Raw genomic sequence first — 121,896 nt, 5'->3', positions numbered from 1 at the left:
GTAGGACACCGCGGCCCCGGCACTCCAGGAGCCTCGAGCCGACATCAGTGTCCACATCCATGCAGGTGTCACCCTGGCTGTGCCTGGAGGGGCAGCACTGCCCGGCTGTCAAGCACCTTGCGGCTCTTCTACCGTGGCAACAGTGACATCGCTCTCCTTCCATATCCCCGGTGTTGGCTTGGCATGTGGCTTTCAAATGGATTGTCTAGATTATTAATTCCTGTGGGTGTGGACGTTACTCTGTATAATCCATATCAAAATGGCATCTATATATAAGTGCTTCATACATTTTTAAGAAATTAAGTGTATGTTTTAATGTTTTATATAATTACAGTGGTATTTGTTATGAATCAAAAATTGCAACATAAGGTACAGCCCAAGATTTTAAACATTTTTAGAGCTTTAAAAATTTTAACTTTTTGGGGCACCTGGCTGGCTCAGTCAGTAGAGTGTGTGACTCTTGATCTTGGAGTCGTGAGTTCTGGCCCCACATTGGGTGCAGGGATTACAGAAGACTTGTAATAATAGTACAGAGTTCCTATATACCTGTTTCCAGCTTCCCCCAATGTTGACATCTTACATAACCATGTCAGAGTTATCAAAACTTAGAAACAAACATTTTCGTAAGACTGTTAACTACACTCCAGATTTTCTTAGGATTTCACCAGTTTTTCCACTACTGTCCTTACTCTGTTCCAGTGTCCGATGCAAGGGATCATATCATATTTTATGTCCTTTAGTATCTGCTCATCTGTGACAGTTCCTCTGTTACTCCTTTTCTTTCATGACCTTGACACTTTTAGAAAGTACCCGTCAGGCATTTTGTAGAATGTCTCTGAATTTGAGTTTGTGTGACGGTTTGTTTTCTCCTTGATTGAAGTTACACCTTTTTCAACACATTATGTCAGGGGTCACAACATGATTTCAACGTTTTTTACTGGTAATTATGACCTTGATTACTTACAGTCAAGTGATATCTGCCAGGTGTCCCTACTGTAAAATGACTTTTTTCTCTTTGTAATTAATAGATATTTTGAGGGAGATACTTTGAGGCTATCCAAAGGTCTTATTTCTCCTTAAACGTTGAAGCTAATGTTAAGATTCATTTGTGGATCCTGTTTGCAACAATTGTGTGGCTTTCCTTTTTGTTTAATTAAAAAATTATCTTACTTCATTTTAATTTTTTTAAGTAGCTTCATGCCCAGCATGGAGCCCAATGTGGGGCTTGAACTCATGACCCAGAGGTCAAGATCCGAGATGAGATGAAGAGTCGGAGGCTGAACCAACTGAGTCACCCAGGTGTGCCACCAATTTTAAAGATAAATCTAAATTTCTCTTAACAGTTATTAGAAGTTCTGCCTTTCACAAATGTTTCCAAACTTTTCTTTTGATTTTTTTTTTTTTTTTTTTTAATTTTTTTTTTTTTCAACGTTTTTTATTTATTTTTGGGACAGAGAGAGACAGAGCATGAACGGGGGAGGGGCAGAGAGAGAGGGAGACACAGAATCGGAAACAGGCTCCAGGCTCCGAGCCACCAGCCCAGAGCCTGACGCGGGGCTCGAACTCACGGACCGCGAGATCGTGACCTGGCTGAAGTCGGACGCTTAACCGACTGCGCCACCCAGGCGCCCCTCTTTTGATTTTTTGATATCCTTTGCCCAAAAGATTATTGTCTCTTGTAATGAGTCTTACAGGTTTATTCACTGATAGAACTGGCATTTCCTTTGATTTCCTCTGAACTTATCTTCTCAATTTGAAAGAGGATCCTTTTCTTCCTGAAGGCTTAAAACTCAGTATATAGGCATTTTGCTTTCTTATATTTTAAAATGTTACATATATATAACCCCATCATCACTGTCGTCACTTTTAGCACACAAAATGCTATTCTCTTTCACTATAACTGATAACGAATCTTGATCTACTTTTGTCACTGTCAGTGAGCCCTCTCTGGATCTGCGAAAATTCTGGCACCTAAATCTGGAGGATTTAGGGCTGGTATTGCATAGGGACTCTGGTCACACCACAGTCTCACAGAAGGACGATGCGGTAACATACAAGCACTAGTAAAATAAATACCCTGTCCTGCTTTACAAGCTCACCAGATAAACTTGTTTGGCCCAGACTGACCAGATTTTAACAAATCTTTAAAACTATCTTCAACTATCCTTTGTTTGTAGAGACATCCTTTGGTATGCAGATAACAGGTACTAGGGTTGGGGATTATTAACCATGACACTGGCTTGGCACACAGCTTGCTGCTCAGTGTGGCTACAGCAGCACGTGACTATGCTTTCTTGCCTTTCTAATTAATGAAATAGAGTTTGAGGTGCTTGGAATGCTTCACAAAAAACACGGCACAGCTCTTTGGCTTGCTTGCCCCACGGGAATGCCCTTTAAAAATAATATCCCAATTAGGGGCGCCTGGGTGGCTCATTTGGTGGAGCGTTCGACTTTAGCTCAGGTCACAATCTCATGGCTGTGGGTTTGAGCCCTGGGTTGGGCTCTGTGCTGACAGCTCGGAGCCTGGAGCCTGCTTCAGATTCTGTGTCTCCCTCTCTTTCTGCCCCTCCCCTGCTTGCACTCTGTCTGTCTCTCAAGAAATGAATAAAAATGTTAAAAAATTTAAAAAAAATCCCAATTCACAAAATTGTATCTTGATAGCATAAAAAAATGCCCCAATTATTTGCTAGAAGTGACATGCAGCTTTCTATTTTTTAAAACCTGAGCCTGAAATTTTCTGTTGCCTTCCTGAAACCTATGCTTCTACCCCCCAAAATAGGAAAGTACAAAATGTTTTCTCTTTCAGTCATGTCTTCCCATTAATCTTCATTTTTCCTTTTCTTCTTTTTTTTCTTTTGTTAAATGCGTATTTATTTTTGAGACAGACAGAGTGCAAGCCGGGGAGGGGCAGAGAGAGAGGGAGACACAGAATCGGAAGCAGGCTACAGGCGCTGAGCCATCAGCACAGAGCCTGAAGCGGGGGTCGAACTCACCAACCGTGAGATCATGACCTGAGCTGAAGTCGGACGCTTACCTGATCGAGCCCCCCAGGCGCCCCAATCTTTGTTTTTTCATTTTTCTCTTCTCCCTTATTTCATCCAGTAGCCGCCATATGTAGCAGAAAGAACATGGGTGCTGCAGCCAGACAGACCTGGGTTTGAATCTCAATCTGCCACTGGCCAGCTGTGTGACTCTGGATGGGAGTAACGTCTCTGAGTCTCTGAACTCTAACCTGTAAAGGGAGATGAGAATATGTGTTTTGGCTGCCTGCCTGGAGCAAATAATAATCCATGTACTGTAATGGTAGGTATTCCTGGATGCGCACCCTCGGCCAAAACCACTCCTAGGAAAGGAGTATTTCTCTAAATACGTGAACAGTCCTCTTAGATCTGGCTGAAGCATCCCTTGTCCCTGGTACTGAGTCCTGTCTTCTCTCTTCTGGAAATGTGAGGGAAGAAACGCACATAGGCATAGCCGCCCAAGCCCTGCGGCTGCCAACAGGCCTGCTTGTCAAACACCCACATGTGCAGTGAATCCTGCCTTATTCTCCCAGGACCACTCACCTCCACCTCGTGCTATTTTCATCACTACCTTCACCCGAGGAGGTAAAATGCCCATTTTGGAAATGTCCATTTTATAATTTCATTAACAATTCAGATTTGAGAGCACAGTTATAAATTCTAATTTATTTGCATCTGTATTTAGAGTTCTCTATTTGAACCTCTTCCTAGATCAATCCTGAATACAAGGAAGCTCTGAGAGCCGGAGCAGGGGCTCCGGGTGGGCTTGTTGAATGGAGTAACGACCAAAGGGCCGGAGCCTCCGGGTAGGGACCCAGGAAGGATGGTGTTTGCCACCTGCTCTCTGTCTCCTCCAAGCCCGGGAGGCTCTTCTCTCCTCTTCATTCTCTTAACAGTATTCTTTTGGTGAAGTCTGAAGGTTTTTTCAAAATGCAGAATGTCATTTGTGTCCCTGTGTTCACAGAGCTTGAAGTCACGGTGTCCTCACACTGATGTACCAACGCCCACTCACATGTGCATGTCTGGGCTGGGGACAACAAAGCCACTGGGAGAGCAGGAAGGGGGGTGACCTTCTGGTTTCTCATTGTTGCTTCCAGATCACTGTTTCTTAACCTAGTCTGCTTATTACAATTCTTTTGGGGAGATTTAAAAAAATGGAAATGCCCAAACCGCACCTTGTTTCCCGTGTGAGTTCAACGTGCAGCTAAGGTTATGTTCTAGATGCTTGTTTTCTAGATGTGGACCACGGACCAGACACATGCGACAAAAACCCCCCTTTCCTGCCCACTGGCTGAGCTTTCCTCCCACTCCCACCAAGGCCCCCTTCATTTTACGTGGATATTTGCGCAAACGTCACCTTCTCCAAGACCTTCTCTGGCCACCCTACCTGTTGTCTGAAATCGCCCTGCGAGCACTGTGCCCCCTTACTGCGCTCGGGTTTTCATTCAGCATGCTTTATAACTCTGCTGGCATATTCTTATGTTGAAAATCTGTATTCCCTGCTAAAATGTAAATTCCATGAGACAAGAAAATAATTACTTTTGTTTTTTATTGTGTTCCTAATATCTGGAGCAGCACCTAGCACATAGTAGGGGCTTGATAAAGGGAACGGTTGAATATTTTCCCCTACGTTCGTTATGTTGATTTGCCTCTGGGTCCCCGCTTTAATTCCTAAGGCCACCGATGAGAATGACCACCTCTAACTGTCAGGAGCTCTCTATCCACAAGAGAGGTACGTCCACACAAGTAACTACAGTCAGGGAGGCACATAATTTATACCAGCGGTAGTAGAGAGGATTCTTAGGAAGCACTCGAGGAAGTCAACCTCAGCAGTGTTTGGGGGGACTCTGGTGGATGGCAGTGGGACAGGAAAGGCATGCTGAGCCCAGGGTGCGGTGCTGGCTGGGGGAACCGGTGCCCTGAGGGAAAGGTGGCAAACAGGCCGCCAGCTGGGCAGGAGGCCTCAGGGGGCGGAACCTTGCGCACATTCTCTCCAGGGGCCAAGGGCAAAGCTCTGAGGACCTGTAAGACAGGCCTGGTACGAGAGATTTTTACTCTGGCCATCTCACCATGTTCTACAAATGCCATGCTGTCAGCCTTACTGGTGTGAGAGGTCAGAAACTCAGCCTGAAGCAATCCAGAAGAGAGCCTGAAGTAGAAAGGTTGATTGAAAATAAAAAGACATATGCGATTATCATAATTCTATGAAAAAACTTTGATAATCATATGAAGTTTCATGATCATACAAGGGGTTTCTCTGGTTTTCTTGTTTCTTTATTTAAATATTTATTTATTTATTTTCAGAGAGAGAGCGCGTGAGCACGAGTCGGGGGAGGGGCAGAGAGAGATCCTTGCCCCTCTTTTGGTTTTCTTAACATCCCTTGGCAACAACTCCAAAGTACAGAGATCCTTCAAAGTCTTAAACAAATAGCTTTACTATATATGTGGGATATTACTGACTGATCATAAACTTTTTAGGGATGCCTGGGTGGCTTAGTCGGTTAAGCATCTGACTCTTGATTTCAGCTCAGGTCATGATCTCACAGTTGGTGGGTTCAAGCCCCACATCGGCTCTGTGCTGACAGCTTGGAACCTGCTTGGGATTCTCTCTTTTGCTCTCTCTCTCTGCCCCTCCCCCACTCTCTCCCTCAAAATAAATAAATAGACTTAAAAAAATCATAAACTTTTTACACCACTGTACCAAAATTTAATAGAATTTATTAGGAATTTTAGAAAAACAAAGCTTCACAACTATAGCTAATACATAATTTTAATAACAAAATATCCTGTTGTATTTTTAAATATAATGAATTTATTTTCAGAAGCATGCCCATTAAAAACAATGAAGCATTTCCATTCACTAAAAATGTATCAACAAAATACATAATAAACTTGTAGCATAAATGTAAACTAGTCAATTTATCTCCATTACCCATGTTATGATTTACCTTTATTTTATGGTTATAGTATTTTAAATTATTAACAAATGCAGAAATCTAGGATATATTTACAGGAGATTATCAAAAATAATGATTCCATTTAATAGTTACTGTTATTCTTCATCAGTATTTTCTCTGCACTCTGGATCCAACATCAGGAGATAGACTGGTCCTTGGCTGGCTGTTCTGTAACATAATTTCAGAACACTATTTTACTGTAGTATTCATAGGCAGATTCACAGGTGGATCTCCTTACAGATTATGGATGTTAATAACACTAAATTCATAATTCAAATTCTCAAGTGCTACATATACATCAACCTCAACATAATGAGTACCACTTCACATAAAGCATCATACCAATGATAATAATTCATAATCTTCACCCTTTGCTATTGGAAAAGGTGATTAGCAGGTGCCTTTTATCATAATCTGGTGTGTAAATAGTCACAATTTAGCAGTTTTATTTTCTAAGGGAAGCTCCAGCAACTCATGTAACACCCTAGGTGTAGTTTAACAACGTATATTGGGTTAAAGAAGTTGCCTGAGAGGACATTAGGTAAAAATTCATTAAATTCATAAATTCATAAAATTTATTTTAAAAAAAGTAAATATTCCAAAATAAAAATTCTGTTTTTGAGAGTCATAGTTTTTACACTGAAAAGCCATGGCTGGTGTCTTCAGGACGCCCTGGGACAAGCCTCTGAGAGGACAGTGTTTGCATGTCGTCTCTATTAGAACGCAAGAGACTTGAAGGCAGGAAAGTATTTTCCTCTTTCTAGTCCCAGCCCTCACACACAGGCACTGTGTGTCTGACACAGTGAAAACCCAGGCAATATCTGTTCAATGAAGAAAAAGAGGGCGCCCAGGGGGCTCAGTTGGTTAAGCGCCGACTTCAGCTCAGGTCATGATCTCACGGTTCGTGAGTCCCAGCTCTGTATCGGGCTCTGTGCTGATGGCTCAGAGCCTGGAGATTGCTTCAGATTCTGTGTCTCCCTCTCTCTCTGCCCCTCCCCTGCTCGTGCTCTGTCTCAAAAATAAACATTAAAAAAAAAATTAAAAAAAGAAAAGGAAAGAAAAAAAGGAGACCAGTATGATAACTTCTATGAAAAGAAAAAAATCAGGCTGCTATGGTTGCCAAAAAGAGGAAGTTCTAAACTTTGGCAGGATAAAACTTGGGCTGAATAAGCCTTCCTAGAGGGAATGGCAGTGAAATGAAGCCTGAAAGAATGAGTAGGAGAGAAGTATGTAAGAGGACAAGTCCTGTAAGGCAGGGGATGAGGGGAAGGCAGTGTGGGCCCTGGAAGGACAGGGAGCTCCAGGGAGACCTACCTGTCGCTCAAATGTATATAACTTACAAGCTGGGGAGCAACCAGAGGTGCAGATGGGAAGGTCGTGAATGCAGTTCTCTGGAGTTTTAATTCATCTTTTAGGTGACAGGTAAGTGCTGACACAGGAGAGTGATATGTTCATATTCTTGGTTTACAAAGATTACTCTGGGCTGATGGAGATTACCCTGGACAGATCACATCTCTTCAGGTGAGACATGACACATTCTTCTTCTTCTTTTTTTAAAAATGTTTTTTATTTATAGAATAAATTTAATGTTTACTCGATGTTTTTATTTATAGAAGCCAATTTTTGATTAATTAATATTTTTAAATTTACATCCAAGTTAGCTGGCATATAGTGCAACAATATTTCAGAAGTCGATTCCTGAATGCCCCTTACCCATTTAGCCCATCCCCCCCTCCCACAACCCCTCCAGTAACCCTGTTTGCTCTCCATATTTACAAGTCTCTTATGTTTTGCATCCCTTCCTGTTTTTATATGATTGCTTCCCTTCCCTTATGTTCATCTGTTTTGTATCTTAAAGTCCTCATATGAATTGAGTCATATGATACTTGTCTTTCTTTGACTAATTTTGCTTAGCATAATACCCTCTAGTTCTACCCACGTAGTTGCAAATGGCAAGATTTCATTCTTTTTGATTGCCGAGTAATACTCCATTGTATATATATATATCACATCTTCTTTATCCGTTCATCCATCGATGGACATCTGGGCTCTTTCCATACTTTGGTTATTGTTTGAAACAGCACACCTGTATCCCTTGGATAAATACCTAGTAGTGCAATTTCTGGGTCATAGGGTAGTTCTATTTTTAATTTTTTGAGGAACCTCCATACTGTTTTCCAGAGTGGCTGTACCAGTTTGCATTCCCACCAGGAGTGCAAAAGAGATCCTCTTTCTCTACATCCTTGCCAACATCTGTTGTTGCCTGAGTTGTTAATGTTAACCATTCTGACAGGTGTGAGGTAGTATCTCATTGTGGTTTTAATTTGTATTTCCCTGATGATGAGTGAAGTTGAACATTTTTTCATGTGTCGGTTGGCCATCTGGATGTCTTCTTTGGAGAAGTGTCTATTCATGTCTTTTGCCCATTTGTTCACTGGATTATTTGTTTTTTGGGTGTTAAGTTTGATCAGTTATTTGCAGATTTTGGATACTAACCCTTTATATGATATGTCGTTTGCAAATATCTTCTCCTATTTCATTGGTTGCCTTTTAGTTTTGCTGATTGTTTCCTTCACTGTGCAGAAGGTTTTTATCTTGATGAGGTCCCAATAGTTCATTTTTGCTTTTGTTTCCCTTGTCTCTGGAGATGTGTTAAGAAGTTGCTCTAGCCAAGGTCAAAGAGCTTTTTGCCTCCTTTCTTCTCTAGAATTTTGATGGCTTTCTGTGTTATGTTTAGGTCTTTCATCCATTTTGAGTTTCTTTTTGTGTATGGTGTAAGAAAGTGGTCCAGGTTCATTCTGAACTTCACCGTCCTGTTTTCTCGACACTATTTGCTGAAGAGATTGTCTATTTTTCATTGGATATTCTTCCCTGCTTTGTCAAAGATTAGTTGGCCATATGTTTGTGGGTCCATTTCTGGGTTCTCTATTCTGTTCCATTTATCTGAGTGTCTGTTTTTGTGCCAATATTATACTGTCTGGGTGATTACAGCTTCGTAATACATCTTGAAGTCCAGGATTGTGATGCCTCCAGCTTTGGTTTTCCTTTTCAAGATTGCTTTGGCTATTCGGGGTCTTTTCTGTACAAATTTTTTTCCATACAAATTTTAGGACTGATTGTTCTAGCTCCGTGAAGAATGCTGGTATTATTTCGATACAGATTGCATTGAATACGTAGATTGCTTTGGGTAGTATCGACATTTTAACAATATTTGTTCTTCCAACCCAGAAGCATGGAATATTTTTCAATTTTTTGTCTTTTTCAATTTCTTTCATAAGCTTTATATAGTTTTCAGTGTGTAGATGTTCACCTCTTTGGTTAGGTTTATTCCTAGGTATTTTATGGTTCTTGGTGCAATTCTAAATGGCATTAATTCCTTGATTTCTCTTTCCGTTGCTTCATTATTGGTGTATAGGAATGCAATTTATTTCTGTGCATTGATTTTATATCCTGTGAGTTTGCTGAATTCATGGATCAGTTGTAGCAGTTTTTTTTTCTGGAATCTTTTGGGCTTTCCATATAGAGTATCATGTCATCTGTGAAGAGTGAAAGTTTGACCTCCTCCTGGCTGATCTGGATGCCTTTTATTCCTTTGTGTTGTCTGATTGCTGAGGCTAGGACTTCCAATACTATGTCGAATAACAGTGGCGAGAGTGGACATCCCTGTCTTGTTCCTGACCTTAGGGGGAAAGCTCTCGGTTTTTCCCTATTGAGGATGATATTAGTGATGTGTCTTTAACATATGACTTTTATGATCTTGAGGTATGATCTTTCTATCCCTACTTTCTTGAGGGTTTTTATCAAGAAAGGATGTTGTATTTTGTCAAATGCTTTCTCTGCATCTATTGAGAGAATCTTGTGGTTCTTATCCTTTCTTTTATTGATGTATCACAGTGGTTGTTTTGCAGATATTGAACCAGCCCTGCATCTCAGGTGTAAATCCCACTTGATTGTGGTGAATAATTCTTTTAATGTATTGTTGAATCTGGTCAGCTAGTATCTTGTTGAGGATTTTTGCATCCATGTTCATCAGGGAAATTCGTCTATAGTTCTCTTTTTTATTGGGGTCTTTGTCCTGTTTTGGAATCAGGGTAATGACATGCTGGCCTTGAAGAAGGAATTTGGAAGTTTTCCTTCCATTTCTATTTTTTGGAGCAGCTTCAAGAGAATAGGTGTTAACTCTTTCTTAAATGTTTGGCAGAATTCCCCTGGAATGGCATCCAGCCCTGGACTCTTGTTTTTTGGGAGATTTTGATTACTAATTCGATTCCTCTACTGGCTATGGGCCTGTTCAAATTTTCTATTTATTCTTGTTTCAATTTTGGTAGTTTACTTGTTTCTAGGAGTCTGTCCATTTCTTCCAGATTGCCCATTTTATTAGTGTATAATTGCTAATAATATTCTCTTATTGTTTTTATTTCTGCTGTGTTGGTTGTGATCTCCCCTCTTTCATTTGTGATTTTATTTATTTGGGTCCTTTCCTTTATCTTTTTGATCAAAATGGTTAGGTGTTTATCAGTTTTGTCAATTCTTTCAAAGAACCAGCTCCTAGTTTCACTGATCTTTCCTACTGATTTTTTTTTCTTTTTTTTTGGTTTCGATAGCATTGATTTCTGCTCTAATCTTCATTATTTCCTGTCTTCTGTTGGTTTTGGGTTTTATTTGCTGTTCTTCTTCCAGCTCTTTAAGCTGTAAGGTTAGGTTGTGTATCAGGGACCTTTCCTCCTTCTTTAGGAAAGACTGGATTGCTATACACTTCCCTCTTATGACTGCCTTTGCTGCGTCCCAGAGGTTTTGGTGTTGTCATTTTCATTGGCTTCCATGTACTTTTTGATTTCCTCTTTAACTTCTTGGTTAGCCCATTCATTCCTTAGTAGGATGTTCTTTAGTCTCCAAGTATTTGTTATCTTTCCAAATTTTTTCTTGTGGTTGATTTCGAGTTTCATAGCACTGTGGTCTGAAAATGTGCATGGTATGATCCATCTTTTTGTACTTGTTGAGGGCTGATTTGTGTCCCAGTGTCCAGATATTCTAGATATCTTCCTTGTGCACTGGAGAAGAATGTGTATTCTGCTGCTTTAGGATGAAATGTTCTGTATATATTTGTTAAATCCATCTGGTCTAGTGTATCATTCAAAGCAATTGTTTCCTTGTTGATTTTCTATTTAGATAACCTGTCCATTGCTCTAAGTGGGGTGTTGAAGTCCCCTACTATTATGGTATTATTATCAATGAGTTTCTTTATGTTTGTGATTGATTTATATATTTGGGTGTCCCACGTTTGGAGCGTAAATGTTTACAAATGTTAGATCTTTTTGGTGGATAGACTCCTTAGTTATGATATAAAGCCCTTCTTCATCTCTTGTTACAGTCTTTATTTTAAAATCTAGATTGTCTGATATAAGTATGGCTACTCCAGCTTTCTTTGGTGACCATTACCATAATAGATGGTTCTCCACCCCCTTACTTTCAATCTGAAGGTGTCTTTAGGTCTAAAATATGTCTCTTATAAATAGCATATAGACGGATCTTGTTTTCTTATCCATTCTGTTACTCTATGTCTTTTGACTGGAGCGTTTAGTCCATTGACATTTAGAGTGAGTACTGAAAGGTATGAATTTATTGCCATTATGTTACTTGTAGAGTTGGAGTTTATGGTGGTGCTCTTTGGTCCTTTCAGTATTTGTTGCTTTGGGTTTTGTTTTGTTTTTTTCTGTCTTTTCTCCCTTCAGAGAGTCCCCCTTAAAATTTCTTGCAGGGCTGGTTTAGTGGTCATGAACCTGCTCTAATTTTTGTTTGCCTGGGAAACTTTGTATCTCTCCTTGTATTTTGAATGAAAGCCTTGCTGGATAAAAATTTCTTGGCTGCATATTTTTCCTATTCAGCACATTGAATATATCCTGCCACTCCTTTCTGGCCTGCCAAGTTTCTGTGGATAGGTGTGCTGCAAACCTGATATGTCTTCCCTTGTAGGTTAAGGACTTTTTTCCCCTTGCCGCTTTCATGATTGTTTCCTTGCCTGAGTATTTTGTGAATATGATTATGATATGCCTTGTTGATGACTGGTTTTTGTTGAATCTAATGGGAATTCTCTGTGCTTCCTGGATTTTGATGTCTGCGTCTTTCCCTAGGTTAAGAAACTTTTTCGCTATGGTTTGCTCCCATAAACCTTCTACCCCTTTTTCTCTCTTTTCATCTCCTGGGACCCCTATGGTTCTGATGATATTCCTTTTCAATCAGTCACTGAGTTCTCTGATTCTTATATCATGCTCTTTTTTTGCTTTGGTCTCCCTCTTTTTTTTCTGCTTCATTATTCTCCATAAGTCTGTACTCTCTATCGCTGATTTGCTGCTCTGCTTCATCCATCCTTGCCGCCTGAAACATGATAAATTCTTAAACAAAGGCACTAACAGGAGGAATGAAGATAGTGGATGGATTTGAGGTGTATTACCAGGAGGACATATTGCCTGTGGGCATGGGAGAAGGAGAAGCCTGGATGAGATACACATTTCTGTCTGGGAAGTCTGGAGGATGGTGTCATCAACTGAAGTAAGAATTAAAAGAGGTAGAAGAGTTTTGGGGGGAAACTTGGGAAACTGAATCTTGGCTCTGCCACTGAATATTTGTGAGACTTGAGAAAATTCCTTGATGTCCTTCGCTTAGAATATTAAACAAGATAACGTGTGTGAAATAATTTGGGACAGTACTTTTCAGTGGTAGGAATCCCTAAGTGTGCTTCCATTCTTCTTTCTAAATATATCTCAACAAAATTTGGGTGCCATTAAAGAGTATTAATTGACATTTAGCATTCACCAAGGGGCTTTGCAAGAAAACAGTGGTATTTTATGGGGCATAAAATCTTGCTTCAGAATATTAAAAACGTTTCCAGTTCAAATACGTCACCTAATTTTATTGTAGCCTGAAAAAGGTACATCATATATTTAAAAACCAGGTATAAAAAAATCATAAAGTCTCAACCAATATTTTCAAGTATGTAGTATGTGCTAGTTTCTATGAAGTAGACAGGTAAATGGAAAAACAGCCTCAAGAATATAGTTCCAAAGAAGATCACTCATGTAAAAAGACAACCCACAAAAATACCTATGGAGTAGAAGTATAAAACCAGTGGTACTACAGTAATTAAGTTCAGAGGAGAATGTGGTCATCATAAGCTGGATTGGTCATGGAGAGATTCATGGGGGAAGTGACATTAAGTTGGTGCTTAGATAGGTTGGATTAGGAATGTAGAGCAAAAGTACAGCTGGTGCAGTTTGGAACTGGGGTGAACATGAACAAACAATGAGAAGAACATGACAGCATACTGAGTACTGCAGACTTGAAGGACAACACATTAAATTTCTTTGGCTGGAAGGAAGATTCATAGTGTAAAAAGAGAGGTAGGTGGGACTATGAATTGTTACAAATTGTTATGATTCCTATTATTTACAAGGAAGTTATGCTTTGCATGTACATTTCACTTAAGTAGTTCCAGGAATGTTACCTTTTTCTGAAACGATGCAACCTTTTTTTTGAGACGATGTAAATGGATAAGATGATCACAATAGTGGCACTAATGATAATGCAACCCAATGGTGTCTAGCATGTGTTGTGTTACAGGCACTGTTCTAAATACTTTACACTGGTTCTTCTCTCTAGAAGCCCTCACAGGTACACTAGAGGATAGATGCCAGTACCATTAAGATGATTATGACTAATCAATCAGTGAAGGGATACAGGAAGGGATGGGCCAAATTTTGTTCCTCTGAAATCTTACAACAGCACTTGCTCTGAGTGGTGGAAGCTGACTGCCTGCCACCTGAGAGATCCTGCTCAAAATTATTTCTTTTGCTCATGTTACAAGTGTCTAAAATCCCACTTTTAGAAATTCACTATGCTTCTTCCCAGAAAAATTTTTTAAATGATTTAAATGGTTTTAAGTCTTTTAAAATACTTTTTAGAAATGAGGGGCACCTGGGTGGCTCAGTCAGTTAAGCCTCTGACTTTGGCTCAGGTCATGATCTCATGGTTCATGGGTTTGAGCCCCACATTGGGCTCTGTGCTGATAGCTCAGAGTCTGGAGCCTGCTTCGGATTCTGTGTCTCCCTCTCTCTGCCCTTCCCCTGCTTGTGCTCTCTCTCTCTCCTTCTCAAAGAATAAACATTAAAATTTTTCAAAAAATAATTAAAAAAAATTTTTTTTTTTAACGTTTATTTATTTTTGAGACAGACAGAGACAGAGCATGAATGGGGGAGGGTCAGAGAGAGAGGGAGACACAGAATCAGAAACAGGCTCCAGGCTCTGAGCGGTCAGCAGAGCCCGACGCGGGGCTCGAACTCACGGACCGTGAGATCATGACCTGAGCCGAAGTCAGCCGCTCAATCGACTGAGCCACCCAGGTGCCCCCAAAAAATAATTTTTAAAAATGAAAAATTATCTTTTAAAATTCAAGCCAAGTATCTCAACAGGAGTGAATATGCCAGTCCATTTCTTTTCCTAAGAGGAAAAACCCAAAGCAACACCACCAAACACTGTGGGAGAAGAAAACACAAGGAGTGACAGAATGGGCGGAAACACAAAAAACAGTAATAAAACACATATGTGGGGGGTGCAGCATGGCGGATTAATATATAAACTTCACTCTCGTTGTGAAGTTTCCAGAGAGATACATAATTTTTGAGAATTATAGAAATTATAGAAGAAAATAGATCAGGAGTCAAAGTGACAGTTGCCAAAAGACTCCTGTACAACAGTCACTGCATCAACAATGCCACACCAAAAAGGCTGTTTCTGAGAACCATTTGCAGAGACCGAAACAAGAAGCTTCATGAAGGCAGGGGCAGCCTCTTTCTTCTTCTTTACTACCACACTCAGGACACAGCAAAAATCTAAAATGTGGGCAGGAAATGTGTAACTTTGTTTATGTAAGAGCAAATAATAAGAAATGAAGTATACTTGTGTCGTCGTACTTTTTACTGTCAAGATTACAGAACTGAGGGTATGTGATGAAAAACAATTGAGCAAGCATCCAATGAATTCTCTAAGAAAACACTTTTTTTTTTTAGAAAAAATTTTAATGTTTATTTATTTTTGAGAGAGAAAGAGACAGAGTGTGAATGATGGAGGGGTAGACAGAAGGGAGACACAGAATCTGAAGCAGGCTCCAGGCTCTGAGCTGTCAGCAGAGGGCTTGATGCAGGACTTGAACCCACGAACTGGGAGATCATGACCTGAACCAAAGTTGGACGCTTAACAGACTGAGCTGCCCAGGCGCCCCTCTAACAATGCATTTCTTTGTCGAACACCTAAGTTGAGGATAGTAAGAGTCCAGGTGCCTCACATAGTCTTAATTCATATTATGGTAATTTGTATACACTATCCATGTGTGTTCTTTCTCCCTGTTAGACTGAAAATTCCTTAATGCACTAAATTGCCACTTATATGTGTATCTTTACCAGAATCCAGTGTCAAGGCAAAAAACAAAAACAAAATTCCAAATAATGATGTCTAGTTTTGAACTTTGAAAACACAAAAGGGAGATGGGCAAGGGTGGGATCATTACCAAGGTAAAATAACCAATAATTTTCCAGTTAGGCTACATACCCATATACTACATATCAGTAGTGCAATGATATCAGTTTCTGTTCCCATGGATGATGAAATACTCTGGTTGGAAAAAACTTATTATTTTGATTTTTTTTTTAATTTTTAAAAAATGTTTATTTATTTTTGAGAGAGACAGAGAAAGAGAGTAAGTGCAAGTAGGAGAAGGCAGAGAGAGGGAGACACAGAATCCAAAGCAGGTTCCAGAGCTCTACGTGGGGCTAGAACTCTTGAAATCATGACCTGAGCTGAAGCTGGATGCCTAAGTGATTGAGCCACCCAGGCGTCCTATATATTTTGATTGTTTTAAATGAGAGGATATTTGCTGATTCTAACAAAACGTCTCATCATTGAAAGTTGACTGGGAGAAAAACTCCCTAAAAGCCAGTATCAAGAAAAATTAATTTCAATACAGGATTCTTACACACAAAATCATGACATTTCCTAAAATGAGAAAAATAAAAGCTTCTTAAAGTACTTACCAGAAATGGTATTATTCGTAAGGTATTTTTGATGGATGGATTTTTGCAAATGGTTTCTTGTACATCTGAAATAATTATACCATGACACAAAAATAATTCAGTTACGTATGCTGACAGAGAAGAATCAAATGTTAAGTTCTGGTGTCAAATACTCAACGTGGGGAACAGACTTTCTTCTTTGGTCACCAGAAACAGTCTTTAGACTTGTATTAGGTTAGGAAATAGAAGTAATTTGATGAAAAACAATTATATAAAATTAATGTTGATAAAAAGAAATTCCTAATACTTTGACTATTCTATAACAATCTTCCTTCAAATGCTGGGTTTTCTTGTCTTTTTTTACTTCCTTTTTAAAAAATACAGTACTTTTATTACTTTTTAAAGTTTATTTATTTATTTTGAGAGAGCGAGAGAGAGCAATCAAGAGAGAGAGTGAGCCAAGGCATGAACGAGGGAGGGGCAGAGAGAGAGAGAGAGAGAGAGAGAGAGAGAGAGAGAGAGAATCCCAAGCAGGCTCAGTGCTGTCAGTGCAGAGCTTGATGTGGGGCTGGAACCCATGAACCATGAGATCATGGCCTAAGCTGAAGTCGGACACTCAACTGACTGAGCCACCCAGGGGCCCCTCTTCTTTTGTAAAACAAAAGGGAAATTTGATTCTTTGATATCTCAGGAAAGAAGAGATGTTTATTTAGCTATTAAGGCATAAAAGTTGAATAATTTGTCAACTCATGCCTTTTCAGTGCTTAAGCTTTGGTCCATATAAAAGCAAGGGTCTGGGCAAAAGAAAAAAAAAAAAACAACCTTCAAGCAGAATCCTTTATGTGAAGCATTTAAGTATGTCGAAGTATCTAATAGGAAAAAACCCTCTAAAAAAACTGACCTGAGTTTTTTACTCTTGATCTTCATAATTGGACATCTTACAGCCTTAGTTATATATTGCTTCTGGGGTTGTAGCTCCCTGCTTTTTATTAATATATTATTATTATTATTTAAAGTTTATTTATTTTTGAGAGAGAGAGAGGGAGAGCTTGTGCATGAGCAGGGGAGATGCAGAGAGAGAGGGAGAGAGAGAATCCCAAGCAGGCTCCACACTGTCAGCGTGGAGCCCAATGTGGGGCTCAATCTCATGAACCTCGAGATCATGACCTGAGCCAAAACCAAGAGTTGCCCACCAGGCACTCTTATTAATATTTTATTCTTAAATTTTAATTTTGAAATTAACACAAAAAACATATAGAGCATATATACATATTGCAATTAATTATAATGAAGCTAATGTCTATGTAATGACCTAGACTGAGAAATGTGCACATTATCACTATTTTAGGAACTTCCCGGAGCTCCCATCTCCATGCCTCTCTGGGGATTGCACCTCCTTTCCTTGCCCACAGAGGTGACCGATTACATGGGTTTTGTGTCTGCATAATTATAGCACATGAGTATACATGCATATCATATTGCTTGTTTTACCTGTTTCTGAACTTCAAATAAGTAAAACTGACCTGATTTTCATTCTGAATTTTTATTATTTTTTAAATTTAAATTTTGATTCATTTACAGTGCAATGTAGTTTCCTGGGGTAGAATTCAATGATTCATCACTTACATATAGCACCCAGTGCTCATCACAAGTGCCCTCCTTAATACTCATCACCCATCTAGCCCATCCCCCACCCACCTCCCCTCCATCAGCCCTCAGTTTGTTCTCCATATTAAAGGGTCTCTGGTGATTTGTTTCCCTCTCTTCTCTCCCCTCTACCTTCCCATATGTTCATGTTTTGTTTCTTAAATTCCACATACGACTGAAATCATATACTGTTTATCTTTCTCTGATTGACTTATTTCACTTAGCATAATACAGTCTAGTTCCATCCACATCATTGCAAATGGCAAGAGTTAATTCTCTTTGATGCCTGAGTATTATTCCATTGAATATATACACCCATCTTCTTTATTCATTCATCAGTTGATGGACACTTGGGCTGTCTCCATAGTTTGGTTATTGTAGATAATGCTGCTATAAACATCAGGGTGCACGTACACCTTCAAATCTATATTTTTGTATCCTTTGGGTGAATACCTAATAGTGCAATTGCTGGATCGTAGGGTAGTTTTATTTTTAGTTTCTTGAGGAATCGTCATACTGTTTTTCACAGTGGCCACACCAGTTTGCATTCCCACCAGCGGTGCAAGAGTGTTTCCCTTTCTCCGCATCCTTGCCAACATGTGTTGTTTCTTGTGTTGTTAATTTAGGCATTCTGACCGGTGTGAGATGGTATCTCATTGTGGTTTTGATTTGTATTTCCTTGATGATGAGTGATGTTGAATATTATTTCATGTCTGTTAGCCATCTGGATGTCCCTTTGAAAAATGTCTATTCATGTCTTCTGCCCATTTCTTAACTAGGTTGTTAGTTTTTTGGGTGTTGAGTTTGAGAAATTCTTCATAGATTTTGGATACTAACACTTTATCAGATACCTCATTTGCAAGTATCTTCTCTCATCCTGTAGGGTGCCTTTTGGTTTTGCTAATTGTTTCCTTCGCTGTGTGGAAGTTTTTATCTTGATGAAGTCCAATAGTTCATGTTTGCTTTTGTTTCCCCTGCCTTCAGCACTGTTGTCTAGTGAGAAGGTGCCCCAGCTGAGGTCAAAGAGGTTGCTGCCTGTGTCCTTCTCTAGGATTTTGATGGTTTCCTGCCTTCCATTTAGGGCTTTCATCCATTTTGAATTTATTTTTGTATATGATGTAAGAAAGTGGTCCAGTTCATTCTGCATGTTGCTGTCCAGTTTTCCCAACACTATTTGCTGAAAATATTGTCTATATTTCACTGGATATTCTTTCCTGCTTTGTCAAAGATGAGTTGACCATATAGTTGTGGGTCCATTTCTGGGTTTTCTCTTCTGTTCCACTGATTTATGTGTCTGTTTTTATGCCAGTACCATACTGTCTTGATGACTACAGCTTTGTAATACAGCTTGAAATCAGGAATCGTGATGCCTCCAGTTTTTCTTTTTCAGGATTGCTTTGGCTATCCAGGATCTTTTGCGGTTCCATACGAATTTTAGGATTGTTAGTTCTAGCTCTGCGAAAAATACTGGTGGTATTTTAATGGGAACTGCATTAAATACACAGAATGCTTTGGGTAGTATAGACATTTTAACAATGCTTGTTCTTCCAATCCATGCGCATGAAATGCGTTTCCATTTCTTTGTGTCCACTTCAATTTCTTTCATACGCTTTCTATAGTTTTCAGAGTATAGATCTTTTACTGCTGTTTTTAATGTTTTATTTTTATTAAAAAATTTTTTTTAATGTCTATTTATTTTTGAGACACAAAGACATAGCATGAGCGGGGGAGGGGCAGAGAGAGAGGGAGACACAGAATCCGAAGAAGGCTCCAGGCGCTGAGCTGTCAGCACAGAGACTGACGTGGGGCTTGAGCCCATGAACAGTGAAATCGTGACCTTAGCCGAAGATGGATGCTTAATTGACTGAACCACGGACACTTAACCGACTGAGCCACCCAGGCGCCTCTTTATCTTCTACTGCTTTAGTTAGGTTTATTTGTAGGCATCTTATTGTTTTTGGTGCAATTGCAAATGGGATCAATTCCTTGATTACTTTTTCTGCTGCTTCATTATTGGTGAGAAATGCAAGAGATTTCTGCACACTGATTTTATATCCTGTGACTTTGCTGAACTTATATGTTAATTCTAGCACCTTTTTGGTGGAGTTTCTTGGGTTTTCCACACAGAGTATCATGTCATCTGCAAATAGTGAGTTTGACTTTTTCCATGCTGATTAGCATGCTTTTTCTTTTTGTTGTGAGATTGCTGAGGCTAAGACTTCCAGTACTATGTTAAATAGTAATGGTGAGAGTGGACATCCTTGTCTTATTCCTGATCATAGGGGAAAGGCTCTCAGTTTTATCCCATTAAGGAGATTAGCTGTGGGTCTTTTGTTTATGGTTTTTATGATCTTGAGGTCCACCTATCCCTCCTTTTTGAGGATTTTTATCAGGAATGGGTGCTGTATTTTGTCAAATGCTCTTTCTGCAACTATTGATGGGATCATATGGTTCTTATCCTTTCTTTTATTATAGTCATGTATCACATTGATTGATTTGCAAATATTGAACCAGTGCTGTAGCCAAGGAATAAATTCCACTTGCTCATGGTGAATAATTCTTTTAATGTACTGACTTTGGTTTGCTAATATATTGTTGAGAACTTTTGCATTCATGTTCATCAGGGATACTGGCCTGTAATTCTTTTTAGTGAGGTCCTTGGTTTTGGAATCCCCAAGGTAATACTGACTTCATAGAATGAGTTTCAAAGTTTTCCTTTTCAATTTCTTTGCTGGTTATGGGTCTGTTCAAATTTTGTATTCCTTCCTGTTTCAGTTTTGATAGTTTGTGAGTTTCTAGGAATTTGTCCATTTCTTCCTGATTGCTCAGTTGGTTGGCATATAAATTTTCGTAGTATTCTCTTATGATTGTATTTCTGTGGTGTTGGTGGTCATCTCTCCTCTTTCATTTGTGATTTTATCTATTTGGATCCTTTCTCTTTCCTTTTTGATAAGTCTGGCTAGTGGTTTACCAATTTTGTTAATTCTTTCAAAGAACCAGCTCTTAGTTTCATTGATCTGTTCTACTGTTTTTTGTTTGTTTGTGTGTCATTTATTTCTGCTCTAATCTTTATTAGTTCCCTTTTCTGCTGGCTTTTGGCTTTATTTGCCATTCCTTTTCTATCTCCTTTAGGTGTAAGTTTAGGTTGTGTATTTTGGACCTTTCTAGCTTCTTGAGATAGGCCTGGATTGCAATATACTTCCCTCTTAGGACTGCCTTTGCTACATTACAAAGGTTCTGGAGTGTTGTGTTTTCATTTTCATTTTCTTCCATGTATTTTTTAAATTTCTTCTTTAATTTCCTGGTTAACCCATTCATTCTTTAGTGGGATGTTCTTTAACCTTCATGGGTTTGAGGGCTTTCCAACCTTTTTCTTGTGGTTGACTTCAAGTTTCACATTGTTGTGATCTGAAAATATGTATGGTAAAATCGCCATCTTTTTGTACTTGTTGAGGGCTGATTTGTCACCCAGTGTGTGATCTGTTCTGGAGAATGTCCCATGTGCCCTCGAAAAGAATGTATATTCTGCTGTTTTATGATGAAATATTCTGAATATTTTTGTTAAGTCCATCTTGTCCAGGGTGTCATTCAAAGCCATTGTTTCCTTGTTGAGTGTCTGCTTAGATGATCTGTCCATTGCTGTGAGTGGGGTATTAAAGCCTCCTATTATTAATGGTTTTTTTTAAAGCTTTATTTCCGAGGTGCTGACCTCTGAAACGTCACACTTGGCACACTGTTGTTTATAAAAACCTAGTGGTATTGAAACCCTCTCCTTTTTCCCCCATCAATGGTTCTGGGGAACATTTTCTTGTCCAGTCCCCAGAGCATGTTTTCATTCTTTCTCTCTAGCTGCTTTTGGGGGGAAGTGCTTTCCTGAAAAAACTTGAGGTGCCGCTCTCTCCCCCTTTCTCCTCTTGGCAAAAACGACTCCCTCCCCTCCGAGGTACCCTGGCTCTTCTCGCCCCCCAGTTCACCTCTCAGCACCATGCACCTGCTGCATTCTCTCCCTCAAACTATGCAGATCATTGTGTGAATCCTCAGATCGATTTCCTAGGTGTTCACAATGGTTTGATGTTGATCTAGCCGAGTTTGAGGGACAAGTCCAGGGTCTCCTCACTCATCTGTCATCTTAACTCCTCCTGACTTGTTGCGCTTGTGCTGTGATTTGCCTTATTTTGCCCCAAATTATATTGTTTAGAATCATCTATGATGATGTGTGTAGCTGCAGTTTGTTCATTTTCCTTGCTGAACAGTGGCACATGGATATTCCACATTTAGGTGTTTTCAGTTTGGGGCTTTTAAAAACAATGATGATCTCTGTATACTTCTGCATGTCTCCTGATGCACACGTGCAGGCTTCTCTCGAGGGCATGTATCTGGAAGGGAAATTACTGGCTTGTAGGGTCTGTTCATGTTCAACCTATCCGATGATGGCAGGACATTTCCTCAAGAGACTGCACCCACTCACACCCCAAAGGCACTGCGGGAGGGGCTCCCACCGCTGCACACCATTACCAATGCCTGGCATCCCCCACTGTTAAACCTGTGTCTTTCTGAGGAATATGTAACTGTATTCCATTGCTTTAAAAAAAAAGTGATTATTTATTTTGAGAGAGATGGGAGAGAGGTGGGGGAGGGGCAGAGAGAGAGAGAGAGAGAGAGAGAGAGAGAGAGAGAGCGCGAGCCTCTCTATGCTCCATGCCCAGCACAGAGTCCAACATACGACCCTGGGATCGTGACCTGAGTGGAAATCAAGAGCCGGAGGCTCAACCCCAACTGAGCCACCCAGGCGCCCCTATTTATATACTGTGAATATGAGTCCTTCTTCTTTTTTTTAAAGTTTATTCATTTATTTTGACAGAGACAGAGACAGTGTGAGTTGGGGAGGGGGAGAGAGGGAAAGAGCGAATCCCAAGCAGGCTCCACACTGACAGCACAGAGCCCAACTGACTGAGCCACCCAGGTGCCCCAATATAAGTCCTTCTTGTACGTGTTCTAAATATTCTCTCACATCATGCCTTTTTCCTTGTTTTAATCATGTTTTGATACAAAGACAAGTTTATAATTTTGATATAGTCAAATTCATTATTTTTCTCCTCTTTGGATCATGTTCCATGTGCTCTAAGAAATATTTCCTTACCCTGAGGTTAGAAAATATTTTTATATAATCTCTCAGAAGCTTTATATATTTTATTTCATATTTAATCTTTAATCACAGTAATTTGGCACTAAATTTTATATATGATATTTGATAGGAGTTCACTTTAATCTCTACCTGGTATCCCTTTTTTCCAATATGTAGCAATAGCTTGTCTGAACATGACCCCAGCAGTTGTGGCTTTTCTGTTGGTGTGCTGCCTGGGACCCCAGGACAGGCGTTGACACCTTGTGAGGGCAGCATGTAGCATCCAGCTGCCTGGGACTCTCCTCCAGCAGAAAGAGGCTGCAGCATGTGTACCTGCCTCCCTTCCCCCTAGAACCTTTAATACGTTAGTCACAGCCACTTAAAGCATCTGCACGAGAGTTCCAGTGTGTGAGTCACCTCTGGGTCTGTGTCTGCTGCCTGCTTTGTCCCTTGACAGTGAGCATCCTTCCTCACTTTTTTGGTGTTTGTTAATTTTTGACTGAATGCTAAACTTTATGTTTACAATGGTGGTTAGTGAGGCAAATAGGACTTATGCCAGGAAATGGGGATGCCTATTCTGTGAGGCAACTGGGGCGTGTGTGTGGTTAATCACCAGGAATTGAGTTTTTGGTTTTGTTTTTGTTTTTGAGAGAGACAGAAAGGGCACAAGTGAGCGAGGGCAGAGACGGAAAGAGAGAATCCCAGGAGGGGCACAGGGAGAGAGAGTGAGGGAGAAAGGGAGAAAGAGAGAAAGAAGTGGGGCTTGAGCTCATCCAGTGCAGAGCTTGAACTCATGAACTGTAAGATCATGAACTGAGCCAAAGTCAGATGCTTAATGATGCAGCTACTCAGGAGCCTGAGATTTTTTTTTTTTTTTTTTTTTAAGTAGGCTCTGCACCTAACATGGGGCTTCAACTCTGACCTGAGATCAACAGTCCCCTGCTCCACTGAGCCAGCAGGTGCCCCTGGGTTTGGGCTTTGTTGTTGCTTTGTTGTTTGTGCCTTTAGTCCCTCACTGGTTTACATTCCTCCTGTGTTGTTCTATGTTTCTGCAGGGTCATGGAGGTTTTTTCTTCAATGTTCCTACTCCACTCTTAGTGTCTGGCCTTCCTGTGTGCCTGCACAACCCAGCCAGGCTCTCTGTAGGCTCCTGCCTCTCCTCTGGCAGAGTTCTAGTGCTTGCTACTTTGTTCTTTTTGGTCTCATCGTTGGGGGAGCGGGGAAGTTTTCTGTCCTCACAGTTGTCAACTTTGCTTTGTATCTCTGACAAGTTTTGTGCCAGAGAATTTTGTGACCCTCATGCAATAGTGGGAGACTTCTGCTGACCTTGGGGGAAAGTTCTGTTTTTCCCCGTTGAGGATGATATTAGCTGTGGGTCTTTCATATATGGGCTTTATAAGCTTGAGGTATGATCCTTCCATCCCTATATTCTTGAGGGTTTTTATCAAGAAAGTATTTTGTATTTTGGGGGCACCTGGGTGGCTCAGTCGGTTGAGCGTCCGACTTCGGCTCAGGTCATGATCTCGCGTTCTGTGATTTTGAGCCCTGTGTCGGGCTCTGTGATGATAGCTCAGAGCCTGGAGCCTGCTTCAGATTCTGTGTCTCCCTCTCTCTCTGCCCCTCCCCCACTCACGCTCTGTCTCTCTCTCAGAAATAAACATTAAAAAAATTTTAAAAAGAAAGGATGCTGTATTTTGTCAAATGCTTTCTCTGCATCTATTGAGAGAATCTTGTGCTTCTTATCCTTTCTTTTATTAATGTCATGTATCACCATGATTTATTTGTGGACATTGAACCAGCTCTGCATCACAGGAATAAATCCCACTTGATTGTGATGAATAATTCTTTAAATGTATTATTGGATCTGGTTTGCTAGTATCTTGTTGAGAATTTTTGCATCCATGGTCATCAGGGAAATCGGTCTGTAGCTCTCCTTTTTAGTGGGGTCTTTGTTTTGGAATCAGGGTAATGAAGTGCTGGCCTCGCAGAATGAGTTTGGAAATTTTCCTTCCATTTCTATTTTTTGGAACAGCTTCAAGAGAATAGGTGTTAACTCTTCTTTAAATGTTTGGTAGAATTCCCCTGGAAAGCCATCCAGGCTAGGACTCTTGTTTTTTGGGAGATTTTTGATTATTAATTCAATTTCTTTGCTGGTTATGTCTGTTCAAATTTTCTATTTCTTCCTGTTTTAGTTTTGGTAGTTGATATGTTTCCAGAAATTTGTACATTTCTTACAGATTGCCTAATTTGTTGGCATATCATTGCTCATAATATTCTCTTATTAATGTTTGTATTTCTGCTGTGTTGGTTGTGATCTCCCCTCTTTCATTTGTGATTTTATTTATTTGAGTCCTTTCCTTTTTCTTTTTGATCAAAATGGTTAGGTGTTTATCAATTTTGTTAATTCTTTCAAAGAACCAGCTCCTGATTTCATTGATCTGTTCTTCTGTTTTTATGATTTCAATATCATTGAATTTTGCTCTAATCTTTATTATTTCCCTTTTTCTGCTGGTGTTGAGCTTTGTCTGCTCTTCTTTGTCTAGCTGTTTTAGGTGTAAGGTTAGGTTGTGTATCTGAGACCTTTCTTCCTTCTTTAGGAAGGCCTGGGTTGCTATATACTTCCCTGTTATGACAGCCTTTACTGTGTCCCAGAGGTTTGGGACTGTCGTGGTTTCATTTTCATTGGCTTCTATGTACTTTTTAATTTCCTTTTTAATTTCTTGGTTAATCCCTGAATTAAAACTTTGGTCATCATGATCTTTTTTATGTAATTTAATGTTTTCTATTTTGTCTCATAATAAGACACCAAAACCAATTTGTCTATGGTTAGAATTTGTTTGGTACATATTTTCTATCTTCTTTATTTTCAGCTTTAAGAGTTCAGATTAAGAGTTCCCTTATTGGGTGCCTGGGTGGCTCAGTCGGTTGAGCATCCAACCCTTGACTTTGCCTCAGGCCATGATCTCATCGTTTGTGGGATCAAGCCCCGAGTTGGGCTCCACACTGACAGTGCAGAGCCTCCTTGAGATTTTCTCTCTCTCTCTCTCTCTCTGCCCCACGTGCACATGTTCTCTCTCTCAAAATAAATAAATAAACTTAAAAAAAAAAGAGTTCACTTATTGTGATGAGCACTGAGTAATGTATACAATGGTCGAATTAGTATGTTGTACACCTGGAACTAATATAACACTGTATGTAACTATATATGAATGGAAAAAAGTTAATCTGCACCAAATTCCTTAAGAAGAATCCCAGTGCAATTTAACACCATTTATGTTCTCCCAACTGATGCATTACTTTTAAAAGGCATTTTAAAAGATGTTTATTTTGAGACAGAGAGCAAGCACGAGTGGGAGAGGGGCAGGGAGAAAGGTAGAGAGAGATTCCCGATGTGGGGCTCGATCTCACGAACCGTGAAATCATGACCTGAGCCAAAACAGAGTGGGACACTTAACTGACTGAGCCACACAGGTTCTCCCTTTAGTAGGCGTTTTAATGGTAATGTTTTTCTCTTTGGAACACACACTACTTTATTACATTTAGTATTTCATCCAATGTTTTTTCAAATTTACACTCTCAGACTGTCCATCTGAAATTACTTTTGGTCTGCTAAAGTGCATTCTTTAGCATTTCCTTTAGTATGAGGCTGCTATTAACGAAACATAGGGCAAGGGCTACAACCTACGCAGACACACACACAGACACAGAGAGGTGAACAAAGCCTGACTGTTTTCCTCCCTCACTGGCTCAATGCTGAAGTTCAAGATGTACATGCTTTTCCACCCGTGTGTGTGTATGTGTGTGTGTCTGTGGGGTGTAGCTCTTTGGGAGGCCCAACTTTATGGAGGGAGGATTTTCTGTGAGACTACCCATCTTGAGGATTCTTATTTTTAATTATTAAGTTAAAATAAATTTTAAATTACAATTATCTAAGTACGAAGTATAACATTTCTCACAAAAGGTGATCTTCCACACTTACAGGACAGCCTCTCATTGAGACGACTGAGGGACTGTAGGATCTTCTGTTCATCAGCTGACAGTGCACAGATGTTGAACGGTGGGGTCTTATTTGAAGTCAGATTTGGTTTCTGTAGCTGCTTGCTATTTATGACAGTGAGAATTTCATCCTCAGGCACTGAAGCTTTCACTAGGTTTTCAGCCATCAAAAACTCAGAAGTACTATCTGAAACTACAGAAACTTTACATTAATTACTCTTCGATCCTTTTTTCTCTTTGGGATTTTCTCTTACACCTACTTAACGGACGTGCTTGTATGTATTCACTTCACAAAAAGAAACCCTCTAAAGCTTCTGTTACTTCGCATTTTATTTATCAAGATTATTCGTATCTAGCATGTTCCCATCCCTAATTAAAACACAGAAAGTCAAAGTGATGGCGAGGCAATAAACATTCCTGGAACGTTATCTGAGCTAAAGGAAAAATGCAGCATGTTTAGATTGATTATTCCTGTGTTGTGTTTTTGTTATTCATTGGTAGTACAAAGAGACGATGAAGTAGATTGTCTTTTTTTTTTTTTTTTTTTGAGCGTGAGAAAGAGAAAGAGAGGGTACACACCTGGGAGGGGTAAGGGCAGAGAGACAGGGAGAGAGAATCCCAAGCAGGCTCCGAGCTGTCAGTGCAGAGACCGACATGGGACTCAAACTCAGGAACTGTGAGATCATGACCTAAGCTGAAACCGAGAGACCTACACTTAACTCACTGAGCCACCCAGGCACTTCTAGATTGTCTTTATAATAACAATTAAGATAAAAAAGAGTAAAAGAAAAGAAAAGTAAAGAAAAGTTAGAAAGTGAGCTAATGAGCTGAACTGAACTGACAGCTTAGAAAAAAGACCCAATCAGATCGAAGAACTTAACTTATCAAAGAAGCATCAGAGTCTTGAGAGAAGGGAGAGATAACTCAAGAAATTAGTTTGTTGCTTTTACAAGAATCAATTTGCAGTTTTCTACTACATCATATGTTTAAACAAAATCAAAGGAAATTAAAGAATTTAATTTAATGAATCACACCATTAAAGCAATCTGGAGGAGAAAGAAATAAACACTTCTGAATTTCTGTATGGGAAAGGTTCTTTGATCTTAAAAGTAATGGAAAAATCACTAAGAAAAGACTAAAACATGTTTATTTAAAGGCCAGTCTTCCCTAATAGACTTTAAATTTTTGAAGGGCAAGACTTTTATATATTTTGTTCATTACAGTGTATCCAATCTTTACTTGTATGCAGGAAATTAGCTGTCATCTGTTGTGAAAAATGCAAAGGAAGACTTCTATATGTAAACATATAAGTGGAATAAAATGCAAATAATAAAGTAGTAAAAACATCTGCAACTAATATGAAGAAAATAACTCCTGACATTTAAGGAATTTGCAGGAGTCACTAAGGAAATACCCGAGCTCCGGTACCTACAGGAAATAAGAGTATAAAGGACCAAATCACCACAAGTTAACACACATACAAAACAATGAAGCATGTTATTAATAAAAGGAATACAAATCAACAATAAAACACAATTTCTTTGCCTATCATGTAAGCAAATCATAGAAATAATTGCACCTCAAGTTGGTTCACATCCCAGAAAAGTTTTAAATGATGTTTTTCAGGAAAGTATTTTAGGGATATATATGTACAGCTATAACAATGCTTATTCCCTCTGATCCAGTATTCATGTAATACAGAGTTTCACTCAACAAGTATTTATTGGATGTCAATGATATGGCAAATAGTGTAATTTTAATTCTGGGAATCTCTATCTCATGGAAATGGTTGAAAAGTGAGGAAAAAGCTTCATGTAGAAAGATGTCCAATACATCATCATCATCAACATCATCATTATTATTATTAATTACTATTATTATTCTTTCTTTTTTTTAAAGGAAGGCAACTGCCACTTGCAGCGCCTCATGTGGATGTGTCTGGAGTCTTGGAAGCTAGACTACCCTACGTTTTCCTACAAATGGACCTTGAGAGCTAGTTTGGAGGTTCTAGCAGGGGAGCGCAGCTAATCGTATACCCTTGATGGAAGAACGGTCCTCCTCTATAGGGGAATGTTGTCCTCTTCGACTGAGCGCTCAGCTTTGGAAGGGATGCACATGGACTGGTGAGGGAGGAAGGGGACACCCGCCTAGCCAGCCAGGTCAGCCAAATCAACCCTGGTGATCGATGGGGTGACAGATGTCGCAGCCAGATCGTCCTCACATCCATCCAATACATTATTATTTAGAATAAAAAACCTGGCAACAGCCTGAATGTGCAGGGCAAGGGGGGCTTAGCCCCCACATGGTGGTTCACCGCTCAGGTATGTGTGCACTTAGGAAAATACACGTAACAAAATATGGAATCATGGGGAACAAAGCTCAGAGAGAAATTTTAAACCGAAACATACCTTCTTCAACATCAGAAGTACCCCTTGTTGTTTGTTTTGGCTCCCTTGAACTTAGCTGGACACTTTGTCCAAAATTCTATAAAAATATAACATGAAATCAGAACATAATTCCGTATTAAAAATTCATTATTATACATTAAACAAACCCGTATTCACTCTATATGTTTTTGGTTATCACTGCTCATGTAACCTGTGGGTTTTGTTTTTTTTTTTTTTATCAGAAATCAAGAATTACTGGAATAAGTCCTTTCTAGGGTACCTGAATATTAAAAAAAATATATTTTATGTCAATTTTGAAAAAATTTCAGGTTGCTGTGTTGTCGTGGATGCTTGGAAGAGGGAAGTAAGTTGCTGCCTAAAGGAACAGCAAACATTTCCCTTGAGGCTTCTAACCTCCGTTTGTCGTTGCCAACGGCGGGGCGGCCGCAGGTGACTGATGTCTGGGACAGGTGTCCGGCTCGGAACGGCCATGCGGGAGCTCTCACAGCACTGGCCGCTGGTGCACCGCTCGGCTCTCCGGCCCGGAAGGACCCCAAAATGCCCCGCAGTGGGCAGGGACTGCCTCTCACACAGGACAGGGCCTGGCTGCCACTCCCCACCCCGGGCCTGTGCTCGGCCGGATCCAAACAGCCGCTGGCGCAGGTTTGCGCAAGAGTCCTCCTTTCATGGCCTGGGCAGCCTTGCCTGGCCTCCACCGCAGATGGGAGGCTCACTGGACTGACCCAGTCCAGGCACCAAGTGGCATCTCTGCCTTTTCTAGCTTTCACTGGTCTCTTTCAGGTGCTTTCCATGTGGAAGTGGTGGGCTGGGCAGATCCAGTTGGATAAAGCACGTGTTTCCCAGTACATGGTGACTGGTTGTGGGGGCGTGGTGGGCACTGCTGGGTGACTGAACCCCTGTGTAGTAGGATCCTTAGTTAGAAAGCAAAACAAAACAAAAAAAAAAATCAAAACAAAACAAAAGGGATGAGAAAGTTAAACTTCAAAACTTGATTTTGATTCACATATTCTAACGCTAAGACTCAGGAAGATGTTTAAACAGCCGTGTGAATGGAAGATGTGTGTAAAGATGGGAGTGAGGCTTCTGGAAAGAAAAGCAAAAACAGACTCTAAAAACAGTAAGACCGAGTGCAGAGGGAGAACACATGGGACAGAATAAGACCCAGAAAAATAAAAAGAATTTGGAGAGGGCACTAATCACAAGCACTTAAAACTTTGTTTTTTGGTTAAAACAAGTACATATTGCTTTAGAATTTAAAATATATTAATAAAAATAAAGAAAAAAATTGTTCACTTGACAGATTTTGAGATGTTTGATGTGAACAATGTGGAGGTTAAAAAGGAAGGACTTAGGAGGCATTATTGTATTTGTAATCAGTAAGTTATGTCTGTGAGTGAGCACTATGTTATGAAGCAGTAAGAGTATGTCGGTAGTGGGGCAGCTTTATTCACACGATACATACAACTACATGACTTTTGTCTTGCCATTAAGAATATTTTGTGATTTTATTCATATTAAAAATCTTATCCATATAAAAAATTAATGGTTCTTATGATATGCAAACAATAGAATCCTCAACTCATAACTCGGATATAAATTCTTCATAAGGCAATCTATTCCAGTTCTATTAAAAAATCAAAAGAGGGACGCCTGGGTGGCGCAGTCGGTTAAGCGTCCGACTTCAGCCAGGTCACGATCTCGCGGTCCGTGAGTTCGAGCCCCGCGTCAGGCTCTGGGCTGATGGCTCGGAGCCTGGAGCCTGTTTCCGATTCTGTGTCTCCCTCTCTCTCTGCCCCTCCCCCGTTCATGCTCTGTCTCTCTCTGTCCCAAAAATAAATAAAAAACGTTGAAAAAAAAAATTAAAAAAAAAATCAAAAGAAGTGGTATTTAAAGTAGAAATTCCAAGTGAAATGCGATTTACTCACCCATCTAGATGTTTTAATATTTTAAATTCAATCCTTGGATCAGTAAGACCTCTAGACCTCTGTTTACTTTGTCTCACAGAATTACCTTCATTAATTTTAAAATTACTGTTATTAACCTTTTGACTTTTACTGAAGATCTCTATCTCAAACAGCCATAGGAAACTCCTTATTCATTCATTGTTGACTGTTTATAGGAATAGATCTGTTATGAACTCAACATGCCCTACAGAAAAGCCTCAGTGGGAAGTGTCTTTTAATGTACTGAACCCCCAACAGCATCATTATCAGTAATTCCTGAGAACTGTACACCTCCCTCACCCTCTTTTCCTTTTGCCATGTCTTCCAGGAAACTCAGATCCAAAGAGGATATTTAAGCACACGAAACTAGATTAGTCTTCAGGATTAACATACATACTTCCTCTATCCAGGGCTCTAACTTACTTTTCTTTTTTAATGTATATTTAAAAACTTTGTTGTAAATAAACATGTTGGTAATCCAGAGGTGACTATAAATAACAAAATAAAAGAGTAATGGTGATTTGTTGGGGCACCTGGGTGGCTCAGTTGGTTGAGCGTCTGACTTCAGCTCAGGTCATGAGCTCGCTGTCCGTGAGTTCGAGCCCCACATCGGGCTCTGTGCTGACAGCTCAGAGCCTGGAGCCTGTTTCAGATTCTGTGTCTCCCTCTCTCTCTGCCCCTTCCCCACTCACGCTCTGTTTCTCTCTCTCTCTTTGCCCCTCCCCTACTCACGCTCTGTCTCTCTCTCTCTGTCAATAATAAACAAACACTAAAAAAAAGAGAAACAATTAAAAAAAAAGAATAATGGTGATTTGTTAAAGTTGGTTTAAAAGCTTCATTAGGAATTGATCATATAGGCAAATTAGAGTATAGCAAATAAGTCTAGTACAGTAAGTTCCTAGAATAGATTCCCAGGCTGTCTCATAATGACTTTGGCTACACTTATATTTACATAGTGGTCCACAGTTTATAGCAAAAGCACAGTCCTTTGAGAACATTGTTTTACAAGCAATTTTTCACCACAGAATTGAGATTTTTACTAATTCTGTACTCACATTCATTTGCTCATTGTACTTCTGTCCCACATATCCAGAATTTTGTCTTTTCTGTTCTAAAAGACGCCTCTGCTTATTTTCAACAATTCGTTTTCTTCTTAAAACAGTAGAATCTTAAAACAAATGCCAGCAAAATGTCAAAATTTACGAGTACATAGTATATATGCACAAATGTCTGAGTTACCTTCAAACATCACAGAAAACCTCAAGTTTCATACATGCAGTCAGAAACCTCTTATTGAGGGGCACCTGGGTGGCTCAGTTGGTGGAGTGTCTTACTCCGGCCCAGATCACGATCCTGCGCTTTGTGGGTTCAAGTCCCGCGTCGGGCTCTGTGCTGACAGCTCAGAGCCTGGAGCCTGCTTCAGATTCTGTGTCTCCCTCTCTCTATGCCCCTCTCCTGCTCTGCCTATCTCCCAAAAATAAACATTAAAAAAATATTTAAAAAAACAAAACTCTTATTGAGCTTGTTATATGTACCATGCACGACACAATTACAATGATGAATTAAACAAAATCTCCGCTTCTGAGTTTATGGCTTAGACCAGTGACCTCTGAGGTGTGGTGCTAGAATGCCAGGGGGATATGCAAAACAGATCACTGCTGTGTAGGAAGAACCTACTAGAATTTCTATTTATTTATTTAAAATGTTTACTTATTTTAAATAAATGTATTTATTTTTTTAAATGTTATTTATTTTTAGTTTATTTATTTTATTTATTTATTTATTTTTTTTTTAATTTATTTTTGGGACAGAGAGAGACAGAGCATGAACGGGGGAGGGGCAGAGAGAGAGGGAGACACAGAATCGGAAACAGGCTCCAGGCTCCGAGCCATCAGCCCAGAGCCCGACACGGGGCTCGAACTCACGGACCGCGAGATCGTGACCTGGCTGAAGTCAGACGCTTAACCGACTGCGCCACCCAGGCGCCCCTAGTTTATTTATTTTAAATGTTTATCTTGAAAATGTTTATTTATTTAAAATGTTTAATTAATTAATTAATTGATTATGCTTATTTATTTTAAGAGACAGAGTGTGAGCAGGGCAGGGGCAGAGAGAGAGAGGGAGACACAGAGTCTGAAGCAGGCTCCAGGCTCTGGTGTGTCAGCACAGAGCCCAGCGTAGGCATTGAACCCATGAGCTGTGAAATCCTGACCTGAGCCAAAGTCGGATGCTTAACTGAGGCTCTCACGTGCCCCTAAAATTCCAATTTAAATTTATAATCTAAAAATTAGAAGTTCAAATTTACTACGGTAACATACAGTTGACACTGGTGCCCTTGTCAGTTTGCACGGTTTGTAGACGGTCATATACTGCATATAGTAAAACAAAGCTCTCCTGGAAGGACAGTACAGGTTCTCCATGTGACAGGTTGGCACTGGTATCATTAATTAGTGCTCCATCACTTCCTGTAAGTGTAACTAAACTGTAATGTGTGCCCTGGCAGGCGGATTTGTTGCTATCTCACAGCGTCCGAATGACTCCTCACAAAATGGGAAAAGTCTAAAAAAGACTTTTGTAGGCTTCCATCGTATGTGAGGCAGGCAAACCAAGAAACAGACTAATATTAATTGAGTATTTATAATTGCCCAGGCATTGTTCTAAGGGCTGTAGGCACTATTATCATCACTATTTTTACAGAAAAATTAGGCACAGGAAAGGAAAAGTAGCTTTCCTAAGGTCACAAAGTCAGTAAAGTGCAAAGCTGGAATTTACCTCCAAGCAGTCTCTAAAATCTAAATTCTAGCTCTTACCTTCTACGCTAGCAACTTTCACTCTGATTTGACTGTGTCTCACAGAAAGATACTTTGCATTGTGATCCAGGATGTTCTACGAAACATACTTACCTTTATAATATATGATGCCCTCTGGTAGTTTCTATACTAGAACATTCTGATTTTAAAATTATATTTCATTAAAAAAATTCTGATCACAACTCATTGAGTTCATAATCCACTAATAAGTCACATCCTATAGTTTAAAAATGTCTGTTATTATTTTTATTCCCACCCACATGGCTAAGCTAAATGCTAATATGCTAAGCTAGGTATGCTAAATGTTATAGTTTTTAGTGAGATCATCTGGGCATCAATACGAGTTTCTACACTGTTTTCTATGCTTGGAAGTGTCTTTCACTAAATCTTGAAAAGTCCTTATCTTTTTTAGGAGTTTTAAAAATGTTTTAAATGAGGGGTGCCTGCGTAGTTCAGTGGGTTAAGCATCCAACTCTTGGGGTGCCTGGGTGGCTCAGTCGGTTAAGCCTCTGACTTCAGCTCAGGTCACGATCTCACGGTCCGTGAGTTCAAGCCCTGCGTCGGGCTCTGGGCTGATGGCTCAGAGCCTGGAGCCTGCTTCCGATTCTGTGTCTCCCTCTCTCTCTGTCCCTCCCCCGTTCATGCTCTGTCTCTCTCTGTCTCAAAAAACAAATAAACGTTAAAAAAAATTAAAAAAAAAAAAAAGCATCCAACTCTTGATATGGGTTCAGGTCATGATCTTACAGTCGTGGGATTGAGTCCCACATCAGGCTCCACACTGAGCGTGGAGCCTACTTGGGATTCTCTCTCTTTTCCTCTCCCCTCTCCCTTGCCTGCGCTCACTCTCTCTCAAATAAAAATGAAAATAAAATAAGATAAAATGAAAATACTTGAAATGAAAATTTCCTTGGCCACATGACTGCAGTGTTAAGAATTCTTCTCTTCCTTCAAGCCTGTTTGTAAATCTTTTGGAGTCAAGATCTGCCCATACTTTTGTACATTGTTGATTTGTGGCATAATTATTTGTTTTTGAGCTTTATTATTCTTTGTGTAGGTGTTCAGTTTTATTGATTGTAAATTATTGATCCCAGGGACAGATGAAAACCTTGGGATATTTGCAAAAAAATATAGTTTGCACTGGCATCTCTGGCCAAATTTCTAGTCTCATATGAAAATTCTAGATGATAGATTTACCACCAAAACTCAAAGCTACTAAGCTTTAATTATTACATATTTAATATGTATAGTATTCTTACATATAAACACAAGGAAAAATTCTGCAGATATCCAAAGAATGACAGCTTTGGAAAAGATCTTAGAAATTAACAGGTCAACCGTTCACTCAGATCTCACTCACAGGTAGACGAAGCTCGAATGGCTTAGTGAAGGGGAGCCCCCACCTCTTGCCTTGTTGGTGGTTTTAGCTCAAACTTGTCCTTACACCGAACTGAAAGTATCCTTGCAATTTTCACCCTTCATTCAGTTAGGTTTTCTCTTTCTTTCCTGTAATACACCTTCAAATATTTGTACACAGCTACAATGTCTTTTAAACTTGTGTTCTTTTATTGGTCTTCAGACCCACCCCCTACTTCCAGAGGGGTCACCCCGGTTTGTTTATTTAGCCACCGAAATATAAAGACAATATATGAAATAGAGCGCAGTAGTACTTCCAAAGATCTGTTTATTATTGCCTAAAATTATATTACATTTTTAACAGCTAGAGCAAACTCTTTTTGGGTGGGGACTTTTTTTCTTTTTAAAAAAACAATGTCAAGACAGAGATCTTTTTCTTGGAACTGTAAAAAAAAAAACAACTAATTAACTACATACAGGGAAGCTACAAAGGAAAAGACCACATTTAACTGAAATTATATTCATCAAGAAGAAGGAAAGGACATGTCACAAGCTGGCAGAAAATAGATATCATGCATAAAATGACACAGAATCCTGGAGTATATGCAGAACTCTATCACTAAGGAAAAACCCAAGGAGCAGATATCTCTCAGAAGAGGAAAGGCAGACGGTACACAAACATAGGACAGCGTTCCCTTCATTCGTAACCAGTGCAATGCAAGTTGTTCTAAGTAGACATTATTTCTCACCCACAAGACTGAAAACAGTAACATGTCTGACTGTCAGTTTTGATGAGCATATATGGCTCCAGAAGATAATCTGGCACCTAGTTAAGTTAAAAATACACAACCCTATGACCCAGCAACATGTGTACCAGCCGGCATACCTAACTACTCCCAGAAGCATTATTGATTCAAGCAAGAAACTGGAAGCAACCCCAAAGCCCAATGACAGAAGAATGAAAAACCTTTGTGCATTCATATATTGAAATGTAATGCAGTAATGAACATGCATGAAGCACACCTAAACTAATAATAATGGATCTAAAAAATAAAACTGAAAATAGCAAATCACAGAATCAGATGAAATGGCTTCATTTACATAAATTACAGAACTAGGCAAAAAATATGTTGAGATAAATTTACAAGCGGTAAAATGATAAAGACAAGCATGGAACAGGGGCACTTGGGTGGCTCAGTCGGCTAAGCATCCGGTCATCATCAGGTCATCAGGTCATGATCTCACCATTCGTGAGTTCGAACACCGCATTGGGCTCTGCTGCTGACAGATCAGAGCCTGGAACCCACTTCAGATACTGTGCCTCCCTCTCTCTCTGCCCCTTCCCCCCTCGCACTCTGTCTCTCTGTCTCTCTCAAAAATAAACAAACATTAAAAAAAAAAAAAGCATGGAACAATTAACACCATCCTATATAGTGGTCTAGTCTGTAATAGATGAAGGAGATACAGCTGGGGAGGGGCATATGAGATCTCAGCAATATCAGTAAGTTTCTTTTTCTTTCTTTTTTAATGTTTATTCATTTTTGAGAGGGAGACAGAGAGCATGAGTGGGTGAGGGGCAGAGAAAGAGAGAGAAAGACACAGAACTTGAAGCAGGCTCCAGGCTCTGAGCTGTCAGCACAGAGCCCGACGTGGGTATTGAACCCATGAACTGTGAGATCATGACCTGAGCCGAAGTCAGACGCTCAACCAACTGAGCCACCCAGGAGCCCCAGTTTCTGTTTCTAAAACTGGGTAGTGGGTACAGAGTTCTTTTTTTATTATTAGTCTTTACTTTGTACTGTATATTTCTTTTTTTTTATACATTTCTCTTCTAAGATATATTTCACAATAAGAAAAACTGTAAAAATTGCCACGACTTTACAGTTATATTTGCCAAACTGAACTTTATTACTCTGATTTACCACTTCAGTTAGAAAAGATGATTTGATTAAATATATGATATGAAAAAGTCCAATTGAAGTTGAAGTATATTTGTATTAGCAAAAGAAATAGATTACAATGTCAATGGGAAAAGGGAACTGTTGTTAGATTCTTTACTTTTGTTATAAATGTTATAATGACCATAAAAAATTTTATTATCAATGATAAGTAATAGTAATCTGAAGACCATTCCAATCAAGTCAATCACCCTAATTCAGTGGTTATTCTTAGCCTCACTCATGCTGAGATAACCAGAAATGTTTCCTGCTGTGATTAAATATAAAGTAGATAACATCACCTGCGATGTAAACTAGCTAAAAATATTTAACTTGAATCTACCAAGGCTTAAGATGTAAATTCCAGTTCCAGGAAGTGAAGGAGATAGAGAAACAGATAAATGACACTAAAGAAAGTAATTAAGGATTGTTTTTCTATGTATTGGGTCTTAAGTGTTTTGCCTTAAAATTTTTTGATGTTCCCTGTTAAGGTCCTATACTTCTTTTATGACATTTATTTTTAAAACTTTCTATCCTTTATTAGTGTTATAAAATATACCTTGCTTAAATTTTCTGTTTGCTGTTGAAGTAAGAAATAAAAATAAGATGTAGATTCCTGGAAAAAAAAGAAAAAAAGAAAAGATGATTTAAATCTTAACTCCATCCTCTATTTTATTAATAACTTTCTTATGCCTTCTACAAATTGTATATAGATCAATGTACTTTTAAAAAATGTACAGGGGTGCTTGGGTGGCTCAGTTAGTTGGGCCTCCAACTTTGGCTCAGGTCACAATCTCACGGTTCGGTTCGTGGGTTTGAGCCCCGCGTCAGGCTCTGTGCTGACAGCTCGCAGACTGGAGCCTAATTCAGTTTCTGTGTTTCCCTCTCTCTCTGCCCCTCCCCAGCTTGTTCTCTCTCTCTCTCTCTCAAAAATAAACAAACATTAAAAAAAATTTTTTTAACGTACATCACTGAAAAATCTGTGGATATTCAATTCTAAAAAGTTAGGTAAGTTAACTTCTATTTTCTGAGACTTCTGGGGAAGGTGGCAGAGCAGGATGACCCTAAGCTCACCTTGCTAGTCCCCTGGATACAACTAGAGAACACCCACATCAGCATCAATAACCCGGAAAATGACCTTAAGGCTGGCAGAATTGTCTCCACAGTTGAACGTTGAGAATCAGCCACAAGGAAGAGGGCAGGAGAGGCAGAGGTGCCGTCAGGAGCTAAATGGAACCCTGAGGCGCCCCTGGGAGGGAGAGACTCATGGGAGAGAAACAGAGATGCATTGGGACCCTGCATGGGCAAGATGACTCCCTATACTGTTTGACTTTGAAAACCAGAGGGGGCCGAATTTTGTGAGTTCTTACAATCAGTGGGCTCAGAGAGTTGGGAAGGTGGGAGGAAACGGAGTCTGCACCCTTAAAGAGACAGCATAGGTAGCAATTTGAAAAACACCTCGGGCACACAGGATGGAGATGTGTTTAGTCATCTCAGGGCAAGTGCTGAGGGGCAGGGATCATTCCCAGTATCCCTCCAGGGGGGAGGGAGTGATTCCCTCCAGGAGTCCCCTGCTTCCCCCTCTCCATGCCCCCAGCAAAACACATGGCCACCTGAGGGGACCAGCACAGGGCCTACATTCACTACCTGATGTGGTCACAGCTCCGCCAGCCAGGCCTTGATTCCAGGTCTCCTCCCTCAGCAGACTCTGCAAACCTTCCTAACCCCGTGTCCTGCCCTGTGTGCTGCTGGGGATCCAGTCCCCCCAGCCCGGCCTGCCTCTGTCCTGGCAGCTACAGGTCCCCTTCTGCACAGCACTAATGCAAACCTTGCTAATACTGCCTGCCCTACCTCCGTGTTCCCCTGGGGTCCAGAGCTCATCCAAACCGGGGCTGCAAGCCTGGAGGGGCGCAAGCAGCCCCGACAAGGGCCAGTGCCACTCCAAAATGAGTCCTGCCCCAGGGGGAGGGGAAGACAACCACACACACGGGTCCCAACTGGCTGCGGTAGTGGGGGGGGGGTGGGGACAGACATCTGGTCTGACGGCAGGCCCTGCTCACCAACAAACTTCTCAGGGAGCAACAAGCACAAGGCCGGTGTTACTGCATCTCTGGCAAACCCCTGCTCTGACTCAACTCAAACCCAAGGTGGCCCCAGACTGGCCCACAAACAGCCCAGGGACAAAACCCTGCCCACAATAGGCAAAGACACCCTGTGCAGACCACTGGACTTAAGGCAGAGGGAGCTCAGCCACCACAGGAGGGTGCACATCACATACAGGACATGCCCCTGAAGGGCCAGGTTCTGGGGAACAGGGGACAGCACAGCAGGACATGGAAGGTTCTCTCCTTCATAAGGACACTACTTTCAAGAGCAGGAGATGGCGCTGACTTTCCTAGCACACAGAAACAGACACACAGACAAGATGAGGAGACAGAGGAATATGTTCTAAGTGGAAGAGCAGGAAAAATTCACAGTACAAGAGCTAAGCAAAACAGAGACAAGTAATTTTTCTGATAGATAATTTAAAGTAATGGTCATAAAGATACTCATGAGACTCAAGCAAAGAGTGGAAGACTTTGATAAGACCCTTAACAAAGAGATAGAAAACAAAAAAGAGCCAATCCACGAAGAACTGAATAAATGAAATTAAAAACACACTGGATGGAAGGAATAGTAGAGGAAGCAGAAGAATGAATCAGCAGCCTGAAGGACAGAGGAATGGAAAGCAGTGAAAGTGAACAAGAGACAGAGAGAAGGAAAAATAATAATAAATGAAAATAGACTCAGGGAACTCAGTGACACCATCAAGCATAGTAACATTTGCATTATAGGGATCTCAGGAGGAGAAGAGAAAAAAGGGGACGGAAAATTTGTTTGAAGAATATAGTAGCTGAAAATTTCCCGAAGCTGGGGAAGGAAAAACAAATCCAGATCCGGGAGGCAAAGAGAGCCCCCAACAAAACCAACCCAAGGAAGTCCACACCAAGACACATAGTAATTAAAATGGCAAAAAGTAGAGACAGAGAATTTTAAAACCAGCAAGAGAAAAGAAGACAGTTACATACAAGGGAAATCCCAAAGGGCTATCAGCTGATTTTTCAGCAGAAACTTGGCAGGCCAGAAAGGAGTGAAAGGATATATTCAGAGTGCTGAAAGGAAAAACCTGCAACCAACAATACTCTATCCAGGAAGGCTATCATTCAGAATAGAAGGAGAGATAAAGAGTTTTCCAGACAAACAAAAGTTAAAGGACTTAATTACCATGAAACCAGCCCTACAAGAAAATGTTACAGGGACTCTTTGAACAGAAAGGAAATACCATAAGTAGGAGTAAATAAAATAGGAAGCACAAAAGCAGTAAAAATAAGTATATCTGTAAAAAATCAGTCATGGGATTCATAAAATAAAAGGATGTAAAGTATGACACCATATACCTAAAATGTGGAGGGCAGAGGAGTGAAAAAAATGGGTTGAAACTTAAGTGACAATCAACTCAATATAGACTGCTATATGCAGAATTTGTTAGATACGAACCTAATGGTAACCATAAATTATAAACCAGTTACAGATACACAAAGAATTAAGAGAAAGGAATCCAAGTATATTGCTAAAAAAAGCCAGCAAACTGTGGGTGAAGACAGCAAGAAAGGAACGCAGAAGAACTGCAAAAAACCCATAAAAAACTTAACAAAATGGCAGTAACTACATACCTATCAATAATTACTTTGAGTGTAAATGGACTAAATGCTCCAATCAAAATAAACAGGGAGACAGAGTGGATAAAAAAAAAAACAAAAACAAGACTCATCTATATGCCTGCTAGATATATCTATATCTATATGCCTGCAAGATACTCCTTTCAGACCTAAAGACATCTGCGGATTGAAAGTGAAGGGATGGAAGACATTTACCATACAAATGAAAGTAAAAAGAAAGCCGAGAGTAGCAATACTTACATGGACAAACTGGACTTTATTTATTTTTTTTTTTATTTTTTTTTTTTTATTTATTTTTGGGACAGAGAGAGACAGAGCATGAACGGGGGAGGGGCAGAGAGAGAGGGAGACACAGAATCGGAAACAGGCTCCAGGCTCCGAGCCATCAGCCCAGAGCCTGACGCGGGGCTCGAACTCACGGACCGCGAGATCGTGACCTGGCTGAAGTCGGACGCTTAACCGACTGCGCCACCCAGGCGCCCCCAAACTGGACTTTAAAACAAAGGTTGTAACAAGAGACAAAGAATGACACTGTATAATCATAAAGGAAACAATCCAACAAGAAGATATAACAATTGTAAATATGTATGCATCCAACATGGAAGCACCCCAATACATAAAACAGTTAATAACAAACATAAAGGAACCAATCGATAGTAATACAATAATCATAGGACTTTAAAACCTCACTTACACCAAACAGAAAATCACAAGGAAACAGTGGCTTTGAATGATACACGGGATCAGATGGATTTAACAGTGTATTCAGAAAATTTCATCCTAAAACAGAATACACATTTTTTTCAAGTCCACATGGAATGTTCTCAGTGTAGATAACCTACTGGGCCATAAAACAAGACTCAACAAATTAAAAAAGACTGAAATCATACCATGCATCTTTTCCGACCACAACCCTAGGAAATTAGAAATCAATCAGAAGAAGAACTCTGGAAAGAACACAAATACTAAACAATGAATGGGTGAACCAAGAAATCAAAGAGGAAATAAAAATTACATGGAGACCAATGAAAATGAAAACACAACTATCTAAAATCTTTGGGATGCAGCAGAAGTGGTTTTAAGGGGGAAGTTTATAGTAGTACAGGCCTACCTCAAGAAGCGAGAAAAATCTCAAATAAACAACCTAACCTTACACCTATAGGAGCTAGAAAAAGAACAAACAAAACCCCCAAACAGCAGAAAGAAGGAAATAATGAAGATTAGAGCAGAAATAAATGGCATATAAACAATAAAAACAATAGGACAGAGCAATGAAGCCAGGATCTGGTTCTTTGAAAAAAATCAATAAAATTGATAAACTTCTAGCCAGGCTCATAAATAAAAAGGAAAAGAAGCTTCAAATAAACCAAAGTCAGAAATGGACAAGGAGAAATAACTACAGAAACCACAGAAATACAAATGATTGTAAAATAGTATGAAAAATTATTATGTCAATAAATTGGACAACCTAAAAGAAAAGGATAAATTCCTAGAAACATATAACCTACCAAAGTTGAAGCAGGAAAAAATAGAAAGTTTGAACAGACACATTATCAGCAATGAAATGGTATCAGTAATCAGAAAACTTCCAACAAACAAAATAGATGGACTAGATAGCTTTATAGGTGAATTCTTCTAAACATTTAAAGAAGAGTTAATAACTATTCTTCTCAAACTATTCCAAAATATAGAAGAGGAAGGAAAACTTCCAAATTCATTCTATGAGGCCAGCATTACCCTGAAACCAATACCAGAGAAAGGTACTGAAAAAATAAAGAGAACTATAAGCCAATATCTCTGATGAACACAGATTCAAAATTCCTCAACAAAATATTAGCAAACTGAATCCAACAATACATTAAAAAAATCATTCACCGGGATCGAGTGGGATTTATTCCCAGGATGCAAGGGTGGTTCAATATTCGCAAATCAATCACTGTGATACATCACCATCAACAAGAGAAAGGATAGAAACTAATAAAGGCCATGTATGAACAACCCACAGCAACATCATACACAAGGACAAAAAACAGATTTTCCTGAGGTCAGGTACAAGAAAAGCAATGGAAAATGGACAGCCTTCCACAGAGTACTGGAAGCCCTAGTCACAGCAATTAGACAACAAAAAGAAATAAAAGGCATCCAAATCAGTAAGGAAGGAGTAGTATTTTCAGTATTTGCAGATGACATATTATATACATAGAAAGTCATAAAGACTCCACCAAAAAACTACTAGTCCTGATAAATTAATTCTGTAAGGTCGTGGGATACAAAATTAATATGCAGAAGTCTGTTGCATTTCTATACACTAATAATGAAGCAGCACTTAACGTGATTAACACTGAGTAATGTACGGGATGGCTGAATCACTATACAGTACACTTGAAACTAACATAACACTGTATGTTAACTATACTGGAATTCAAGTAAAAAATACAATAAAAATTAGTTTTTGATTTTCCAGCTTCATTGACATGGCATTGATATATAAATTATGTAAATTTAAGGCATACAATCTGATGATTGCATACACACATATACTGCAAAATGATTACCACAATAAGGTTAGTTAAAAGTTCCATAGAATTATGCCTTTTAAGGCATTTTATTTATTTTTTAAAAGTTTATTTTTTGAGAGAGAGAGAGAGGGAGGGAGGGATGGGAGATAGGGGGAGAAAGAGAATCCCAAGCAGGCTCCGTGCTGTCAGTGCAGAGCCTGACACAGGGCTTGAACCCAGGAACTGTGAGGTCATGACCTGAGCCCAAATTAAGAGTCTAAAGTTTAACTGACTGAGCCACCCAGGCCCCTGAGTTGTGTTTTTTGTTTTTTGTTTTTTTTAAAACAAGCATAATAGCTAAGTAGTTAAGAGCAGAGATGCTAGAGACAGAATGCCTCCATTTTAATCCTGACTATGCCATTTAGCCTAGCAATGTCCCTTACACAAGTTACTAGCCCTCTGTCTGCCTCAGTTTCCTCTTTTATAAAATGGAAGTTATATTATTTACCTCATAGAGTTATAGTGAGAATTAAATTTGTCTCCATATGTAAAGTGCCTGGAATAGTGACCAGCACACTATCTAATCCTTACCTAGAATAATTTGCTTCAGGGTCTCTGATTAAATTTCTGATCTCAGGGTGCCTGGGTAGCTGTCAGTTGAGCATCTGACTTCGGCTCAGGTCATGATCTCATGTTTTGTGAGTTCGAGTCCCACATCAGGCACTGTGCTGACAGCTCAGAGCCTGGAGCCTGCTTCGGATTCTGTGTCTCCCTCTCTCTGATCACGCTCTGTCTCTCTCTCTCAAAAATAAACATTAAAAAAAAAAATTTCTGATCTCATCATGGGCGCCTGAGTGTTCAGTTGGTTAAGCGTCCGACTTTGGCTTAGGTCATGATCTTATGGGTTGTGAGTTTGAGCCCTGTGTCGGGCTCTGTGCTGACAGCTCAGAGCCTGGAGCCCACTTTGGATTCTTCGTTTTCCTCTCTCTCTCTGCCCCGTCGCCACTTGCACTCTGTCTTTCGCTCTGTCTCAAAAATAAATAAACATTTAAAAAAAACTTCTGATCTCATTAAAACTAGATGTACTGTAAGGTAAGAACACTAGGGCTGTATACAAAATCCTGCCTCTGCTTTAATCTAGCTATGTTATCTCAAGCTATAATCTCACTTATAATGTGTATCAATGTCCTTATCCATAAAATGTAGGAGTTAAACTCAATTGTATCTTTGGTTCTTTTTAGTAATCACATTTCTTATTCTTTGAAGATATTCTTGATACTACCTGGAAAAGGAAAAAAAAATGCATCCTGTTTGAAATCATATTTCACAGGATTTATATGCTGACATCATTTGGCTTTTGAAGAAATGCAAGTAAAACTGCCTGTAGAAATGTGTACAAATTGTGGGTATACAGATCCCATATAAACACCCAGATTGCACAGCCATCCGAATCAAAAAGAAGTAAAACCAGCACTGAGAAAGCGTCCCTCCTTCCCTGTTTTCACATACCGCCCCCCACCAGAGATGTGCTTGTTCTTGATAGAAGATGAATATAAACCTGATAGAAATGGAATGTGTGTTTTTGTGACTGGCTTCTTTTGCACAGTATTATGGTGTGAGACTCATCTATGTTACTGTTTCCTAGCAGTGGCTCCCTGATTTTCATTCATTGTGGTGTTTCATGGAATGAGTGATGTGATTTCATTTTCTTTCTATATCAGTGTTAAAGGACTTCTGAGGTAATTTCAGGTCCTGGCTATACAGCTCGTAGACATGTCTTTTTCTGTCAGACTGGAATTATGGGGTTATAGGACATGCCCATCACAGTTGACCCTTGAACAACTCAGACCTCTGTGTGGCCAAAACTCTGCAATGTTTGGCTCCCTCACAACTGAACTAAGAGCCTACTGCTAACAAAGAAGTCTCATTGATAACAGAAACACTAGATGAACACGTATCTTGTAAGTCATACATATTATATGTTGTATTCTCACAGTAAAGTCAACTACAGAAAAGAAAACAATACGAAAATCATTAGAGAAAATACATTTACAGTCCTGTGCTGCAGACATCCGCTTGTAAGTGGGCCGGTGCAGTTCAAATCTGTGTTGTTCAAGGTTAATTGAATTTAACTTTAGCAGATATGAGTTTCTAGGTGTGTCACATCTTTGCCATCACTTAGTATTGGATCTTTTTAATTTCAGCCATGCTGCTGTACGTAGTTGTATCTAATTGTTTTAATGTGGATTTTCCTGAGGACTGAGCCTGAGATCTTATCATGTTTATTGACCTTTTGGGTATCCTCCTATATGAAAAACATATTATTACTATTAATTATTATAATTATTATTTTGAGAGAGAGAGAGACGGAATATCCCAAGCAGGCTCCACACCCAGCACTGAGCCTGGCACAGGGCTCAATCTCACAACCACAAGATCACGACCCGAGCCAAATCCAGAGTCAGCTGCTTAACCAAGCCACCCAGGTGCCCCTGAAAATCTTATTTAAATATTTTGTTTTAAAAAATGGGTGTGCTGGTCTTTCTGATGTACCACCTAGTTTACAGTCCCATTGTTCAGTCAAATACTATAGTAGGTGTTGCTGTGCAGGTATTCTATAGATGGTTTTAGGTCAATCAATTTGCTTTAAGTAAGGGGGATTACCTTGGATGATCTGTGTGTGTGTGATTCAATCAGTTCAAAGGTCTTTTTTTTTTTTTTTTTAAACGTTTTTTATTTATTTTTGGGACAGAGAGAGACAGAGCATGAACGGGGGAGGGGCAGAGAGAGAGGGAGACACAGAATCGGAAACAGGCTCCAGGCTCCGAGCCATCAGCCCAGAGCCTGACGCGGGGCTCGAACTCACGGACCGCGAGACCGTGACCTGGCTGAAGTCGGACGCTTAACCGACTGCGCCACCCAGGCGCCCCCAGTTCAAAGGTCTTAAAAGCAGGACTGAGGCTTCCTTGAGAGAATACAAAGTTCAGCCTGTGGACCACAACTTTCAGTGCATCCCTGTGAGCTCTGGCTTGCCTGTCCTCTTGGCCTGCCCTAAAAATGTCAAACTTGCCAGCTCTCATACTCACAGAAGCCAGTCCCTTGCAATAAAGGTGAATACATCTCACTGGACCTGCTTCTTTGGTTGAACCCTGACTGATACAGTTGGGTTGTCTTTTTCTTATCACCTATAAGAATTCTTCATACATTCTGGATATGAGCTCTTTCTTGGTACTAGGCACTGCCAACATCTCTCTGTGGTTTACCTTTCCATTATCTTACCGGTGCTTTTGGATGAAAAAAATTTGTAATTTTAATGTACAATTTGTCAATCTTCCCCTTAATGGTGTTTTTTACGTTCACATAAATCTTTGCCCACCCTAAAGTCATAAACATATTCCCTACATTATTTCCTGTTTCACTTTCCTTATTTATATCTATAGTCCACCTGGGATTGTGTGTATGGTGTGAGGTATGGGTCATTTTGCTAATTCCATACAGTAAAGGGTTCACTTGAAATGTTTAATATTTAGATAGTTTGGACAAACCACGTATTTAGCATTGTTAGTACTGGATTTTCTGAGTATGATTACATACGAAGAACACACAACAGTTTGAGTATTTGTATCTCTTTAAAAACAGGCCTGCCTGATAAAAAATTTTTTTAAAAAGGAGTACCTGGCTGACTCAGTCAATAGGGCATGTGACTTGATCTCCAGGTCAAGAAAAATTAAAAAGAAATATTAAAAGCAGGACTAAAAATGGGGTGCCTGGGTGGCTCAGTTGGTTAAGTGTCTGACTTCAGCTCAGGTCACGATCTCACGGTTCGTGGGTTAGAGCTACGTGTCAGACTCTGTGCTGCCAGTTCGCAGCCTGGAGCCTGTTTCAGATTCTGTGTCTCCCTCTCTCTCTGCCCCTCACCTTCTTGCACTCTGTCTCTCTCTCTCTCTCTCTCTCTCTCTCTCTGTCAAAAATAAATAAATATTAAAAAATTTTAAAAAAAAGCAGGACTAAAACTGTTAAAATTCATTATATTTTCCAGTGTTCCTGCTCAACTACCCCGAAGAACTACCTCTACGATTAAATGTTAGAAACATATTGACTTCTCCAGATGAACATACATTATATTCATTCATCTGAGAATGAGAACATCATTTTAATATGTTACTCTTTCATGCTTAAGTTGTTGGGAAATTATGTTTCCTTATATTTTTCCTGATCAGCTCAGGCTCTGAAAGATGATGTTTGCTTAATACCTACATTTATTATACAGTTTTAGTACAAAACTCCTGGGACTTGGAGCCACAGGTATTTGGAGTGAAATGCTAACTTTGGTATTTATTAGCTTTTGACCTTGGGCAATTCAATTTCCTTTGCAAAATGGGGTTTTAAAAAATACTTATTTATCAGGCTTGTTGTGAGGCTTAAATGAGACATGAAGTGTACACTTAGCACTGTAACTGGCACAGAGTAGGAACTCAAAAACGTAACCATTATAATTAATTTATCATTACTTTAGAATATCCAATCTATATAAAGCTTTCATCTTTTTTGGGGGGGAGAAGTAGGGTGAAAACTAAAGTCACATTGTATAATGACTAGATAAAAAGAGAATAAAATCTTTAGTGAGGAAAATAATTTAAAACTATGTAGGTTTTTGCCAAGAACCAGACTCTGAACTACACAGAACACACTGGGGGTCACCAGAGGGGAAGTGAAGGTGAGGGTTGGGGCAACAGGGGATGGGAATGAAGGAGGGCACTTGTCCTGATGAGAAGAAAATAAAATGAAAAAAAACAATTTAGATTTTTATAGATAACTACTGAAGATTTTTAGATTGGAGTCTTTGCATTTAGCTGATATGACTTGTGTCCATCAATTTAAGAAAAATTTGGGTGATGACCAAGCACCATGTAATGAATTACAATAAAAGCCCTCTGTCCCTAAAATCTCACAGTCTAATTATAGAAGAGTTTGAATATTAAAATTTAAACTGACTCCCTCTTTACATCATCTTAGTATTTAGTCATACCTTTGGGAAAAGGAAAGAACTGCTTTTCTGACTTTTTCCCAAGTCTTATCTATTTCTCAATAGGCAACTGATCACTACTGGTAGGCAAATTTATGGGCTTCTAGTCCATTCCTCCAGAGGAAAATAGCTTCACCAGGAGTTAACCAGCTACTAAGGGTGATGGCATTTTATAGGGAACTGATTTTCAAAAATGTATAAAGGAATGCTATCATTCCCCCATATGTAACCCAGCATACATAACATCTAAAAGTAGAGCAGCCGCTCTTTTGGAAAGGGAGTGGGAAGGTCAAATGCCACCTATGATTAGCTTGTAACTATTCAATTTAACATTTTAAAGAAAAATGAAAGAAAGTATTATAACCACATTTATTTACCTATTTAGAATAATTAATTAAAAATATTTTTCACTGTGCTTATTTTGACAGAAATTTTGACTATAATACTGGGGTAATGTAATGACAGAAAGATATGGGATAAAAATTGGACCCTGTTCTTTGTTTTCCCTCCTTTAAACTAATAAGAAAAGTCACAGAAAAAAATGGAGGCTGGGAAAAGTTTCTAATTTTAGTTGAGCAAAGGTTGGGTCATTCTCTTAAAAGCTTCAGCTAGATAGACAAGGATAGAATATTAAGGGAGATTAGTAATTTGTATTTACTTTTAAACATTTTTCTTAAAAATGTTTATTTTTGAGAGAGACAGCATGAGTAGGGGAGGGGCAGAGAGAGAGAGAGGGAGACACAGAATCTGAAGTAGGCTCCAGGCTCCGAGATGTCACCACAGAGCCCGCCATGGGGCTTGAACCCACAGACCGTGAGATTATGACCTGAGCTGAAGTCAGATGCTTAACTGACTGAACCACCCAGGTGCCTCATGATATTAGTTATTTTTATAAGGCTAAGTTATTATTTAATATTATATCTACAGGGTGTACACAGCCATACCTCAATGAGAAAAATTTCACATGAATTTAAAAGCTGAACGCTTTATCTATAAAAATATCTAAGTTTTTTCTTACCAGCAGCCTTTTCATTTTGACCTAGGATATTATTTCGTCTTTTCCACAAGGGAACAGATTCTTCTTTAGTAGTTCTAAGAGTCACAGTGTGATGACTTTCTTCATAAACAGGACATCTGTGAGTGCAGTGAAACACCCCACCTTGCTGGGCAACCGTTTGCATGCCATTTGAAAGATGTATTTTTGCTAAAGTTCGGCACTCAGGAGAACAGTATGGCAGAGAAGGCATCGTAGTGGCTAATTCAGAGCAAACATCTGAGGGCGGAAAACTACTTTCTTGATTCCATTCATTTAACCTGTGTTCTGTTGGAAGCACAGGTTGTGGATTAAAATAGTTTTGTGTCATGACGTTTTGAGAATTTTCAAGCGTTACTGATGGACACTGAGACACCTGTGTATCTTTACCACCCCTCATATGTGACGGAGACTTAGGGGGAGGATGAGGCACAGTCAGTCTACCCCGAGCTGGTAAAAATGCGTCAGCTTTGCTTGCGGACTGTGGCCGAACGACAGTGCCTTTTCTGCTGGTACACGCAGAGTGTGCCTGGGCTTGAGCACACCTTGTTCTCCTCACGACTTTTGTGCCACCTCTTCGTGGGTGAGCTTTCTGAGCTTTAGAATTACCACTAGGTGTAGGGGCTTGGCTTTCCTCTTTTTCTGAGGCTGGCCACGCTTGTTTAGCAACATCATAACCTGAAGGTATGAGACAGCTCCGAGGCGCACGGTCTGTTCCAGGTTCTCCTAAAGCAGCGGCATTTTCAGAGATAGAGCCCTCCGTGGGCTTTGTTCCCTCAGCAGAATTCACAGGACAGGCAGGAGCGTTAATGATGTTGCTGGCAGCACCACTTTTAGTCTGAACGTGGAATGGTTGAGACCACTGTTGAGATAGTTCTGTTCTCTTCTTCAATGAATGAGTATCCGCAGCAGTTTTTTCTGTATCTCCAGTTTCATCAAACCACCTCAGTTTTTTAATAGTCTTTGGAATTTCTGTACCTTTTTCTTTTGTTAATTCAATACTATCTCTGATAGCTGCTGCTCTTTGATTTCCGAACTTAAAGCTTCGGTTTATAACTAGTGCCTTAAAACAATCGTGTTCGTATTTAGATTCTTTTTTTAAAATGCTTTTAAGAAACCTTACACCGTTTCTCTCATGAATGTTGTATTTCATTTTCTTGTGCTGACCGACTAAGTCACAGTTAGAGATTACGTTAGACACTGATGTTGATGTTTCCGCTATTTTTTGTTTTCTATCTTTTGAATCAGAGTTGTGAGGTATATAGGCAACTTGAAAATCATCTGAAAATAAAGGCCAGTCTTCCTTATTACAATTAAAATATTTTATCTTCTCATCTGTTACATTTTTCAATTCTCCTAACTTATCAGAACACTGCACTGCGTCGATTTCTTTTATATGTAGGCTGCTGTTTGGTAGGGGCCTAGCTGATTGCGTATTAGGCAAAAACAAAGGTGTCGCTGTGGGTACAAATGAAGTAGGAACTGAAGTAGTTCTATTTTCCTGTATTAATTCGGAATTTTTCCCTTGGTCTGTAGATGCAGCCGTTTCCTGTGTTAGGGAGTCTGGAGTGGTGCGGTTAGAGAACCTGCTGAACTTAAATGCCGGGCTCTCAGTAACAGAGGGTCTCTCTCTTCTGAACACTCCAGAAGAGGATTGAGTTGTTCTCACAGCACTGGTTTTGGAGACCTCTTTGTTTTTTCCATCTTGTACACATACGGGAGGACTATACACAAAGGTTACTGAATTATTAGCAGTATTTGCGACTCTTTCCACAGGTGGATTTTGTTCTGTACCATTAAAACGTTCATGAGAAGATAGAACATTAGGTTTACTTAAAATATCTGAGAAAGGAGTGACAGTCCGAGTATCTGGATCATGTACATTTATGAGCCAATTATTTATATGTTGAGTTTTAGAGAGTGACAGTTTATCTTCATCAAAGCAGCTTAGATTTGTTGATTGTAGATTTACTGATTTGAGAGAAACAGAATTTTGCTGGTTTGATGTGGAAAGCTCCTTGTTAATTGTTAAATATATTTCTTCATGTTCCCCAGCCTCGAGACTGTCTATACTTGAGAGGGTTTCAGAGTTTGTTATTTGATTAACTTCATCACAAAATTTCTGAAAGAAAAAAAAACCCATTGTTCCATAGCTTAGAACTTTTCAAATGCCAAAATTAATGATTCAACACCCCACTGTTACTTAGACCTATTGTCCTTGGCATATAAAATAATGACTACAAACAGTGTAAGTATATAAATAGTCTATATCCCTGGAGTAGTCCTCAGAGTGAAAAAGAGGGAACCAACAAAGACTTACAATAAAGTGTGTTTGCTTTAATTTCTACGCCTGAACTAACTACCTAATTATTCTAGTCACAGTTCTAGCTTAGAAAATAATTTTGCTATTGCTATTCCATTTGGAGTAGTGCGTTTCTTGAAAGTTTCATAACAGCAACTAAAAATTCTGAAAAATAGTTATTTACAAATGGTATTTTTTCCCCTGAAACCTTCAATGGATTTGCATGAGATCCCTAAAGTTCTGTGACCCTAACGTGAGCTTCCTGTAGGTAGGGCTACATCTTTCTATAACAGTTAATCTTGTGGCCTATACAGTCGAGTTCTCCACTCCGGCTGCATAGTGCAATCACATAAGGAGCTTCGTAGAAATAACTAGGCCTGGGTCCTGCTGCTTTAAGACTGGTATGGGGCTCATGTATTGGTATTTTTGTTTTAAAGTTCCCCAGGTAAATCTAATGTGGATGTAGAATTGAGAATTCTGGATTTTAATGACTCCTTTTCTGAGACTTAAAACAGTAATAATTTCTATGAATTCATAGACATTCTCATCACTATTTCAATGAAATTTAATGGAACTTATCAGTCTTTAATAAAATTTCATGATTACTTCAAAGTATGATATATGTTTAAAGATATTTCTAATTTCTCACATATACCTAGAATGTACTGATCTGTATCACATATCAATAAATATATTCAAGAGGATTTTAGATTATAAATCCTAGTCAAAAAGTTAAATGGACTCAAAAGGAAATTATTGTCCTCAAAGATTTTTCATGAATTTTAGAAAATTTAAATATTCTGATCCTAAACAAAAATATACTATTTTTCTAGCCCATTAAATAAATGAAGAAACCCAGGAAACTGAATACAGAATAAAAATATTTTAGTTTGTATAGTTGATGCTTATTGATATATTATCATGAAGTAAGTTTTGAAAAAGATTCATGAGAGTTTGATATTCCTAGCGTTTACCACCTACTTCTCACATCCTTCAGGACTATGGGGTCTTTTTAAAGCGATGGTCGGTCACTAGCCTAATCGGGAGAACAAAACAGAGCTTAGGTCCTTCACTGCCTGTTTCTGCAGATGAGCTGTTTTAATAGATAAATGATAAGGAAACCCAGGAGGGCTTCCTTTGAGTTTACATGTAATAAGATGTAGAAATCTGGGTTTGAGGGTCTTTCTAGATGTATGTGTGATATTCATGGCTCTAAGATTTCTGTTGTCATAGGTCTCTGATGGCCTCATATCCCAAAGCACCTGGAAAGAAGTTTAGTGATTTCTGACTTCACTAAACTACTTTTTTCCCCCAGATTTTTTCTCATACCTAAGAAATGAAACCTATGATCAGCTTCAACTTCTGCTTGTAAGTTACTGATGTAACTGTACTAATTTATTGTTGTCTTTCAGTATTTTTGTGTTTTAGTTTTAAAATCAACCTTATTGAGGTAAACTTATCTACTAAATGCATTTTAAATGTATATAGTTTGATGGATTTTGACGAACTATTCACCCAGACCCACCATATCTAACAGTGAAAGTCCGTACCTGTCCACCACTAACCACCATTAATCTGCTGTCACTACAGAACTGAGTTCTCATCTGGTATCATTTTCCTTCTGCCTGAAAAACTTCCAGTGGCATTTCTTCTAGCTCAGATGCTGGTGTAGCACAGTGGTGTTCAGCTTGTTTAAGATGCCTATTTTGCCTTTGTTCTAGAAGGATATTGTTAGCTGGATATGGGATTCTAGGTTGGAAGTTTTCTGTTCTTTCTCAGAACTTTAAAAATGCTTTGCTGCCTTCTGTCCTACAGTTAATGTGGTCTGTCTTGTCTTTGTTCACCCACATGTGTAGGTGGATCTTTTTCTCTCTCTAGGTAAATTTTTCAAAATAATTTTTTAAATGGGTACAGTTGACACACACAATGTTACATTAGTTTCAGGTGTACAACACAGTCCACAAATCTGTACGTGATGCCGTGCTCACCACCAGTGTGGCCGCCCCAGTCCCCACACAAAGCTATCACACCACTGACTACATTCCCTGTGTTGTGTAGCTGCACTGAATGTTGATGCGCCTTTGCAGGGTGTGTGTGAGTGTGTACACGTGTGCATACTTCTCCTTTGGGGAGCTTGCTGAGTTATTTGGATCTGAGGATTTACAGTTTTGCCAACTTTGAGATATTTTCAGCCATTATTTCTTTTAATACTCTGGGATTTTAATTAAATGTATGTTAGACTGCTTGATGTCATCTCAAGATTCTGTTCATTTTTTTCCCGTCTTTTTTCTTACAATGCTTCGATATGGATCATTTCTACTGCCATGTATTCAAGGCCACTGATTTTTTTTTTTTTGTCTGTAATGCTTGCACTGTTAAGTCCACCCAGTGAAATTTTCATTTCAAATATTTTTCAGATCTAGAAGGTCTATTTGGTTCTTTAAAAAATATCTTTTTCCAACAGAATCATTTCTACTTTAATTCCCTAAAAATATTTACAAAAATGGTTTTAAATTCCCTGCCTGTTAATCTTTCATCTCTGCCCTCTGTGTAACTGATTATACTGACTAATTTCTCTCCTGGTTATGGGCCCTATTTTTTTTTTTTTTTTTTTTTTTTTACGTGTCTGGTAAGTTTTGATGGAATATTGGACATCATGGACCTTATGTTGTCTGACTAGATTTTAGTCTTTAAGAGACAGAGAGTGGGTTAGCTGTGGATTTTTTTGAGGCTCGTCCAGAGAATATGTCCAGATAAAAAGCCTAAGTGAGTATAGGGCTCCTCTCATTTGTTCACCTGTTTTTGAGATCACAGCTGATAGTGCCTGTTGGCTAATGTCTAGACACAGCTGTTTCAGATACTTTATTCAGAATTATGGTTGTTTACAGCAGGAAGGCATTTCATCATAGCCAGAAGTCTCCTGCTTTGCTATTTTTCAGCTTTGTCACAATTGGTTAGTTATTGGATAAATCAGGCCAAGGTTATGAATTTAATCTTGATACCAGCCTATTAAGAATCTCATAAAGGTGTGTAGTTACTCATGAAAAATAAAGTGCGCAAACATTTCAAGAAAATGAGCTGAAACTCATACTCATTTGTGGGGAAAGAAAACAAAGTGAATGCCTGATCAGAGAGCTAGAACAGAAATGCCATTTCTAGCTAATTGCGACATATTTTCATTAAGAACCTAATGTCCACATGTATTATAAATTTTAAGGATGCTTTTTATAATCCAGTGTCTAACAATGATACTTATGTTACATTTTACTTAAAATAGCTTTCATTTTTGATCAGAAAATAACATTCATAAAGCATATTTTTCCAAATATGAGAGATGGCAAAAGAATAGAGAAAGCAGAGTGAAAAGTGAGCAAAAGGTAGAAAAATCTAAAAAATTATTTCTGTAGTATCTGTGATGAATTTGTGTTGATTCATCCACGTGCTATCCTTGGTGAATGGCATACTTTTCTTTAGTGTAGAATATGCAGAGATGGGACAGAATTATTACTAGATATTAAAATATTAACATTTATAGTTTCATACTTGCAAACTGCTTAGATGCTGATCTTCTAGGAGTTTCTGAGTTTCTTCCAGTGTAAGCTGGAACGCATCTTTGTTAGTAGCCAAGTTTGCCCTGTTGTTTTCCTTCATTTCTTTATCACAATTGATTTTGGATAAGAGATGTTTCTGATGCTTGTGACCATTTTTTGACAATGATGAAGGCAAGGCATTATCTATAGCTCTGTGAACCATACACAAAAAATATTTAGTACATTTAAATAAAGTTAGTTTCTCTCTCTATATAAATGACACATTTATGTTTGGTGTGTGTGTGTGTGTGTGTGTGTGTGTGTTCAGATAATCACATGTAAGGATACTGGAAGGGGAATTTAAGGCAGTCAACAGAATAAAATGGGTGTGGGATTATAGTGCCAATAAAGTACTCCACCTTGACGTGGGAATACCCCATTATTCACGGCTTTGATTATTAAATGCTATTCCTCTATTGTTTGGGATAGAGGTAGAAGGAATTCCTATAGATATGTAGAGTCAGTCCTTAGTTCTTTAAGAGCATTCCTATCTGGATAAGAATATGATGTATTACCCTTAGTTCTGAGTCGATGTGATAGCTGGTAGGTATTCCTATAACCCAAATAAAGTTGGTTGAGGATTCGAGCAGACAGAAAATATGAAAATTGCCTGTCAGGGGAGGCAGGAATTTCCATCCTACTTTACTAGGCTTGGGAGCCTGGGTCTTACTTAAGGGAGGACAGTATACACACTTGTTTACAAATGTAAACATGGTTTTCACGCCACAGAAAGGGTATCTTTAGTACAGGGTCTACTTCTAGTGTGCGAGTGCACCCACAAATTATTAGTGGGTGACATCACCTTCTATGAAAATTCTGCATCTTCTGGAAACTTACAGCATGTTCAATTTCAGCATATGCACACAGTGAAAAGCAAAGAACAAAGGAGCAGTGTTTCAGGGGGATGGGGAGGAAGTATATCAAAGAGCTGACTGCTGCTGCATTATAGCCAGTGGAATGGACCCCAAGGGCTTTATTCCCAATTCACTTGCATTATTCCCCATTGAGGATAAAAATGTTTGGAGGACACACGGCCACATGTACCATATACCTATCTCCAATACGCATATATGTCTTTATTTGGACAAATGGAATAGTCAGGGCCTAGATTCCTGACTACCCTCTTGTGACCACAGGGAGGGTATTTAATGCAAGCCCCTGAGCACTGGGAGTATGTTTCTCTCTCTTCCTTGTAGGCTTCCTACTCTTACAGATTCCTTCCCCTTCAGTCACCCTTCCCAAACAGAATGTTGCTAAATCTACAAAATATCTGATAAACTCAATTTATTTACCTTTAAAGTTGACGTCTCTCAACTTTTTCTTCTCTATTTCTTTCTTCTCTATTCCACTTGCTTCTCTTCTCTTCTCTACTTTCTTCCCCCAGGGATGAGGGTTGAGGGGATGAACAGGAATAAAAGGAGATGGGGAGGCAGGAAGAGAGGGAGAGTAAAGCACGGGGGGAAAGGAGGAAGAAACAGGACAGGCTGGAAAGGGAAAATTTAAACATGTTGGAGGCAAATATGGTGAGGGAGCTGAATGCAGAGGTGAAGAAAAAAGAGGGGTGGATGAAGGGGGTAAGGATGGAGAAGTGGGAGAGGAGAGGAAGGGAGAGGACAGAATGGATGGAGAGGATGTGGAAGTGGAAGGTGATGGAGACAAAGAGGAGCAGGGAGAGTGACAGGGAGGCAGATGGCAGGGGACTGAGGCCAGAGAATGGTCTACAAAGGCCTGGGACAGATCTGACAATGTTGTGGTTTGTGGAACAGACCGCTGGGCTGACCGGAAAGGATCTAAGATAGTGGGATGTGCAGGCACCAGACTGGTATCAGGGAGAGTGGGGGCTGGCTGATGAGGGAGGTGACTGGGTAAATAGGAAGGCTTCAAAGCAGGGAGAGCTTCCATGGGGACTGGGGATACAACCAGTCGAGCTGGAAGGGAACGACGAACAAGGGCAGGCATTAGAGTGGCTGGAGTACAATGCTGTGGGGGGCAATGTCTGGGTCTGAAAGTTTTGTAGAATAACTGGCCCTGTGAGTCAGGATCAGGGATGACCACAGAACTTCGGGGTGGGTGGGGCACACGGTCAGGTTGGCCAGAAGGCATTGGGGCTGGTAGACGGGGGAAGCTGCTAGAAAAGCTGGTGGTTACTGGGGCTGGGGGGTGAGGAAGATACCTGACCGGGGAGGACAGTATTGGGGCTGGTAAAAAGGTCTTTGGAGGAACAGAGGGGACAGCCAGGCGGACAGGCAGGGCTTGGGGCTGGTGGGGGGTAGAAACAGTGGGACAGCTAGGGAGGATCTGGGAATGGTGGGATAGCAGTGGGGCCCGCACAGGAGACAGCTGAACAGGTAAGCAGGGATAAGGTGTGGGAACAGCTGGACAGGCAGGAATGGATCTGCACAGGTGGAAAAGCATTTGGACAGGCAGGTAGAGAGACAGCCTCATTAAGATGTTTTTTGTTGTTGACGTTCATTAGGCTGTCTCTAGGCTCTTGATTCATATCATATTTTGGTCCTGAGGGTCCATGCATGACACTCTTCTCATCACCCAGCACCCTCACACATGTGGGGAGAGCTGTGTGTAGTTTATTCACGACCCCCTTTCTCTTTCCTCGAAAGAGTACTTTCACCTCTTGGAGGCCTGACAGTCAACTGGATAATGAACATGGGCTAGAAAAATCTGATTTACATTACTGGTATGGAAGGAAAACAGAGGTCCAGTGGTCCATGGCTGGGCTGTGGGCAGATTTCTCAGGGTTGCATGTGGCTCAGGATCACCTGTCTCACCACAAATACATGGATATTGGAGATAGATATCTAATATCATCATTTTAAAGTATAAAACTTTAATTTGGGGGAAATACAGCTTCTTTTACCTTATATCTACCAGAAGGGTGAAGTAAGTTATCCTTGTGATAAAGATTTGCTCATGATGGAAGGCTGATTACTTGTATTTTTAATGTTAGTTCCTTATTAATATTCTTATATCTCATTACTTCCTGAGCAACTTCTATTTTTATACGGATATATTTCTCTGATTGTTCTTGATGCTTCAGCATTGAATGCGATCCAGTTTTTCATACAATTTTTTTCCTTTAGATTATCACATTACCAACATCCTACTGTTATTATCTGCCACTAATATTTTCCACATTAGAACAACTGTGTTTGAGTACCAATAGAATCAGTTTCCTTGGATGCTTCCTACTTCTTGGCATTACTTTATTCCTTAACACATTTTCAGTTTATATTCCACATGCAATGTATTTTTGATGTGACAATATTTGTAGCTTAATCATATTTTCAATAAATAGTACAAATAAGTATTTCTACTAATACCTGATCCTCAATATTCTGATATTTCATATTTGTATAGCACTTTATAATTTACAAAACATTTTCATACATTTTAATACCATTATCTATGGAGAAAAATTCACCTTTTTAATAAGTAAGCCATAGTGCTCTCTCTGTAAATTTGTTATATACAAATTATAAAATTTCTCTGTATACATTTGTTGTTTTCTAAATACGTAACATTTATGTGTATGTGTGAGTGCATATATATATATATATATATATATATATGTATGTATACATACATGGGTATAGATGTCATGAAGTCATGGTCAAAAGAATATATTACAATAGCATATGAAAATGATATACTCTAATTTAGAATGGAGAGCATGTCTCATAAAACAAAGATGATGTGTGCTATTTCATGGTCCTAGCCCAGATTGGGTGTAGTGCTAGCTACGTTTGCTACAGGGAAATCAAAGTTATTCTGATACTTCATCTCTTCTAAGACTCTAAAGAACTGTACACTGTTGGGCAAAAAAGGTCTAGCCTTTCATTTCTAGTACTAAAGAGCCTTTTTTATTGAAAATATCTGATATCACAAAGGATAACAACTGATACGTGGAAAGAGAAAGCTGTGAGTAAGGAAAACCTGTATACAAAAATGCGTTACTTTTATACTAAACGATTGGGATTTTTTATTACTCTAAATTCCTCCCGGGCCCTAAAAGCTCCTGTAAATGTCTGTCATCTTCCCCTTCCTGCCGAGTACTCTGAAAGTCTATTGCTGTCCCTGCCTCGACTCCCACTTGTCCCTCAGCCGCTGCCAGCTGGCCTCCACCTCGGCTGCTCGGGGCCCAGCTCTCGCTCGTGATTGATGAACTGACCGAATAGCTGCAAACACGGACACTTCCCGACTGGAATCCCCTGGTCTTCATGCCATTGCTCTCCTGGTTATTTCCCTACGTCCCCGGGTGTTCCTTCTCACGTTCCCTCTTGAGCTCCTCTCTTTGCTTGTCCTTTATACACTGGATTATTTTATAGTAACCTTTAAAGAATTTATTTCAACTTCATTTACTTATATTTCTTGGAATGGGAATATGTATATTATTCACCAATAAATGCTTACTGCTTTAAATTTACAATTACCTTATTTGCAGAAACTTAAAACTTATTCCAATTAAATGAAAAAAAAGTACAAAAAATTTTCTTTTGTTCTTACAATTCAAAATATATTTTAGAATAGCATTTTTACAGCAGCCAAAACTTGTAACCAAAACTTGTCAGCGGCTGTTTCCTAAGCTTAAAGCATTCTGACTTCGTATCTTGATTATCAACAGTGGAGGAAGAAAGACCATAGCTTTTACACTGCACCTAGCACAGTCTCCCTTCTGGGCACTCACAGCTTGATCCTGGATTATTATTTTACTGTTCAAACACAGCCAATTGCTCAAACTTTCAAGAAAGTTTAGGCGCACCTGGGTGGCTCAGTCCATTAAGCATCCCACTCTTGAGTTCAGCTCAGGTCATATTCTCATGGCTTGCAAGATCGAGCCACAAGGTGGGCTCTGTGCTGACTGTGGAGCCTGCTTAGGATTCTCTCTGTCCCTCCCCTGCTCACTCTCACTCTCTTTTTCTACCCAGAAAAAAAATTTTTTTAAATAAATAAAGTTTAAAAGGACTTTTGGTACATATTACTGGTAATGCTTGCTAAGATTTTAAGAACCCCCAAAATGGGAATCAGAAATGACCCACAATTTAAAAAAATACCCTAAGGGACTGACTACTACACAGCGCAATCTGGTGTTCAATATCAATAGTGTTTTTGAATTAGATAGTATTTTTCACAAACCACCTCATTAAGTATCTGGTAAACACTTTGCCATTACAGTAAGTGTTGGGAGAATAAGTTCCAAAGAGAATTAATCTGATTTGCTTAACCTAACACTGCAAGACAAAATCTCCAGCATAACCAAGACTAGGAATGTATGCTGTGGGTCTGCACGCCCTTAGGGATGCTCATCTAGACTGGTACTTTGCTTCTAAAATCCAGAGAATGGCTAAACACTGAAATGGACTCTTGCTTTAAAAGCGATCTGTTGGGGTGCCAGGGAGGCTCAGTCGGTTAAGGGTCCAACTTTGGCTCAGGTCATGATCTCGCAGTCCGTGAGTTTGAGTCCCGCGTCGGGCTCTGTGCTGAAAGCTTGGAGCTAGAACTTGCTTCAGACTCTGTGTCTAGCTCTCTCTCTGCCCCTCCCCTGCTCATGCTCTGTCTCTCTCAAAATAAACATTAAAAAAATGATTTGTTAAATGTGTTTGTAAACTAATTTTAATTTATAAAGTTTTGATGTAAAAGCTAATGTATTGAAATCCAGTAAAGTTCTGAAACTTCATTTAAATTAAAAAAACAACTATGCATTTTGGTGAGTTTTTACAAGCTGTACTCTTGACAGAAAGAATCACTTTTTTTATCTTGCTGGGATTTTTGAGAGTCACATGACCCACTTCCTTGCTTCTCCGTCCCTACCCTGCGTACAATCCAGAGGACTGGTTGGATACACCACAGCTAGCTGACATCAAGCTACAGCTCTGGGTTTCCCTGAGTGTGGTAACTCGTGTACCTGGACATGTGTCTCACATGGACCTCAGTGGCATTGCTGCTCTGGAGCCATCGCCAGAAATACTGGTTCCTGTTTGGAAGATGGGGTTTCTGCCAGGGTGGCTCTACACCCACCCACTGGGACCTTGTTTCCTTACAGCTGAGATGTCACTTGAGGGGCGAGGGGCATAGCAAAGACTGACTGCTTTGTGCTGAGCCACGAGGACTCCTCCTATTCAAACAGAATCTTGTCCATTGCCATGAAGTGTGCTCTGTCCTCTAAGTGAAGCCAAACTCGGCTTGCCGTAGCTGTGGGAGTCCGATGGCCTAGGTGAACTCACGAGCCACGTCTTTAATTCCATCCATTTGTTGGCAACGATCACATCTACATTTGTGGCTGAGATTTCTAACCATGAGAAACTGGCTTGGGAATATCCTACATGTGTCCCGACAGTTTGCTATCCTCTTGCCAGTTGCTCTGTCCCTTAAGTCTCTCCTTCCTTAACACTCCTTTTGATAAATGGTGTCACTACCTCGTAACTGACCAATCTCCATCCCTTTCACTCCTCCTGAACCCCTGGTTCCAGTTCGATTCCACCTCCTAAACAGCTCTCACGAGGTCTTCATTTTCACTAAGTATCACTTGACCTGATTTTCCCACCATTAGCCTTACCCTACTTTTGTCCATTCTGACAGTCATTCTGAAGTATACACGTGGAATGTTTCATTCAGTAATTGTTTTTAGGACAGACTCTTTAACAAGGCCCTTGATGAGTTAACTTGTGGCTTCCTTTCAGCCAGCCTATCTGCCCCAACTCCTCTCTGTGCGCACACCGGACGGGCCGAACTGCGCTCAGTCCCGTAACACAACATGCTCTTTCATGGCATCATGCCCTTCCACACATGACTTGTTCCCTCGTCTGTGGTTCCCTTCCAGTGTTTGCCTTTCCTGAATACCCTCCTCATCAATTAAGCTTCAGATCAAGCTCATACTCTCTGAGGAGTGTTCACGTATGTCTCTCCACTCCAAGTATTTACTGAACGCCTCCAACATGCACAGCACTGAGCCAGGAACACCACCGGCACAGCACCTGCATGTGTGACATCTAGCCTTTATCACATCCGGTTGGGGAGACACTAGTACATGTAACAAGCAACAATATACATAATCATGACTTTCAAATGTATTTCTATAGCTTGATCTCTCATTTCATTTTAGGTCAAATTGTTTTTATACATTTCTACTTGGATACTTATCCCCTCAATTCAGAAGCCTCAAATGAAATTTATTTACTTATTTAAAAAATTTTAAAAAAATGTTTATTTTTGACAGACAGAGTACAACTGGGTGAAGGGCAGAGAAATAGAGGGAGACGGAATCCGAAGCAGGATACAGGCTCTGAGCTGTCAGCACAGAGCCCGACGTGGGGTTCAAACTCATGAACCGCAAGATCGTGACCTGAACTTAAGTCAGAGGCTTAACCGACTGAGCCATGCAGGTGCCCCCAGAAGCCTCAAATGAAATTCAGCAATATCTCACCAAACCAGTACTGTTTCATTTTGTTTCTTTTTAAAGTCACCAAATTACCTCAAAATTTCAGTTCCTTTTGATTTCGTTTTTTTCATTTTCTTTATTCCCTCATACACCAAACTCATAATCTAATTTCTATTATCTATTTCTATGAAATGTCTTTTCCTTCTTTCTTTTCAACTTTCTTTTAACAAAAGTCCTTTTAAATTCATGGCTGTGCCTCCTGATTTTCCTGCCACTAATCACTCTGTGCTCCAATTTGTATATGTCTAGTTGATCAACATTCTTAAACTCTTATTTCTTTATGTCACTTCTCTGTTTTGTGAAAAGGCATTTTCATTTCTTCTTCTCTCATCCTTTCCTTCTAATCACTCAAAATATTTATATTCTTTAACAGATCTATCATTTCCTCGCTATACAAAATTGTACTAGTCCAGCATTGGCAGTGACGACCTCTCCTTGGGATCATCCCATTAATTTCGTCTTGTGCCCTTTGCCTTCAATGTCTCTCCATCCTTTTCATTCTCCAACACTCATACCAGTTATCTTTCTAAAACAACAGAGGATGAGATCACTCCCTGATCGATCACCTGCATGGGTTCTCTATAGTTATAGAACAAACCTCAAACTTCCTAGCCAGAAATAAAAACATTTCACATTCAATTTCAGTCCATTTTCTGGACCATCTCCTGTCCTTCCGGCAACACACCCTACAGTCCCGTCTCTCTGAGCGAGTCCTATTTCCTCCTACCATACTGCAGGCCTGAACAGGCCTACACTCGGCCTCTGCTTCTTCATGAGACAACGTGCACCCATCCTTTAGGACTTCTTTCCAACTTCACGATTCATATGTTGCCACTTGGCTAATATTCCCGTAACAGCTCCCCTTACAGTGTTACATGTGTGTTCTAATGTAACTGCAAACCTTTCCCGAGAGGAGAACCACATCTCACTCATAGTGTAACCCATGCTAATCCTCGTCTAGCTCAAAGTAGGTACATAAGATGCTCCACATGCTTGCCCTCCTCTGTCTTTCTAGACCACGTTCTGTTACTCATCAGTCTGTGGGACCTGACTGGGCCCTACATCTTTTCTGGCTATCGTTCTATCACTCTTTTCCTTTTGAAGACAAACTACGCTTATCTTTACTTTCTTGCTCTCCGTGTCTTTTCAACTTCTAGTAATCTCTTTCCTGTGCCTATCACTTCATTGAAACTACTCTGACAGAGTCACCACTGTGACTTTTTTATTGTGAAATATAGTAGACGTACTGCTTCTTTTTAAAAAAAATTTTTTTAACGTTTTTTATTTATTTTTGAGACAGGGAGAGACAGAGCATGAACAGGGGAGGGTCAGAGAGAGGGAGACAGAGAATCTGAAACAGGCTCCAGGCTCTGAGCTGTCAGCACACAGCCCGACGCGGGGCTCGAACTCACAGACCGCGAGATCATGACCTAAGCCTAAGTCGGCCGCTTAACCGAATGAGCCACCCAGGCGCCCCTAGACGCACTGCTTCTATAGTGGATACTGTCATTTCCCCTCCAGATTCACTTTCTGGGCTTCTCCACTTCTCTCTGCTTGGCAGATACTAAATGATCCTTTGCCTTCTGATTTATGGCTCAGTTTGGTTGATGGGAAGCACAAGAGACAGGACGACAGAGGGAAGAGGCGCTTGAGAACTGTCCTTTTAGCCTGACCTCTGCCCCTGGCAATGCTCCCCTATCCGGGACCACGGGCTGGCTAGCAGCCCTCTTCCACAGCAGCTGCAGAGCTTCCGGTTCAGCTCCGAGGTGGTCACGGTCATGCTGATTCTATTCTCAGTACCTGGGGCACTTCATCATTCTTTGTTGGCTTTGCACTTCCTTTATCCACCTCTTTTCTGTCACCCCTTTTTTATGTGCCACCTGTTTCATGTCAGGGTAACAAGTTTTTATGTCACTAACTCACTGGAAGCCATTTGAACTCTACTAACTGCTTTTTTTCCAGGAAACTCCACACTTCTTTAGTTTGCATGATCCCACCCTGTCCCGTCCTACGTCAACCTTCTGTTCCTATTTGTGGGCCTGTTTTCTACATCCTTAAATGTTGCTATTCTTCAGGGCTCTGCCCTACACCTGCCATCACGATACACACTCTCCATGGCTGCGTCTCATCCATGAGCTGTGTTGAATCAACTTAAGCCTATATCTTTCTCTCGAGCTATGAACTCATATAATTTCAATGACATATATTGGAATAGCTTCCTGTTTTGTCCACTTCTAATCCATTATCCACATGTGTAGATTGGAATGATAAATGATAAAAGAGAAAAGCTGATCTTACCCCCCTTCTACTTAAGATCCTTCACTGACTCGTCTCGAACTCTCAGGATAAAGTGTGCACTCCTTAGTGCACAGACGCATTTACCCCTCCAATCCCCTGCCTGGACAGGCTACTGGGATTCTGTGCTCTGGCATTCCACGTGCTCTCCTTCCCAGAGCACATCATTCCTTCTACCACTCTTGTCCTGCACACACACTCATCCCTCTCTGTCCGGAGTACCAGGGCTCACTCATTTCATAATTAATCCCTAGTCTCTTCAAAGCTTTGTTGAAGAATCTTCTATTCCATGAGGTCTTTCCTCAACTACAGTGAAGAATGAGAAAATGAATTGTTCTTAGCTCTGATCAAGCGAACTACTGGCCACAGATATTCTAAAAATGGAAGTACTTTAGTAAATAACATTATGTACAGCAAAATATAAACATTAATTAATGTCTCCATTGTAAATGTCTTTATATAAATAAATATTACATATTATTATCATTACTCTTGGGGTACTAGTCTATACTTTTTGAAGTATTACACTTCTCTCCTAGATTGTACACTAGGAATTGTATTTTACCACGTTTTTCTTCCCCATATCCCCTTTACGAAGCCTGACTAATGTTATGCAAGTGGTAGCTTTAATAAACATTTATAATAAATAAATGGAGACATAAAAGATGTCACAGGGCACTGTGTGATTGGTTGATCGACTCTATTGCTTCTAATAATTCATTTAAGCTCCTGGAGAGGAATCACAAGCCATTACCTTTTTCAAGACACCCAGGAAAGATTCTCCATGAGGAAACACCCATTTTTCCCATACAGTTACTCCTTTTATCTAAAAATATATCACTACAATTCAACACTATTTTTTCCTTGCAGTGAAGATAAATAATGAACATCAATATTTTAAAATGGTTTGAATGATAGTTTCCATAGAAATTTATTCAACATAGGCAGCACTGTAATACCACGACAATAAATTAGAATTTTGCCTTATTCTGGAAGCAATTTATATTCTACTCTACCTTAATTTAATCTGTGAAAAAAATGAAAAAAAATTTAATCTGAAAAATGTTTAAGTGACATTAAACTCTACAAGGGTGAGGAGTAACTGATGAAATGGCCTACAAACTCAGTAATAGAAAGCTATTTAATTATTACATATTAATAATTATACATAATAATAATACATTACTTACCTCCAATTTACTGTTGGTCTATGGGAAGAGGGAAGGTTTACTTCTGATTTTAAGTTGGATTCCTGAATTTGTTTGAGGGCTTCTTCCAAAGGAGGAACTGGTTTTTGAAAAGCTAAGAGAATAAAGAAAAATCAAATAGTATAGAATCACTTCATCTTCTATTCTAACTGGTCAATAATAAATACTACTTTATATTAATTAATTAATTAATTAATTAAAGCAACTCTTCCTTTTATTTTTTATTTATTTTTTTTAACGTTTTTATTTATTTTTGAGACAGAGAGAGACAGAGCATGAATGGGGGAGAGTCAGAGAGAGGGAGACACAGAATCTGAAACAGGCTCCAGGCTCCGAGCTGTCAGCACGGAGCCCAACACGGGGCTCGAACTCATGAACTGTGAGATCATGACATGAGCTGAAGCCGGCCGCTCAACCGACTGAGCCACCCAGGCGCCCCAATAAATACTACTTTAAAACTTTTGAAAAAAGAAAATATTTTTTAGAATAGTGTAAATATTTTAAATTTAGATATTTAATTACCCAAAGAGAAACTGTGACCTCAAAATTCACGTCACCAATTTTAAGAATATTTACCTGGAAAAAAAACTGAGAAATGTTCAGGCCCTTCATCCCAGCATGCAAACCACACTGTATTTGATCTCATGGCTCCATAAATTTCTGACAAAATTTATTAATATTCTTATGAAGAAAAGGGGAAGGTATAAAAACACCAGCTGATGTTTACTAGCACTTACCATTACAGACTTTATTTTTGAGCATGTTGTAACAAATGTAATCCTCACTACAGCCTGTGAGGCAGATGCTCTTTGAATCTCCATTTTGCAATGGAGGAAACTGAGGCATAGAGAAGGTAAGTATCTTGTTCGAGGTCATAGACCATGTGGACGTTCGTTGACATGCTACACAGTACAACCTCTTACCCAACTCTACTTTGCGTGCGTAGTAGCCACTTTGTAAAGCCCTTTTGCTGGGCACGTTGGTCTCAACGTACTCAACCTCTCCTACTTCTCGAAATACCCTTCCATTTATGTGGTCAAGTTGAAACTCAGCTGTCTTAAATGGAAACTCACCTGCTTAAATGGAGGCATTATTTTGCATTATTTTGCATCACATACTACAGAAAACTCAAGGCCTGGAGGTAGGGTAGCTGACTTTCTAGCTCTCTACAGACACCTCCAAACTGTCTTTCCTCCTTCTCCTTTAAAAACCCTCTATGTTTTCAGGCTTTTTCATTATTGCAATCTTTGTTATTTACCTTAAAATTCTAAAGCAAAGCCAGTACATTATTATGTATGCTTTAGTTCAGACGGAACTCTAGAGACAGTCCATTTCCCTAATTAAGAGGTGATGGCATAATATTCTGATGAATTCAGCTGTATGACAGGGCTTGCAGGATATTCTAATCATAAAGGACCAATCCTTTTGAGGCAGATATTGTCAAGTGTTATATATCAACTGGTTTTCTAATTGGTATACTCAATGTTTAACATGGGTTTTTGTTGGTGAAAAGAATAGCTTGGTGAATATCTTGTTGAATGTTAAAAATGGGATTTCTTTGTTGAAATTAAAGGTATTCAAGACAAGTGCATTTTCATAAATATATTTTAATCACTCCCTACCTTTACATGAACAGGGAATAAGAATGCAGGGAGGTCTATATCCTTTACCCTATCGATGATCTCTGAGTCTTGATGTCTACTCAGGCTTGTGTCTGACCGTTAATACAGGAACATTTCTCAATGTCCAATGCCAGATGGCACAGTTCTGTCTCTGGAATGGGGCTGTGTGTATCTCGGCAGACCTCTCATAGAAGGTATAGTTAGAGTACCTACAAGGACAGAAAGCTGGGACTTTATTCAGCTCACTGAACAAGCTGTATGAATGTTCTGTGTCTAGTCATACAAGATTAGAGTCTGAGACTTGCTTTTATTAACCTTCACCACTTGATGCCTATCAAAGAGAGCCTAAACACTAATTTTAATGCTAACTCAGGTCAACAAAGACATTACATTGAAGAGACAGATGTACCTGTATGTTCACCCCAGCATTATTCACAACAGCCAGGAAATGGGAGCAACCTGTGTCCACTGATTGATGAATGGATAAAGAAGATATGGTATACTGGGGCTCCTGAGTGGCTCAGTTGGTTAAATGTCCGACTTCGGCTCAGGTCATGATCTTACAGTTCGGTGAGTTTGAGTCCCGCATTGGGCTCTGTGCTGACAGCTAGGAGTCTGGAGCCTGCTTCGGATTCTGTGTCTCCCTCTCTGTGCCCCTGCCCCACTCATGCTCTATCTCTCAAAAATAAATAAATGTTAAAAAAAATTCAAGAAAAAAGAAGATGTGGTATATATACATTATGGAATATTATTTAGCCATCAAAAAAAGAATGAAATCTTTCCATTTGAGACAATGTAATGGACCTAGAGAGCATTATGCTAAGCGAAATAAGTCAGACAGTGGGCAAATACTGTATGATGTCACTTACATGTGGAATCTAAACAGAACAAACCAAATGAACAAAACAAACAGACTCACAGAGAGAGGAAACAAACTGTTACTAGGGAGGGCAAAGGTTGAGGGGCTGGTGAAGTGTGAGATAGGTTGGGGGGTTGGATTAAGAGGTATAGACATCCAGTTATGAAATAAGTAAGTCATGAGGATGTTATGTACAGCACAGGGAGAATAGTCAGTGACGCTGTAATAATTTTGTGTGGTGACAGATGGAACTAGACTTATTGTCAGGATCATTTAATAACGTATAAAAATAAAGAATCACAAAGATGCATGCCTGAAATGAATAGGATATTATATGTCAGTTATACTTCAGAAAATGAAAACTACCTTAGATCAGTGTACGACCACCCATGACTGCTTCTTGTTGCTGTTAATCTAACGACTCCTGGTTACCACCCCTCATGCGCTGGGGATACTGGAAGCCTGTTATTTTTCAAGTCTTATTGCAGACCACAGCTGCATTCCTTCATTTAGCCCAGGAGCTCTGGTTTTTCCAGTTCTTCTACCCTAATATGCTCACTCCAACGGTTTTCTGACCTCATTCAAACCCCCAGCCTGCTGCCCTTCTTTGTAGCACGGGGAAGAGCCGACCACCAGGCTTCCTGGTGAGCTTGCGGTTAGCCTTCAGGGTTTGGGAATAAAGTGAACTAACAGTCAATTAAGTAGTAGTCTTTCATAGCTTTGTTCTTGCTCTTCACTGATAGCACTGGCTTTTCTTAAAATTTTATTTTGACAGGGGCGCCTGGGTGGCTCAGTCGGTTAAGCGTCCAGCTTCGGCTCAGGTCATGATCTCGAGGTCCGTGAGTTCGAGCCCCGCATCGGGCTCTGTGCTAACTGCTCAGAGCCTGGAGCCTGTTTCAGATTCTGTGTCTCCCTCTTTCTCTGACCCTCCCCCGTTCATGATCTGTCTCTCTCTGTCTCAAAAATAAATAAACGTTAAAAAAAAATTAAAAAAAAATTATTTTGACATTTTGCATAGGTGACATATTCATACTCAGAAGTGAAAAATATACATGATACATTTGGAAGTCTTGCTCTCCTTGGTCACTTGTATATTCTTTCACTGTTTCTTTATGCAAATACAAGCAAATGTAAATACAGTAAAACTTTGGATTGCGGGGAACTTGTTCTGTGAGTGTTCCACAAGATGAGGAGATTTCTCTAATAAATTTTTTTTTTTTTTAATTTTTTTTTTTTTATTTTTTTTTTTTTTATTTTTGGGACAGAGAGAGACAGAGCATGAACGGGGGAGGGGCAGAGAGAGAGGGAGACACAGAATCGGAAACAGGCTCCAGGCTCCGAGCCATCAGCCCAGAGCCTGACGCGGGGCTCGAACTCACGGACCGCGAGATCGTGACCTGGCTGAAGTCGGACGCTTAACCGACTGCGCCACCCAGGCGCCCCTTCTCTAATAAATTTTAACTAGATAAATGAGTGGCTTGCACTTGTTGCAACTCGTTGCAAGATAAAGGAGTGATGCCAAATGTCACATGATCACAACTGAGCCAATGGTTCTTGAAATTCACTTTGGCATACAAGTGCTTTGGTTTATAAGCATGTGTCCGGAACAAATTATGCTCACAAACCAAGGTTTTACATATATATTTTAATTTTGACAACTACTTCTCAAAATCCATTTTTTGTTTTTTCTTGCTCTACCTACAGTATACACTGGTATGTGTTAAGATTCTATTTTAGGCCCTACCCTCAATCTATGGTCTATATCCTATTGTTTAGTTTACCTTTCCCATGGCTTCATTTATCAACTATATATCCATTCATTAGTGACTCTTAAATATATACATCTCTATTCTGTATCTTGTTCTTAAGTTTCAGACCCACATTTCTAGTTGCTGATTTGATTTCTCCATTTGGACAAGCCAAAGGAGGCTCAAAATCAATACATTTAAAACTTAATGATCATTCACACTTGTAATCTGATTCATCCATAACCCTGATTAATATGATCATCTACCAAAATCATTAATTCTGTAAAAATGTCTAAAAACGTGTGAAGCTCTCTGCAAAATCCTAGGGCACTGTTCTCTACCTGGACCCTTGGCACTTTCCATTGATCGTAACTGAAATCTACTGATTACATCTCCTGAATATATTACCACTTGCCTCCACATCCAGTACAGTGTTTTAATTTAGCAGCTGGACCTCTCTTGCCACAAATAACGAAATAGTCTCATACTAGTCTATCTACTTCAGTGTCTTTACTGGAACCCAACATCCATGTTGTAACTGTAATTATCTTTCTAACAAACAAATCTAATTATAGTAGAGACCCCAAGTTTCCCACCCAATATCCATTTTCCCTTTCTTCCTTGGCAACAGACCCTACATTAATAGTTAGAGAGTAGCAATAGAGCCTTGAAAAAAAATTTTTTTTTCATTTTTCAGTACCCCCTGCACATGAAGTTGCCAATTATAAATTACACTAAGCAGACAAATGGCTATTTCTAGGAACATAATTTAAAAGGAGCTCAGAGGTACAACCTTTTTTCCTTTACAATTCTTCCTTCTTCATGCCTACAACATGGCATGATGGCTGGAGATTTGGCAGGTGCAATGTGACCATGAGGGTGAAGATATAAATCACAAACTAAGAATAGTTGAGCTGAGAGACAGAGGCATTGGGGTTCCCAGTGACACTGCACAGTCCCCAAATGAGCTGTGACTGCCTACCTCAGGACTTCATATTATCAGAGGGAGAAATAAACCCTGCCATATTTAAGCTGTTATTATTTTTAATGGTGTTACCACCTGCCCTTACTCACTGTGACAGACACAGTAATGGCTTCATTTTCAATTAAAAACCTTTTTTTTTTTATTTAAAAAAAAATTTTTTTTTTAACATTTATTTATTTTTGAGACAGAGAGAGACAGAGCATGAACGGGGGAGGGTCAGAGAGAGGGAGACACAGAATCTGAAACAGGCTCCAGGCTCTGAGCTTTCAGCACAGAGCCTGACGCGGGGCTCGAATCCACGGACCGTGAGATCATGACCTGAGCTGAAGTCGGCCGCTTAACCGACTGAGCCACCCAGGCGCCCCTTCAATTAAAAACCTTTAAGTGGATTGCATTTTGGAGAAAGACAAAATTCCTAGCATGATATGCAAAGCTCTTTGGGTCCTGGTTCTAACTTAGTTTTTTAGACTTACATTCATTTTTCTTCACTTTTTCCCCACCCTATGCTTCAGGATACACCAAAATACATAATTTATTTGCGAAAGCTTTTCCTTCCATTGGGGATTAAAAAATTTTTTTCTCTATGCATGGCAAAATGCTCATTCTTCAAGATTCAAATTAAGTCATTTTTTTCAGGGATAATGTCCTTGATGTCCCTGTACAGCTGTAGTTTTCTTCCTTCTGTGTTCACACAGAGCTTCACTTATTTTGTTACCACAGCAATCATCAGTGTATTTATTGACATTGTTTACATTATTCTCACCTCCAAAATAAGCTGTGAGATCTTTAATGGTAGAGTAGGACTAGATTTCTCTCTGTCTCAGCCCAGGGCTAAGTACAATGTAGTACAACGTATGTTTGTTGAACATAAAGGTTCTGCCTGTCCTTTTCTTTTTGAAGCTTTGACATTTTATTCTTAATTCTGTGTTGCTATTTAAGGTATAAAAAATGTAGATGTGATACCAAAGAATCAACCATACTCATATTTAGATTCTTAATAGGTTCCAGGTCTCAGATTGTTGGATTGTATCACTTTGTACACTTTATTTTTATTTAAATGTTTCTCAAACAGGAATTTGAACCAAAATGTGAATAAAATACCAGAATGAATGTGACACTAATTTACTGAACCTAAATGTTAAATTTTCTTTTTACTAAATCAGTTTTAAAAAGACAAAGCATTGTGAGCCAGGATATAGTAGAATCAAACTTGCAAGCTTTCAAAATTTACTAATAGAGCCAACAAAATATTCTCCAAGTTAAAGCTAAATCAAATTACAATTTTTCACTTGGTTAAAACCTTATTACTCAAAGGCATATTTTTTTAGTTTGAATTTATACTTCCTTTCTTTTTTTTTTTTTAATTTTCTTTTTTAATGTTTATTTTTGAGGGGGAGAAAGAGGGCAAGCAGGGGAGGGACAGAGAGAGAGAAAGACGCAGAATCTGAAGCAGGCTCCAGGCTCTGAGCTGTCAGCACAGAGCCCAACACAGGGCTTGAACTCAAAAACTGTGAGATCATGCATGATCTGAGTCAGAGTTGGATGCTCAACTGACTGAGCCACCCATGTGTCCCTATATTTTCTTTCTTAATTTATCATTTTACTGCCTACTCAATATTGAATATTGAATATTAGATATAACTTTCATTTTTGTTCTCAAATTGCTCTAGAGATTAAGGTACCTGCTCTCCTCCGTTGTGAAAGAGGAATATGGGCACGTTGGAATTTTTCAGTGACTTCTTCAAACTTCTCTTTTCTTTGTTGAAGTATTTGTTCTCTGATTTGTTGTTCTCTTTCTTCTTGTTCTTTTCGTTTCTCTTCAAAAGCTCTATATTTAAAACACAAAGTAGATAACTGAATTAGGGATTAAATTTTAAAAATCTCAATACAGAAAATAGCTTCAAACTAGTGATTTATTGTACAGTGATGTTTTCATATTTCAAAAGTCTACTTACTTAGAAACAAATTTAAAAAAAAAGGCCCTTAGCTAAGAATTTTAATATCTTTATATGTGGTAATTCCAGAACCTTATCCAGGCCTGGCAGGCCTACATACATGTTTCCACCTCCCAAAGCCTGCTGTGGAAGCATTCTTTACTATTTTCTGGAATGTGAAGAGCTAATTCATTGGTGAAAGAATCAGTCTTACAAATTATGGGGCAGTCAGGACAATGCTGTATATTTCTTTTTGTCTTTTAGACCAAAAGTTTAAAATTGGCTGTCATGATAAGTCTGAAGTAGCTAAAAATCCATGCAATTTACGTAAAAATCTTGATTTCCACCTCCTCTGGAAAATATGTAAGATTTGTCAAGTATGAATTCCTATTCACACATTCCCTATTTTTCTTAACTTTCCTATTTCATTTATTTCTGATTGCACCTGGGCACTTGAGTTTATATTCTCTAGTTTCATCTGTTTCAAAAAATTAATTTTGCTTGTGAAAAATATGTGTGTGTGTTTCAATAATTATTTGCTAGACAATGAAAAAAATGGAAAAGGAGGCTTGCAATTCACTGGTTGAGAAACTGCCAAGTGGTTCTCCTCTTCAGAAAGCATGGGGCTGAGAGGTGGTAGGTAAGAAGTCTTTAAGATTTTTAGTTCCATGCATTACTATTAACCATCCTTCCAAAGGCCTTCACTGGTTGGAGCATTATTCTATTCTAAATAACTCAGATTTAGGGAAGTACACTTCCGGGAAGTAGGGATACGTATATTTAAGTGGTCTTACCCCAGTGGTAGGTAGGAGATAGTGGGTTTGACGCAACAATTACAACACTGTATTGTGAACTTCATAACATGCAGACATAAAGAAGTCCATGAGCAAAAGGATGCCAACATGGGGGTGGGACTAATAGAATCATAAAGTTGAAGGATCCTTATATTTATGTGAAATGGTCCAGTTATAACTCTAAATAGTTAAGAATGAACATTATAATGCCTAGAGGAGCCACTAAAAAAAAAGTAAAATTGAAAATTTTTTGACTAACTCAAAGGGAGGCAGGAAAGGAAGAAGAAACAAGAGAAAAAAAAATAGAATTGATAGAAAACATAGTTAAATGAGAGACCTACATCAAACTGCTTTAAGAATTATTAGATGTAAAAAGGCTAAACACAAGGCAGAGTCTTGTTTTTGGGAGACAGTTCTCTGTAAATATTTCATATTTCTGCACAGCCCAGGTTCTCTGAATGAAGACATTCACAGCCAACTTAAGAGTGTGTGTGTAGACAGTGTAGTATAGTAAAGCAAAGAAAGGTCTCCCTTCCTGGAGACATGGGGTAGCGAAGATAAAGATCTCTCTCTTCTCCAAAGAGTGCTTACACTCCAGATCAAACATAAGGTTTCCTTCTCTCTGAAGAGGGGGATAGCAGTGGCCATGTAGTTTCCACGTGTTGTGGTTCTTAGTCTGTAATGAACTAGTTCCTACTCTGTGCAGGAGCCATCTGGCCCTCACAGCATTGCCCTTTGGGGAGTAGACTTTAGGAAACTGACACAAGACAGTGCTTTGGCTACGCGTTTTCCACGAGTGATACACAGTTTGTTTTCTTTCAGCCTGCCACAATACATACGAAATAGTGGTAAGCTAAAAAAATTAGCTTGCTTGTCAAAACCTCAGATCCTATACAGTTCTTCACAGTTTCTGATTTAGCACTTGCTAGACTGAATATAACCAAGACACAAGAGGATTTCCACAAACACAGACAGGTTGAAAGCAAAAGGATGAAACAGTAGAAGACATTTACTAAATTAATAGCAGACAAAGTAGGCTTTAAGACAGGGAGTATTACCAGAGATGAAAACAGTATTTCATAATGATAGAAGGGTCAGTTCATCAGGACTACATAAAAATCATAAATATGTATGTACCTAATAAGAGAGCTTCAAAATACATGAAGCAAAGAACTAAAGGGAGAAACTGATGAATCCATGATTGTAGTTGCATATTGCAACATACCTCTCAATAATTGATAGAACAGTCACAAAAAAAATATCAGTAAGAATACAGATTTGAACAACACTATCAACTACCTTGACCTTGTTGATATTTACAGAACAACTATTTAGGCCCAACAATTGCAATACATATTCTTTTTGAGTGCAACATAAGAAATCTTACATTGGCTCATAAAACAAAAGCCAATGAATTTCATAAGATTTAAATCTTAGAGTATGTTCTCCAATTAAAAAATAGATTTATATTAGAAATCAATTATGGTATCTAGAAAAGCTCAATAATTGGAAATTAAAATAAAACAAGAACATACTTCCAAATAAGCTATAGGTCAAAAAAAAAGAAATCAAAAGGGAAGTAGCAAAACAAAATGAACAAAATGAAAATGCAGCATACCAAATTTATTGAGTGCAGTTGTTCAGAGGGAAATTTATCTTATTATTTTTTTAATGTTTATTTAATTTTGAAAGAGAGGGAGCAGAGGATCCTAGGCAGACTCTGCATTGACAGCAGCAAGCCCGATGTGGGGCTTGAACTCATGAACCGTGAGACCGTGGTCTGGGCCTAAGTCGAATGTCTAATCAACTGAGCGACGCAGGCGCCCCCGGAGGGAAATTTATAACTTTAAATGCCTACAGTGGAAAAAGATAAAAACTTTAAATCAGTGATTTTAGTTCCCACCTTAAGAAGATGGAAGACGTGCAACTTTATTCTTTGGTAAGAAGAAAGGAATGAATAAAAGAAGAAAGCAATGAAACACTAAACTAAAAAATAGAGACCACACAGAATAAGGTTGTGTTTGAAAACTTTAGTAAAATTGATAAACTCCTACCAAGAATGATGAATGAAAAAAAAAAAAAAGAGTGAAGAAAAAAAAGTAAACAAAATGATCACTCTCATGAATGAAAGATAGGCTATCACTACCAATACCACAGACATTAAAAGAATAATATGACCAACTTTCCGCTAATAAATTCAACAACTTAGATAAAATGGATCAATTTCTTGAAAGAATCAACTTAGCAAAACTGACAAAAAAATACAAAAACTTTATTAATAAATTTAATTTATAATTAGTAAGCTTCCTACAAAGAAAACTCCCTGTTCAGATTTTTTATTACTTTTTGTCAAACATTTAAAGGAGAAATAACAATCATAGAACCTTTTTCCAAGTATAGAAGTAGAGGAAACACTTTCTCAACATATTTTATTTATTAAAAAAATTTTTTTTAATGTTTATTTATTTTTGAGAGAGACACAGTGCAAGTGGGAGAGGGGCAGAGAGAAAGGAAGACACAGAATCCGAAGCAGACTCCAGGCTCTGAGCTGCCAGCACAGAGCCCTATGTGGGCTCAAACCCACATGAGATCATGACCTGGGCTGAAGTGAGACACTTATCCAACTGAGCCAGCCAGGCGTTCCCCCCACCACCCACAACATATTTTATAAAGCCTGTATAACCTTGATCTCCAAACCTCACAAAGATATTACAAGAAATTTACAGACCAAACTGTACACAAAAATCCTTCACAAAATATTAGTAAATAAAATCCACCAGTTTATTAAGAAAACTCCCACATCACCAAATGAGAGTTACCCTTAGAAGGCAAGGCTGACTTGATATCTCAAAATTAACCAGTAAAAGAAAAATAAGTAAAAAATAAAAAGGGGTGACTGGATGGCTTAGTCAGTTGAGCATCCATCTGACTCTTGATTTTGGCTCAGGTCATGATCTCAAGATTGTGGGATCAAACCCTGCATCAGGCTCTGTGCCCAGCACAGAGCCTGCTTGAGACACACTCTCTCTCTCTTCCCCCTGTCTCCATCTGCCCCTATCCCCTGCTCACGTGCTCTAAAACAAACAAATAAATGTCAAAGTTAATCAGTAAAATTAACCACACTGACCAAATAAAGGAGAACAGCTGTATGACAATATTGAATACATGTTCATGATAAGAACTCTCAGCACACCAGGAATGAAAGGAATCCTCCCCAATCTGATAAAGGGCAATTATCAAAAATCCCTAGTTAGCAGCACAGTTAACTGTAAAATAGTTAATACTTCCCTCTCCAAAGGGACAAAAGGCAAAAAAAGCTCATTATATTGCCTCTATTCCCCATTACACTGGAGCTCCTAAAAAGTTCAATAAGGCCAACATAAAAACAAAAGGCACATCAATTGGAAAGATGAAGTTAATTCCCTTTATTTCAGATGACATGATTATACAAACAGAATATGCTAAGGAATTTAAAAATAACTCCTAGAACTAATGAGTGAATTTAACAAGTTCTCAGAATACAAGGTCAATGTAGAAAAATCAATGATATTTCTACATATAACAATGGAAAATGAAATTTAAATCCATTTAAAACAGCATCATAGAATTTGAAATACTTAGGAATTATGTAACAAAAAACCATGTAAGAACTTCACTTTGAAAACAGAAAATACTGCTAAAAGAAATTATACAAACAACAACAACAAAAAGAAAAAAACAGGAGAGAGGAAAGGAGAAATATACTGTGTTCATGGATTTCATGTATTACAAGACTCAATATTGTTATATCAATTCTTTCTAAATTGATCTGTATGTTCATCATGGTATGTTCAAAACCATGCAGGTTATTTATATGGAAAAGCAAAAAATACCAAGAAGAGACAAAACAATCTTGAATTAAAACAAAACTGGAGGGTGTGGCGCCTGGGTGGCTCAGTTAGTTGAGCTTTGGTTCAGGTCATGATCTCAAAGTTCATGACTTCAAGCCCTGCATTTGGGCTCTGTGCTGACAGCTTGGAGCCTGCTTCGGATTCTGTGTCTCCCCCTCTCTCTGCCCTTCCCCTGCTCACAATCTCTCTCTCAAAAAATTAGTAAACACCAAACAAACAAGCAAACAAATCTGGAGGGTGTGCACTGCCTTATTTCACCATGAAACAGTGGTTCTCAACTGGGGGCAATTTTGCCCCTTCCCTCTCAGTAAATATTTGGCAATGTCTGAAAACATTTTTAATTGTGCCACCACTGGGCATACTATTGGTACCTAGTAGGTAGAGGCCAGGATACCTCCCATAATACATCTCATCCAAAATGTCAGCAGCGTTGTTGAAAATCTCTGCCATAATGCCACAATAAGCGAGGCAGTGTAGTCCTGGTGTAAGGATAAACAGACCAATGGAATACAATATGGAATACAGAAATAAACCCCCACATACATGGCCAATTCATTTTTTTTTAAATATTGTTTATTTTTTTTTAATATTTATTTTTGAGACAGAGAGAGACACAGCGTGAGCAGAAAGGGGCAGAGAGAGAGGGAGACACAGAATGTGAAGCAGGCTCCAGGCTCTGAGCTGTCAGCACAGAGCCCGACGCGGAGCTCGAACTCACGAACCACGAGATCATGACCTGAGCCGAAGTCGGATGCTTAACCGACTGAGCCACCCAGGCACCCCATGGCCAATTCATTTTTTAAAAAGGTGGCACGGCCACTAAACATAGAAAGGAATCATTTTTCAACAGATGCTGCTAGAACAACTGGACCAACTCATAAGAATAAAGCCCAGCCTTACATAAGAGCACAGATGCAGACTCTGATATGGATGGTAAGCCTAAAAGCCAAAACCAGAAACTTTCCAGAAGGAAACAGCAGACACTCTTCATAACCTTGGAATAGACAAAATGTCTTCCGGAGTACACAAAAAGCTTTATCTATAGGGGCTCCTGCGTGGCTAAGTCACTTCAGCAACCGACTCTTGATTTTGGACAGGTCATATCTCACGGTTTGTGACTTTGAGCCCCATGTCAGGCTCTGTGCTGACAGTATGGAGCCTGCTTGGGATTCTCTCTCCCTCTCTCTCTGCCCCTTCCCTACTTGCACTGTCTCTGCTAAATAAACTTTTTTAAAAAGATGTTTATTGGGGCACCTGGGTGGCTCAGTCGGTTGAACATCTGACTTCGGCTCAGGTCATGATCTCGCTGTCTGTGAGTTCAAGCCCTGTGTCGGGCTCTGGGCTGACAGCTCGGAGCCTGGAGGCTGTTTCAGATTCTGTGTCTCCCTCTCTCTCTGACCCTACCCCACTCATGCTCTGTCTCTCTCTGTCAAAAATAAATAAACATTAAAAAAAAATTTTTTTAAAGATGTTTATTTATTTTGGAGAGAGAGTGAGCACAAGCAGGGGAGGGGTAGAGAAAGAGGGAGACACAGAATCTGAAGCAGGCTCCAGACTCTGAGTTGTCACCACAGAGCCTGACATGGGGCTTGAACCCACTGAGAGATCATGACCTGAGCCGAAGTCAGATGCTTAACTGACTGAGCCACCCAGGTGCCTCAAGCTTTTTTTTTTTTTTTTTTTTAATCACTAAATATAGAACAAAAAACTGACAAACTATACTTAATCAAAACTTAAAACTGCTTTATGAAAGATTTTATGAAGTAAATAAAAAGGCAGGCCATAGACCGGAAAAAAATACTTGCAATATATATCTCTGACAAAGGAACTATATCCAGAATATATAAAAAAATGTGACAACTCAAAAAGAAGACAAATAATCCAATTAAAAATGGACAAAATGGGGCGCCTGGGTGGCTCAGTTGGTTAGTGTCTGACTTCGGCTCAGGTCATGATCTCACGGTTCATGGGTTCGAGCCCTGCCGCAGGCTCTGTGCTGACAGCTCAGAGCCTGGAGCCTCCTTCAGATTCTGTGTCCTTCACTTTCTGCCCCTCCCCTAGTCATGCTCTGTCTCTGTTTCTGTCTCTCTCTCAAAAATAAATAAACGTACGGGGCGCCTGGGTGGCGCAGTCGGTTAAGCGTCCGACTTCAGCCAGGTCACGATCTCGCGGTCTGTGAGTTCGAGCCCCGCGTCGGGCTCTGGGCTGATGGCTCGGAGCCTGGAGCCTGTTTCCGATTCTGTGTCTCCCTCTTTCTCTGCCCCTCCCCCGTTCATGCTCTGTCTCTCTCTGTCCCAAAAATAAATAAAAAACGTTGAAAAAAAATTAAAAAAAAAAAATAAATAAATAAACGTTAAAAAAATTTTTTTTTTAAACGGACAAAATATTTAACAGAGATGTCACCAAAATCACATAAAAATAGGTAAGCAGGGGAGTCCAAATTACAACTACTTCATATCTACTATACAGCTAAAATTAAAAAGACTGACATTGCTGGTGGGTGTGTAAAATGGTTAGTCCTTTCAGAAAACTTTGTGACAGTTTCATATATGGATAAACACAAATGTACCCTAGGATTTAGTAATTCTACTTCTACTCAGGGGAAATGAAACATATGTCCAGAACAAGATGTCTTATAGTAACCGATTCTCTCATGTTTTACAACTTCAGCTTGAATTATCTTTCAGTCGGCAGCTTTATTAATAGCCTCAATTATAACAACCTAATGTCCATCAATAGGAGAATCGATAAACAAATTATGATATACCCGGGGCGCCTGGGTGGCGCAGTCGGTTAAGCGTCCGACTTCAGCCAGGTCACGATCTCGCGGTCTGTGAGTTCGAGCCCCGCGTCAAGCTCTGGGCTGATGGCTCGGAGCCTGGAGCCTGTTTCTGATTCTGTGTCTCCCTCTCTCTCTGCCCCTCCCCGTTCATGCTCTGTCTCTCTCTGTCCCAAAAATAAATAAAAAACGTTGAAAAAAAAAAAAAAAAAAAGAAACAAATTATGATATACCCTTACAATGCAAAACCACTCAGCACTAAAAAAGGGATAAACTAGTGATATATGCAAAGACATGGGTAAATCTCAACATTAAGTAAAAGAAACCATTAACAAAAGTGCAAGGACTGGCAAAACTAATTCTGATGACAGAAATCAGAACAGTGGTTGTTGAGGGGTGGAGACTGATGATAATGGATTTGAAAGTATATGCAAGGGAATGACAGGGACAAACCAGGGAGTGAGAAGCTCAGTTTGAATAGAAGTGAGAACTCAAGTGATAAGAATAACAAAGAAAGGGTGATAAGATAGATGGACTGGGGTGGGGTCTTACAATTGCTAAACTCAGGGTACAAGAGGAAGTGACACGGAGAGGCAGGTGGTACAGATCATAGATTGAGATTCCAGGAACTGAAATTTTGGAGGTGGAGAAATAATTGGTGGTAGCTGAGGTGAGATGCCACTGAATGGGTGAAGTTCAAGAAAATGATAGGTCACTATGTTGAATGGGTGATCTATGAAGATACTGAAATTACAAAGAATGATCACTGGAATAGTGGTTGAAAGGGCGGGCCTACGCTGGCCGACTCCATCTTGTTCTGTGTCCTTCACCTTGACCACGCCTCCTCTCCTTGAGTAACCTCCCGCTCACCTGCCTAACAGGACTCCGACCCGACCCTTCCCCAGCCAATCGGCTGACGCCACAGCCATTACCTCACCAACTGCCCCTAGGCCCCAATAAAACCTTTGTCCTTTTGAAACTCCCTCTCTCTCCCCAGCATCTCACCGCTGTGTAGTGCAGGTAGGGGACTGAGCTCGGGCTAGCTCGAATAAAGGCTCTTTGCTTTTGCATCAGACTCGGCTCCCTGGTGGTCTTTGGGGATCACGAATTCTGGGCATAACAGTGGTAAGGAGGCAAGAAGAGCCAGGTGCTAAAACTTTCAAGCAGTGACACAGAGGATCTATAGAGCATCATAGTAATAGTGACATTACTACGACAGGTAATAGTGTAAGACAGGTAAGACAGGTAATAGTGAGCAGTACAGTTAGATAGCATGTGCTTTAAAAGATCTTGGGGACCAGGGCACCCTATACCCACTCTGGCCCATATCCACGTTAGCTATGGCTATTCCAGCAGGGTAGTCACAGCATAGATTGCCCTGGGATCCTCAGCCCATGCCAGACATAGCTCCAGTCACCAGGCACGCACAGTCTACACAAGGAACAATGACACACAAGACCATTCCATCATGTTTAGGAGAATTATCTGTTCCACCTGATTCATAGAAACAAACACAGAAAGTCAAGCAAAATTAAGACAAAGGAATATGCTCCAAGTGAAATAAGACAAAACCTCAGAAAAAGAACTAAATGAGGAGAGAAAAAAATCTACCTGATAAAGAGTTTAAAGTAATGGTCTTCAAGATACTCACCAAACTGGAGAAGAGTGGTTGAACTAAGTGAGAACTTTAATAGAGAGAGAAAACATTAAAAAAGAACCAATCAAGATTTGAAGCATACAATAACTGAAATGGAAAATACACTAGAAGGAATCAACAGGAGATTAGAAGATGCAGAAGAATGGATCAGCAATCTGGAAGACAGGGTAATGGAAAAAAAAAACTCCTAAGCTCGACAGCAAAAAGAGGAAAAACAAAAAGATTGGTTAAAGGATCTCTTGGACAACATCAAATAGACAAATATTTGCATCACAGGGATCTCAGAAGGAGAAGAGAGAGAGAAAGGAACAGAAAGCATATTGGAACAAATAATAGCTGAAAACTTCTCTAACCTGGGAAGGAAACAGACATCCAGGTTTGGGAAGCACAGAGAGTTCCAAACAAGATGGACCCATGAAATTCTCTCTACACTGACACATAATGATTAAAACACCAAAGATGAAAAACCAAGGAAGAATTTTAAAAGCAACAAAGATGGAAGCACCTGGGTGGCTCAGTTGGTTGAACATCCGACTTTCGCTCAGGTCATGATCTCACAGCTCATGAGTTCGGGCCCTGTGTCAGGTTCTGTGCTGCCTGCTTTGGATTCTGTGTCTCCCTTTCTCTCTGACCCTCCCCGGCTCATGCTCTGTCTCTCTCTCTCTCTCTCAAAAACAAATAAACATGAAAAAAAAAAGATAAAAAAAGCAGCAAAAATGAAGCAACTAATTATGTATGAGGGAAATGCCACAAGGCCATCAGCTGATTTTTTTCAACAGAAACTTTGTAGGCCAGAAGGCAGTGACATGATATATTCAAAGCGCTAAAAGGAAAAACCCTAGAACTAAGAATATTCTGCTTAGCAAGGCTATCACTCGGAATAGAACAAGAGATAAAGAGTTTCCCAGACAAACAAAAATTAAAGGAGTTAATTTACTACGAAACCAGCCTTACAATAAATGTTAAAGGAACTTCTTTTAGGGTAAATGAAAAGGCCATAATTAGAAAATTATAAAAAGAAAAAATACCATGAGTAAAAGCAAATATACACTAAAGGTATAAGAGCAATCATTTGTAAAGCCAAAAAGTTAAAAGACAAAAGCAGTAAAATCAATTTTATCTAAAAAATTAATTAAGGGGAACTCAAAAAACATAAAGATATAAAATATGACAATATATACATAAAATACAGAAGAGGAAGTAAAACTGAAGTTCTTTTAGAATGTGATGCTATATTCTTAGGATATAATATATGAGTCTCATGATAACCACAAAGCAAAAAACTATAATAGATACAAAAAGGAAAGAGAAAGAAAGCCAAGTCTAACACTAAATAAAGTCATGAATTACAAGGAAAGAAAGCAAAAGAAGAAAGGGACAGAGAACTATAAAAACAACCAGAAAACTATGAACAAGATGGCAATAAGTACATATCTATCAATAATTACTTTAAATGTAAATGGTCTAAATGCTCCAGTGAAAAGACATGGGAGGGTCTCCATAGGGAGGAAGAGGATTGAGGACCAAGGGTCTGCTGCCTCCCCTTTGTGCTGTGGGACCAGTTCTTTCACGGGGGGGGGGGGGGGGGGGGGTAGGTTTTATCAGGGGTGGATACCCATCCCCCTCTCCCAACAGTGTCAAGGATATGTGATCGGTGGTGAGCTATGGGTGTAGCTCCAAGGACTGGAGACCTCAAGTGCTCTGGGAGGACAGACATACCTCCCCATCCCCAGCTGAGGAAGACACATTTTCATTCAAGGGCTCAGAGTGGGCCGTGGCCAGCATGGCTTCAGCAGCGGGAGGAGCACAGTGTGACATCAGTGCAGTGGAAGACACAGCTCTGTCCTGCTGCGGCCACCCGGCCACCCGGGAGGAGCCTTGTAACAAGAGTCAATGTGGGCGCCTGGGAGGGCGGTGGGGCAGGAGGACCCGAAACTCACCACACCCAACAGATACACCTTGGTAAAAGCCACATGGGTCGGCAAACCCCGAAAACAACCCAAAGAGTGGCCAGTCTCTCCACAGTTAACAGTAGAGGGGAGGCCACATCAAGATGGGTGGGAGGGTGGAGATGTGGCCAGGAACCAAACTTCCAGTGAGATTAACCACGAACGAACGGGAGGGTCACCACAGGCATGAAGAAGGCATGGAACTGGACCCCCCACCAGGCTCCCCAGACACAGGGGCCCTGCACCGGGAGGACAGATCCCTAGAACATTTGGCTCTGAAAGCCAGTGGAGCCAAACTTCTTGAGATTTTACAATCATAGGCTTAACTCTGGGTACTTTAAAATCTGTGAGCTTAGCTCCGGGAGAGGGAGAGGGTGAGGGCTACAGGAAACGGAGTCCCTGCCCTTAAAGAGACAGCTAACAAACCACCGCTGTGAGCTTTTGAGCTAAGGCATAGAAACAGCAGTTCGCAAAGTGCCTGGAGCACACAGGAAGAAGATTTAGTTACTAACCCCAGAAATTTGCTGGAGGGCCAGGGATCTTTAGGAGGCTTCTCACTTCTCCAAGAACAAACGATCTGGTACAAATCTGGACAGTGACATGCAGAAGAATGAACCTGGACCACTTTCTTACACCATACGCAAAAATAAACCCTAAATGATTTAAAAACCTAAATGTCAGACTCCAAACCATGAAACTCCTAGAAGAAAACAAAAGATATCCAAATAATCTCTTGGACATCAACCATAGATGTCCTCAGGCAAGAAAAACAAAAGCAAAAATGAACTATTGGGACTACCCCAAAATAAAAATCTTTCGCACAGCAAAGAAAACCACTGACAGAATGAAAAGGCAATGGAAGAAGACATTTGCAAAATGATATATCTGATAAGGGCTTAATATCTAATATAAATGAAAAAATTTATACCACTCAACACCAGAAAACCGAATAATCCCATTAAAGATGGTTAGAGGACCTGAATACACATTTTCCCAAAGAAGATACACAGATGGCCAATAGGTACATGAAAAGATGGCTGTCACTCATCATCAGGGTAATGGAAATCAAAACCAAGTGAGGTATCACCTCACATCTACCGGAATGGCTGCTTTTAAAAAGGTAAGAAATAATAAGTATTGTTGAGGATGTGGAGAAAAAGGAACTCATGTGCACTGTTGGAGAAATGCAAACTGGTAGAGCCACTGTGGAAAACGGTAGGAAGGCTCCTCAAAAAACTAAAAAGAGAAATATCACATGATCCAGTAATCCCATTATTGGGTTTTTACTCAAAGAAAACAAAACATGAATTCAAAACGATATATGCACCCCTATGCTTATTGCAGGATTATTTACAATTGTCAAGATATGGAAGCAATCTAAGTGTCCATCAATAGAGGAATAAAAAAGATGTAAATATATACATATGTACACACACACACACACACACACACACACACACACACACACACTGGGATATTACTTAACCATAAAAGGGAATGAGATCTTGCCATATGAGACAACACGGATGGACCTAGAGGGCATTATGTTCAGTGAAGTAAGTCAGACAGACAAAGACAAATACCATAAGATTTCACCTAGAAGATCTAAAAAGCAAAAGAAACAAAGTAGAAACAGATCCACAAGTAGAAAAAACTGATGCATGCCAGAGGGGAGAGGCATGGGGGAAGGGAAGGGGCAAAATGGGTGGAGGGGAGTGGGAGATTCAGGGGGATGAAAGGCACAGCATAGGGAACACAGTCAATGATATTGTGACGGTGTTGTATGGGGATAGATACACTTATGGGGAGCATAAGGTACAGAGAGGGCCAATCACATTGTACACCTAAAACTAATGTAACAATATATGTCGACTCTATTCCAGTTAAAAAAAAGGGTGCCTGGGTGGCTCCGTCAGTTAAGTGTCTGACTTGATTTTGGCTCAGGTCATGATCTCACCCTTAGCGAGACAGAGCCCCGCGCAGGGCTCTGCGCTGACAGTGTGGAGCCTGCTTGGGATTCTCTCTCCTTCTCTGTTCCTCCCCTACTCATGTGCAAGTGCATGTGCACACTGTCTCTCAAAATAAACTTAAAAAAATTTAAAAAAATAAAAGAGCTAAGGGATTTTAAAGAAAAGTGCAATGGTTAGAAGAGACAATGAAAAGCAATAGTGACTCTTCAGGCCTCATCCTGTGTGTCTATCAAGTATCTACTATAGTGTCTTAACACACTTCCCACAATATCACCTACTCCTTCCCTCCCACATTCTTTATCATAAACAAAAATAGAAGCTGTAAGCAGAGAATTTGTTCCATACCTAAAAATTACTTGTATCCATATTTACCTCAATTTGAGTTCTAACAAATTTCTAATACAATCACATGTCTTCAACTCCTTAGTCTTACTTTTCCTTTTGGTTAAACATTCCCATGTCTGCTCTCTTCCAAAAGGCACCAACTATACTTATGGGTAATTGCTTATGTAACTGACTTTTGTCTTTGGGACAGGGGATACAATCAGGATTGTAGGGACTGATGTAGAAAGTAAGTTTGGGAGAAGGCTTCTGGCAAAGGAAAGTTCATCACTGCACATAAGATGGACTATGAAAATGGAATAGAACACCACTCATTTATTACGGCCAGGCAGTGCATCAGAATTTCATGTGTACGGTCTTGCTTTAGCCCACAATTCTGGGAATTGAATATTTTACAAATGAAAGAAATGAGTCTTAGAAAGGGTAATTTTTTCAAAGTCACATAATCACTAAATAGAACAAACAGGGAGTCTAAGCTAGGCAGTCTGACTCTTCCTGGTTTTTAATCACTTTCCTAGAGACCATATAAGACTTTCTATAACTTTTCTCAAGGCACCTCTATTCTCAACATCGACACATACACAACTTTGCCTTCCCGTGGAATCCTAAGCTTAACTTACCATAGTGTTTATCTTACTAAATAGTAATTATCTGTTTACTTTTCTGTATTGCTTATTAGACTTTAAGTATCACAAGACAGATAATGTGTCAGCACATAACATAGTGCTTGAAACATAATAGGAACTACATAGAATTGCTGAATAAAAGAATTAATTGTATTTTAACTATCTTCCCCATCAGATGCTAAGTTTATTGAGTGTGGGGACTGAAATTTTAATTTCTGGAATTTTGGTGCCTAACACCAAGCCTTGAACCTGAAAGATGTTTAATACATAATTGCTGAATGAATGTTTGTTCATATGTCAGCTTCAAATATAATCAGAGCACTTCTAAAAGCGGTTATTTATTATTTTGATTTAATAATTTATCTGCTGGGAATATAACGGTAAGCAAAAATAGATGTGATCTGTGCAGTTTTGTTTTTTTTTTAATTTTAAACAGTGAAAGCACATGAGTGGTGGAGAGATGCAGAGGGAGAGAAAAAGAGAGGGAGAGAGAATCTTAAGCAGGCTCCACACTCAGCATGGAGCCTCATGCAGGGCTCGATGCCACAACTCTGGGATCATGACCTAAGCCGAATCAAGAGCTGGACTCTCAACAGAGTGAGCCACCCAGGTGTCTCTATGCAGTTATTTATAATCTAATGAAGCAAGCTAACAAAAGCAAGTATACAAAGGATTACTGATTGTCATAAGTGCTGTGAAGTAAAGAAACTCTAGTCCAAGACAGAGAACTTATTTTTAGTTTTCTTAATGTTTATTTTTGAGAGAGAGAGAGACAGACAGACAGACAGAGCATGAATGGGGGAGGGGCAAAGAGAGAGAGGGAGACACAGAATCCAAAGCAGGCTCCAGGCTTTGAGTTGTCAGCACAGTGGGGTTCGCAGGGCTTGAACTCACAAACCATGAGATCATGACCTGAGCCGAAGTCGGATGCTTAACTGACTGAACCACCCAGGTGCCCCTAAGGGAACTCACTTTAAATGAGGTGAAACAGGGAATATTTCTCTGGAAACATAACATTTAAGCTAAAAATTCAGAATACGGCCAGTCATGAAAAGAAGTGAGTGGAGAGAAGTGCTCTAGGTAGAAGGAAGAGCATGCCGAAACACTAAGTTGGAAGAAAGAGAAAATAAGACAATAATACCAGTTCAGCCAAGTTTGGCAGTGAGGAACGATGAATTTCTAAAGCTAACAGGTGATGCTTTTTTTTGCTATAATCAGGGAGCAATTCTGATAGCAAGTTACCATCACTAGTATTTAATACTGTTCTCTGGGCTCAAATGCATATACAAAGTAATAATAATTTCACACAGTACTTTCTAGGACCATAGGAAATAATGTGTGTTCCAGACTGAATAAAATTAAACCAGGGATGGAATGTGATCAAGGACAGAAGTTTCTACTCCTGAACTCAGTGATGGGCTCAACAAAAAGTTTTGTTTTTAAATTTTTATTTATTTTTTCAATTTACATCCAAGTTAGTTAGCATATAGTGCAACAATGATTTCAGGAGTAGATTCCTTAATGCCCCTTACCCATTTAGCCCATCCCCCCTCCCAAAATCCCTCCAGTAACCCTCTGTTTGTTCTCCATATTTAAGAGTCTCTTATGTTTTTGTCTCCCTCCCTGTTTTTTTTTTTTTTTATTTTTGCTTCCCTTCCCTTATGTCCATCTGTTTTGTATCTTAAAGTCCTTATATGAGTGAAGTCATGGTATTTGTCTTTCTCTAATTTCGCTTAGCATAATACCCTCTAGTTCCATCCAAGTAGTTGCAAATGGCAAGATTTCATTCTTTTTGATAGCCAAGTAATACTCCATTGTATATATTTACACCACATCTTCTTTATCCATCGATGGACATTTGGGCTCTTTCCATACTTTGGCTATTGTTGATAGTGCTGCTATAAACATTGGGGTGCATGTGCCCCTTTAAAACAGGGATAAATACCCTTGGATAAATACCTAGTAGTGCAACTGCTGGGTCGTAGGGTAGTTTTACTTTTAATCTTCTGAGGAACCTCCATACTGTTTTCCAGAGTGACTGCACCAGTTTGCATTCCCACCAGCAGAGCAAGAGAGATTCTTTCTCTGCATGTTCGCCAACATCTGTTGTTGCTTGGGTTGTTAAGGATAGCCATTCTGACAGGTGTGAGGTGGTATTTCACTGTAGTTTTGATTTGTATTTCCCTGATGATGAGTGATGATGAGCATTTTTTCATATGTTGGTTTGCCATCTGGATGTCTTCTTTGGAGAAGTGTCTATTCAGGTCTTCTGCCCATTTGTTCACTGGATTATTTGTTTTTTGGGTGTTGAGTTTGATCAGTTCTTTATAGATTTTGGATACTAACCCTTTATCTGAGATGGCACTTGCAAATATCTCCTCTCATTCTGTCGGTTGCCTTTTAGTTTTGCTGATTTTTCCTTGGCTGTGCAGAAGCTTTTTATCTTGATGAGGTCCCAGTAGTTCATTTTTGCTTTTGTTTCCTTTGCCTCTGAAGACGTGTTAAGAAGTTGCTGTGGCCAAGGTCAAAGAGGTTTTTGCCTGCTTTCTCCTCGAGGATTTTGATGACCTCCTGTCTCGCTTAGGTCTTTCATCCATTTTCAGTTTCTTTTTGTGTATGGTGTAAGAAAGTGGTCCAGGCTCATTCTTCTGCATGTCGCTGTCCAGTTTTCCCAGCACCACTTGCTGAAGAGACTGTCTTTATTCCACTGAATATTCTTTCCTGCTTTGTCAAAGTTAGTTGGCCATATGTTTGTGGGTCCATTTCTGCGTTCTCTATTCTGTTCCATTGATCTGAGTGTCTGTTCTTGTGCCAGTACCATACTGTCTTGATGATTACAGCTTTGTAATACAGCTGGAAGTCCGGAGACAGAAAGTTTTATTTATTTTTTTTTTAATTTTTTTTTAACGTTTATTTATTTTTGAGACAGAGAGAGACAGAGCATGAACAGGGGAGGGGCAGAGAGAGAGGGAGACACAGAATCCGAAACAGGCTCCGGGCGGTCAGCACAGAGCCCGACGCGGGGCTCGAACTCACGGGCCGCGAGATCATGACCTGAGCCGAAGTCGGACGCTTAACTGACCAAGCCACCCGGGCGCCCCTACAGAAAGTTTTAATAAGCAATCATAGAGGTGACTGATATAGTTCTTTCCCTCATCACTGACTCCCTTTCATGCAGTTATGTGCCAGGCATTGTGGTAAGTACTCTGGGAACAGATGGGGCTTGTGATAAAAACAAGACACCTGCTCCTGCCACTGTAGAAGGCAGAGCTGGAAGAGCATGGTGCTGCTTCCCATTAACCCTGGAATCAGTCTTTTTTTAAGGTAATCATCACTTTTTATGTCTTTTCAATTTATTTATTTAACTCCAAGTTAGTCAACATACACTGTAGTATTGGTTTCACGAGAACCCATTGATTCATCACTTACATATGACACCCAGTGCCCATCCCGACAAGTGCCCTCCTTAAGGCTGATCATTCATTTAGCCCATCCCCCACCCACCTGCCTCTAGCAACCCTCAGTTTGTTCTCTGTATTTAAGAGTCTCTTATAGTTTGCCCCTCTCTGCTTTTATCTTATTTTTGCTTCCCTTCCCCTATGTTCATGTTGTGTTTCTTAAATTCCACATGAGTGAAATCATATGATATTTATCCTGAATGACTTATTTCACTTAGCATAATATACTCTATTTCCATACACGTTGAGGAAACAGAGAGCTTTCCCCCTAAGGTCAGGAACATGACAGGGATGTCCACTCTTACCACTGTTATTCAGCATAGTTCTGGAAGTCCTAGCTTCAGCAATAAGATAACTAAAAGAAATAAAAGGCATACAAATTGGCAAGGAAGAAGTCAAACTTTCACTATTGGCAGATGATATGATACTCGACATGGAAAACCTAAAAGACTCCACGAAAAATCTGCTAGAACTGATACATGAATTCAGCAAAGTCACAGGATATAAAATCACTGTACAGAAATCAGTTGCATATCTATACACCAATAATGAAACAGCAGAGAAATCAAGGAATCAATCCCATTTACAATTGCACCAAAAACCCTAAAATACCTAGGAATAAAGCTAACCAAAGAGATAAAAGATCTACATGCTGAAAACTATACTGAAAACTACACAAAGCTTGTGAACAAAATTGAAGACACAAAAAATGGAAAAACATTCCATGCTCATGGATTGGAAGAACAAACATGGTTAAAATGTTGATACTACTCACAAAACCTACACATTCAGTGCAACCCCTTGATGTTAGCCTTTTTCACGGAAGAAACATGGCCTGTCTTAGCAACTTAAAAAAATTCATTTACTGATTTGTGCTTGGAAACCATAAACTGGGGCACCTGGGTGGCTCAGTCAGTTAAGCATCTTTCAGCGCAGGTCATGATCTCACAGCTCATGAGTGCGAGCCCCATATCAGGCTCTGTGCTGACAGCTCAGGGCCTAGAGCCTGCTTCAGATTCTGTGTCTTCCTCTCTCTCTGCCCCTCCCCTGCTCATGCTCTGTCTCTCTCTCAAAAAAATAAACACTAAAAAAAGAAAAGAAAACCACAAACGGTATATATTGAAGGTGTACAATATAATGTCTATATGTGTAAACACTGTGAAATGATTGTCCAAACCAAAGCTGTGGACATATCCCTCTCCTCCTATAGTTATCTTTTGCTTTTTGCTGATGAGCAAACTGGAGGTGTATCATTTAGCAAATTTCAACTATACCATACACTATTAATTACAGTCACCATGCTGTACATGAGATTTCTAGAACTTATTCACAGCTCAAAGTTTGTTCTTTTTGATCAATAGCTCTCCTTTTCCCCCACCCCTCTCTGCAGTTCAACCTTTTTTGGATTCCACATATAAGTGAGATCATGCGGTCTTTGTCTGTGTCTGACTCATTCCACTTAGCATAATGTCCTCCAGGTTCATTCATGTTGTCACAAATGGCAGGGTATCCTCCTCTTTTTAAGACTGAAATAATATTCCATGGTGTTTGTATCTCTCACATTTTCTTTGTATATTCGCCAGCTGATGGACATTTAGATTATTTTCCTATCTTGGCTACTAGAATAATGCACTTCAGCAAATTTTGAAGGGTCTATTTAACGTGTACAGTTCTGCCTCATGAAACATGTAGACCACCTTGGCTCAATGTGAGCCCTGCATCACATGATGGTCGCGTGTCAGATTGTTTGTTCTGTTTTTCCAGGAATCTACAACTATGGAGTATTATTTTCTTCTGCTGGAAATATTCTTAAAAAGTGAAGAAATAACCGTCATGGCAACAACTCTAACAAGAGAACCTAAGCATAGTATTAAGAGCATCTGAGGTCACAGGAGACACAGGCAGAACTGGAAAGCTGGCCTTTTGTAATGTATTTTTTTCTGGATGGAACTGTATTTAAGATTTAAATAGGTACAATATTCTAGAGATATGATCATTTTTTTTTAGTTTAAAAGTTTAAAAACTATATTTTGAAATAATTAGAAATCAAATTTAAAAATAGAACAAAACAGCACTCCAATTAAAAAACTATAACTGGAGAAAGAGTAGTTTTCAGGAATAAAGCATAAGATTTTATTTTATTTTATTTTATTTTTTTTTTAATTTTTTTTTTTCAACGTTTTTTATTTATTTTTGGGACAGAGAGAGACAGAGCATGAACGGGGGAGGGGCAGAGAGAGAGGGAGACACAGAATCGGAAGCAGGCTCCAGGCTCCGAGCCATCAGCCCAGAGCCTGACGCGGGGCTCGAACTCACGGACCGTGAGATCGTGACCTGGCTGAAGTCGGACGCTTAACCGACTGCGCCACCCAGGCGCCCCCATAAGATTTTAAATACATGATAATGCCAATAGCTTATAAGAAATAACACTAAATACAAGAATATACTGTCACATTTCGCTGCTTGTCAAAGAAACACGTGTCACAGTTAATCCTTTACTTGTTAACACTTAAAATTATTTGAGACCCCAAAAACCTGTATTGAAAAATCATATTTCCAACTGATTGACTTTCCCTTGACTGGAAAAGAAAATAAATGGAAAGTTTCAAACAGCCATGAAGACACCAGTGCAGGAAAAAACACCCAAACAACAAAGATCTATACTCTGATTTCCCACACATGACTAGTAACGCACAGACTGCAAAAGGAAACCATAACAGCACCTCACTTCTTTCAAAGACTGAGATGTCAGCCAGAAAAACCGTGCCAATATCAATTAACTAAATTTCATAAGTTTTAATCATTAGAGAGTCTCCTAGGTCCTTATTCACATATATTCTTATCTCAGATTCAGTTCTAATGAAAATCTTCTATTTACTAGGTCATAATGTGTTAGAAATATAAAAGAAGCAAGGCTAAGGGGTTAGTTTTAAAAAGAGAAATACTAACATCAAAAAGAAACAAATTCTGCTTCAGGTAAGATGGAAGTACACATACTTCTTGCCATTTCTCTCACTAAGTACAAATAAAAATCCTAGACATTACATATATTTAAAAAAAGAGTAAAAAAGTAAAAGGTGGAAAGAAGGAAGCAGAGCAACCATGGACCCCGGGACCTGAGGAACAACACGATGGTAAGTTTCCTGGTTTTTCTTTTGGCTTCAAATATCCCATACTTGGAGTAGAAGAATCAGGCAATGTGTATATGTCAACAGGTTTAAACAAAAGAAACAAATAAACTAGCCAAACGAAGCTTGCTCTCTCTAGCCCCAGGAGAGGAAAAGCCAACCCAGCAAGACAGAAAACTTTTATTCAACAGCCCACCACTCTATCCAAATACCACCGAAGAAACACTGTGGCTCTGCTCCCACCCTTGCCAGCAAAGGCTGCTGGGGAGCCTGGATTTCCACGCTTGCCAGGCAGTAACAGGGCACCCCCAGCCCTCCTGCTGGAATAACGTCAGAGAAGCTGAACTGAACGCCGGGCTTTCATCCCTACCTGGTGGTAATGAGGCCCTCCTCATCACCTGGTATTAGCAGAAAAGAGGTCCGGAGTCTGGCAGGATGAGTCTCTGCCCATCTCTGCCCAACTGGGTAGTGTCTGAGGAAGACTTTCTCCATCAACATCTAGCAGTAATGAGGCCACACACACTGCGGTGTCAATGGAAATGCCCACGCCCCCTGAAGTAATAAGGGGCCCCTCCCCTAACCTGGTGTCCACAGAGACTGAGGGGTGAACTAGACCGCCACCTCCATCTGTCAGTAATGAGGCAACGTCCACCCCCATAGCCTTCCCCAGCTGGTATGGTGCCAGAGCCAGCTAAAGGTGACACTTTAGGAAGTTCCAGAGTCTCATAACATAATACAAAAATGTCCAGGTTTTAATAGAAAACCACTTATTCCAAGAACCAGGAAGATCTCAAACTGAGTGAAAAAAGACAACAGATATCAACACCAAAATGACAGAGATGTCAGAATTATCTGACAAAGATTTTACAGCAGCCATTATTGATAAAAGTGCTCAATCAGCAATTATGAACATGTTTGCAAATGAAAAAAATAGCCTCAAGAATAGATGATTACAGAATCACTATGAAGAACCAATTGAAAATTTTAGAACTGAAAAATACAATAACTGAAATAAAAAACTCAGATTGATTAAAGAAAAGATGTCAGTTGTCTCCATACCACATAGATGTAAAGGCATAATGCAATTCTTATTAAAAAACTCATCAATGTTTTTTGCAGATACAGATACGATTATTCTAAATTTTATATATACAGGCAAAGGAATTAGAATACCTAAAATAATTCTGAGAAAGAATCAAGTGGGAGGAATCAGTCTATGTGATTTGAAGACCTACCTTATTACACAAGAATAATTATATAACTACATATTATATAGCTACATAATCACAATAAAAACTGAAGTATTGGTGGAAGTTTAACAAAACAGATTAACAGAAGAGAGAACCCACATATAGACCCACACGAATACGCTCAACTGAATTCTGATGAGGGGGTCCTAAGTCTCACACCTTATACAAAAGTTAACGCAAAATGAATCATGGGGGGAGGGTGCCTGGGTGGCTCATTTGGTTAAGTGTCTGATTCTTGATTTTGGCTCAGGTCATGATCTCACGGTTTGTGGGTTCTAGCCCTGTGTCGGGCTCTGTGCTGATTGCATGGGCCTGCTTGGGATTCTCTCCTCTCTCTTTCTCTCAAAATAAATAAAAAAAATTTTTTTTAAATGAATCATGGACTTAACTATAAAACATTAAAATAGAAGCGTTTAGGAAAAAGAGAAAATTTTTAGGATCTAGGTCGTTAAGCACAGAGTTCTTAGACTTGACATCAAAGCACAATCTATAAAAAGAAAAGTGGATAAACTGGACTTCGTAGAAATAATAACTTGTGCTCTGGGAAGGACCCAACTAAGATGAAAAGCTAAGCTCCAGAGGAGCACCTGCCTGACAAAGTATCTAGAATGTATACAGTTCTCTGACATTCAACAGTAAAACAGCAAGTAATCTAATTAGAAAATGTACAAAAGACATTAAGAGAAACTTCATTAAAGAGGATAGATAGCAAATACGCACATGAAAAGATATTGTCATCATTAGCCATTAGGGAAATGAAAATTAATACAATGAGCTATTACTACACACCCATAAAAATGGATAAAATAAAAACTATTAACAACACTGGTGCCAGCTGGTGAGGATGTGAAACACTGATCAATCTTACAGTGGTGATGGATACAGTCACTCTGAAAAACAGTTTGGCAATTTTTTAAAAACACGAATATGCAACCACCATATGATCCAGCAATTGTACTTTCAGTCATTTATCCAAAGAAATAAAAATTTCTGTTCACACAAAACATATACATGAGTATTTACAGCAGCTTTATTTGTCATAACCCAAACTGGAAATCACCCAGATGTCCTTCAGGTTAACCCCCCTTTAGTGCACCACCCACATCATGGAGAACACTCAGCAATAAAAACAGTGAACCGCTGGTGCACACAACAACCTGGACGGATCCCAGAGTGTTGCACCGAGGGAAAAAAGTCCATCACTGAAGGTTACATACAGTATGACGGCATTTATAGAGCGCTCTAGAAATGCAAAACCTGAGATGAAATGAGAACAGATTAGTGATCTCCAGAGGGTGGGAGTGGGAGGGAAGTGGGTGTCACTATAAAAGGCAACGTCAGGAATCTCTGCGACGATGTTCTGTATCTTGCATGCCTAAGTGTCATTATTCTGGTTTTGAGGTTGAACTATAGTTTTGTAAAATGTTACCATTGGGGAAAACTAAGTAAAGGGTATTATGGGATTTCTATTATTTTTTTTACAACAGCATGTGAATCTACAACTATCTTAAAATAAAGACTTCAATTTAAAAAAGAGAAATTTCAGCCAATAGAGAGAAAATCTTTAATAGATAAACTCACCAAGCTTACCTGTCAGGCTACTATTATAAACTAAATAAAGGTTAACAGCTCAAGGCAAAACAGCAATACAACAGGAAATATTTGATGCTTATCATAATAATCCTAGGGCATAAAGGAAAAATCAAAAATTTATCATAATTTGTATAAAAGATCACAGAAATTTAGAAAGACTGGTATTAAAAACGTTAAGGTTTACAAAATCCGTAAGTATCCCATTTTGACAATGCTCCTTATGCACCACCCATGACTTGAGACCCCCCCAGTGACCCTCCCCCCCCTTCTTGCCAGGTCAGTGTAACAACTCTCTACTTGTTCTTTTGTTCTTGTCTCCAGGTGCTTTCATTTCATCCTCTAGTCCTTGGCTGTAATCAACTAAAATGTAAATGCAGTCATGACACTCTGATCTTCCTCCTTCAACAGCATCTCTGAGTACTAAGGACAGGGTTTAATTGCTTTAGATCAGCACACAAGTGGTTTTATGAAATATCTCCTTACCCACTCTATAGCTTCATCTCCTAATGCTCTTCCACATTTTCCCGTGTGTAAATCACATAACGTTTCTCTCTTATATTCCATAACATTAAACCTCTCCACATATTGTCCTCTTTGAGTTAAATTCCCTTCCTGCTCCGGCCGCCTGGATAACTCCTGGTCATCTAACAAGACTTCCAGGAGTTCTTTGTTCCGGACTATGTGAATGTGCTTCCATAGTACGTCACAGTATTCATCGCATAGCATCGCCAGGCTTTATTCCTTCACTATTAGTAAGTTGAGGGCAGGAATCATGCATTTACTTTTTTATTCTTCAGTATATGAAATCTTTAAGTCTCCCAGCAAATATTACTTTAGTGAATAAATGGCTATCTTCTAGATTATTTTTAAATGTTCAAAAATCACTTGTAAATGTCTTAAATTCCTTGAATTTTTCTTTTAATATATTATGGATAATATAACCATGGATATTCACACATACTGATATCTAAACCTACTTGAATCTATTTATATTTTTTAGCTTACGATATATATCCACATGTAGAGGTTTGATAAACATGACTTACTATGTAAAGTATAATTTCTTCTTATTTATTCTAAGGGTATATATTTCCGGCTTCATGGGAAACTTCAAACTTCATCATTTTCCCAAACAGATAATGCAGTTACCCCATATTTCATGTTCACCAGGTAATTCATTACATGATTCTCTAGCTGATTTTCTTCTGCCTTTAGGATATTTAAGAAATCTGTCTTACAAATTTTAGCGACTCTTCCAAAGTATTTGCCCTTCATTTATTACCTGGTAGTCTTTGTTCTCTTTATTTGGGAAAATTTCCCCATTCTGTCCTTTTTTCTCTTTTTCTGCCAGTTAGTTACATAGGAATTTTGTCTGATAATCTGATCTTTTAAGTCTATATGCTTACATTAGTATTTTAAAATTATTTGGAGGTTGAGTTGGGTCCAAGATAGCAGCACAGCAAGTCCTGAACCATGTCCTCCCTGGACACAAATCTACAACTATGTATGGAATAATTCCCACGGAAAGGGACCTGAAAATGGAATGAACAGAGCCTCCACAACAAAGGATAAAAGGGCAACATCAGTAAGAGAGGGAGGCAGAAACATGAACTTGTTAGGGGAAAACAACACCCCAGCTGCTATGGGTCACAATCAGAAGGGATATAAAAGGTATGCAATGTTTGCTGGAGGAGTAAGAGATTCCAACTCCATATCCCAAACCTTAGATCCTGCACAGGAGAGAGGAGCCCCCAAAACAGTGAACAGGGATTATGTCAGGAAAACTATAAAACCATAGGGAACAGAAAACTCACTCTAACAGGCTTTGGCACAGACTCAAACACTAGTCTGAACTGCACACAGACAATAGGGAAAGGAGACCCATTCATTCACCTTAAAAAGTCTGTGGGAGGGACTGGAAACAGCAGGGACTTTCCCCTGGGGAAAGAGACAATGGCAGAAGCCACTCAGTTTACCTTCCTAATTCTAGTACCAGGGAGCACCCTTGTGGAATTCTTCCTCTAATCTGCTAGCACCAATGCTTATGCCCTTGAGAGCTGTGCCCACCAACGTGCTGCACAGTCAGGAATGCGCTTTGCAACTGGGGTCGGGAGCCACCCCTACCTGCCAACCCATGACAGCAGTCACAGGGGCTTCCTGCAGTGAGACTGAGTCCCGGCCCCGCCCATTAGCACGCACAGCTATGGCCTCACTGTAGTAAGAGGGTGCACACAGCCCACAAAGAAGACCATCCTTGAGTGCCATGCTCTGGTGACCAGAGGATACTGCACTCTTGAGCCTCGTAAGACATCTCTTACATAAGGTTACCCCTTCCAGACTGGGAGAGGTGGCTGTCTTACCTAAATATATAGAAACAAACACAGAGCATCAAGAAAAAGGAGGAGAAAAACAAATACGTTCCAAAAGAAAGAACAAGATAATACCACAGAAAAAACTAAATGAGGAGCGCCTGGGTGGCTCAGTTGGTTAAGTGTCCGACTTCGGCTCAGGTCATGATCTCGCGGTTTGTGAGTTTGAGCCCCACATCAGGATCTGTGCTGATAGCTCAGGGCCTGGAGCCTGCTTCAGATTCTCTGTCTCCCTCTCTCTCTGTCCCTCCCCCGCTTGTGCTCTTTCTGTCTCTCAAAAATGAATAAATGTAAAAAAAAAAATTAAAAAAAGGAAAAAACTAAATGAAATGGTGATAAGTAATCTGCCTAATAAAGAGTTTAAAGTAATAGTTATAAAGTTCACCGAACTTCAGAGAAAAATGGATGAACAGGGAGAGAACCTCAACAAAGAGACAGAAACAAAAAGGTATGCAATGTTTGCTGGAGGAATAAGAGATTCTGAACTGAACTTGTAACAGAAGTTGTAACTGAACAGAAAGTTGTAAGTGAACTGAAAAATTCACTAGAAGGGTTCAACAGCAGCCTGAATGAGGTCGAACAAATCGGCAAGTTGGAAAACAAAGCAATGAAATTCACAGAGACTGAGCAGCAAATGTAAAAATGAATTAAGAACAGTGACGATACCCTAAGGGACCTTTGGGACAATTATCAAGCAGAATAATGTTCGCATTATAGAGATCCCAGAAGAAGAAGACAGAGGAAAGAGCCAGAAAAATTATGTGAGAAATAATGGTTGAAAACTTCTTCAATCAGGGGAAGGAATCAGACATCTAAGTCCAGGAAGCCCAGAGAGTTCCAAATAAGATGAACACAAAGAAATCCACACTGAGACATATTATAATCAAAATGATAAAAGTTAAGGATAAAGAGAGAATCCTAAAAGCAGCAAGAGAAAAACAACTTGTTACATACAAGGGGAAACCCCAAAAACTCACAGCAGAATTTCCAGCAGAAACATTATGGGCCAGAAGGGTGTGGCATGACATATTTAAGATGCTGGAAGAAAACAGAATCTTTCAATCAAGAATTCTCTACACAGTGAAGTTACCACTCAGGATTGAAGGACAGATTTGGAGTTAAAGGAGTTCATCGCCACCAAACCAGCTCTGTAAGAAGCATTAAAGGGTCTTCTTTCAGCTGAAAAGAAATGGCACTAATTAATAAGAAAACACAGAAAAGTAAAAACCTTACTGGAAAAGGTAATATATAACAAAGGTAGTAGATCAATCACTTATAAAGCTAGCATGAAGGTTAAAAGACAAAAGTAGTTAAAATTATTAAAAGTACAATAATTAATTAAAGGAAACAGGACAAAAAGATGTAAAATGTGTTATTGAAAATATAAAAGCTAGGGGGGGTGTTGTAAAAAGGTAAAGTTTTGGAATATGCTTCAAATTAAGTTGCTATCAACTTAAAACAGACTTATTTACATACGATATTTTATGTGAATCTGACAGCAATCACAAGGAAAAAACTTATAACAAATACACAAAAGAAAATAAGAAAGGAATCTAAACATGACACTACAGAAAGCCAGATCACAAAAGACAAGAGAAGAAAGAAACAAGAAAGAACAATAAAATTGCCATAAAACAATGAGCAAAATGGCAATAAGTGTATACTTACCAATAATTATTTTAAAAGTAAATGGCCTAAATTCACCAATCAAAAGACAGTGACTGAAGAGATTAAAAAAAAAAAAAAAAAAAAAAAGAAAAACAAGACCTATCTACATGCTGCCTACAAGAGACTAACTTCAGAAATAAGCATGCATGGACTGAAAGAAAGGGATGGAAAAGATATTCCATGCAAATGAAAATGAAAAGATGGAGGAGCTATACTCATATCAGACAAAAGAGACTTGAAAACAAAGACTGTAATTTAAGGCAAAAAGGGTACTGTATAATGACAAAAGGGTCAATCCAGCAAGAAAACATAAAATTTATAAATACATAGGAACCCAATGTACAAGCACCAAAATATATAAAGCAAATTTTAACAGACCTAAAGAGAGAAAATGAAAGCAATACAATAATAGTAGGAAACTTCAATACCCACTTTCATAAATCAATAGATCATTCAGAAAAAAAAATCAATATGGAAACATCAGCCTTAAAAAACACATTAGACAACACAGACTTAATAAATATACACAGAACATTCAATCCAAAAGTTGCAGCATACACATTCTCCTCAAGTGCCCATTAAACATTCTCTTGAATAGATCATGCATTGGACAACAAAACAAGTCTCAATGAATTCAAGAAGACTGAAATCATATCAAGCATCTTTTCAAGCCACAATAGTATAAAACTAGAAATTCATTACAAGAAGATAAATGGGAAAACTATAAATATGTGGAGTTTAACAATATGTTACTGAGCAGCTGTGTAAGAGAAGAAATCAAGGAAGAAATTAAAAAAAAATCTAGAGACAAATGAAAACAGAAATATGACATACTGAAATCTATATATAGCAAAAGCGGTTCTAAGCGGTAAGTTCATAACAATACAGGTCTACCTCAAAAAACAATAAAAATGTCAATCTAACTTTACACCTACAGGAACAAGAAAAAGAACAAACAAAGCCCCAAACTAGAAGAAGGAAAATAATAAAGATCAGAGGAGAAAGAAATGCAGAGAGACTAAAAGGACAATAGAAAAGATCACTGAAACTAAGAGCTGGTTCTCTGAAAAGATAAAATCAACAAATCCTTAGCTAGACTAACCAAGAACAGAAGAGAGAGGACTCAAACAAATACAATCAGAAATGAAAGAGGAGAAATTACAACTGATATCACAGATATACAAAGGATCATACCAGATTACTAGCAGCAATTATACATCAACAAATTGGAAAATATAGAAGAAATGAAAAAATTCTTAGGAACACACAATCTTCCAAGACTGAATCATGAAGAAACAGAAAATCAGAACAGACCAATTATTAGTAAGGAGAATGAATCAGTAATCAAAAATCCCCCAAAAAACAAAAGTCCAGGACCAGATGCCTTTACTGGTATTGTCTACCAAACATTCAAAGAAGATTTAATACCTATACTTCTCACACTCTTCCAAAAAATAGAAGAGGAAGGAAAGCTTCCAAACAAATTCTACAAGGTCAGCATTACCCCGAGAGCAAAACTACACAAGAACATCACAAAAAAAGGAAATTACAGGCCAACATTCTTGATGAACACAGACGTAAAAATCAACAAATATTAGCAAACCAATTCCAACAATACATTAAAAGGATCATAAACCACGGCCGCCTGGGTGACTCAGTTGGTTAAGAGTCCAACTCTTGATTTCAGCTCAAGTCATGATCTAATGGTTCATGAGATTAAGCCCCACACTGGGCTCTGCGCTGACAGTGCAAAGCCTGGTTGGGATTCTCTCTCTGCCCCTCTAGTGTCTTTCTCTCTCTCTCTCTCTCTCTCTCAAAATAAATAAGTTAACTTTAAAAAAGAAAAAGAAAAAAAAAAAAGAGTCATACACCAGAATCAACTGGGATATATTCCAGGGATGCAAGCTTGGTTCAACATCTGCAAATCAATTAAAATGATTCACCATATTAACAAAATGAAAGATAAAAATTATATGAACATCTCAATAGATGCAGAAAAAGCATGACAAAAGTCAACATCTATTTATGATAAAAACACTCAACGAAGTGGGTAGAAAAGAATGTACCTAAACATAATAAAGGCCATATATGACAATCCCACCGTTAACATCATAATGGTGATCCTCTAAGAACAGGGATGGGATGGGCAAGGATGCTCACTCGTGGCACTAGTATTCAATAGAGTACTGGAAGTCCCAGACATGGCAATTAGGCAAGGAAAAAAAAAGTCATTCAAATCGGAAAGACAGAAACAAAACTGTCACTATTGGCAGATGACATGATATTATATACAGAAAACCCTAAAGAATCCACCAAAAGACTGCTAGAATGAATCTATAAATTCAGTAAAGTTGCAGATACAAAATCAATATTCAGAAATCCATTTCATTTCTATGCACTAATAATGAGAATCAAGAAAACAATTCCATTTATAATTCCATCAAAAAGAATAAGATATCTGGCAATAAATGTAACCAAGAAGATGGAAGACCTCCACACTGAAAACTGGAAGACGCTGGTGAAAGAAACTTAAGAAGATGCAAATAAGGGGCCCCTGGGTGGCTCAGTCGGTTGAGGTTGAGCGTCCGACTTCAGCTCAGGTCATGATCTTGTGGTTCGTCACTTCATGCCCCACATAGGGCTCACTGCTGTCAGCCTGTCAGTGCAGAGCCCACTTTGGATCCTCTGCCCCCTCTCTTTGCCCCTCGCTTGCTTGCTCCCCCCCCCCAATAAATAATTAAAAAAAAAAAAAAAAGAAGATGCAAACAAACAGAAAGATGTTCTGTGCTCATGGATTGGGAGAATTAATATTGTTAGACTGTCCATACCACACAAGGCAATCTAAAAATTCAATGCAATCCCTGTCAAAATACCAATGGCATATTTTATAAAACCAGAATAATTCTACAATTTATATGGAGCCACAAAAGATCTCAGAGAGCTAAAACAATCTTGAGAAAGAACAGAGCTGGAGGTATCACACTTCTTGATCTCAAACTATGCTGCAAACCTAGACTAATCAAAACAGTATGATATTGGGATAAAAATAAACACACAGATCCATGGAACCAAAGTCAGCAAATGACAAATTTCATATGATTTCATTCATATGTTTAGGAAACACAATAGAAGAAGATAGGAGAATGGGAAGGAAAAATAAGATAAAAACAAGAGGGAGGCAAACCATAAGAGACTTAAATACAGAGAACAAACTGAGGGTTGCTGGAGGGGAGGTGGATGGGGGGATGGGCTAAATGGGTGATGGGCATTAAGAAGGGCACTTGTTGGGATGAGCGCTGGGTGTCATATGTAAGTGATGAATCACTGGGTTCTACTCCTCAATCAATACTACACTGTATGTTAACTAACTTGGAGTTTAACAAATAAATTAAAAAAAAATACAAACCAAACAAAATTAAAACAAACTTAAAGAAAACCACAACTATCTGAGGCTCCTTTTGGACTCTTCTTAACATCTGTTTCAATTTCTTACCCTTATGAAGTCACATTAAATCAGATCGTCATTTCTAAAGTTTAATAATAGAATAAACAAATTTTTTTCTTCTGATATAATGTTTAATCATTTGTACTCAACCAGTTATGCTTCTTCAGTAAATAGATGCCTTTTTAGTTATAGATAAAAGATAGTTCCAAAATTGAAATTTTTAAAAATGTAGGAAATAGTTAATTTCTTTGTGGTGTGTGTGTGTATGTGTGTGTGTGTGTGTGTGTGTGTGTGTGTATCTTAAGATTACTTGGTCTACATAGTAGCATAATAGAAAACTATGTGAGGATGTGCTCCAGCAAACTGTTATAAAACAAAACAAAAGGGATGCTATGGGAAATAAGAAACTGTGTCTCCAAATCCCAAGAGCAAAAAGGGGAAGTCCCAGAATGCCATAAGGAAGGCCTTATGCATTAGGCCTACAGATAGCCAGTACATATGGGGGCAGTATCTACAGAAGGTAGGAGGTCTTGGAGTAAAAGAAAGGGGACTCCGTTCTACAGATACTGAATAAAAGAACGGAAAACTTGAGAATGTGATAAAAACATTTAAGAAAAATACTGGCAGATAGAAAAGGAAAGCACTAGTAAATAACAAGAAAATTAAATGTGTGTGATTTTAAGCAATGAATGGGAATAAATAAAGAAAAATTGATGCTACGGACACTTTCTTTGAATACTACTGGGGACACAGCACTGACAATGTCAAAGTATAACTTACCTAAGAGTGGAAGGAGAACAGCTCTGCTTGTAGGAAAAAATGGTTTTTAGACAGAAACTGTGACCATGATGGGAGCAGACAGCATAAACTTACATGAAGTAAAACATAAATAGATAACAGCAAAGCCCAAAAGGCCATTATAATAGACACATTTTGAAATTCAGGAGTGCACAAATAACTTGGCCCCCTTTATAAAAAATGAAATGATTTGGGGCACCTGGGTGGCTCAGTCGTTTAAGTGTCCAACTTTGGCTCAGGTCATGATCTCACAGTTCGTGGGTTCGAACCCCACGTCAGGCTCTGTGCTGACAGCTCAGAGCCTAGAGCCTGTTTCAGATTCTGTGTCTCCCTCTCTCTGCCCCTCCCCTGTTCATGCTCTGTCTCTGTCTCAAAAATAAATAAACATTAAAAAAAATAACAAAATTTTTAAAAATTTTTAAAAATGAAATGATTAGTGTTTAAAAGGAAATTTTTACATGTCTTTACACAGCACTGTAAGGTAACAAAAATAAAGCATAATTAAATTATATTGGAAAATGTCCTCTTAGAATTTTAAACCAAAATTTCTCTTCTTTCTACATCAGAACTGTTTTTTTGATGAGAAAAGTATTTGATGAGAGAAAACAGGAAGTCACTTTGTGCTATTTTACAAAGCAACTCAATTATTAGAAAACACACAATTGACAGATATTATTAATCAACAAACTAAATAAGGAAGAAGCAGTGCTGGTCAGACACTGTGATACGTATTTTTCCACATGTTTTCAACTATTCCTCTTCTAACATTACCTTTTTGCTCTACATAACAATCCCTTGAGTTACATGTTATTGATTCCAATCATAAAAACAAGAAACTGAGGCTGAGAGATTAAATACCTTGCTCTAATTCATGGAACGAGGATTTAAACCTAGATATTTGATCTAGCCCATGACTGTTTCAACATATGACTATTCATCTTTATTGAACACCTGGCACGTGCCTTTTATAGGTCCCCAGAGCCAAAAGGTAGGGGAACCACAGTAAGACAAATATACAAAACAAAACTTCATTAAATAACTTTATACCAGATAATGAAAGAGTTAATCTAAAGAGAAATACCATGCCAGAAAAAAATTACAGGTAAACAATTTTGTATTTCCCAAATGGGATTTGCAACACATGCCCAATGATGCAGTTGACAAACGCTAGGGATTTGCTGCTACTGACGTATTGTGGAAATATAGACAAGGTAGCAAAAACATTATTACCAACCTGTCTGAAAAACCAAAATCTAGTAATTCAAAGAAACCTTGAAAAATGTGAAGCAGTGACTGGATGGTTTACACTTTTACTTTATTAGGCTTCTAGTTTACACTAAAAAACTGCATTTTTTTTATGGAAGTCATTTATAATATTCTTTGTATCATATTTCCACAATTATTTATATTTTCCCCCATTTTTCTGATTGGATGAATGAAGACAGCCATATAAAAAATTATATAGAAGTGAATAACAAAATCAAGTTACATTCCATTAGAGACTAAGGCTCTAATTGGTCATCTTTTAATTTGTCATGAAATGATACGGAAGACAAAGAGAACAGTACACTTTGCAGTCATATGACACTGTTATAGGAAGTTCTATGACAAGAAAAGACTGCTATGGTCACAGTCAGTGGAATTAGACAACATACCAACATCTTTGTGCTTTAGGCAAAAAAACGGTAAGAAAATTTATGAAGGGACAAAAATCTTGATCACTGTTTTACAGACAATGTCACGACTTAAGTTCATAAAATGCTACAAAGTAGAGAAACAATTAATTTATAATGACTTTGATTTTCTACAATTCTGAAGAAAATATGATTACTTACTTTTTTCTCCGGTTTGATTCCACAAAATATTTACGAGCTCGATTTCGACATATTTTTTGTTGCTGCAGTAATATCTGGCGCTCTTCTTCCAAATTTTTCTCTAGATGGATTTTCATATCTCTAATGATAGCACAAAGTTAAGGACAATGGCTCATGTCTTCAGTGGATGAGTGTCAGTGCTATCTGATAGATGTAATCACAGCCTCATATTAATGATGCAATGATTTTTTGCGGAACAATTAATATGTGTATACATTAGTGTTAGTATATGGCCAACAAATGTTTTACGTAAAAAGGATTCTGAATTAGTATTAGAACTGAAGACACATCTCACTTTCCCTGGGGAAAAAACTGTACTTTTAGGTATTATGAATTCAGATAATGAGACTGCATAGCTTTACATTCATTACGAACCTCCACAAAACCAGCTAAATGCAAAGCTGGATTGGATTTCTCATTCTTTGTTGTTCTCTATAGCTCCCTGTCACATTTGCAATAAATTCTCTATCTCTAGACCCGCTATATAAAGCATTTTATAATCCAGTCTGTTTGTTCAGCTTCAATTTTCAACGTTTCCCTGCATGAATCCTATGTGCAGACACATGAAGACACTGACGGAACAGACCGGGCGCTTCATACCATTACCACCGCCCAGCACCTCCTTGGCTAACTCCCCACATCTGCCTGGGGCCACCACACACAGTTCCTCTCCTATTTTCTAGCCACTGGAGAATTTGACATCTTCCTGAGTACATGCTACAAATATCTGTCTCTACATTTCTAGAACTGCAATGTATGGCATGGTGCTTAGAATATAGTAATGGTTTAATAGAACCTCACTGAACCATTTCCTCAGAGAAAATTCTCCACAGACATACAGGACAAGATTATATGTGTGTATATATATATATATATATATATATATATATATATACACACACACACATATATATGTATATATATGTATATATATATACATATATATTATAGTTTTTAGTGTTGTAGTGTAGTGTAGACAGTGTAGATATTAATCATGTACTATAGTGGAAGTATTTTCCCCAGTTCATTGTACGGACACAATTTCTCCTTACACTAAAGTTTTAAACTAATGAGTCATCTTTGAAGTAGCTTTTCTTTAAAATGTCTTTCCTGGGGCGCGTGGGTGGCGCAGTCGGTTAAGCGTCCGACTTCAGCCAGGTCACGATCTCGCGGTCCGTGAGTTCGAGCCCCGCGTCGGGCTCTGGGCTGATGGCTCGGAGCCTGGAGTCTGTTTCCGATTCTGTGTCTCCCTCTCTCTCTGCCCCTCCCCCGTTCATGCTCTGTCTGTCTCTCTCTGTCCCAAAAATAAAAAAACAAAAACAAAAACAAAAAACAAAACAAAACAAAACAAACGTTGAAAAATAAAATGTCTTTCCTTTCCAAAGGTAAACGTCCTATACCTTCAAACACATGAAAAAACCAGGAGATTCTATTTTCTGTCTGTATTCTTTTACAACTTTATACTTCTATTTTATTAACTTAAGTTTATTTCAGAAGGTAGTACCCAGCGTGACACAAGGTAGAGACGGCGAATTTAGATTACTCTTTTCAGAGGGCTGAATACAGAGACTGAGAAGATACTAGAATAAAGTTAAAAGGGTTCTTAGGATCAAGGGGTTTGGCTCTTAGGTAATTTGAAGGACAGTCAAGACCTGAGTGTGTTTATAAAGCGGCAGGGAAAGAATGGCATCACCGGTTGAAGGTAAATTATAAGAGCGGCGGGATAACTTACACTCCAGGGGTGCTGAGGGGAAGAAAAGCTATGCAAATAAGGGCACAGGCGAACAGACTCACCTTCCACCGTGACATCCCATCAGTGAGCCTGAACCAAGGTTGGGGGCAGGGGGTGGTGCTTGGGAGTGCGGGAATTTGCGGTGTGTGTGAGGAGGGACCTGAGGGCCTTCGTGGCGCTACCGTCTTAGGAAGTGGAAGGACAGTCTGCCGAGAGCTGGAGGCGTCGACCTGGCGCAGGCGTGAAGAGGACAACAGAGGACCCTGTTCTTGTTCAGGTGAAGCTGGAAACTGGTAGTCTGTGTGGTGGCAGTCTGGATTGTTCTGTGATTCTTCTCTGACGGCATTTTTTTTACTCGAGGGAAGGAACAGAGAAGTCGGACTGTAGTAGCTAAGGGGTGGTTGAGGCCGAGGAACAGGGCTGCCAAGAACCGAGGATGTTGGTGAGAGAGTGAGTATGTGCAGGTAATCAAGAGTAGCGTATGAGACTGGGCAGGGAAGAAAGAGCAAGGCGGGTGCAGCAGTATTTCCAGCGCCGTAGGGGCGCCTGGGGGGCTCAGTTGGTTGAGCGTCCCGCTTCGGCTCAGGTCAAGATCTCACAGCTCGTGAGTTCGAGCCCAGCGTCGCGCTCTGCGCTGGCAGCTCAGAGCCTGGAACCTGGTTCAGATTCTGGGGCTGCCTCTCTGCCCCTCCCCCACTCATACTCCGCGTGTGTGTGTGTGTGTGTGTGTGTGTGTGTGTGTGAGAGACAGACAGAGAGAGAGACAGAGAGAGACAGACAGACAGACACACACACACACAGAGACAGACCGACCGACCCGGACGTTGGACCAACTGGAACAGGAGACACGCCGTTCCCCGCTCGCTTGCGGACGGTCCCCACCGCCGCCAACGCGCCCTTCGCGGACACAGGGGCTAATTCTGACTGTGCTGCCGTGCCCTGCAGGAGTCAAATAGGCCCACGGATTCGGACAACAAAACTCTCACAATTTTCGACCGAAGGTGGGCTGCACCGAGTCCCGGGGAAGAGAGGCCACGTCCCGGCTCCGCGCCTCCGTCTGCGGGGCCCGGCACAGCTTCCTCAGCCGGGCTGAGCCGGTCGGAGCCGGGTGGGGTCGGAGCCGGGTGGGGGCGTCCCGCGCGCAGCTTCATTCGCGGGGCCGGGGACCCGCCGCCCCGCCGCCGTCACCCCAGCCGCCCATCTCCGTCACCTCCACGCACGGCCGTCACCCCCGCCGCCCCACCGCCGTCATCCCAGCCGCCCATCCCCATCACCTCCACGCACCGCCGTCACCCCAGCCGCCCATCCCCGTCACCTCCACGCACCGCCGTCACCCTGCTCACCCTTGCCCGTCCCCTCCCGCGCGCACCCCAGTCACCTCCGCGCACCCGGCCCTCGCCGCCTCCTGGAAGGATACAGGTCTGCGCCAGGCCGGCGGCACTCGCGGCCCGAGCGGGGGCAAAGGGGGGCTCCGTCGCGGGCGTCCGAACACTCGGTGCCGCGCGCCGCAACCGCGCTCCGGGCTCCAGGCCTCCAGGCCAGCATCCTTCACCTCAGCGCCGCCGTCCGGCCCGCCGCCGGCGCCTCCCTCATGGCACCCCCGGCCCCGTCGTCCTCCTCGGCCCCCCTCCCCCCCCCCCCCACTCCGTCTCTCAGGCCTCGCGTCACGGGCGCGGGAGGCTTGGCCGCGGCAGCCCCGGTTCCCGTGCAGCAGCGACGGTAGCTGTGGCGGCGGCGACCTTGCCGGGCACCGGCAGACGGGGCGGCAGCAGCCCAGCCGACGCCGCCGCCATCTTGGCAACCAACGGACGCCGCGTCCTTGGCGACCGAAACCACGGCGCGCCGGGCAGCCAATAGGCGCCGGGGGCGGGGCTCCGGCCTCTCCCAGAGCCGAGTCTGCGCAGCAGCCCGTCGCTGCGCTGTGCCTGAGCGCCGGGTTCAGTCTTACCCCCGCCTTCGCGGGGCGTGGTCGCGGGAGTGCTGACAGCGGGGTGGGGTTTGCCGTGCGGATCTTTCCGGGCGGCGTGGCCGGGGTTGTGTTGGAACCGCCGACTCCGGTGGGGTTCCAGCTGGGAGTCTTCTGGGAGTCAGCATCCCTGACAAGGTTTGCTGACGTGGAAATTTCCTTGCCCCCAATCCCCGCGCCGCTCCGGGATGCTCGGCCAGTCCCTCCGCAGTCTCTTTCTTGTCTGCCAGCTCCCCGCTGGAAAGGTCTGCCTTTCAGAGGCTCCGGACGCTGCCTGTCTCGCTGCCAGACGATGGGAGCCGACCACCCCAGTGTGGCCTGGACACAGATCCCCGGGAGGATGTGCCTACGGTGGTCACCACGCTGACATTGCTGCAGGGGGCGTGGAGAACAGAATGAAGTTTAGGGCCATTAATGTAATGGCTTTGCTAGTGAAGTTTTGAAAAAAGGCTGCAACTTTTTGTTGGAGCTCATTAGAAAAGTACATATAAATGCTGTTTCAGCCAGGGTTCTTTTTTTTTCCCTCCGGTGGAAAAACTCCCAGACTGGAAGCAGAATGTACAAACCAAATAAAAATCACTCATCCACCATTAAAATGCCTCTGCCTTTGTGAATCAGTTTGTTCATTTTTGGAGTTCAAATATAAACTTTTCCAGTTGAAACTATTTAAAACAGTTTTTGCCAAGTTGGATGCAGTGACTCAAATTGAAATGTCATCTGGTGACTGAGATTTTAAAGTGCCACAACATATCCATCTTTGACTTAAAACACAGAACACATAAGCTCCCTTCAGGACCATGCCTAGAGGATAGAATGTATAATGTTGACAAAGAGAGGCTAACTGTGCATACATGGATCATTAGCTATCTTGGCAAGTTTTAGACCAGCCTAGCCAGGGCGCTGACCTATCATCACAAGTCTGTCTCTCTAGGGCCTACTTGAAAGAGAGGAAGAAAAGCGGGCAGGGCACACACAGTGCAAACAACAGAAGATTGTGGTTGCTGTTGTGGGACTAAGTACTCTTGTGGAGTATTTAGGCATGCTTAGACTTCTCGGAAGTCTAACTTTTGTTATTAGTCTGGCACTTTTGTGATTTGTTGCATGGTTTATTAGCATTAAGAAGCAAGGCTTGGTTTCTCAATTGCCTGGAAATGCTTGTTTATATAATCATTCTTTGTTCAAATGTTGCTTTACAATGATGACCAAGAAGAAAAGAAAATTTAAACAGCGTTGTTAGTTGTTTTTGTTTTTTTGTTTTTTTGTTTTTAAGAGAGAGAGAGAGAGAGGCTGGTACAAGCAGGGGAGAGTCAGAGAGGGGAGACACAGAATCTGAATCAGGCTTCAGGCTCAGAGCTGTTAGCACATAGCCCGTCACCGGGCTCCTGAACCATGAGATCATGACCTGAGCTGAAGTAGGACACTTAACTGACTGGGCTACCCAGGCGCCCTAGTTATTTTTGTTTTTTTTTAATCATAGGATTTTTTTTAACCTTTAAATTATTTCTTCAAAATATTAGGTTTCTGTGCTTATTTGACTTTTATAGTCCTAGATTCTAAAGAAAGAGCCTTTATGATTAGATATTTGGATAATAGAAAGATAATTTGAGGCATTTATCAACTTTATCTCTTGGCAGAAAGTCAAGTATGATTCAAGCAATAAAAAAGAATATTACACTAAAATCTCTATATTTTGTCAGAAGACATCTGAATGGAATATAATGCTTAATTCTTTTGCACTTTAAAACCATGATATATTCTATATAATAATATACTTCATTCTTTTATTAAGGAAATATACACTGAACACTTACTATGTGCCAAACACATTCTAGGTGCTGGGAATACAGTGGTGAACAAAACTTCAAAGTCCCTATGCTCATGAAGCTTGTATTTATTTTTCTTCCCCTCCCCCCACCAAATATATTAGGGAGTGAAAAGCACTATAAGCAGAGATGGAGTAGTGTAGGGGACAGAGACTGACCCAGCTGTATTTTGGGTAGGGTGCTCAGGGAAAGCCTCAGAAGAAGGGAAACTAGGACAGCGGTCTGAACGAAGAATGGAGGTTACCATTCAGATGTCTGGATGAAGAATGTCAGAGGCAGAGGGTGCTGTAGATACAGAAAGCTCTGCAAGAAGACCTATATTTGACATATTTGTAGACCAGAGAGAAGATACTGTGTCTAGAAGAGGGTGAGGCAGGGGAAGTGCACGAGGACATGAAATTGTAGAAATGCCTTGTGGATGTACTTCAGCCTTACAAGGGATTTAGACAGTATTCAAGGAATCAGTATAATATCCAACTTCAAATGAAGAGGGAGCCATTGGAGAGTTTTGAGTATGAGAAAAATATGATGTAAGTCACTCTTTTTTTTTTTTTTTTTTTTAAATTTTTTTAACGTTTATTTATTTTTGAGACAGAGAGAGACAGAGCAAGAACAGGGGAGGGCCAGAGAGAGGGGGACACAGAATCTGAAACAGGCTCCAGGCTCTCAGCTGTCAGCACAGAGCCCGACGCGGGGCTTGAACTCACGGACCGCGAGATCATGACCTGAGCCGAAGTCGGCCGCCTAACCGACTGAGCCACCCAGGCGCCCCTGTAAGTCACTCTTTAGAAAGGCTAACTCTAGGGGCACCTAGGTGGCTAAGTCAGTTGAGCTCCAGACTCTTGATTTTGGCTCAGGTCACGAACCCAGGGTTGTGTGATCAAGCCCCATGTCCGGCTCCGAGATGAGCATGGACCCTGCTTGGGATTCTCTCTCTCTCCCTCTGCCTCTTTCTCCACTCACTCATGCTCTCTCTTTCTCAAATTTAAAAGAGAGAGAGAGAGAGAGAGAGAAATATATCACTCTAGTTGCTATAGGGAAACCTAGACTCTAGTTGATAAGGCTAGAAATGAGGAGGTTAGTTTGAATGTCATTACAGTAGGTCAGGGGAGAGATTAGATGGTGGTGATTGAAGTGGTAAAAAGTGTTCATAATTTTAATGTTTTTATTTTTTATTTTTTTGACACAGAGAGACAGAACATGAGCAGGGGAGGGGCAGAGAGAGAGGGAGACACAGAATTGGAAGCAGGCTCAAGGCTCTGAGCTGTCAGCACGGAGCCCAATGCGGGGCTGGGGCTCACAGACCACGAGATCATGACCTGAGCCGAAGTCAGACGCTCAACGGACTGAGCCACCCAGGCGCCCCAAAAAGTGTTCAGAATTTTCAACCTTGACCCGATAAGATGTTTTGATGAATGGTTGTGGCAAGTGAGTGAAATGGTTGTGAGTGAAAAAGAAGTCAAATGTGACTCTGTGATTTGGGCCTGAACCAAGTGGATGAAAGGTATTGCCAGTTACTAAGATGGGGAGGAGCAAGTTGAAGGGGGAGGAATAAGACTTGGGCTTCAGACATGAGCTGATTAGGACATGTCTAGTAGACACCCCACTTCATTCACACGTCTCATAAGTTGTTAATGATGTTCTATCTACAAAAGAAACCAGTAATAATGCCTTTATGGTTGCAAAGCATGTTCACATAGCTTATCTAATTTGAATACCATAAAAACCTTGTGAATTATGCAAAGCAGCCTGAGATGGACAATCTTTGAGCTTCCACTTTCATCTTGACTGAGGCTATTTTTTTGCATCTTCTGCTGAAGTATTTTCTTGCTCTGGTAAGAATTTCCTGGATTTGTCTCTGGGAAAGGTGTGAAAGAACAAAGAATTTTAACATCTGGCTGATATAAAATTACTGAAGTTCTATTATAATATAAATATATAAATATATATATTTATATATAATATATATAATATAAATAATATTTATATTATATAAATATAAAATATATATTTTATATTTATATTTATATATTATATATAAATATTTATATTTATTTATATATTTATATTATATATATTTATTTATATATATAAATAAATATATATATATATTTATTTATATTTATATTATATATAAATATTTATATTTATATAAATATAAAATATAAATAATATAAATATATAAATATATATATATAATATATATAAATATATAAATTATAATATAAATCTTACAATTTTGTAAGATTTCAACTAGAAATTTAGAATTAGAGGTAACTTCTCATCTACTCCTAATATAGATGATAAAGGTCATCAATATTGTCAGCAATGTTAGAACTGCAATATAGATCAAGTCAAATAATAGTAATAATAGTAATACCTAACATTTGGATGTTTGTTTTTGTCATGCATTGTGGTAAGTGCTTATGTATAAAAAATCATTGAATCCACACAGTCGTCCTCATTCTACAAAGGAAGTAATCAAGCTATAGTGATATTAGGTCCCAGAGCAAAGGAGTGGTACAGTCAAGGTTCAAACCCAGGCAGATTGGTCCCAGAGCCGGCTTGCCCAAACTCCTCAGGAGAGTAGGAGATAAGTGGTTGGGTTAAACAGTGGTGGTGAGGAAGTGAAGTCAGAGAATACATAACTGGTTTAAGATATTATTTCATTAATTAATATTTTAGTGCCTGTGGTCCCAGTCACTATATTAGTGCCATTAAAACCATGGCGTGGTCCCCATCTGGTACTTCTGAGGCTGGCAAATAAAATGGAGAATATAATACCTTGAATAGGAAGCAAGACTCAGGAAAGTTTTGGATTATTTTATTTTATTTTAGCATAATGAATACTATACTCTTCAGTATAGAAACATGTCTCTTCTATACTGAAGAGAAGGAACTGTTGTAAGGGAGTGTTTGAAGAGTCATTACAGACATTGATCTATCAGCTTTGAGAGAGTGATCATTTTCAATAACAATAGTTCCCTTATGTTAATAATTTTTGAAGTTTTAGTAATACAGATGTAAAACATACAAATCAGAGTTGTAAAATTTGGTAATGATAGGATTCATGTGACCATCATTGGTGGCTAAATTTAAAATAGGTAGAAGCATATTTTACATCTGAATTAGCTTCCCTGCATGTCCACATTGGTTGCATTTCTGCTTGGTGTTTCGTAAAAAGTTTCTTTTTTTTTTTTTTTTAACATTTATTGATTTTTGAGAGAGAGAGAGAGAGAGAGACAGACAGAGCACAAGTGGGGGAAGGGAGAGAGAGAGGGAGACACAGAATCTGAAGCAAGCTCCGTGCTCTGAGCTGTCAGCACAGAGCCTGATGTGGGGCTCGAACTCAGAGTGCGAGATCATGACCTGAGCCGAAGTCCAACACTTAAGGACTGAGCCACCCAGATGCCCCAAAACAGTTTCAATATAACATTCTTTCTACTCCATCATTCATTTCTACTTCCTTACTGTTTTTATGCAAACTGGTTTACAGTTATTGAGGGATAGTTTAGTATTAGATGACTTTATAAATTCACGTTTCATCCATTTATTTATTTATCTAGTTATTGCCTGTATTCTAAAAGCAGGCATGTAGTGATAAAAAAAGGTTTGCATAACTTAAAAAGGACAGGATCTCTAGAGGCTACTTTGTTTTTCGTATGAAGGGTGTTGTTTCAAACGAGGGCATGGAACCAGTAAGTTTTGGCTTCTGTTTTTGTTGTACACTTTCCAGAAGTTTTTAACTGAAGACTCTATGCACTGTAGTTCTTTCCACAGAGAGCTGACTGGTATTTGAAGAAGTTTTTCATTTCTTCAAGAAGAATATGATGTATCTTCCTCAAGCTTCACTTCTATTCTTAAATACATTTATTTTTATTTGTGGAGAAGTTATACAAGGTAACTGTGTACATCATTCTACGGTAAGAATTTCAGCAATATTATTTGACCTAGGAAGTATGATTATATAGTTTTCAAGATACATATTTAAAATTTGAAAAGATTAATTGTACCATCCAATATAATTATGGAAAACTTAAAGTATTTAGAAATGCTGAGATTCTGCTTAAATATTATTTTTAAACTTAGGAAACCATAACTGAGGATTGACACTTAACATATTTCTCGTGAAAAAAATTTTAAAGAAATTACAGGCCTAACTTAAAAACCAGCTGGCAACTTTCTGGTTAACTTTGATAATGAAATACCTGGTAGGTAATAAAAAATTTATTTTGTTATTTAAAAAAATAAATATTTTATAAACGTTTATATTTCAAACACAGTCTTGTGCTTCCTTTTCCAGGAAACTAGAAAATTTCATTTAAAACAATGTGAAAGTGACAGCTAATAAAGTATATGTAATACTCTGAGTAGATGGTGATTTGAATCTCTACATAGTTAAATATTGGTTTATGATTTTAAAATGTTCTACAATGTATTACCGTGATATCAATCCCAAATTCCAAAGTTCCAAGGTTTCATAAAGATAAATTTTAGGAAAGCTACGGAAATAATAATAATATAGTTCTTTAAAATACTCAAAATTTAAAAACCTTATTTTAGATCTGGGAAAATGTAGTTGTTGTCAGGTTTTTGAAAACATCTAGGATGCCTATTATTACAGAAGTAGAAGGGAAAGAATAAGAAGTTAAAAGTAGGTCCATGTAACAAAATATAAGCATCTTTAGGTGGCAAATATCTTTCATACTATGATTAGCTTTTCACCTTTCTCTCAATATCCAGGTCAAAGGAAGATAAAGCTTGTTACTATTTTCTTTTAAAAACAGTTATTTAAGTCTGTATAACTTCCACCAAAGAATGTTTTATGTAGAAAAACCAGCATTTACTAATAAGAATAAATACCTTTGGAACGGCGGCTGGTAGCTGGCTTTTTAAGATGACATCTGTTGTTGATTTTGCAAAGGAAAATCCCAGGCTTTTTTTCTGTTCTGATATCTTTCAAATCAATGAGTACTTTACCTTTCAAATCTGTAAATACTTTAGCTTACATAAAAGTGACAAGCCTCCCACACATCCACCTCTACCCCTAATTCCTGATAATTGCTGGCAGAAAGTCCATTTGGCATAGAAATGTAATCTATGGAGAATAATCAGGGAACCTTCTTAGTTCTGTTCAAGGAACTTCAGATTCCCAGATGTTTGGCAGAAGGCTGGCTCAGCGCTGTATCAGATGTGGAAACATGCCAAAGTTAAGGATAAAGGCCATGGAGTCACGGTTATAGAAAGTAGACCCTAAGTATATCCTTTTGGTATTTGGAAGAAAAGGGGAGAGCAAAAATATTGAATTAATGTATACTTTTTATTGACCCTTAAAATTTACCCATAAGGTTTATTTGTAGACTTCTAACCAGTTCATTATGTTCTTGTCTAGTGATCATCCTTGTGTATGTCCTGAGATTTCACCTTTTCCATGTACTCTTCTTATATTTATTATGTATAGGTCACATAACATACTTCATATATTCTTTTCTCATTTCTATTTTTTTAATGTCAAGGATTCTCCAGGAGTCAACACTGTAGAAGATGTATCTAATGCAAAAGATGAGAGTAAAAGTAATGATACTGTTTATAAGGAAGACTGTGAAGAGTTGTGTGATGTTAAAATTAAAATTACACGAGAAGAAAAACATTTCATGTGTAGTAAGTAATAAAAATAATCACAATTATAAGGGTATATGATTTATTACTTCTAAGGTATGGAATACATAGAAAGAAATATGCCTTAGCTTTGTTTGGGTCATTTTATATGTATCTTGATCCTTCTAGGTCAGAGGTTTTCTGTGTTTGGCACACAGTAGGTGCTTAGTAAGTGTTTGGTAAATGAATGAATGAATCCTTCCACGTAGCCCTTTCAGCTGGCAGCAGAGGAGAGGGACGAGCCAGACAGCACTGAGAGTTCCGTTTTATCAGTTCACCAGAGGCTATTCTCAAACTTCCATCTGAGCCATTACGAAATTTCACCTTAGTTTTGAGGGAGAAATTCATTTATACTGAATGAATACTACATTAGGCATATTACAAATTCATAGCCAATTTATGTAGCAAAATGTAAAAATAAACTTTCAAAGTCTTGATTTTTGTTTGCAACTGTTGAGTGACAGTGTGGGAATTTTCATGGCCTGTTATATGCACATGAGGGTGGGATGAAGAAGGAGAATCAGAAAGGGAGGGAGTGGTGATCTGGTCTAGGTCTTAAAGGATGTAAATCCTAGGCCAGAAAGCATAAAAAGCCCACTTTAATGTGTTCAATTCTATGTGCAACACAAGCATCTCCTATTTCTCAAACCGGTGAGTTGCACTTAGGTCCATAAAGACAGACACCTAAATCCAGGAAGGCTCTAATGGAAAGCAAGAGACTGAAAGTAGAAAAGAGATGAGCCTGGATGGGGTGCATTTTAAGATACCAAGGATTATTAATGTGAAAATTAGGAATGTAGAAGTAAAGTCACCTCTTAAAGAATAATGTGTGCAATAATGTGTACATGCTTTTGCTGTAAAGGGCGAAATTTGTATGAGGCCGGGGAATACATCATAGTCAATGATTACTTCCCGATTTTGAGAGTTGTGTTGTACGGAATGTCTTTGGTGTAAGAAATACAGACTGAAATATCCAGGGACATCATGGCAGCCTGGTGTCAAATGATTTAGGAAAGTTATTTAAACTGTTCTTGCAACTGTTCTCTGAGTGAGATTCCTTTGACATAAAAAAAAACCAACCTGGGGCGCCTGGGTGGCGCAGTCGGTTAAGCGTCCGACTTCAGCCAGGTCACGATCTCGCGGTCCGTGAGTTCGAGCCCCGCGTCGGGCTCTGGGCTGATGGCTCGGAGCCTGGAGCCTGTTTCCGATTCTGTGTCTCCCTCTCTCTCTGCCCCTCCCCGTTCATGCTCTGTCTCTCTCTGTCCCAAAAATTAAAAAAAAAAAACAAAAAAACAAAAAAACCAACCTTCTAAAAAAAGGAAAATATATAGTAAAAGTTCAATCAGAAACCAACCAACCAAAACTCTAAGATTTATCATTTATAGGGGCACCTGGGTGGCTAAGTCGGTTGAGTGTCCGACTTCAGCTCAGGTCATGATCTTGTGGTCAGTGAGTTTGAGCCCCACATCGGGCTCTGTGCTGCCAGCTTGGAGCCTGGAGCCTGCTTCAGATTCTGTGTCTCCCTCTCTCTCTGCCCCTCCCCCACTCATGCTCTGTCTCTCAAAAATGAATAAACATTTAAAAAATTAAAAAAAAAGATTTATCATTTATATTTGTTTGCCATTTGTTTATATAAAAATACATAGAGTCAATAGAACAAAAGAAATATTTATTTTGAAAATTAACTTGCATGATATAGATTATTGCCTTTTCCTTTCTTATATGATAAGGATTGAGGACTCCCAGACCTCCTCCTTCCATATCTCCCATCTTATTTTTTTATAAAGTTTATTCATTTATTATTTCTCAGAGAGAGAGAGAGCCCACGAGCTGGGGATCGGCAGAGAGAGAGGGAGACACAGAATCTGAAGTGGGTTCCAGGCTCTGAGCTGTCAGCACAGAGCCCTACATTGGGCTTGAACTCACTAACCACAAGATCATGACCTGAGCTGAAGTCAGTCGTTTAACTGCCTGAGCCTCAAAGGTGCCCCTGTATCTCTCATTTCATAAAGTGAAAGTTAATATTCAAAATGCTGTCTCTCTGTTATATCAGATTCACTTATTTGGGGATAATCTAAACTATTAGAAAGCATAGTTTCATTAACCAGTGTGGATACAATTATTTTCTTGGGTGATCCTGAGTTAAACAAAAGTTATACTAACTGGAGTATTTAGATAGATGGAGATATATTGTGTCTTATGTTTATCCAAAATCATTTAAGCTCATTATTTTTCACCGTATTTTCTCTAACAATATTTAGCAAACACTTTTTATTATGATTTAAGGAAATTTGCAAAATTCTATTGTTTCCTACACACGAAGTACCAAAAAACTGCTAAGAAACATGATGGATGAGCAACAAACCTCCTTGGATTATTTATCCAGTCAGGTACGGACCTTTTCCTCTTGTGTTGTTATTGCACAGATACAGCGATACAATTAGAGGTACAACTGTTTAATTTTTTAATGCATTTGTGTGTAGCCATGTGTTTACTGCCTGCTCAATTAGAGGCATCCCAGGAAGCCTCAGGCAAACATTAAAAAACACAAACATAAAAAAATGGACCTTCACTCCAGGGGCGCGCAGTCAAGTGGACAGGAGGACGCGCTGAAAGCCTGTTGTGAACGCTGTCAGCGTTTCGCAGAAGAGAACTCCGCGGTCCGCGCTAGGGGATAGCTTTCCAGGTGCTAGAGCCGGAGGTTTGAGTCTCCGAAGACGCACACCTGCTTCGGAAGCCGCAGAGACGGCTCAGAAAGCAGAGTCTCTTCTGCTCGGGGTTGCTGTTTGCAGCGGTGCGGGCAGGCGGCAGGTGTACAGGGGCAGCCAGTAGTGTGTGATCGGGGAGGTGAAGGACCCACTTGGGGACCGGTCTGGAGGTGAGCGAGGGTGGGAGACCGGCGGGGGAGCCGCCCACCTAAGCTGGTGTGAGCCACCTGCGGGGTACACAGCGCCCCCCACTCACCCCCCCTCCCCCCGCCAGGTGCCTTCGCGTCCACGAGGGGCCTGCTAGATCACCTGGGCAGGTGTGAGCCACTTGCGGGGTACACGGCGCCCCCCACTACCCCCACCCCCCGCCAGGTGCCTTCGCGTCCACGAGGGGCCTGCTAGATCACCTGGGCAGGTGTGAGCCACCTGCGGGGTACACAGCGCCCCCACTCACCCCCCCCCCCCCCCCCCCGCCAGGTGCCTTCGCGTCCATGAATGGCCTGCAAGCCCACCTGGGCAGGGGTGAGCCACTTGTGGGGTACACGGCGCCCACCGGACAGGTGCCTTGGCGGCCTTGCTGCGGCGCTGGGGGCGTCAGGGTGGGGCGGCGGACACTGTTACACACCGCGGAGCTGCTTTGTAAGAGGCTGAGGGACGCCAGCTACAGAATTCAGAGAAAGGAGTTTTGTTCAAATATAAACGTGCTGAAAGGTGCGCCTGTTTGTTCAGGTTAACGAGCTCATGAATCGAGTTCTCCTTCTGACGACAGAAGTTCTCCGAAAACAGCTGGACCCTCTTCCTCACAGGCCAGTGCAGTCACATGGTGAGAACTTTTCTATTTCTGCCTCTTCCTACTTGACTTTTATTGCGTAAAATTTTCCTGGACGGGT

General features: G+C 39.7%; 2 protein-coding genes across 9 annotated transcripts in view; one reads left to right on the top strand and one right to left on the bottom strand.

The window, feature by feature from the left end:
• Positions 1-4,552: 4,552 nt before the first annotated feature.
• On the bottom strand, positions 4,553-110,635 carry CEP126 (centrosomal protein 126). Of its 8 annotated transcripts, none has more exons than XM_058686446.1 (13): positions 110,269-110,635; positions 107,081-107,200; positions 73,278-73,423; positions 66,364-66,475; positions 55,379-55,577; positions 49,519-51,655; positions 37,817-37,873; positions 32,213-32,325; positions 29,215-29,290; positions 26,790-26,999; positions 16,060-16,124; positions 6,071-6,145; positions 4,553-5,169 (listed from the first exon to the last, which is right to left on the bottom strand). In XM_058686446.1, the coding sequence occupies exons 1-12, from the start codon at positions 110,394-110,396 to the stop codon at positions 6,083-6,085; spliced, it is 3,426 nt and encodes a 1,141-aa protein (XP_058542429.1). In that variant the 5' UTR covers positions 110,397-110,635; the 3' UTR covers positions 4,553-5,169; positions 6,071-6,082. The 8 variants fall into 8 exon arrangements, with proteins under 8 accessions (XP_058542429.1, XP_058542434.1, XP_058542435.1 ...); XM_058686451.1 differs by lacking the exons at positions 4,553-5,169; positions 107,081-107,200; positions 110,269-110,635 and adding exons at positions 56,718-57,820; positions 68,004-68,212; positions 96,963-96,981 and having other exon boundaries at positions 5,719-6,145; XM_058686452.1 differs by lacking the exons at positions 4,553-5,169; positions 107,081-107,200; positions 110,269-110,635 and adding exons at positions 56,718-57,353; positions 68,004-68,212; positions 96,963-96,981 and having other exon boundaries at positions 5,719-6,145.
• Positions 110,636-116,407: 5,772 nt separating this feature from the next.
• The window catches only part of ANGPTL5 (angiopoietin like 5), a 15,833-nt gene continuing 10,344 nt past the window's right edge, over positions 116,408-121,896 (top strand). The window contains exons 1-4 of the mRNA XM_058686444.1: positions 116,408-116,563; positions 118,157-118,301; positions 120,585-120,688; positions 121,736-121,829. Coding sequence (XP_058542427.1) covers positions 116,468-116,563; positions 118,157-118,301; positions 120,585-120,688; positions 121,736-121,829 — 439 coding nt within the window. The 5' untranslated portion in view covers positions 116,408-116,467. The remainder of the gene's footprint in view (positions 116,564-118,156; positions 118,302-120,584; positions 120,689-121,735; positions 121,830-121,896) is intronic.

This window comes from Neofelis nebulosa, chromosome 10 (genome assembly GCF_028018385.1).
Source record: "Neofelis nebulosa isolate mNeoNeb1 chromosome 10, mNeoNeb1.pri, whole genome shotgun sequence".
Taxonomy (NCBI): domain Eukaryota; kingdom Metazoa; phylum Chordata; class Mammalia; order Carnivora; family Felidae; genus Neofelis; species Neofelis nebulosa.
This window is presented reverse-complemented; position numbering and strand designations above follow the sequence as displayed.

Excerpts from the sequence above, each read along its gene's own strand:
- CEP126 (XM_058686446.1), bottom strand. The coding sequence starts at position 110,396 with ATGCTGGCCTGGAGGCCTGGAGCCCGGAGCGCGGTTGCGGCGCGCGGC. Across the intron at positions 16,125-26,789 it reads TCTCAATGAGAGGCTGTCCT|ATGTACAAGAAACCATTTGC; the intron begins GTAAGTGTGGAA and ends TAATTATTTCAG. Across the intron at positions 6,146-16,059 it reads TACGAATAATACCATTTCTG|AACAGCCAGCCAAGGACCAG; the intron begins GTAAGTACTTTA and ends ATTATGTTACAG.